This window comes from Choloepus didactylus, chromosome 4 (assembly GCF_015220235.1).
Source record: "Choloepus didactylus isolate mChoDid1 chromosome 4, mChoDid1.pri, whole genome shotgun sequence".
Classification (NCBI taxonomy): domain Eukaryota; kingdom Metazoa; phylum Chordata; class Mammalia; order Pilosa; family Megalonychidae; genus Choloepus; species Choloepus didactylus.
In genome coordinates this window covers 109,520,258-109,664,436 of record NC_051310.1, presented here as the reverse complement: position 1 = coordinate 109,664,436, position 144,179 = coordinate 109,520,258, and the positions used below count along the sequence as shown (strand labels likewise).

Here is a 144,179-nt window from a genome sequence, read left to right as displayed (position 1 = left end):
CTGCACTAATTCTAATGTGCAGTAAGGGCTGAGAACCACTGCTGGAAATAGATGAAGGTTTCCAAGAAACTAGTCCAATTATTGCTTATAATGCAGAGAGATATAATGAAGACAGCACTGCATTTAGAAGCAAAAGACTTGGGTCTTCTAGTCTTAGCTCATTGGGATGTGGCTGGGTGAATTGGCCAAATCTTTTAACCTAAGTTTCAGAAACTGGGAATCTAATACCTGTTTAGCCTACCCTCCCAGTATGCTTGGGAGTAAAAGAGGATATAGAAGGTCTATAAAGTTTTAGACTAAAGCACAATCCAAATATAAAGGCTTATTTGTGGAACAAGAAAAATGAGATCCAAAGAGATTAAGGTGCTCCCTGCGTAAGTTTATCTTCTATTTGATTTAGTGGCACCAGCTAGAAAGTTCCACACGTTATTCAACAAATACTTACAGAGCACACATTTTGTCAGGTAGTGGACAAGGTCCCTGGGACACAAACACAAAAAGACATGGTCTCTGTCCTAAAGAATCTTCCCATTTAGTGAGAACATCTCTCAAAAGTCAAGTGAATTCAAATTAAATTTGTGTTGAAGACTCCTTAAGAATTCCAGGACTCTCATAGGTGATGGATCTATGTAGCAATAAATCACTGTTCTGACATCTCTGTAAGTCACCAGCTATGTTCTTTCAGACTTTCACAGGTCTGCACACAGACTAGGGTATACCCAAAGGAAGAGGGAGGTTTTTTCCTGAACAGAATTGAAAAATGCTTCAAGGTTCATTGCTTGCAATTCTTCCCAGCTACCTCCATCCCCACTTCAGGATTCCTTAGCCATCCCATGATTTAAAACAAAACAAAACAAAACAGCCCATGGAGCCAATTCAGAGTCTAGAGTAGTGAGTAAAAAATTCATTTTGCTTCCCTTAGGGGAGTAAGGGGGAGGAAAGGGGAAATGGAGCCCAGAACCTGCCGAGAGAAGGCACTCCCAAGGGTCAACCCGCCTCTTCTGTGTGCTCCCAGTTCTCATCTTACAAACTGATTTCAGCCCAGGACTGTCTGCTGTGTAGCTGCTTATGGACTAGCTTTAACAGGCAGAGAGAGAGACTGGATGTGCAACATTCCTTCTAGACAGCCTGCACCAAAGAAAATCTCACTTGGAGAACAAAGCCTGTTATTATGGAACCATTTTTAACATTACTACATGCTACTTGGGGTATTTAGAATGCAAGGCATGAGACTAAAACAAAACACGATAACAAAATCAAAACCCAGTGCTTAGACTCACAGCTGGAGAGAGGCCCTGAAGTCCTTCCAAGTGCCATCTCAGCCTGCTTGTGAGGCTCTGCCGCCACCAGGTGGCTGAAACTCTTCCCTGACAACTGCTGGTGTGTTGATAGGTGATTTTTAGAATGTGCAGTGGAAGGAGGGACGGTTAGAGCGAGGGTTGGATTCACTCACTCATTTCATAAATATTGAATTTCAATTATTTTCCAGGCACTGTGCCAAGTGCTGTTAGGAAGTGATATTCGAGATCTGAGATCTGAAAACTATGTTGGTGCTGAGTTTGAATGACGAAAGCTAGATCTATGATGCAGAGCTGCCTCATCCTGGGAGGATAGTGGGGATGCTAGCAAGGATAGGAAAAGTGACCTATGATAATGGGGCAGGACTTTCCAAATGTGCTTCTTCCTCCAGACAAACATATTTCTGTCTAACCATAGGCTATTAATGCAAATCTATTGAGTTAACCAGAGAAAGAATAAAAAGCAGGCATATGTGGGCTGTAGAAATATACTAAAAGGAATCTAGGGAAAGCCCAAAGTAGGGGTGTGGAGAGAGGGTAGGCAGACCCCTTTGCTTCCCTGAAAAACAAAAAATGAAATGTATTGAAATAACAGGAAACTGTGGTCCTCAAAGATGATGACACCCATTATTGGTAAGTCACTATACTGCTGATGGTGTAGATGCATTTCCTTTGACCCACCAACTCCGCAATTAGGAACTTACTTCCCAGAATCACTTGGCAGTTACATAGGAAAAAAGAGCAGATGGGACCAAAAGCCATTATTTAGTTTTACCTGGGCTTAAATAATGGTGCCAGAAATCAGGGCTGAGTTATTTCTTGAGACTGAAAATTGTGCTCAGCATCTGGCTTACTATACTTAGCTCTTTTTAGGATTCTGTAACAGCCTATATAAAAAAGTCCTCATCTTTTAATTTCAATTGAACTCAAACATGCATTTATTGAACATCTGGTGAATGCAAGTCTTGGGCTGGGCTGGGGAGGGTGCAATGCAGGGATATAAGATCCAGCTCCCTGCCCTCAAGGACATTGGTCTGGAGAAGACTGACTTGTAACAACACAAAATAACAGCAATTCAATGGGAAGATAGCATAAGGGAAGGTACAATACATTCTAATTGGAGGAAAAGGGCTGGGGAGAATTCCCAGAGGGTGGCATTTGAGCCTTGAAACATGAGAGGATTTTGACAGGCCTGAGAGGTTAAAAAGAAGGGCCCTTTTCTTTCGGTTTGGAAGAGCATGAAATGTAATTTATTAAATCTTTATGGAGCACCAACAAGGTGCTGTGTAGGACAGAGAAACATAAGAAAAGTACTTCCCACTATAAAGGAGAGATGAAACAGCCTGAGTAAAAAAAGTCATGCAATATTAAATGATACTGCATAATTACAAATTAGAATAACCTGCAGAATTCAGAGATGAAGCAGAGATGCAGCCAAAATCTTTATAATTTTATTTTGTACTGAATTAGACACTTTAAAAATATTTCAGTGAAGCCAGCAGGGGAAATCATGAGGTGTAAGATCCATATTATTTCTACTACTAGCATCCCTCCAAGCTTCTAGATTTTGTAAAAAGCTGCTGCTTTAATATTTAATTACTTGAGCAAGTCGTAATATAAAATACAGTCTTGTTTGGAAAAATTCAAGAGATAAGATAAATATTTAGAATGACAAATAAAATTCTCCCTTTTCAATACCCTCATTCTCTGCCAGGCCCTCCCGTGCCCCCTGCCCCCAATCTCCCTTCTTTTCCCAGAAATAAGCACTGTGTTTAGTTTGCTGGTTCTTTTCAGAATGATTTCTGGTGAATTCATATGAATAGATAACCATGTTGTAATTTTACATAATGGGTATGTGTTCTAGTTTGCTAATGCTACAGGAATGCAAAACACCAGAAATGGATTGGCTTTTATAAATGGGGTTTATTTGGTTACAAAGTTACAGTCTTAAGGCCATAAAGTGTCCAAGGTAAGGCATCAATAGAGTACCTTCACTGAAGGATGGCCAATGGCATCTGGAAAACCTCTGTTAGCTGGGAAGGCACGTGGCTCTCCTCTCTAGGCTGCAGCTCATCCTCAAAATGTAGCTTTCAGTTGCTTTTGGGGCATTTGTCCTCTCTTAGCTTCTCTGGAGCAAGAATCTGCTTTCAATGGCCATCTTCAAACTGTCTCTCATCTGCAACTTCTATGTGTTCTTCAAAGTGTCCCTCTTGGCTATAGCAAGCTTGCTCCTTCTGTCTGAGCTTATATAGTGCTCTAGTAAACTACTCAAGGCCCACGCCGAGTGGGCAGCACTACATCTCCAAGGAAACTATCCAATCAGAGTCATCAATCACAGCTGAGTGGGGTGCATCTCCATGGAAACACTCAAAGAATTACAATCTAATCAACACTTACATGTCTGCCCACAGAAAGAGTGCATCAAAGATAATGGCATTTTGGGGGACATAATACATTCAAACTGGCACAGTATGTGTTTTTTCTGTCCTCTTTTTTCACTCAGCACCATAATTTGGGGATTTTTCTGTTAAATGGAGATCATTGAGTACACAGAGTTAAAACTCATTCATTTTAACTAGGATTACATAATAAGGATATACCTTGTCTATATTCCCATTTCCATTTTCATAGTCCTCAAGATAGGCAGTCACTAAGGTTCTACCTGATTTATATAACCAAACAAGCAAGCAAAAGACAATCCTAAGTATGGACCTAACAAATGGAGGTCTTACTTGCACCCCTCACTTACAGCCCCTCACTAAATTCCCAGACTTGAGTCAGTTTACAAACTCAGAGTCTCTTAAATAAAGAGAAAGCTGGAGCTCTTGGGAAAGAGTTCAGCAATAACATTGTCAAGTATGTACCGTGACGTTTATTCCTAGCCTTCCCCCAAGGGAACATGGCCAGCTACAGGTAAACCTGCACTTAAAAAAGGAAAATCCCAGTCCTCTGGAATTACTGAATCCTGGGTATGAATTATACTAACTCCTGGGGAGTCAGCATGCTGATGTGATTCACTAGTTAGAGTGGGGCTTATAGGAAGTGAGGTGGTTTTAACCTGAGTTAAAAGGGGTTTTAACCTGAGTCCACCTTCCGGTATGCTCAATGGGATCCTAAAATTATCCTGTGGTTGTTTCCCCAATTCCTGAGTGTACAGTTGAAGGAGATATATCCAGACACTGGCAAAGTCTTCACATTGGTTTCCTATTACTTAGAATAGAGTGATTATGATTAAAAAAAAAAAAAAAAAAAAAGACTAAGTGGAAACTCAGAGAACTTCCCCACCCCCTCACCCCCTGTCTAAAAAGTAAAGCAGAAGCTATTCCAATCCCTTGGAGAATAGCTACAGTAAGTGCCACTGTCAAAGATTTGAAAGATGCATTTAACTTGCCAGTTTAGTTGGTGATGAAAAAGGATAGTTCTTTTTTTTTTTTTAATTTTATTTTGAAATAAATTCAAACTTACAGGAACAGTTGCAAAAATAATACAAACCCCATACACAGAACTCCAGCATATTCCAACCCCCCTCCACCGATACCCCAATCCACCAACTTTAATATTTTGTCACTTTACCATTTCTTTCTTTCCCTCCCTCCCTATCATCAATCATCTATTGCTCTGTCTTCTGAACATATGAGAGCAAGTTGCACACATCCTTGAACAAATAATATAATTCACATACACATTTCCCATGAACAAGAATATTCATTTATGTAATCACATTAAGTGTAGTTAAGAAGTTTTAAGATACTTAACATTGATATAAAGCTTACATTCTGTATTTCATTTTATCCCCTTAGGTCCCAATTGTATCCTTTTGAGCCTATTCTCCTTATTCTTAGATCTCGTCCAGGATCATCTGTGGCATTTAATTGTCATTAACTATTTATACTGTCTTTTTTTTTCAATTGTGGAAACATATCTACAGCATAAATCTTCCCATTCCAACCCCTCCCAAGCATTCCATTAGTGGGATTAATCACATTCACAATGTTGCAATGCCATCACCTTCCCACCATCCATTACTAGAAATTTCCCTTCATCCCTAACAGAAACCCTACACTAATTTCTTAACTCCCCATTGCCCCTTCCTCCACTTCTCATAACCCATACTCTACTTTTCATCTCTATGATCATATTCTCTGATACTTTCTTTGTGTTTACTGCAGGGTTTAAATTTAACATCTTAAGTCTATAACAATCTTGTTTTCTTTGATATCAACTTAACTTCAATAGGACACATAAACTATGTCCCTATACTCCTCCATTTCCCCACCTTTAGGTAGTTCTCATCAAAAATTACATATTTTATATTGAGTCCAAAACCAATGATTTATCATTACACTTTATGTCTTTTAGATCCTGTAGGAAGTAAATGGTGGAGTTACAAATCAAAAATACAGTAGTATTGGTATTTATATTTACCATGTGATCTTTACTGGAAATCTTTATTTCTTCATGTGGTTTCTATCAGTTGTTTAGTGTCCCTTCCTTTCAGCCTGCACAATTCCCTTTAGCATTTCTTATAGGACTGATCTACTGGTGATGAAGTCCCTCAGCTTTTGATTATCTGGGAATGTTTTCATTTCCCCCTCATTTTTAACCTCCAGGTGTTTATGAATTTTCTAAGTCTCTGATGGTTATTGACTTCTATTTGTATTCCATTGTGGTCAGAGAATGTGCTTTGAATAATTTCATTTTTTTTTAATTTATTGAGGCTTGTTGTATGTCCCAGCCTATTGTCTATTCTGGAGAAAGTTCTGTGATCACTAGAGAAGAATGTGTATCCTGGTGATTTGGGATGTAATGTTCTATATATGTCTGTTAAATTTCTTTATCTCTCTCTCTCCTTTCTTTGTTTCCTTGTCAGTAGGGGTCCCTTTAGTATCTGAAGTAAGGCAGGTCTTTTATTAGCAAAATCTCTCAGCATTTGTCTGTCTGTGAAAAATTTAAGCTCTCCCTCAAATTTGAAGGAGAGTTTTGCTGGATAAAGTATTCTTGGTTGGAAATTTTTCTCTCTCAAAATTTTAAATATGTCATGCCACTGCCTTCTCGCCTCCATAGTGGCCACTGAGTAGTCACTACTTAGTCTTATGTTGTTTCCTTTGTATGTGGTGAATTGCCTTTCTCTTGCTGCTTTCAGAACTTACTCCTTCTCTTCAGTATTTGAGAGTCTGATCAGAATATGTCTTGGAGTGGGTTTATTTGGATTTATTCTATTTGGAGTTCACTGGGCATCTATGCTTTGTGTATTTATATTGTGTAGAAGGTTTGGGAAGTTTTCCCCAACAATTTATTTGAATACTCTTTCTAGACCTTTACCCTTCTCTTCCCCTTCTGGGACACCAATGAGTCTTATATTTGGACATTTTATTTTATCTATCATATCCCTGAGATCCATTTTGATTTTTTCAATTTTTTTCCCCATTCTTTCTTTTGTTCTTTCATTTTCCATTCTGTGGTTCTCAAGGTCACTGACACGTTGTTCAGCTTCCACTAGTCTTGTATTATGAGTATCCAGAATCTTTTTAATTTGGTCAACAGTTTCTTTTATTTCCATAAGGTCATTTATTTTTTTTATTTACTCTTGCAATTTCTTCTTTATGCTCTTCTAGGGTCTTCTTCATGTCCTTTATATCCTGTGCCATGCTCTCATTGTTTGTCTTTAGTTCTTTGATTAATTGCTCCCCTGATCTTTTGATTTGGGTGTTTGGGTTTGGGTTATCCATATCGCCTGTTTTTTTTTCACATGCTTCAAAATTTTCTGTTGTTTTTGGGCTCTTGGCATTTGCTTTACTTGTTAGTGTTCTTTTAGGAAATGAAGGATTATTGAAACCCCAATCTCTAATTTGTCAGATCTACAGCTTGGTGGCATACACTTTCTCTAACTAACCAGCAGATGGCATCCACAAGTCACCTATTCCCTTCAAGTCAGTTCTCCCCAACTTTGTCTTTGTGGTGTGTGAGGTCTGGTTCTTGTAGTGTCCAACTGGTGTACCAAGTTTGGGTGTGTTGTTGGTGCTGTCCGCCCTGAATGTGGGGCGTGTGTCTGAGCGGTTAGGGAGGCAGGGCAGCTTTAATAATCAAACCTCCCAGGTGTTCCTAGAGATTGAAAGCTGTTGCAAGAGTCTAAACCTTCATTTCAGTCTTGCCACAGACTGTCTCTGCCGCTGACCCACAAGTCCTTGGTATTGGCGTAGGGTCCCTGGGATTTCCGAGTGGGTCCCTCTTCCCAGCTGTGTCCTTCCAGGGCCTCTGCTGGGGAAGGCTGTGCTATATCACAAGTGTGCACCATTCCTCAAGGGTAGCCCTGGGCTGCTGGGCTCTGCAGGGGCATTCTCAGCCTGCTGTAAAGATGTTAACCTCCCCCTTTTTGCACAGCTCTGCCTTCCCAGCTCTCGGACAACCAGTTGTGGGCATGTGAAAGGCCACTGTACACACCTGAGATTGTGGCGTGCACGTGGTGTTGCAGGAAACACTTCCTGTCACACTGGGTCCCTTGGTGTGGCTCTGGTCCGGGGCTCTGGCACCGGGCAGGAGCATTCCCAGCCTGCCAGGAAGATGGCTGCAAGGGGCGTGGTTTTTTTTTTCCTTTTGGCTCACCTCTGCCTTCCCTGCTCCAAGACAATTAGCAGTGGGTCCACAAAACGCTATCTTCCATGCCAGATAATGAGGCGTTGGCACAGCCTGTTCCCGCCGTGCTTTACTGTGTGGTTCTTGCTCCGTATCTGCAGCCGCTCCTGGATTTTTTTTAAAAAAGAACTAGCCTGCCTCTAAATGCCAACCCTTGGTTTCCCCACACTGCAGCATGGCTGCTGGACATTCAGCAGGTTCACTCACTCATTTCAGAAAGCAGACTCCCGGTTTCACCAAGTGCAGACCTTGTCCAGGTGGTGCATCACTGGAACTGGTGTTCTGGGTCACTCTCTGGCTTTTATCTAGTATTTTTCACAGAGGTGTTTTTTTTGCCCTGTCTCTCCTAGCCGCCATCTTAGGGCCTCTTGGGATAGTTCTTGAAGAACCACTGAGGACTATAAATGCAATCAAGTATTGTACCCAGCTACAGTGATTTTCCAGGTGTGGTCTCTTTTGCAGAGCAAATCACCAGAGGCCCTGGCATGTAGCCATTGATTGGACAAATGCTTTTCTTTTCCTCTAAGTTGAGTATACTAGAAGCAATTTGATTTCACCTGGCAGTGATTGTAGGACACCTGCACCATCTTGCCTTTGTGTTGACAAAAATCTGAGGCTCTGTGTCACAATTTGGTACGCAAAGATAATGATCATCTCACCAACCCATGGGATATCATATTGGTCCACTAGGTTGATGACAGCTTCCAGATATGGCCCAAATTATAGGAAGTAGTGGGTACTCTACTTGCTTTGACAAGACACATGTAAGCTAGATAGTGGGAATGAAATCCTAAGAAAATTTTGGTAAAATTTCTGGGAATCCAGTAATATGGAAAATGTTGGGATATTCCCTCCAGTGAGAAGGAGAAGTGGCTTCACCTTTCACCACCAATCACTTAGAAAGAAGCACAATGCTTGTCTTTGGATTTTAAAGACAACCTATTCTATTTTGGGGCATACCATTCAAATTTATTTACCAGGGGCCCAAAGGATGCCACATTTGAAAGCACTCTGAACAACAGAGGGCTTCCTAGGTAAAACAAGCTGCAGCAAAAACAATTGTCACTTGGATTTATCACCCAGACTGTTCAACAATGTTTGAAGGATCCGTGGCAGAGCTGATCCTTGGGTTGGCTTATATATCCCTGGGTTGGCACAGTAGGAGAATGCTACTGTATTTGGATAAAGCACTGGTAAAGCTAAAGATTCCTGAGCCAACCTTGAAAAAGTTGTCTGTACTAGTTGTAACCACTTCTACCTCTTATTTATTCCTTAACTCATTGCAGTCTGGCTTTTGCCTGGACTACTCCACTGAAACTGCTTCTGTAAAGAATTCCATGGTTAAATCCAAGTCCTTCTCTTGTTTGACTTCTCAGCAAGAGCTGACAGTGTTGGACTCCCCCTCCTCCATGAATCCTCTGTGCTTTCCTGGTTTTCTTCTCCCCAGTTTCAATCCCCTTTGCAGGTCAATCCTCCTCTCTCTAGTCTGCCTCTGTTTTTCAGGGATCTCTCCTAAGCCCAACGACCTTTTCACTCTGAAGACTCTCCTTAGGCCACTATGCATATCCCCACTTCTAAATGCTGATGCTTCCCTAACCTTCATCTCCACCTCACCTCTCTACAGGGCCCCACATGCATCTGCTCACTGGACAGGCCACTCCCATAGGAGGTCCCAAGCACAATATTACAAAGTTGAAAATTAAAATAATGATCTCCACCCCATAAGTGCCCTGCATTCCCCATCTTGTTAAATGACGTCATCACAAATCTAGATGCCCAAGTCAGAAATCTGGGCATTACCTCTTTCTCCTCATCACCAGATTCAATCAATCCCCAGGTCTTGTTGATTCTAGCTCTAAATGTTTCTCAAATCTGCCCACAACTTAAGTCCTGTCACACGAGTCAAGGCCACTGTGTTACTGGAGAAGTCATCTAACTTTGCTCTCTGCTTCCGGTCTTGCCTCCCTCCATGCCAATTCTCTATGCTACAAGGAGTGTGAGCTTTCTGAAATACAAATTTAATCACAACCTTTCCTGGTTCAAAACCTTGCAGTAGCTCCTCACTGCCTCAGAATAAAATCCAAACCCCTTAAAGTGGCTTTAAAGCCCTTAAAGCCCCTGTCTACTCTTGTCGCTCCTCTCCAACTACTTCCCTTCCACCCTCCATTCCGTTGTCCAATTCGACAGGACTATTTTCAGTTTGAGGGGACTCCAAGCTTTCCTTCATGTAGGCAATTTGGATGGGGGTAGGGGTGGGCATTCCCTTGCCTCCACAGTGCCTGGTGCGCCCCTCACTATGGCACTTTCACGATGTTGTAACTGCCAGGTTGTCAGTCTCTCCTATCACATAGGAAGTTCCTCCTGCACAGCGAATGCATTGTAGCCACCACGGTATTCCCAGCTTCCCAGTATGGACCCAGCCCGCACCGCCTCTGCAGTCGCCGGTGCTTCAGGATGACCTGAGGCTCGCGCGGGACCCCGGCCTCGAAGGCCAGGCGAGCAAGCCTGGCGGCGGCGAGGCGGCGCGCGGCCCCAGGAGGGGGCGGGCCTTCCCCGCTCGCGCTTTCCTCCCCGCACCCCGTCGCTGCGCTTGCGCGCAGGGGACAACCGTTGCCTGGCGCCCAGGGCCTTGAGGTGGGATCGTCGCCCGCTGACACCGTCCCCTTCCGGCCCTGAGGTACCCGGCCTATTGGCCCCAGGACGTTCCTGTCGCATGGCGGAGTGCTTCGGTCGATGCCCATGAAGTCCTTAGCCCTTCTAGTTGCGCTGTTGCTATGGTCTCCGTCCGTGCCGGGAACTCCGAGTAAGTGACCGGCCTGAGGCGGCAGCTACCCAGGGGACAACGCAGGGGGAGCCTTCTGGGCTCCCGGCCGACCCGAAGCCCGGCTCTTCCTTTTCCCTCTGATTTCCTGGTCCTACAGGCCTCCCAGACCCCACCGTGCGGGGTCCTAGCCTCCCGGCGCTGAGGTGTCCCCTCTCCCATTCCTGACTTTCTCAGATGTCGACCCGTCGGCTGCCGGGCCAACAGGAAGAGCAGTGGTTCGGGCAATTGGTCCCAAACGTGACCGGGGATGCGCCTGTCTGGGCAGATTGGGCTCTCGGGGTGTATGTAACTTTCTCACCCGCTGTCGGACACTTTCCTTGATGTTAACCTCTTCCTCTTTCATTAGAGATTCCCTGCACCAGTGATAGAGTCAGCAAACTATGGCCAGCGGGCAAGTCGTCCAGTTTTTCTATGTCTGCTAGCTAAGAACGGTTTTTAAAGTTTTAAATGTAAATAGTAAATGTAATCCTTCGTGACTTGTGAGAAAGTGAAATTCAAGTTTCATTGTTCATAAATCAAGTTTTTGGAACACAGCCATGCTCATTCCCTTAAGTATTGCCCATGGCTACTTCCTGCACTCTAACAGCAGTTAAGTGGTTGCCACAGAGACAGGATGGCCTGAAAAGCCTAAAATACTTGCTATCTGGCCCTTTGCAGAAAAGGTTTAATCCCTCTAGTAAAACTTGGAGAGCATATGGATCCTGGGCCGCTTTCAGGACACTCACACCGAGCAGCCTCCCGGGTGCACAGGGGATTCTAAGTCTCCATTAAGCAGAATTACAAATTACTGCTTGCCAAGGAGCTCTTTGGTCCTTCCCCAATAGTTGAAAACCGATAAGGTCAAATGTGGGGTCGCTAAGCGTTTACTTTATCAACAACATGTAGGCACCTTGAGGTATTCAAGTCTGATATCAGGTACCCCTGATATGACTGTGAGGCTTGTCCATCTGGTCTGACTCTAGTCCAGTGTAATGTTTAGTGACGTTGTAGTTTGTTTGAACCAAATAAATAAATAAAAGTTAACAGGTAGGTGTGAGAAAAAGTACCGTAGTGCAGGCTAATTATGCAGAGTTATATTTCAGAATTGTTAAAAGGTCCTTAGTTAAAGATTCGATTTGAAAAATGAAAGTACAGCACAAGCTAAATTACAAACAATAGTGGGAAAAGTTCTGGATAACTGAAGGCAGTTCTTTAAATATTAGCATTTATCATTTTTAGCTGATTTAAAGAAAAATCTTGGTAAAATTTTTTTTCCTTGCCATAAGGGAACAGAACATACTGATTTCTTGATATCTGGTGGTCATTATTGCTAACACGAATTATTGCAATTTCTTTGGTAATTGTAAATCAGTAGGTCATAACTGACATATATGAGATTTTAGTTGAGGTGGCATTAATATTGTCACATTCTGGGACTGATGGGCTGCAGTAGTCAGAGTCTAAACTCCTGCCCCTTATATCTTGCCTAACTCCTTAATTTCATTGCCTATTCTTTTTCTTTGTGGCCTCCTCCCTAGACTTCCCTAAGGCTTGTAGGAAATGAGAAGATACTTCTCAGAAAAATGAATGGTTTTTTTGTTGTTGTTGTTGAAGATATAAATTATATAAGACATAAGGAAAATAGATTCAGGTCCTACATTTTGGAAGATATCTTGGAAAATATAATTTACCTTTTTTTTTTTTTACAGACATGGATTAAGGGATTCTCTGTTTCTCTCATTTTTCTCTAAATAATTTTAACTTTATTGATTTACTTTTTTTGAGTAGGTATGCCAAAAGAACCAGGTTTATTGTTGTGTTTAATTCAAATTAGTAATGTATTCTTTATTTTCTATGGCCACTATTCCAACAATTGTTATTGAGAGAGTTAAATAAAAAATGTTCTCTCATGACAAAGATAAGTCATTTCAGTTTTTATAATGAAAAGTACAGCTTTGACAAATTTTTTCTAGACTTCTAAAACAGTTTTGAGGTTGTCTTATACAGAAACATAGGCATTGTGTTAAGCAACTATATTTGTGAAAAACTTCAGTTCTTATAGCAGCCTGTACCTTTGCAACAGGCTCAACCCAAGTTTAGCTTATAGTAGTTTAATTTAAATTCAGCTTTACCTGAATAAGACTTGGGTGTAAGTCATTCCTTACCTACACACCCGTCCTGATGATGCTGGTTATATTCTTTTACTATATACTTAAATTTATATACATTCAATTAATTTTTTTGTATCTGACTTTTCCATAGTTTTAGCTTTAAATATTTTCTGCTTTTAAAAAACTGCCTACTTAATGTATTTGCACTGTACAACTTGCCTTACATGAAAAAAGTATAGCTTCTAAAGTAATATTACCATAATGTTATATATTTAAATAATATTAACTACTATTAAAATAAATCATATAATTTGCCTTTCATAATTTTACATCACTAAATATTCATAGGACCGAAGCTACAAAAACAAGAGTGTGAAGTATTAGTTTTTGTTTTGCGTGGGTGGGTGGGGGGTTGGTATCTGATGAATAAATTTTTTTTGCAGGTTCACCTATTTGGCTAGGTCAGCACAAATAGGGTTAATGGTACAGGATCACTTTTAGGCCAGGATGATAATACCTCTTAACCTCTAGATTGGTTAAAGAAAAGCTCAATATAGGAAACTTTGGCCTCTGTCTTTGTCCATAAGGCCTTTGTCCTGATGGCAACAGGGCAACAGCAGTGCTATGGCAGCAACAATTGTTCAGACCTACTGGCAAATAAATTCAAAGGAAAAGCAGAGTTCTTTTATTTCAAGTACATTTTAAAGGTAAAATTCACTTGGTTTTAGTGCTGTAAGTTCACTTTATACTGCTTCAAGGTCCAATGCTATGGCAATTGAGAGGGTCTCTCAAACTTGTGAAGGGAATGTTATGACACACTTCATTAATATTTGAGATAATGAGGAACATGTCATCTAATATTTGAAAGTCCAGAGGGTGGCCTCTGGGGGAGTAGCAGGAAGTCTCATTAGCCTGTCCATTAATGTTTTCTGGGAAGAAGTCCTGTCTTTCTGTGCTTTTGACCTTATTAATCCTTTAATGGATATACTTCAATTTCTTGCTAATTTATATAAGATTAAACATAAGCAACAGTTTTTCTTACCTGAATAAAATGAAACAAAGTATAATACTAGCTATTAAAACAAGAATATTTTCTTTTCTTTTTTTTCAGTGTCATTATAAATTTTTGGCTTTTTAAAAACTTACAGCTTATTTTACTGAACTATTATTTTTTCCTGAGGCTCCAATATTCATAGCTTGACCATTTGAATCACTGTGAGCTGTATTCTGTGTTCTTTTGATAGGATCCCATACATTTAAAACGACTTCTTGTTTTCTGACAATAACGAAGTTATTCCAGGCCTACTTTGTATATTCCCTGCTCTAAATGGAATCAGCCATCCTTCCTAGGAGAAATAATATGTAACATGGTATTAGAGACCAAAGTGCCTGCCCAGACTTTATGTGGTAGGATGATATTGATATTTAGTCCATTTTAATGAACAGAACTAGGAGAAATATATTTAAAAATCATGAGTTTATTTCGGGTCCAATTAAATTTTAACATTGTTCATAGGATAATTTATTGATTTTTAACTCTTCATTCAACTAAAATTGTATCCTTAAAATATGTAAAATTAAATGAGGCTGTTTCCATTATCTATTGCTGCATAAAAAACAGCCTCAAATCCTTGTGGCTGAAAACAGTTTCTTATTTCCCGTGATCCTATAGATTGACTGAACTCAGTTGGGCAGTTCTTTTGTTCCATGTTGTAGTTGAGGTCATTCATGTAGCTATATTCAACTGACAGGTCAACTGGGGGAGAACATCTCCATCAATGTAGGAAGGCACTACCCAGGGATATGAAAACCATGAAATTCAAAGCCATTCAGTTATATTTCTTTAACTGGAAATATTGATTCATAGGAACATAATTATTTGTTATTTTAGCTGTCAGCAAAAATTAAAATTTGATTTAATAGTAATATTAACAAGTTCTGGGAAAACTACTGGATGAATAATAGGATGTAATGTTTCCTTTTGTGACCATTCTTTAAGTATATCCCACTAATGAAGTGCAGTTATACCATTTTGATTTTAGTAGGAGGTACTTTAGCTCAGTTAGTTAATGTTCATTTTCATTTGAAGGTGTTGGTGTTTTAACTGGCAGTTCTAATACGGTGACAGTTTTCAGGTATTACTTGGTAGCAGTACTTAACTTTTGTAAGGTAAGAGAAGTCTATTTTACTTCATGACATGGATGGAAAACACAACCAACTTGTCCAAAGTCATGGAGAAGTTTTATTCAGCCAAAATGTGGTCCACCTATAAGTGATTTGATGCTTGGGTATATGTTTAAGCTTTATATACATGAGTTTACTGTGGTTAAAGCCATTCTGGTTTTCATTCTTGTGGTAATAAAAATCACAATTATAGTTTGATCTTTTGAAAAATGGGAAGCAATAATTCTTGGTTAAATTTTGGGTGCAGCCATCCATAATTCTTTGTTGAATTTTGGGTACAATTAATTGACATATAAAGGTTATGGGCCCAAGACAAAGTAACAATATATGTGTTCTTTGAGCACAAAGACCAGATGTATTCCATTAAACTTTAAGTTTTTAGTCTTGGTATGAAAGTTTTAAAATTATCTTTCCCTCTTTACTGAACCACTAGATTCTCTGCACCACTACTCCCATTATATGCAACATTTTGCTGCTACCTTTAACTTAAAAGTTATACATTTATGTACCAAACTGCATGCTTATTATGGTATTATTTGTCTTTAAAAGTACAATTTTTTAAAGCATAAGTTGTATTTTAACATGATCATATAGCACCCATTCTGTGTCAAGACTTACAGATTTTTTGATAATTATATCTTGACTTTTGGTATTTTTGAGTGTATCTCTTTATTTAGCCTAGTTATTGTATTATATATACATAACTTATGACAGTGTTGGTATGACCATTTTACCTGTTTGAGTGAACTGTAGAAACATTACCTCCCTTTATGTCCTTTTACCCTCCCCCAATTATTATATAACTGTCTCAAATATTTTCTTTATATACATTGAGAAACACATCAGAAAATATTATTTTTGTTTTAACTGTCAATCATAATTTAGAAAATTCAAAAGAAGGGAAGACTATTGTATTTACCCATATTTTTGCTGTTATATTTTCTTCCTATGTTCCAACCTTCCTTCTTTTCTCATTTCCTATTTGTTTAGTCAACTTCCTTTAGCTACTCTTTAAGGGTGGATCTTCTGGCAACAACTTCTGTTAATTTCATCTGAAAATATCTTGATTACTCCTTCATTCCTGAATGGTATTTTCCCTGGATGTAAAATTTTGGGTTGACAGTTCTTTTCTTTCAACTCTTGAAAACTGTTGTGCCAGTTTCTGTCTCTGTGGTTTCTAGTGAGAAACCCACTGCCATTCAAATTGTTGTTCCCCTATAGTTAAGTTTCTCTCTCAAATATTTTTCAAGATTTTTGTCTTTGTCTTTAGCTTATAAAAGTGTGCTATGCTATGTCTTGGCAAGGATTTTTTTTTTTTTTTTTGCATTTATTATGTTTGGGGTTTACTCAGCTTCTTGAATCTGTAAGATCATGTCTTTTGCCAAATTTGGGAAATTTTCAGCCATTATTTCTTTGTATATATTTTTTTAGCTTCATCCTCTTTCTTCTTTCCTTCTAAGACTCTGATGACACAAATACTAGATCTTTTTGTTACAATTCCACAAGTCTGTGAAGCTCTATTCATTTTTTTTAGTCCATTTTCTCTTTTTCAGATTGAAGAATTTTTAATTCTTTTTCTTTCTTTTTCCATGCATGTCTATTTTTTATTACTCATTTAATGATACATTGGATAAAGGGGGCATCAATCACAAGGTTTTTACGATCACACGGTTATAAGATAAAAGCTATATAGTTATACAATCATTATCAAAGATCAAAACTAGAAGGTTGCAGTTCAACAATTCCAGGTATTTCCTTCTGGTTCTTCTAATACACTAGAAACTAAAAAAGAAGTATCTATATAATGAGTCAGTAGTCATAGTCATTTGTTAAATCCTAGCTTCTCAGTTACAACTCCTCCCTCTCATTTGATCATTCTCTCAATCTTCAGGGATAGCTGGGCAATGACCATTCTAACTTCATGCTGAAAAAGGGTGTCGACATTATGGGGTAGAGGAATGAAACTGGTTGATGTTCTTAGAGAGACTGGTATCTCTGGGTTTCAGGGCTTATCTGGCATAGGAACAATCTGAAGGCTTTAAGTAAACATAATAAGTAAAACATAATAAGTAAACATAATAAGTAAAACTTTTATAGAGCTGTAGAAAGAGCCCAGCATGTTCTTTAGGGTTTTTAGGAATACTGTTGGTTGGGTCTTGGTATACTGTGACAATTTGTAATAGCTGGTTGAATCTTACATAAGAGTAACTTCCAGAATGACCTCTTGACTCTATTTGAAATCTTTTAGCCACTGAAACTTTATTTTCTTTCATTTCTTTCCCCCCTTGTGGTCAAGAAGGCATTCTCAGTCCCATGATCCAGGGCCAAGCTCATCGCTGGGAGTCATGTTCCATGTTGCCAGGGAGATTTACGCTGCTGGGAGTCATATGCCATGTATGGGGGAGCATAGTGCATTTATTTGCAGAGTTTGGCAGAGAGAGAGAGAGACAGAGAGAAAGACCACATCTGAGCAACAAAAGAGGTTCTCTGGGGGTGACTCTTAGGCATAATTATAATTAGGCTTAGCTTCACTATTACAGAAATAAGTTCCATAAGGGCAAGCCTCAAGTTTGAGGACTTTGCTTATAAAATTGGGAGTCCCTAATACTTGAGAGAATATCAGGAATTCCCCAGGTGGGGAATTTAATAGTTCCATATTTTTCCCTCAAGGGACTTTGCAAATACCTTTTTATTTTCTGCCCAGATTATTCTGGAATGTATAGGGTATTACATTAACCTATACAGAAAAACAAGATCTCATTCCCATTCTAGGTTCCATGTAATTAGGTTATTTAAATAAACTGACCAACAGGTTAGGTTAGATAGTGTGCTACAGAAAATTAAAATTTTGGACAAACTAAGCATCTCTTCCTTTGGTCTCAAACAATGTCATCCTTTACCCTGTATTTTGATTTACCTTAATCCTAACCAGATCAGCTTCATTCATATCTCTTATCAAAGGCTCATCTCTTTTTCAGCTTTTTTAACAGTTGCTGTGTAGAGCAATGCTGACTTTCAGAGCTGCAGAACTCTGAGTCTCAGGTGTCACATAGATACCCAGAGTTCCAGGGAACTACCAGGTTATGCACAAAGAAGAGTGCAGCATCTCAGAATTTATAAATAACTGTTAAAACTCAGGAATAAATGTGACTGCAGTAAAAGCTTGCAATCTACACCCTAATTTTCTTATAAGCATTTTCTAAATGAAGCAATTTTCAGAAATAAAAACATTTGACTGTTGATTTATATTGGGGTCATCAGCTGCGAACCATAGCAGAAGCTTGGTTCAGTCTCACCTTTACGCATTTACTAGGGTTAAGTTAATTACCAGGTAGGACATAATTTATGTGTTTCTCTTCCTCTCTCTCTCTCTCTCTCTCTCTCTCTCTCTCTCTCTCTCTCTCTCTCATACCAGTTTTGTTCACATACCGTAGAGTCCATCCTAAGTGTACAATCAATGGCTCTTGGTATAATCATGTAGTTATGCATTCACCACTACAGTCAATATGAGAACAAATTATTGTCCTACACCCCATTGCCTACCTCTACCACCTTTATGTAGTTCTTGTCACAGTTACATGTTTATACATTGAGTGCATACTACTGATTTATCATTACATTTTATGCATTTGCCTTTTAGGTCTTATAGGAAGTAAAAAGTGGACTTACAAACCAAAAATAAAATAATACTGGGATTTATATTTACCCTTATTGTTACCCTTACTAGAGATCTTTAGTTCTTCATGTGGCTTTCATCTATTGTCTAATATCCTTTCAACTTTCAGAACTCTCTTTAGCATCTCTTATAGGGCCAGTCTGAACTCTCTCAGCTTTCATTTATCTGGGAATATCTTAATTCCTCCCTCATTTTTGAAAGGCAGTTTTGCTGGATAGCAAATTCTTGGTTTTCAGTTTTTTGCTTCCAGTGCTTTAAATGTATCCTCCCACTGCCTTCTTGCCTCCATGGTTTCTGGTGAGAAATTGGCACTTAATCTTATCGAGACTCTCTAGTATATGATGTGCTGCTTCTTGATTGTGGCTTTCAGAATTTTCTCTTTATCTGTGGCATTCAACAGTTTGTTTACAACATGGCATGATGTGGGTCTATTTGGACTTACCCTGTTTAGAGTTCATTGAGCATCTTAGATGTGTATATTCATGTCTTTCATTAAATTTAGGAATCTTTCAGCATTAATTCTTTGAAAATTCTCTCTACCCCTGTCTCTTTTCTCCTTCTGGGACTTGGTAAGCTTTATGGTATCCCACAGGTTCCTTGGGCTCTGTTCATTTTTATTCATTCTTTACTCTTTTGGTTTCTCATATTGGGTGATTTCAGTTGTCTTATCTTCAAGTTCACTGATTCTTCTGCCAGCTCCAATATGCTGTTGAACCCCTCTGGGGAGTTTTAAATTTCTGTTACTGTGGTTTTCAGCTGTGTTTGGTCCCTTTTCATAGTTTCTATTTTTCTATTGATATTCTCTTTATGTTCATCTGTCATCTTCCTGATTTCCTTTTAGTTCTTTGTCCATCATTTCCTTTAGCTGTTTGAGCATAGTTAGGATCAGTTTCTTAAAGTCCTTGGTATGTTCCAGGCCTGATCCTCCTCACTGATGGTTTCTTCTACTTTAATTTTCTCCTTTTTATGGGCCATCAATTCTTGTTTCTTTTGTAACATTTTGTAATCTTTTGTTGAAATCTAGATTTTTGATATTTTAATAATGTGTTGTTGCTGGAATTTAGACCCTAAGGCTTCTGTTCCTTAAGCTTGTATCCAACTAGTCTTATGGCAGAGCTTTCCAATTGCCAAGAGCTAACCTCCCCAAAATACAAAAAGAAATTAAAGAAGAAAACACCTTTCCCAGACTTTGTAGATTGACCTATGCAAGTGTTCTTCTTCAGAGCTTATCCATAAAATGAGTTTAGAGGATAATTTACAGGGGCCTCTCTGATTCTTTCTGCACGTGCATCTTGTCTTGGGCATGCACATATGGCCCTAGGAATTACCCCATTTACATGGATACAAATGTCCCCTCTTCCTTAGGAAACAATTTCCTCATGGTTCCAGGCATTGCACAGTATGTCCTACAGCCAACAATCTCTTGTCCTAGGTAGCATGACTTGACTGCTCTCCCACAGTGTTCTGTAGGAGGGTTCCATTAGCTGCCTTCTACATGCAGGTTGAGTTCTGGGACAGAAATCAGGCCACCATCAGACGGATTGAACCAGACATACATGCTTCCAGTATGTGCATGAGGGTACTCTGCTGCCTCTGGAACCAGGACCACATATCCTTACTGGGAGCATGGACCAGCTCTGCCAGGGCATCACAAGATCCTACCTCTTTCGAGTACCCTTTTTCTTGATTTGGCTCTTGCCTTGTTATCTGTAGTCCTTTTACTGTTGTCTGGAGCTTTAAAAAAGATTTTTCTCCCAGTTCTCACTATTTTGAATTTCATCTCTGTGGTAATGTGCAGTAACCATAGTGCAAAACTGAGTTTCAAGTATGACATTTTAAACTTATAACATACATACAAAAGAAGTGCACATATCACAAGTATATAGCTTAATGAACACCGCCATATAGCCAGCACCCAAATCATGAAGCAGAATGTTACCAGCCTAGGCTAGTTTACAATCATGATATTTTAATGTATGCAAATATTTAAAATATTGCATTAAAATTTAAGTGACTGGCATTTTAAAAATTTCTTATACTTATGAAATTGGGTTTATCCAGAAAGAATCTATACATAGAGAGGGTACTCATGTAACCCCATGATGAGTCTTTAAGATTAACAAAATAAAATTCTTGAACATGACAAAGCAAACTGCTTATATTTTATATCCAGTTCATAAGTGTACAAATAAAGAATAGACTTCCTTTATCCTCTAGTATTATAATGCTGCTATCAAGAAAAAACTGTCAGATAAAGCATCAACACTCTTAAGTTAAAAGAAGTTAAAATAGGAGGGAGGGGGCAAAATGGTGGCTTAGAGAGGAGTGGAATTTATTTAGTACCCTGGAGCAACTAATAAACAACCAGAAACAACTAGTAAATAATCGGGGACAACTGCTGGGAGACAACTGTGACTGTCCACACAGTGTATACCAACCTGGATTGGGTGGAATGGCTGAGATCACAGCATAAAATCTTTAAGTAAAAACTACAGAATTGCACTGGGACCCCCCTGCTCCCATGGCAGGCTGAGCTACAAGACCTTGCTGTAGGAGAAAGCAGCAGTCCCAGAGCAAAAGAATATAGCTCAGCCCAGCTCCAGCTGGGGTTTTAATTAACAAATGTGGACTGCTGAATACAAGCTACAAACATAGACAAACCCCTAACAAGCAGACAGAGGCTTTTAGAGATGACTGACCTTAAAGAGCCAGGAAATGCCTGTGCCCTGGGAAAGGGAGCCCAGAAGACCAGGTGCTCTCTCTGACCAGTGGGCAAAACTGGGGGACCGTAGACTGGGTCTGAAAGGAGGCTTTCTTTCCCTTTTTCTCTCTCTCAAACTGAGTGGCTCAGTGGAGGGAACCTCAGCCATTTTCATTTCGCAGCATTCTGACCCAGACAGGGGAGGAGTTAACAGAGTCAGAGAGACAAAGGAGCAATTCAGATGCAGAAGATAACTCCCTAGGGGGTGTATCTTCCCTAAGAGGAAGGAAGTAGGGCCCAGCTCTAGTGCTGGCCTTCCCTTCAGAACTCAGACCCCAGAGCCTGGGGGAAAGCAGTCAAAACAGAAACTAAAAGGGCCACATCTCCTTACACCAGTTGGGAGCGACAGGCTGACAGGAACCACCTGCTGGGCAGGTTAGGAAAAGCACAGCAGCTAGAGGCCTCACAGGAAAGTCTGTCATTCTTCTAAGTTACAGCCTTAGGGAAACTCGAAACTGAATATAGCCCCATTCTGAGACCTGAACCTGTTCTGGTCTGGGAAAATCTGGTTGGGGTAACCAAGGAAACCAGATGCCTAGACAATGGAGAACTACAAATTACACTAGGAAAAACGAAGATATGGCCCAAAGGAACAAACTTACACCTCAGTTAAGATACAGTTGAGATATTGTTTCACTTTAATGAAACAATCAATTAAAGATTTTTAAAGATATGTGCTAAGTCAATTCAGAAACCAAATCAACAAGTTCAAGGAAGACATGGAAAAAAGAGATGAAGGATATAAAGGAAACACTGGGTGAACATAAAGTAGAAATCAAAAGTTTGTAAAGACAACTGGCAGATTCTGTGGAAATGAAAGGCACAACACAAGAGATGAACAACACAATGGAGACATGCAACAGCAGATCTCAAGAGGCAGAAGAAAACACTCAGGAACTGGAGAACAAGGCAGCTGAAAGCCTACACACAAAAAAAACAGATAGGGAAAAGAATGGAAAAATATGAGCAATGTCTCAAGGAATTGAATGACAACATGAAGCACATGAATGTATGTGTCATGGGTGTCCCAGAAGGAGAAAAGGGGCAGAAGCAATCATAGAGGAAATAATCAATGAAAATTTCCCATCTCTTATGAAAGACATAAAATTATAGATCCAAGAAGCGCAGCATACCCCAAACAGAGTAGATCTGAATAGACCTACGCCAAGACACTTAATAATCAGATTATCAAACATCAAAGACAAAGAGAGAATCCTGAAAGCAGCAAGAGAAAAGTGATCCATCACATACAAAGGAAGCTTGATGAAACTTTGTGGATTTCTCAGCAGAAACCATGGAGGCAAGAAGGAAGTGGGGTGATATATTTAAGATACTGAAAGAGAAAAACTGCACAACTTCCTGTAGTATTTTCTACAGGAAATACTAAAAGGAGCACTACAGACAGATAGGAAAAGACAGGAGTGAGAGGTTTGGAACACAATTTTGGGTGATGGTAGCACAACAATGTAAATACACTGAACAAAGATAACTGTGAGTATGGTTGAAAGTGGAAGGTTAGAAGCATGTGGGACACCAGAAGGAAAGAGGAAAGGTAAGGACTGGGGCTGTATAAACTCAGTGAAACCTAGAGTGCTCAACAATTGTGATAAAATTTACAAGTATGTTTTTACATGAGGGAGAACAAGTGAATGTCAACCTTGTAAGGTGTTAAAAGTGGGGTGGTATTGGGGGAAAAATACAATCAATGCAAACTAGAGACTATAGTTAACAGAAACATTGTATTATGCTTCTGTTAATGTAAAAGGCAATATACCAAAGCTAAATGCCCAGAAGAGGGGGACATAAGGGAGGGGTATAGGTTTCTGGGCATCGTTGATATTGTCTGACTCTTTTATTGTACTTTAATTCTATCTTTCCTTTTGTTGCTTTTTAGCTGCCATTTTTTTTCTTTCTTTTTCTTTTGTCTCTCTACCTTCTTTGACTCTCCTCCTTCTTTGTGGAAGAAATGGAGGTGTCCTTATGTAGATAGTGGTCATAGTGGTGAATGCATAAATATGTGATTTTACAGGGAACCATCGATTGTTTACCTAATTAGGACAGAATGTATGGTGGGTGAACAAAACCATCTTAAAAAAAAAAAAGACGGGTTGATGAAGAAACCTTAAGGGCACTATACTGAGTGAAATAAGTCAGACACATAAGGACAAATATTGTAGGGTCTCACTGATAAGAACTAATTATAATATGTAAACTCATAGACATGAAATATAAGTTACCAGGATATAGAACGAGGCTAAAGAATGGGGAACAGTTGCTTATTATGAGCAGAATGTTTAACTAGGTTGAACTTAAGTGTTTGGAAATGGGCAGAGGTGACAGTAACACGTTATTGTGAGAATAACTAATAGTGCTGAATGGTGTGTGAAGGTGGTGTAAAGGGGAAGCTAAGAGTCAGGTATGTCACCAGAAGGAAAGCTGGAGGTTAAAATATAAGAATGTAAAAATAGTGAATCTTGTGGTGGACAATGTTCGTGATTAACTGTGCAAATATTAGAAATCTCTTTTATGAACTAGAACAAATGTATGACACTTTAACTAGAAGTTAATAATAGAGGGGCATATAGGGAAAAAAATATACCTATTGCAAACTAAGTACTTTAGTTAGTAGTGTTTTAACATTCTTTCATCAACAGTAACATATGTTCTGTACCAATACTATGAGTCAATAATGGAGGGGGGGTGGTTAGGGGTATGGGAGGATTCGAGTTTTCTTTTTTGTCTTTATTTCTTTTCTGGAGTAATGAAAATGTTCTAAAAATTGAAAAAAAAATTAATTGTGGTGATGGATGCACAGCTGTATGATGGTACCGTGGGCAATTGATTGTGCACTTTGGATCTTTGGATGATTGTATGGTATGTGAACAATCTCAGTAAAATTTAAAAAAAAAAAAAGGAAAAAAAAGAAATTAGAATACAGAATATATCAGACAACTGTGTATGTAATGACAAAGTTTTAAAAATTAAAAATACCTCCCAAAACTTTGACTATTCATTAGTTGGCGTGGAATGTAGTCAAATTATATATGTAATATTTGACCTTGTTTTTCAGTCAATACTTTTAAGTTTTAATATCAATAAATTGATGTTTGTTGACAGAACCAGTAATTATGCTAGTTTTAATCAAGATTTGTGGGTGAAATAATCACTGTATGGCTCATGATATTACAAAATGAATGCAAGTATAGTTAGATGAGGGGTTAAAAATTCAGGAAGATATGCCTTAAATAATGTTAAAACTCAGTTGGAAAAGATCAATAAAAAATTCATGACTTTAAATATATATCATCTTGTTCTGTGGAGAACAATGGTACCTCATAATAACAGTCTTAATATGCACCTCTAGCTCTCAGATTGTTGTCTCTAATGTTTTCCATTAAAAGAAACCAGAACTTGTTGACAGTATAGCTGATTTCCGTGTGTAGGGAGGTAAAGTACAAGGAGGTGAGGATGGGGGGAGGGAGGCAGATAACACTGACTGCGAAAGAGCAAGGAATGATGCTTTAAAAATTCACAGGTTCCTCCAGAAGGACATAAGAGCCAGCCTGCAGTGCTTCCCACTGACTAAGTTCTGATCAGAAGCATAAAAAAAGAAAAATGATAATAATATAAATTGTCTGTAAAAGCCTATGAATCCATAATGAAACTCAAAAGTATAAAACTACTTTTCAAATAATTAATATTTAAACTCAGTTTAATTTTATTAAAATATTTAAATGTGTTTAAATTTAATTTTATTTATGTTCCCATGATAAGCCAAAGTATTTCCATACACAAAAGCTAGTACAAACCAATACTTATAAAAAGAGCCGAATTTCTTTCTGGGCAGGCTCACGATTCCCTTGCAACTCCCTAAGAGGCTACCCACCAATAGGATTCACATATCAGAAGCTCTCATACTGTTTCAAAGATTAATGAAATGTGTCAAGATATTCCATTCACAGTAAGAGAGGTCCTCCCAAATGATCTTGATGACTGTGCCACAACAGAGAAATGAGAACTTGATGTTCCAGACCAAGTGAAGTTAACCTCTTAAATATGATTAAAACACAGAATTCTGATTTTTCATTAAATTTATTTGTTTGTTGATGGCCTTATGAGTTGTAGCTTGACCTTAACTTCTCTATTTGCCCTATTATGTGATTCTTGAAAGGAATGGAATGTAGCAGTTAACAAGCATTAAACAGACAAACAAATAATTGATAATATATTCTAAGTTCTATAAAGAAAAAATCAGAGTGTTAAGAGAGAGACTAATGAGGGATCTGGGTATCATAGGGAAGTAAGGAAATAATAACTCCTTTAACTAAGTAAGTGTGGGGACCCAGGGCCCAGGCCCCCTCCCTTCCATAGTGATTTCATGTAGCTACCTACTTCACCAGGACAACAAACCATACTTCCTGTAAGTCAGTCCTGTTAAACTCATGTCTAACTCCGTACCTGGAGTGTTCTTCAGTCTTGGGGCTAAGCTGAGTTGGAAGGAAGTAGTATATATGCATAGGTTTTATCATTTAAAAAATATTTGCCTACTTGACTGGCAAAACAAAAATTGTTTTTAATTTGCATTTCTTTCATTAAAAGTGAATTTAAGCAAGTTCATGCTCATTGTCTTTTTTTTATTCCTTATATTCTCTTCTTTAATTGGCCATTCTATGAAAAGGAAATATGTATTTTGAATGTATTTTTTATTGCTAGAAGTTTTATGTTTCACTACTTTTTAAAAACATGATTTTATTATTTTCCTCAGAACAAACTCAAAACTAATTAACCTGTCTTTCACCTCCATGTGAAGTGAATTTTTTCTCAGTTCCCATTCATATGTTGTAGTAAGAAAATATGTTAAATTTGTATGAATTATTTTCATTATTCTCAGGTACATCTTAATATATGAAAGAGATGCATTTTGGCCCACTTGATGGAAGGGCAAAATTATTTGTATTTAATTAATTAACTTGTATTTATTTATTTTGAATATTTTAATATTCAAATATATTTAAAAATAGAGTTGTTTTCCTCTAGGAAAATTTTATTACCATACTTCTGTTTTGCCAACATACTGTGTCATTTTTTTCTTTGCAACAACATTGTGTAGTTGTTATGTGCTCCTGCTTCGAAGTCAGGTAGCCCATAGTCAAATCCAATCCTTAGCAGTTACAAATTTGAATACAATTTTAGGGAGATTACTTATCCTTTCTATGTATCCTTCTTTTCCTCTCTAAAGAAACAGTGCTTACATTTAAGCCCATAGTAAGTGCCTGGCACATAGTTTTCAGATTTGCTGCCACTTTTGTTCCTACAGTTGTTAGTATGATTAGTTTGATTTTGTTTACATGTTAGCAGACCAAGGCGGTAGATTCTTTTGCCTAATGCGCTCAAATGACCAATTCCTGAAACACTGAGGTTTCAAAGAGAGAAAGAGTTTTATTGCTATGCACCAAGCAATAAAACTTCAGTCCAAAATCTTTCTTCCCGAACTGCAGTAATTCTAATAGTTTTATAGCATCAAAAAATGGGCAGGTTTTAGGATAGTGAGTATAATGGCCCCAGATGATGTAATTAGAAGTGATTTAACTATTGAGCCTGTGCAGCTTGATTACATGCTTAGTCACAGAATGTATGTAAGAAAATGGCAGCCTTAATATGATGATTGGTGTGATTTTTAATATTACAATGAGGTATGGGTGACTTGTAGGTTAAAGTCTAAGCTATTGCGCATGTCAGGTGGGCCTATTTTGATCAGATCCAGCTTCGGTTATCAAGGTAACTTTGGATATGAGGTGGGTTAGTTCTGGGCTGACCCAAGACCCTTCATTAATAAACGTTAGGGGCTGTCTTCAGTGATCACAAGATTTAAAGACAAAGAACTGGATAAATGGGTACAAGTGAAAGTTGGTTACAAGGTTTTTACAATCACAAGGGCACAAGATAAAGGCTATACAATCATTATCAGAGATCAAGGCACCTGGATTACAGTTCAGGTCAAGTATTTCCTCTGTCTACTCTAATATACCAGGAAGTAAAAAGGAGTATCTATATAATGATTCAGTAGTCATCATCAGTCCTTAAAATCCTAACTTCTTGGTTACATACACTCCTATTATTTCAAACATGTGACCAGTTCTCCCTGTACTGTTCCAAGAATAGAAAGGCAGACAACCTCAAGCTCAGCCACAGGCCTCCATATCTGCAATTCCTGTGAACTTTAAGCCCATTTAGCTTAAGACTTGAGACACTGGAGAGCAGCATCATGGTTTCTCAAGCTAGAGATTCTTACCTTAGCTGCTTCCTAGGACATTGCTATATTTGGTTGGATCACTAACTTCTAAAATTAGAGGATCTGTTACAAAGTACACCATGAACACTACAGATATTCCAAGTATAATAACTTAACTTCTAGCAAAGTAGTCTGGTCTTTGAATTTTGAATTTGAATTTTGCTCATCACCTCCATAGAATGGAGAGAGGCAGGTTTTCACAGTGGTCAGGGCTGTCTGTAGGGATAATTGAGGCTTGATTTTCTTTTACTAACTTGTCTGCAGACATTTTTTACAAAGATGGGATTGATTTACATGAGCAGTCCTGATTAGTAAAATTGAGAAGGTCAGTAAGAAATACGTAGATGTTTTAGGGAGACAAAAGCAGGGTATGAGAAGTGTATGGGGTGTGGATGGAGTTAACAATAGAACAAGAAGGAGACAAAGGGTGCATGAAGATGGGAACAAAAGAGAGGTAGGATGTACTGTGCTCTGTTGCTAGGCAGCCATGAACAAGATTTTCAGTGTTGTCTGAGTAACAGTAGAAGGGGATAATGAGTACTGCAGTTTTTTTTAGGAATCAACTAGTAGCAAGTAAGTACCTACCTCTCCTGTCTGTTGACACCCTAACTCACTTAATAGCAACTTGGGTATCCTAGTTACTACTTTGAGAAGACACAAGCTAAATAATTTAGAAATCAAGTGTTTAGCAGACTGTAATCTAATGGCAATGTCTTTTAAAAAGCATTTAAAGCTTTGTTGGTTGTAATTTTTAGATTTGCTTATGAATTGTTGCCCAGATGGAAATATTTCCAAAGCAGACTTTTAAAATTTTTGTTTTTATTGGATGTATATTTATTTTTAAATGCAATTTTTTTGAGATATATTCACATACCATACATCCCATCTGAAGTATACAATCACTGGCTCACCATATCATCACATGATTGTGCATACATCCTCATGATCAATTTTAGAACCTTTTCATTACTCAAAGAAAGAAATAAAAAGAAAAAAGAAAAAAGAAAACCCAAATCCTCCTGTACCCTTTATCCCCCGCCCCATTAGTGACCCATAGAATTGGTGTGGTTCATTTGTTACTGTTGATGAAAGAGTATTAAAATATTCCTGTTAACCATAGTCCATAGTTTGCAATAGGTACATTTTTCCTATATACCGCTCTATTATTAACTCTTTGTAATAGTGTCGTACATTTGCTCTGGTTCATGAAAGAACATTTTTATATTTGTAGTTAATCATGGACATTCTCCAACACAAGAGTCACTGTGTTATACCTCCAACTTTCCTTCGGTGACATATATGACTTTAAACTTCCCTTTTCCACCACATTCACAAATCTTTCAGCTCTGTTAATTATTCTCATAATAATGTGCTACAGTCACCTCCAAAGCAGATTTTTCGAAATATTCTATTATGGAACATTTTAAGCGTTGTTAGGGAAATATAATAGAAAACAAAATCTCCAAACCCAGAAAAACCTCTCCACAGAGGTAGAAGAGAAAAACAAACAAAAAACCAATTTAGTTTTTTAGAAGCATTAAGCCAGAATGTGAAGCATAATAGACAAACCACTGAAGAGATTGCAAAGAAAGAAAGAAATCTCACCCTTTTATATAGCCAAGCAGACACAATTGGCTACATACATGTTCTCAAGATAAACAAAAACTAGTCCTTAAGTAAAAGGACTTGACAGCTCTGTTTTTTTCACCCACAGTTAATCCTAAATTCATCTGGTAATTGGGGTGGTCTTTGTGATTGCTAATTGCCTCTATTCAAAGGCATAATATAACTTCTTATATCTCTATGACATGTAAATAGTTACAATTTAGAGCTAGATGCCTAAATTAAACTCTCATGGAAATGAAGAGATAAGGGTGCTAGTTTCTTTGATGTTTACATTTCAGGTCTTTGAGAAAGATAAAACTGACAAAAAGCTTATATAACTTTTTGAAAAATTTCCATGCATCTCAAAGGAGCAGAAAAAGGATTTACAATTTCAAGTTTTCTAAAGAATTCTCTAAAAAGAGAGAAGGGGGATTAATATACATATATTTTTCTTTTTTCTTTTTACCCTTACTGTATATACAAAACTAAAAAGAATAGTATAATCTCCATATATCTATAACCAGCTTCAACTATTAATTCATGTGTAATCTTGTTTCATCTATATATCCACGTACATTCCTTTTTCTCTTACCTCTGTAGTCATCCTCCCTCACCTCTCAGGCTTGATTATTTAGGAGCAAATTGGACACCATGTCATTTTGATACTAATCAATGAGGGGGTGGGCTAATTTTGATTAGATCTAACTTTGTGTAGTAAGATATGTTAGGAATTGTGTTTGATTAGTTCCTTCATTAATAAACATTAAGGGGTTGTCTAGTGATCACAAGATTTCAAAGTTATAAAACAGGATAAGGGGGTACGAGTGGGACAAGTCACAACTTATCACAAGGCTTTTACAATTATAAGATAAAGATACAATCATTATCAATGATTAAGGCATCTTGGTTACAGTTCAGTGAGTTTCAGTATATACAGCTATTTACTTTTGGCTATTCTACAATATGCTAGAAAGTAAAAAGGCATCTATGTAAAGATTCAGTAATCTTAATTCTCTGTTAACTTCTTGGTTACAATTTTACCAGTAAATATTTCAGTACAGAGCACTAAAATATAAAGACTTTAAAAAAACATAACAACAATACTATTTTCATGCCTAAAAAGATAACTATAATTCCTTAATATCACAGTCAGTGATCAAACTTTACAGATGGCCTCTCTTTTTTAGTTTGTTTGATTGAATTGGGATTCAAATAAGATTCATACATGTAATTGGTTCATATGTCTCTTAATTCTCTTTTAGTCTATAGTTTTTCCTCCATCTCTTGCAATTTATTGTTGAAGAAACTAGGCCATAGGTCCTATAGTTTCCCACAGTCTGGATTTTGCTAATTACATCCCTATGGTGCAATTTAATATCTTCCTTTTTAGGAAAGAAGCGCTATGTGTTTTCTATATGTTGCTAGTTAGAACTAAACAGATCTGTTGGATTCAGGTTTGAATTTCTACTTCATAGGTTATATGGTGTTCCATCAGGAGGCACATAATGTCTGATAGTGTACCTTTTTGTGATATAAGCAGTCATTGATAATCATTGCAAAATATTCTAATTATAAATGGTTGTTTCATTTATTAGCTGGAATACTTTATAATTTGAAACTTTCCTTAATGTTGAGCTATTTTTCCAATGCTACTGGGTCTATTTCTGCATTTTCTATTCTGTTCCATTTATCTGTTTATTCATGTGCCAGTGCTATAATAGACACTTCGTAATATATATTTAATATCTTGTAGGGCTAGCACCTTGTTTTTCTGGCTGTTCTTACACACTTGTTCTTCCAAATGGATTTTATAATCCACTTTTCTAGCTCCAGAAAAAATTAATGATATTTTTATTAGGTGCATATTAAGTTTATAAATTAACACAGAGAGAATATGACATCTAAACATCTTTAGAATGTTGAGTCTTCTTGTCCAAGAACATGGTATATCTTTTCATTTGTTCAAGTTCAATTTGTGTCTTTCAGAAGATTTTACTGTGTTTCTGTATTAGTTTCCTATGGCTCTTACAACAAATGATCATGAACTTGGTAGTGTAAAACAACAGAAATTTATTCTCTCAATTCTGGAGGCCAGAACTCTGAAATCAGAGCTGAAATCAAGGTGTTGGCAGGGCCATGCTGCCTCCAGAACCTCCAGGGGAGATTATGTTCCTTGCTGCTTCCCATTTCTGATAGTTGAGGTCATTCTCTGACTTCTGCCACAGTACTCCAATCTGCCTCTAGGGGACCTTGCCTCCTCCTCTTCTATATGCCTTTCTCTTATAAAAACACTTGTGTTTGGATTTCGGGTCTACCTGGGCAATCCAGGATAATCTCGCTATGTCAAGATCCTTACCTTGACCACATCTGCAAAGACCCTAAAGTAGCATATACAGTGTGGAAAGACAAATCAGAACTGAGTGTACAGATTATAGCATTTTGTTCAGGACACCAAAAGTTTTGCTGCAGTAAGAAAGGCAGATCGCTTGTGAAAACAGAAGCTGCTTCAGGTTTCTAGGGATGGCAAGAGATTTTTATAGACATAACAAGGAAGTTAGCTTGACTTCTATTGGTTGAACAGGGGTTTGTCCCTCTTATAGGGGCTGGTAGATTGGCTTTTATTTTGTACTGGGTCAAATGTAACTAGTTAGAGGCTTGATTGGCAATTGGGTTGGCCGTCTTGGTGGGGATTTCAAATTTCAAAGATTTCAAGAGGAAACTCAAGAGGGAGTTCAGAGAGGAAGTAGGGCATCAGATTTTTTGGCTGTGAGGGGTCTCCAGCACTTTCTCTATATAATTTTATCAACAGGCTCTAGGTATTAGGACCTGATATCTTTGGATGGCCATTATTCAGCCTACTAAATTCCTCATAGAGATTTTTGACATGTCTTTTTAAGTTTATGATGAGATTTTTCTATTATTTTTTGTTTATCAAGAATGGCATCTTTTTCACATATCTTCTGTCTGATTTATGCTTGTATGTATGAAGGGTATTGAAAATTGTATGTTGATTTTATAACTGGCTACTTAATATTTTCTTTCAGGAAAACTAGAATAGGACAATGTATTTTATAAAAAGAGTATACATAAATAAGTTATTTACCTTTTATAAATGTTACCTTTAATGATTTACAATATAAAATGATTACTTTTTTCATTTTTTTTTTTGTTTTTTAAGGAACAAAACATAGTTAAGACTAAAGCCCCCTTTAATTACCAACTTCAGGATCATTAACCCTCTTCACTCCTTAGAGGCAACCACTGACGTGAATTTGGTTGTTATAGTCTATTTTTAAAATTCTGCAATTCACAAACAAAATATATGATACTATGTGAATGGTTTTTTAAAAATTATTGCAAAGATAATATCAAACTCTGCCTTATAGTCCATATCTTCTTTTTTTCCACCAATCATCATCATATAGATTTTGGAGTATGCAAGACTTTTCTAAGCATGGCATAAAATACAGAATCTGGTTTTATAGTCTAGATTTCCAGACAAATCTGGTATTTTTCCACTATCACATAGTCTCACTAAACTGTTCTCATTAAGAATTTTTAAAAACTTAGAAATTTGCTTTTGATTTTTATTAAACTTCCATCTGATACTTCTAAGTTATACGGAATAGTATATCAAGAGAGGAGAAACATGTAAATATAAAGCAATTTTTGAGTAGTTTGTGCTTCCCAAAAAGCCAAATAAAAGTGTTTCCTGAACAGGAAGTTTGTTGTTTCATTTAGCCTTCAGAGAGATGGTTCAAGTGGGAGTTATACATTGTAGATTGGTAAAAGTTACTTACTTCCTTAAATTAGTTCAGTTTGTATCCATGATTTTGGAAGAGCGTAGTGGCACTATCAATTCAAAATTACGTTTAAATCCAAAATTGGAGCACTTAAATTCAAAATAGTCCTGAATCAGGAGTAGGGGAGTTGAAAACATTTCAGAATATCTTATTTGATAATCTTTATTTATTCTCCATATTGGAAATGAGAGCCCTCATCACCAAGATGCTATAAAATACCATTATTACTAGAACTGCTATTTTGTTGTAAGAGTGAATATTGATTATTTAGATCAGGAATTGGCACACTTTTATTGCAAAGGGCCAGATAGTAAATATTTTTGACTTTGCAGGCAATGTCCTTTCTGTTGCATCTACTCAACTCTGGTGTAGCAAAAAGCAGCCATAGGTAATGCATAAAGGAATGGGCCAGGCTAGTTGCATTCCAGAAAAACTTCATTTATGAAAAGAGTTGGGAGTGTATACCCCATAGGCTGTAGTTAGATCTTTGCTGGGTTTGAGGCAGTGGTATACTGGTAAATGTTTTAACAACCAGCTCTTGGAAAGAAGGGGGGAAGCCCTGATTTTTAACATTTATCCATTTACATGGTGTAAATACTACCACCATGGTTGATTTCAAGCTACTGACTTAATTAAACAGAGATGTGGAAAGAGATGTATATTAGCACACCATTATATTGCATTTCCACCATACAATTAAAATAGGCATAAATAATCTTCAAGAGCATAGGTAACAGTAAGATGTAGTAAAATAATTAGGAAGCAATGAGTTTTGAGTATTTTGTTTGTTTTTAATGTAATTTATTTTGTTGAAAATTCATGTATTTTAATTTTTAATTATGTCTGTTTAACACATGGCTCACAAAATTTCAGAAATGTTAACTATCAACTTTGATAAGTCAATATGAGTCCCTGCCAGCACACCCCCGGGTCGGAGGACATAATGAAGAACTTTGGTTTATTTAGTTGCCTGCTGAATCATAAGCTATATGGGAGTGTAAAAAAGATATAGAGAATTGTGTTATTATGCAACTTTTGCACTAATCTTGCTCATCTGTTTTAATACGAACCTTAAAACATTTTTTTTTTTTCATATAAGTGAAAGTTGACTCTGTCAAAGGCACTTTGTTTCTTGGTTCTTTATCTCTACTTTTAAGTCATAGCATAGGAAGTAAGTAAGTAAATTTAGACAAGACAGTAGATTCTGTCAATGTGTCATATATAATAATAAATGTTACTGTTTGCTTTTTTTTTCTTAAGGTGTAACTGTGACGCCTGAGGAAGAACAAAACTTGAATCATTATGTACAAGTTTTACAGAACATGCTACTAAGTGTTCCCACTAAGGAGCCAAGCCGTGAAAAAAAATCAAAGTCTCCAAATAATGTTTATCTTACAGGATTGAAGATACCAAAACTTAAGGCAATAATTACACATGGAGAACCTTCAAATGAGCATGATGTTTTAACCAATTCCATCACTGAAGAAACTGCAACACTCCCTGCTAAAGGCTTCACACTGGAAGCAAAGAAAAGACGTACTAAAAGTACAGCATTCTGGACAATCAAACCAAACAATGTTTCTGTTGTTTTACGTACAAAAGAACCTTATATTGAAAAGGAAGAGCCAGATCTGGATGACAAAGAAACTGAGGCACCAAAGGTATTGCCATATGTTACTGATTCAGTTACTGATTCGTCTACGATTTCAGATGTCACCTTCGATAGAACAGCTGTCTCCTCTTCAAATGAGAGCCATGAAAAAGATGACTCCATATTTGGAGAAGATGTTCCACAGCTCTCAGGTGGATCTCATGTAGAAAATCTTTCTCTACCAACAACTGAACAACACCCATACACTTCAAATAATGAGGACATTTTGAAAAAAATTTCAGAGTTGAATGCACAGGTACGACATGTACCTCCTAGTGACCCCCTCAATCCAGAATATAGAGAAGACATTCAAGCCTCTAGAGATCACCTAAGACGAAGTCTTGCTTTAGCAGAAGCAGCAGAACATAAATTAACTAAACTATATGAATCCGAGTTAGTGCCACTAGACCGATCTGGTACTGAAGATAACATTGAAACTGTTATTAACATGCTGTATAATTCTAGATCTAAATTATATGAATATTTAAATATCAAATATGTTCCACCAGAGATGAAAAGAAAAGTTATTAAAGTAGTAAATATATTGAAAGAAATATTATGTGTACGTCGAAGAGAAACTCAAATCCTTATTAGGAAGTTATTAAACAATAATATAAAAATTTTAAACCTATTAGATATTCCATGACAAAGTTGATTTAAGCAAATTGTGCATTCATTCACAAAAGAAATAAGCATATTACTGGTTTTAAAGGTTATATAAAAATATTCTCTATTGTACTTCAATATGCTAACATCTTTACATGTCATGTGTTATGAAAAATTTTCATATGCACTAAAAACCTAGTAATTTAAAATAAAATTTTGGTTCAGTAGTTTGTAGTTCTTTCTCATTAATTTTTAAAAATTGTGAGGATTTAATTTTTAAAATGTTAAAAATTTGATTTTACTTAAATAGAGTAGTTAAAGTCACCCATTTTATAAAAGTTTAAAGACTGGACACTTGGTCTCTATAGCCAGTTTTATATAATTATATAAAAATGTAAAATTTTAGGGTAAATGGTCTTTACTACTCTTTTGAGGACTGAGTTTTCTGTTTGAATAGCATACTTGGGGTTTGTATCAGAATTACTTTTATTCGGGTATGTATGTGCCTCTTTGAAAGGTGGATGATATATTAAAGGACATCTCTGTTCTTTTGTTAAAGTACTTTTGGAGTATCAATGAGGGACTGTAGTCAGGTTTATAATGAAGACATTGCACTTATTTCATCACTTATAAATGTCTTATAATGAAGACGTTCCATGATTCATTCTATCTAGCTACATCCATCCATCCATCTAGCTAGATAGTTGTCTATCTACTGTCTATCTGTCTATCTGTCTATCTGTCTGTCTGTCTGTCTATACACTTGAGATCAGGTTGCAGACATCATACTCTTGGAACACATACTACATAATACTTTCATGTACATTTTCTACAAATAAGGATAGTCACTTATGTAATCATCTTAAGTGCAGTTATTGACATTTATTTATATAGATACATGTTGAAGCTTTGCAAATCTGTTATCAGGGAGTATGATGAGCACCATTAAGGCTAACTACTGTAACTACTACATATAATAATACAAAATATACTACTGAAACTACCATAACTATATACTACAAATACTATAACTACCATATACTACTATAACTGCTATATACTGTAACTACTCTAATTATGGTGTAGGTAATTCTGTTTCATGATTTGATCTGTATTCAAATTCATTTATTTATTCATTTAAGTCAATCATTTATAGTTTAATAAAGATTTCTTGAACAATTACCATGTGTAGGACAAAATGCTAGGCTTTGTCCTAGGCTAGGCTTTGTTTTAAGACCTAGTTCCTTCTCTATTTAAGATTATATTAATAGCAGGAGAAGCAGACATTAAACAAATAATTTCAATAAATTTTAAATTTAAGTTGTAACAGTATGAAGGTGTGAGATATTTTATCAGGAGTACTTCACCTAGTCCAAGAATACTGGGAAAGCTACCCTGAAGAATTGGCATTTAAGCTCAAGATCTGAAGGATGATGGTGTGTGTAAAGGGGAAAGGGCATTCCAGGCAAAGGTAATAGCTTGTGAAGGTTCTGAAGTGAGAATGAAGTATGGCAATTTCACTGAAGAAGCTGGAGTATGTAAAGGCAAGGGGAGAACATCCCAAGATGGAGCTGATGAGGTATGCAGGGTCAGAATAAATCCTGCAGGGCCTTATAGTGCATATTGAAGAGTTTAACCTTTAGCCTATGATCAGTGAGAAGCCATTAGTGGATTTAAAGCAAAGAATTGGTATAATCAATTTTGTGTTTAAAAAACCATCCTGGTTTTGGAGGTAGGCAAAAGAAGTGCATTATACAGAGGCCAAATTTAGCTTGGACTACATAAGGAAAAGGGACAATCAGGAGGCAGAATCTAGAGGATTTAGTGATTGAATGGATTTGGGGACTGAAGGAGTAGCAGGGATTAAAACAAATTCCCACATAATTAGCTATATTATAAAAATGACTGCAAAGACTTTGTTTCATAATAGCATTCATCCATACTTTACTGTTGTTATTTTTTCTTTCTTTCTTTTCTTGGAAATGCCCAAAACTTGAGTCAACTTTATTTTGAAATAATTTCAAACTTACAAGACAGTTGCAAAAACAACACAAACTCCACACAAAGCCAATTTTAACATTTTGCCACCTTTGCCATATCATTCTCTCTAGCTATCATCCATCCATCCATCTAGCTAGCTAGTTGTCTATCTACTGTCTATCTGTCTATCTGTCTATCTGTCTGTCTGTCTGTCTATACACTTGAGATCAGGTTGCAGACATCATACTCTTGGAACACATACTACGTAATACCTTCATGTACATTTTCTACAAATAAGGATAGTCACTTATGTAATCACCTTAAGTGCAGTTAGCAAATTCAAGAAATTTAACATTGATATAAAGCTTACATTCTATATTCCATTTTTTTCTTATGTTACAATAATGTCTTTTTGAGCCTTTTCCATTCAGATCCCATCCAGTATTATGTATTGCATTTAATTTCATTAGCTCTTTAGTTTCTTTTTCTAAATTAAAAAAAAATTATATAACATAAATCTTCCCATCCCAACCCCTCCTGGATTCAATAAGAGTAATCACATTCACAATGTTGCAGTACCCTCTCCACCATCCATTACTAGAATTTTCTGTGCACTGCAAACAGAAACCCTATACTCATTTTGCATTAACTCCCCATTGCTTCGATACCAACTTACCTAGCATACATAAACCATTGATTTATCATTGCATTTCATACATTTGCCTTTTAGATCAGGTAGAAAGTAAAAAGTGGACTTACAAATAAAAAAATACAATAGTTTTGGTATTTATATTTGCCCATTATCTTTACTGGAGACCATTATTCCTTTTTATGGCTTCAGTCAATTGTCCAGTGTCATTTCCTCCCAACCTGCAGAACTCCCTTTAGCATTTCTTGTAGATCCAGTCTAGTGGTGATGAAGTCCCTCTGCTTTTGTTTATCTAGGAATGTCTTAATACATCCCTCATTTTTAAAGGACAGTTTTGCCAGATATAGAATTCCTGGTTGGCAATTTCTTATGCTCAGAACTTTAAATATGTCTTCCTACTGCCTTCTTGCCTCCGTGGTTTCTGATGAGAAACCGGCACTATTTCTTATTTAGGTACCCTTGTATGTAACAATGTTGCTTCTTTTGCAGCTTTCAGAATTCTACCTTTGACATTTGACAATTTGATTATAACATGGCACAGTATGGTATATTGGGGTTTGTCCTGTTGGGAGTTTGTTGAGCATCTTGGATGTGTATATTCATGTATTTTGTTAAATTTCGGAAGTTTTTAGCCATTACTTTTTGAAAAGTCACACTGCCTTTTTCTTTCTTTCTTCTCCTTCTGGGCTTCCTACAATGCATATATTGGTATGCTTGACAGTGTCCCACAGGTTCCTCAGGCTCTCTTCACTTTTCTTCATTTTTCCCTCTTTCTGCTCCTCAGACTAGATGATTTTAATTGTTTTATCTTCAAGTTACAGAGTCTTTTTTCTGCCAGCTCCAATCTGCTATTGAATCCTTCTAGGCAATTTTAAATTTCTGTTACTGTGGTTTTCAACTCTGGTTCCTTTTCATAATTTCTGTCTCTCTATTGATGCTCTCTTTGTTTTCATCTGTAATTTTTCTGATTTCCTTTAGTTCTTTGTCTATATTTTCCTTTAGCTCTTTGAGCATACTTAGGCCTAATTTTTAAATTCTTTGTCTAGAATGTCCCGGGTCTGGTCCTCCTCATTTATGGTTTCTAATGCTTTATAAATCTTCTTTGCCTGGGCCATCACTTCAGTTTCTTTGCATGTTTGTAATCTTAAGTTGAAACTTGGACATTTTGGTATTTTAATATGTTATTATTGGAATTTAGACTCTGAGGCATCTGGGCATCTGTTCCTTAAGCTTGTATTCAGCTAGTGTTATGACAGAGCTTTTCTTGAATGCTAGGAGCTAAAAATGAAGAAAGGGAACACTTTTCCAGTCTTTGCACATCGACCTGTGCTAGTGCTATACTTCAGAGCTTATCCATATAGAGTTTAGATACTGGCTTCAAGCCAAAGCATAGCAGCTTCCCTGGTCCTTTCTGTGCATGTGTCTTGTCTTAAGCATGTGGCCCTAGGAATTTCCCCATTTATATGGATACAAATGTTCCCTCTTCCCTAGAAAACAGTTTCCTCCTGGTTCTAGGCACTGCACTGTATGTTCTATAGTCAGCAATCCCTTGCCCCAGGCAGCACAGTTTGACTGCTCTCTCACAGTGTTCTGTAGGAGAGCTGTATGGGCCCCCTTTTACATCTAGGGCAAGTTCTGGAACAAGTCCCTCATGCCACCACCAGACAGATTGGGTCAAACATATGTGCTCCAAGTACATACACAAGGATTACTCTGCTCCCTCTGGAACCAGGACAGGGGATCCACACTGGTGAGGGTTAGAGGACGGGCCAGCCAAGGTGCGAAGAGATCTTACTGCTTTTAAGTAGCCTTTTTCTTGATTGAGCACTAACCCTGTTACTGCAAGCCTTTAACTATTTTCTGGAGCTTTTAGAAAGATGTTTCTGCCAGTTCTTGCTGGTTGTTCAAAGCTTCTGTGGATGGACAGAGCCCTGAAGTTTCTTACTCCAGCAACTTGTTCAGGGTGGGCTTGTTGCTTATTATTATTATTTTTTAAAAATTTTACTATGGAAATTTTCAAACATGTGCAAAAGTAAACAATAATATAATGAACCCCATGTACCCATCACCCAGTTTCAATAATTATCTACTCATGGCCAATACTGCCACTCATTTCTCCTCTTCCTATTTAATGTTGAATCAAATCCTAGATACTTTATTATTTCATCTGTAAACAAAACATTGTGAAGCTCTACACAGTTTTTAAAAGCATACTAGCATATTATCATTTCCACACCTAAAAATTTAATGATAATTCCTTAATATCATTAACTATCCAGGGTTAAAATTTTCATTTGTCTCATAACTTTTTAAATTTAGAGTTTGTTTGTTTGAATCAATATCCATATTAAGTTCACATTGAGTTTCATGGATTTGACTCACAGTCTCTCAATCTGAAGATTGCCTTTCTGCCTCTTTTTTCCCGTTGGAGCTTATTTGTTAAAGAAATTGGTTGTTCATCATATAGTTTCCTACAATATGAATTTTACTTATTGCATCACCATGTTATCATTTAGCATGTTTCCCTGTCCACTGTAGTTTCTGCGAAGTGGTAGTTGGATCTAGAGAGGCTTCATCAGATTCCGGTGTTTTTTGTTAATTCATTTTCTGCAAGGTGGTATTGTGTTCTTCCGTCTGGTTGTGTCTCTTTTTGGATTGTTAGCAGACTTTGATGATCATTGCCTAGATAGATCAGCTGATCAGGTGTTCCAAATGGAGTTATTATTCCTTCATTTACTAGATGGAATACAGCTATAAAAAGAAATTTCCTCTTATCTATTATTTGGTTCCCCAGTGGCCCAGTGTATGTTGGAAAGATGACATCAAATGTTAAAAAAATTTCAAAATAATAAGTTAGTTCACAGAATACTCCAATGGTGAGCTATTTTTTAAATTAAAATTTTAATTTACAATAACTGTAAATTTACATGCAATTATAAGAGAGATCCAGTGTACCCTTTACCCATTTCCCCCAATGGTAACATCTTTTCAAAACAATATATAGTATATCACAATCAAGATGTATAGATATGAATACAAGATAATGCACATTTCCATCACCACCAGGATCTCTCTTTTTTTTTTTTTTTTTTTTTTTGCCTGTGTATACCCACTTCCTTCCTGCCCTCATGCCTCCCTGTCTACTGGTAGCAAATAAAACTGCTATAAACATTTGTTTACAGGTTTTTGTATGAGAATAAGTTTCATTTCTCTGGGATAAATGCCTAAGATTTTAACTTCTGGGTTGTATGGTAGTTGCATGTTTAGTTTTATGAGAAATTGCCAAACTGTTTCCCAGAGCGACTGTACCTTCTGACGTAATCACCAGCAATGTATGAATTTTTCTGAAACCTCACCAGCATTTGGTGTTATCACCAAATTTAAAATATATTTATTTTATTTTTAAAAGAGTATAATTCAGTTTTTAGTATATTCATACAATTATGCAACCATCCCCACTTTCTAATTCAAGAATATTTTCATCATTCTGAAAGAAACCCCATACCCATTAACCATCACATCTATTGCTTGCTCCCCAAGCCCCTGACAGCCACTAATCTACTTTTGCCACTTTTACTTTGGTGTCTTCTCTAAGAAATCATCGCTAAATCCAAGGTCATGAAGATTTACACCTACATTTTATTCTAAGATATTTTTATATTTTAAGCTCTTTGATATGGATAGTTGATCTATTTTTTCATTTTTATATATGGTATGAGGTAGATGTCCACATTCATTCAGGGGACATTGGTTTCCTGACCTGTGGAGTAGGGGCTATTATGGTAAGCAAGGTTAAGTGGAAGCCACTAGAATTGCTTCTGTTTAGGAAAATAGAAAACCAAAAGTATTACCACATTCACTTAAGAACTGCAGAGATTAGTGCCATTCTCAAGGACTTGAAGGGTGCTGAGGTGGTAATTCCCACCGTATTCCCATTCAACTCGCCTATTTGGCCTGTGTGGAAAATAGATGACTCTTGGAGAATGACAAGGGATTATGGTAAACTAGATGTTGATTCCAACTGCAGTTGCTGTTCTAGATGTGATGTCATTGTTAAACATATTAACATACCCCCTGGTATCTGGTATGCAGATACTGTTCTGGCAAATGCTTTTTCTTGATACATATGGAAGCCTAGTGTAAACTGCCACCTCTCCCTGGGACCCACAAATAAACCCTGTGCCTGGGATCAGATGTGTGGGCCTGGTGCTTAGGATGGGATAATAAATGTGGGCTGACTCCCTTTCTGGGTTGCCTTGACATCCCAAAGCAGATAGCGGTCTGCCAGTACATTGCAACCTCTTTTCCCATGTAAATATTCCCAGATTACATATGTAAGTTTTATGGCACCTGGGCCACCCCTGCTGCTATATCTATTTCAGGTGGGGAGGGAACGATGTCCTTCATTTTGTGGCACAAGAAGAGTGAGCACATGACATCTCTTTTCATCAGCCAGCAGAACGAGACTTGCTGGTCCTGAGGGACTTGATGCCAGCTATTGAAGGTGACCTTCTCTTGTCTCTTCTCTATGAGAGTAACATTGTTCCATCCATTGCCTGTGTGAATCATGCTTTGCCGGTGAGAGACCTCAACACCTGTGAGCTGTGGAGTGGGTTGAGATCCTAGGACTGCTGTTCCTGGTGGCAGGCATTATTATGCTTTTGTTACCCTCTGTGATGAGACACCCCCACCCCCCAGAGGTGGTAATAGGTGCCTCTCATTCTGACTGATAGTTTAGCATAGTGAGGAGTGCTGATAATACCTGTTAATAAAGACCACCAGAAGCAGATTGCTTTCAGGTGGCATGGACAGAAATATATCTTCACTGACCTGCCTTAGGGATAAAACAAATATCCAGCTCTATGCTATAATTTAGTCCTCAGGGACCTTGATCATTTTCTCCTTCCTCAAGACTTTATACAGGTAAATTACATTAATGATATAATGCTGAGTGGACCTACTGAGCAGGAAGTAACAACTATATTTGAGTGCCAGAGGGTGGGAAATAAATCCAAGAGAAATTCAGGGGCCTACCATCTCTGTGAAATTTATAGGTGTCCAGTGGTGTGGGACACATCAAGATATCCCTTCAAAGGGGAAGGATAAGCTGTTGCATCCAGCCACTCACACAACCAGAAAAAACACATAATACCTACTGCACTTCTTTGGATTTTAGAGGTGACATATTCCTTTACCAATCCGTTTACCAAGTTTTGAAGGGGGAAGGGGGACTCAAACAAGAGAAGGCTCTGTAACAGGTCCAGATTGCCATGCAAGCTGCTCTGCTAGTTGGGCCATATGATCCAGCAGATCCAATGGTGTTTAGAGTGTTGGTGGCAGATAGAAATGCTATTTGGAGTTTTTGGCAGCCCTTATTAGTGAATCATAGTGCAGACTCTTAGGATTTGGGAGCAAAGCCCTGCTATCCTCTCTGTATAACTACTCTGCTGAGAAGAAGCTTTTGGCTTGCTACTGGGCCTTAGTAGGAATTGAGCAATTAATCAAGGGCCACCAAGTTACCATGCAAACTGAGCTGCCCATCATGAACTCTCATGTGACCCACGATGGCATAAAGTTGGGCATGCACAGCAGCACTCCATCATCAAATGGATGTGGTATCAACAAGAGCAGACTCAAGCAGACCCTGAAGGCACAAGTAAGTCACATGGGGAAGTGGCCCAAATGCCCATGGCCTCCATTCCTACCACATTACCGTCTCTGGGAGTTCCCTATGAGTAGTGGATGAGAAAATAAAACTTGGGCTTGGTTTATAGATGGTTCTGTATGATATGCAGGCACCACATGAAAGTGGACAATTGTGGCACTACAGCCCTTCACTGGGGCATCCCTGAAGGACAAGGGTAAAGGGAAATCCTCCAAGTAGGCAGAACTTCGAGAAGTGCACCTGACTGATCATTTTCCTTAGAAGGAGAAATGACCAGAAGTGTGATTATTTACTGAGCTAATGGCTTGGCTAGATGGTCAGGGGCTTGGAGGGAACATGATTGGAAAATTGGTGAGTAGGAGTTATGGGATATGTGGATAGAACTTTCTGAATGGGCAAAAAACATAAGGATAGTTGCATCCTATGTGAATGCTTACCGGTGACTTCAGCAGAGGAGGATTTTAGTAATTAAGCAGATTTGATAACCTGTTTTTTGGATACCAGTGGGTCCCTTTTCCCCAGTCACTCCTGTAGTTGCCCAATGGGCTCAGGAACAAAGTGGTCATGGTGCCATGATGTGGCCCAATCTCAGCAATGACCAACGCTGGGTCTCTGAAATGATGCCATTCCCTGAGGCAATTTGGACAGCTTCCATCATGGATGGAGCAGTGTTTGGTTCTTACTAGAATAAATACTTACTCTGGATATGGATTTGCCTTTCCTGCTTAAAATGCTTCTGCCAAAACTACCATTCATGGACTTACAGAATGCCTTATTATTCCTCAGAGCATTGTATCTGATCAAGGAACTAATTTCAAAGCAAATGAAGTGTGGCAATGGACACGTGCTCATGGAATTCACTGGTCTTACCATGTACCCCATCACCCTAAAGCAGCTGTATTGATAGGATGGTGAAATGACTTTTTTTTTTTAAAAAAGCAAGCCTTTTATTGAGATAAATTCATATACCACACAATCCATCTAAACTGTACAATCAGTGTCTTCTGGTATATTCACAGAGTTGTGCTTTCTTCACCACAGTCAATTCTAGAACATTTTCACCCACAAGAGGGTTCACTATGTTTTACAGTCCCATGTTTCATTCTCTGGCTTTCCTTCTAGTAACACACACGACCCTAAACTTTCCCTTTTACCCTCAATTGCATCCACAGATCATTGCTGTTAATTATACTCATTATAATGTGCTACCATCACCTCTATCCAATTCCAAACATTTACAATCAACCTTTTTCCAAATTCTGCACAAATTAAGCATTAGCTCCCCATTCTCTGCCCTCATTCTATCTTCTGTTGACCTATGTTCTAGATATTAACACCATGAGTTTGTTAGTTAGATTTGGTTTATATTAGTGAGGGCTTACAATATTTGTTCTTTTGTGTCTGACTTATTTCACTCAACATAATGTCCTCAAGGTTCATCCATGTTGTCACAGACATCAAGCCTTCATTTCTTCTTATGACTGAATAATATTCCATCATATGTAGATACCACATTTTGTTTATCCATTCATCGGCTGATGGACACTTGGGTTGTTTACATCTTTTGGCAATTGTGAATAATGCCACTATGAACATTGGCGTGCAAATATCTTGTCATGTCCCTACCTTCAGTTCCTCTGAGTATATACCTCTGAGAGGAATGCCAGATCATATGGTAGTTCTATATTTAGCTTCCTGAAGAACCACCAAGCTATCTTCCATAGCAACCGTACCATTCTGCATTCCCACCAACAGTAAATAAGTGATCCTACTTCTCCACATGCTCTCCAACACTTGAAGATTTCTGTTTTTTTAATAGTGGCCATTCTAGTAGGTGTGAAATGATATCTCATTGTAGTTTTGATAGCTAATGATGTTGACCATCTTTTCATGTGCTTTTTAGCCATTGTATGTCTTCTTTGGAAAAATGTCTATTCAGTCTTTTGCCCATTTTATAATTGGGTTGTCTTTTTATAATTAAGTTGTAGGATCTCTTTATATATCCTGAATGTTAAACCCTTATTGGATATGTGGTTTCCAAATAGTTTCATCCATTGAGTAGGTTGTCTTTTTACCCTTTTAATAAAGTTCTTTGGAGCACAAAAGTAGTCAATTTTGAGGAGGTCCCATTTATCTATTTTTTGTTTTGTTGCTCGTGCTTCTGGTGTAAGGTCTAAGAAACCACCTCCTACCACAAGATTTTGAAGATGCTTCCCCAAATTTTCTTCTAGGAGTTTTATGGTTCTGGCTTTTGTAGTTAGGTCTTTGTTCCATTTTGAGTTAATTTGTATAAGGTGTGAGATAGGGGCCTCTTTCATTCTTTTGGATATGATTATCCAGTTCTCCCAGGATCATTTGTTAAAGAGACTGTTCTGTCTCAGTTAGGCAGACTTAGCAGCTTTGTCAAAAAGAAATTGACCATAGATGTAAGGATTTATTTCTGAACTCTCAATTCAATTTCATTGGTCAGTATGTCTACCATTATGAAAATACCATGCTGTTTTTACCACTGTAGCTTTGTAATATACTTTAAAGTCAGGAAATGAGTCCTCCAACCTCAGTTTTCTTTTTCAAGATGTTTTTGGCTATTTGGGACCCCTTACCCTTCCAAATAAATTTGATAATTGGCTTTTCAAATTCAGAAAATAGGCTATTGGAATTTTAATTGAGATTGCATTGGATCTGTAATAAAATTTGGGTAGAATTGACATCTTAACAACATTGTCTTCCAATCTATGAACATGGAATGTCCTTCCATTTATTTAGGCCTTATTTGATTTCTTTTAGAAATGCTTTGTAGTTTTCTGCATACAGTCCTTTAGATACTTGATTAAATTTTTTCCTAGATATTTGATTCTTTTAGTTCCTATTGTAAATGGATTTTTTCCCTCATTTCCTCCTCAGATTGTTCATTATTAGTGTACAGAAAAAATTACTGATTTTTGTTTATTGATCTTGTATCCCACCTCTTTGCTAAACTCATTTGTTAGCTCTTTTAGCTTTGTTGTAAATTTTTTGGGACCTTCTAGGTATAGTGTTCCAGTTTGCTAATTCTGCCAGAATGCAAAACACCAGAAATGGATTGGCTTTTATAAAGGGGGTTTATTTGGTTCCAGAGTTACAGTCTTAAGGCCATAAAGTGTCCAAGTCAACAGGGTACCTTCATTAACCTCTGTTAACTGGAAAGGCATCTGCTGGCTCCCAGGTTGCATTTCTAAATGGCATTCTCCAAAATGTCAGTGTCAGCTTCCAACGGCTGTCTTCACAATGTGTGTCTCAGCTGCAGCTAGCCATGAACTCCTTCTTTCTGAGCTTTTATAGGGCTTCAGTGAACTAATCAGGCCCACACTGAATGGGCATGGCCACACCTCCATGGAAGCATTCAATCAGAGGTCACACCCTAACTAAAGGTGTCACTCACAGTTGGGTGGGTTACATCTCCATGGAAACAATCAAAAGGTTCCAAGTAACCAACTCTAATACATCTGCCCCACAAGATTGCATTAAAGAATATAGCTTTTTCTGGGGGACATAATATATACAAACCAGCACATATAGGATCATACCATCTACAAATAGTGAACGTTTACTTCTTCCTTCTGATTTAGATCCCTTTTATTTCTTTCTTGCCTAATTGTTCTGGCTAGAACTTCTAGCACAATGTTGAATAACAGTGGTGAGAGTGGGCATCCTTGTCTTGTTCCTGATCTCAATGTGCAAGCTTTCAATCTTTCACCATTGAGTATGATGTTAGCTGTGGGTTTTTCATATGTGCCCTTTATTGTGTTGAGGACATTTCCTTCTATTCCTATCTTTTGAAGTATTTTTATCAAGAAAGGATGCTGGATTTTGTCAAATGCCTTTTCTGCATCAATCAAAATGATCATGTGGTTCATCTCCTTCGATTTGTTAGTGTGGTGTATCATATTTACCAATTTCTTGTGTTGAGCCATCCTTGCACACCTGGGATACAACCCACTAGATCATGGTGTATACTTCTTTTAATGAGCAGTTTGATTCAATTTGCAATTATTTTTTGAGGATTTTTGCATCTACATTCATTAGAGAGATTGGCCTATAATTTTCCTTTTTTTTGTAGAATCTTTATCTGGTTTTGGTACTAGGGTGATGCTTGTTTCATAGAATGAGTAGGGAGCATTCTCTTCATTCAATTTTTTGGAAGGGTTTGAGCAGGATTGGTATAAATTCTTCTTGAAATGATTGGTAGAATCCATCTCATCCTGGGCTTCTCTTTGTTGGGAGGTTTTTGATGACTGTTTCAATCTCTTTACTTGTGATTGGGTTGTTGAGGTCTTTTATTTCTTCTGAAGTCAATGTAAGTTGTCTGTATGTTTCTAGAAAATTGCCCATTTCATCGAAGTTGTCTAGTTTGTTGGCAAATAGTTGTTCACAGTATCCTCTTATGATCTTTTTTATTTCTGTGGGATCAGTAGTAATGTCCCCAGCCTCATTTCTGATTTTATATATTTCATCTTCTCTCTTTTTTTCTTTGTCAGTCTAGCTAAGGGCTTGTCAATTTTGTTGATCTTTTCAAAGAACCAACTTTTGGCTTCATTGATGCTATTGTTTTATTATTCTCAGTTTCATTTATTTCTGCTCTAATCTTTGTTATTTCTTTCCTTCTGCTTGCTCTGGGATTACTTTGTGCTTTGTTTCTAGATCCTCCAGGTGTGTAATTAGGTCTTTGATTTTGGTTATTTTCTCCTTTTTAATATAGGCATTTAGGGCTATAAATTTCCCTCTAAGCACTGCCTTCACTGTATCCCATAAATTTTGATATGTTGTGTTCTCATTTTCATTTGTATTTGGATGTTCACTGATTTATCTTGCAAATTTCTTTGACCCACTGATTGTTTAAGAGTGTGTTGTTTAACCTCCAAAAATTTGTGCATTTTCTAATCCTCCACCTGTTGTTGATTTCCAGCTTCATTCCATTATGATCAGAAAAAGTGCTGTGTATAATTTCAACCTTTTTAAATTTATTGAGACTTTTTTTTGTAACCTGACTTGTGGTCTATCCTGAAGAATGATCTAAGAGCACTTAACCTGCTTTTTCTGGGATCCATTTTTCAGTATAATGGTTAGGTCTAGTTCATTTATCAAATTATTCAAGTTCTCTATCTCTTATTGATCCTCTGTCTAGATGATCTATCTATTGATGTGAGTAGTATAATGAAGTATCCAACTATTATTGTAGATACATCTATTTCTCCCTTCAGTTTTGCTAGTGTTTGTCTCATGTATTTTGGGGCACCCTTGTTAAATGCATATATATTTATAATTGTTATTTCTTCTTGGTGTATTGCCCCTTTTATTAATATATAATGTCCTTCTTTGTTTCTTATAACTGCCTTGCATTTAAAATCTATTTTGTCTGATATTAGTACAGCTACCCCAGCTTTTTTTTGGATACTGTTTGTGTGGATTATCTTTTACCAGCCTTTCACTTTCAGCCTTTTTGTGTCCTTGGGTCTAAGATGAGTCTCTTTGTAGACAGCATATAGATGACTTGTTGATGGCCACATTCTGCCTCTGAGAATGCTCCATGTCCTGCATCAGCTGCTGGGTCAGCTGCTCCAGCTCCTCCACCTCCTTCAGTATCAGAGGTCCTGGGGCCCCAGGGGAGTGTGCCTGATTTTGAGCTGGCAGGGCTACTGAATGCTGCTCCTCCTGTACTCTGGGCTTCTCCCTCTGCTGAGCATACGTCAAACTGGGGGGTTGATGAGAGCCTATGGCAGTGGGAGCGAGAACTTCAGGAGACCCCAGCTTCTGATTGGGCTGTGAACCTGGTCCACCTGGGTCCCCAGGGCTGAACTTGGAGGCCACAGGAGTAAACTTTGGAGTCACGGGAGAAAACTTAGGGGATGGAGCTGGAGCTGAAGATGATGCTGGGGTACTCGGGGCTGGGTATTAGCCAAAGTCACAGGCTGGGGCTGGGGTTGGGGCTGATATGGAACTGGACCTGAGGCTTGGCCTGGGGCTGGACATGGAAATATGTCTGGCTCTGAGGCAGAGTCTCAGATGGGGTTGAAAACTAGAAGGGACCTTCCAAGGAGGCAAGGGTGCTGTGCCCCCAGTTGCCCGCTTAGGACTGGACTTGGAAATCAAAGGGGTGGCAATGGATGGGGGTACATATCCAGATGACACCAGGGCTTTGAAGGGATCATTCCTGGTCATGTCCAGCAGTGAGGCCAGAGTCACTCTCAAGGCTAGTACTGCTCATCTTCTCCCTAGGTTGTGGTGGGAGGGGTAAGGAGGCCTCAGTTCCTCCCTGCTCTTCCAGCTGAGGGAGGCTGTGGGGAAGGGAAGATCTCCTCCAGAGGCACAGGGGGAAAGGGTTCCTTGATTGGAGGAAGGGGGGGGAGCACCTCCCAGAGCACTCTCTGTGTAGGCATCCTCCCCAAGGTGGGGAGGAGGAGGTAAAGGAAAATTTTCCGGGGACGGCAGGGGGATCTTGCCCACCCGGCCCATTTGTGCGCTGGATTCCAGCTGCCCAGGTGGGCTCGCTGTCCCTGGGCCTGAAAGGATTCACTTTGGGCTTTGGGGTCACCACCGAGCAGAACTTCTTCTGAGGGGCGTAAAATACTGGAGCTGAGACCGAGACAGAGATCCCGAGAGGTGGGTGGGAGCATTTCCGCTGGTCTTGAATGGCCGCATTGGGGGGCGCTAGGTCCGTGGTGTCTGCATCCCGGTTGGGAGCAGCCTCCAGCCAAGCATGGAGGGATGCAGGGAAGAGGGAGGGAGGAGGCTGGATTGGCTTATATGAATGGGATTTATTAGTTTACAAATTTACAGTTCTAAGGCCATAAAAGTGCCCGAACTAAAGCATCAACAAGAAGATATTCTCACTGAAGAAAAGGCTGATGGCATCTGGAACACCTCTGTCAGCTGGGAAGGCACATGGCTGGTGTCTGCTGGTCCTTTGCTCCTGGGTTCTGGTTTCAAAATGGCTTTCTCCAGAATGTCTCTGGGCTTCTGTCTCTCTTAGCTTCTCTCATCTCTCAGGTTGGTTCTCCTGGGGCTTTTCTCTCAAAGGGTCTGGGAGTCCTCTCTTAGCTTCTCCAGACCAAATTCTGGGTTTTATCTCTTAGCTGCTATGCATCTTTGCTGGTTTCCCCAGGAAAAACTCTTTGTTACATATCTTAGCTTCTCTCCAAAATGTCTCTCTCAGCTTCCCTAAGTTTCATAAGGGCAAGCCCCAAGATCAAGGGCTTGACTTATTAAATTGGGAGTCCTTAATGCTTGTGAGAATATCAGGAATTCCCCAGGTGGGAAAGTTTAATATTTCCACATTTCTCCCCAGTCCTTCAAGGGGACTTTGCAAATACTTTTTTATTTTCTGCCCCAAACACTCTGGGATATATTGGGGTATTACATTAACTGTACAGAATAGCAAGGTCTCGTTCCCTATTCTAGGTTGCATGTAATTATGTTGTTTAAATAAACTGACCATACAGGTTAAATTAGATAGTAAGTGGCAGAAAATATAAATTTTGTACCAAATAAACATCTCTTAAATAACAGTTGAAACTCAGGAATAGATGTGACTGCTGTAAGAGCTTGCAATCAGGAACCTTTATATTAAGCTTATTGAACAGTCTATTCCTTCATCATCGATTGCCCAATCTCTGCCTGCGGTCTTTCTCTTGATAACCCATGTTCTCAAATTCAATTGCCAGTGTTTGCTCATTATAGTGATTTTATATTAATAAGGCCTTACAATATCTGTCCTTTCATTTCTGGCTTATTTCACTAAATATATATAATGTCCTCAAAGTTCATTCACCTAGTTTCATGCCCCACAACTTCATTCCTTCTTGCAGCACCCAATATTCCATTGTATGTATATAGCACAGTTCACACGTCAATGTACCCTCGGCCACCTCCATCCATTGCAAAACGTGAATAATGCCACCATAATCACAAGTGTGCAAATGCCTATTCATGTCCCTGCTTTCAGTTCTTCCAAGTATATAACACATAACGGGGTTGCAGGATCATATGGCAACTCTATACTTAGCCTCCTGTGGAACCACCACGCTGCCCTCCAGAGGGACTGCACTGTTCTACTTCCCCACCAACAGTGAATAGGTATATCTCTCCCTCCACATCTTCGCTAGCATTTGTATCTTTCCATTTTTTTTTTATTGTGGAATATACCATATTTACATAGAAGTGGTAACTTTCCAAGTGCAATTAAATACACAGAGAGCAAATTTCAAAGAATGTTATGGATTACAGTTCCACATTTTCAGTTATTTCTTTATTGTGAAATATAACATACATGCAAAAAGGTGATAACTTTCAAAGTATGATTTAACAAGTAGTTATATAGGAAATTTCCAAAAATATTATGTGTTACAGTACCATAGTTTCAGTTATTTCCTTATTGTGAAATATAACATATGCAAAAAGTTGATAACTTTCAAATTACAATTTAACAAGTAGCTATATAACAAATTTCAAAGAATGTTTTGGTTTATAGTTCCACCATTTCAATTCTTTCCTTCTAGCTATTCTAATACTTTAACAACTAAGAAAAAGAAAATTATATAGAGATTCAGTATTCGTAAGACTTTGTTAAATTCCATCTCCTCTGTTGCTACCCCTTCCTCTAGTTTAATCACTTTCCTGATCTTCAGGGATGTCTAGGCAGTGACCACCCTAATCTGTTCATGTTGAAAAGGGGTATCGACATTATGGGAAGAGGGGACGCAGTTGGTTGATGTTCTTGAAGAGGCTATTGCCTCTGGGTTTTGGAACTTAGCTGGCATAGGAGTTCTCTGGAGGATTTAAGTTTCTGAAGAATAAACTTAGTGAGTGAAATTTTTATAGAGCCTCAGGTAAGGACCCAGGTAGTCTATAGGGTTTTCGGGACTACTGTTGACTTGGGCTTATCATACTGTGGCCATTTGGGATATCTAGCTGAAGCTTGGATAGGGTAATATCCAGGACAGCCTCTTTCTGTTTATTTTTTAAACAGCTTTATTCATACACCATACAATCCATCCTGAGTGAACAATCAATAATCACATAGCTATGCATTCACCACCACAATCTATATGACAACATTGCCATTTCTTCTGCAATGAAAGAAGAAGAAAAAAATAAAATAAATAAAAAGAAGAAACAGCAACAAGAATCCCATACCCTTCCTTTATATCCCTCTCTTATTGACATTTAGCTTTGGTATATTGCCTTTGTTATGATTAATGGAAAAATATTACAATGTTACTGTTAACTATAGACCCTAGTTTGAATTGATTGTATTTTTTTTCCACATACCATTCCATTTTCAACACCTTGCAATGGTGATATTCACTCCCTATGTAAAAACTTTCTTATATTTATACATTTAATTACCATCATTGTCCATTCTAAATTTCTTTAAGTTATATAATCCCAATTTTTATCCTTTTTCTTTCCTTCTGCTGTCATACATGCCACTAGCCTTCTTATTTCAACCATACTCACACTCAGCTTTGTTCATTATACTTATAATATTGTGCTACCATCAGATAGTATTGTGCTATTTCTGGGTGTGTACAATCAATCCTGTTGAAGATTCTGTACTTCTTCAGCATCAAATGCCCAATCTCTACCGTCTTTCTATTTCCTGATAACCTATGTTCTTAATTTTAACTCTCAGAGTTTGCTCATTATCTTTCGTTCATTTATATGTCTGTCCATGTCTTCTGCCCATTTTTAAATTTGGTTGTTTGTCTTTTGTTGAGTTGTAGGGTCTCTTTATATATTCCAGATATTAAACCCTTATCTGATATGTGGTTTCCAAATATTGTCTCTCATTGTGTAGGCTGCCTTTTTACTTTCCTGACAAAGTCCATTGCACAAAAATATTCAATTTTGAGAAGATCTCATTTATCTATTTCTTAATTTATTGCTTGCACTTTGGGTATAAAGTCTAGGAAACCACATCCTATCATCAGATCTTTAAGATATTTCCCTACATTTCCTTCTAAAATTATTATGGTCTTAGCGCTAATGTTTAGGTCCTTGATCCATTTTGAATTAATTTTTGTATAAAGTGTGAGAAAAGTGTCCTCTTTCATTCTTTTGGATACAGATATTCAATTCTCCCAGCACTCTTTGTTGAAGAGGCTGCTCTGTCCCAGTTGATTTGACTTGACCTCCTTATCAAAGATCAATTGTCTGTAGATAAGGGGGTCAGTTTCTGAACAGTCAATTCAATTCCACTGGTCATTATACCTATCTTTATGCCAGTAACATGCTGTTTTGACCACTGTAGCTTTATAATATGCTTCAAAGTCACGTAGTGTGAGACCTCCCACTTCATTTTTCTTTCTCAATATATTTTTGGCTGTTTGGGGCACTGCGGGACACTGATTACGTGCTTCAACTTGGCGGGCCTGGGCTGGGGGACCTGATCAGCCCCTGGGGAGGGTGGTGGGCACGGGCGACAGCGCCCTCCGCAGCCCCCCGGGCCTGGGAAAGTGAGGCCGGAGGCAGGACCCATTTCCTCACCCAAAATAACACTGTTAGGGGAGGCTTGCCGGAGGGAACCGCCTTTTCCCCACCCCCTTATCTTGCCCGGACACTCCCCGTTGCCAGTGCAACTCCCATTACCACCAGTGCGCATACATTGTTGCCAGACACCGTTACCGGAGCAACTCTCGCCCCTTTTCAATCAACCTCCGCGCCCTCTCAGAACCAATCCAAGCCTTTAACCTCTACAGCTACCCCGCCCTCTAAACGCCCGATATAAGCTTGTACTCTCCCCTAATAAACTCTCTTGGCTTCTTCACCCTAAAAAGAACCGTGTCCCGCCTGTTCCTTTCTCGCCGCCCTCCATACTTTGCACGCCACCCCGCCGAGGACCTGGCCAAGTCCCCCGCCTCGCCCTCGCCTCCGGGAAAGAGCCCCCGCCGCCGGTACCCTCCAAGCAATCCTGAGAGCCTAGGATTTAGCAACCGGCCGCCACCCCCCCCCCGACGAATCAACTGCGACCGCAACTGGCGCCCAACATGGGGCCCCTGGAATTAAAAGTCCTCTCCACGCAGCGGTCCAGTGAAACCACCCGCTCGCCCGGACGCCTCTCCAGCTCCCCTTCTCCTCGCCTGCAAAGTAAGGGCCGCCTCTCCCTCGCCGCCCCGCGGAGCCGCCTCTCCCTCGCTGCTCCACGTCCGGAGCCGCCTCTCCCACGCCGCTCCGCGCCCGGGCCGCTCTTCCTTTCCCGTGTTAACCTAACTCTTACCCCCGACTACCTTTCGTCTTCTCTTCCTATGTCCCCCCATTCCTCCTAACACTCTTCCTCCAGTAGCTTTCCCTCTTCCCCTCCATTACTTTGCTGTGGTCCTTTGTGTCTTTGTTTCTTTGTTTCGCGCGGTGTGCCTCTTTGCGACCGCCCCCCCCCCAAACTGCTCTCGCTACTAGAGGCTCCTGCCTTCTTTTCTCGCCGTCTCCTTTGGCCTCGCGACCACGGTTTACCTCATTTTCTTTACTCAATAATCAACCCCCCTTTTTCTTTTCTCACTCCGCTATGGGTAATCGTCTATCTGCACGCCAAGCACCCCAAGTTCGTGCTCTGGCTGGTCTCCTAGACACACATCGCTGTAAGGTGTCTGTCCGGCAGCTGCAAGTATACTGGGACCTCCTGCTGCCCTTTAACCCATGGCTCACCACTTGCCATCTTTGGGACCTTGTTACTTATGATCGCCTTATTGATCGGGTCACCAACGCCATGGAACATGAGAGCAAGCGCTTCCCTCCCGGCTTGCTCCCCACCTTAATAACCGTCCGCTCCTGCCTTCAAGGCTCCCTCCCCCCTGATCGAGGCCCCATTAAATCCAAGGAGGCCCTATCAACCCAGCCAACAGATTCAGACAGTGATACTAATGTAGACCATGATTCGGACACAGAGTCCTTAGTCGAGCAGATTAACAACGCGCTCGAAGTGACTCCCAAAAAACAAAATAACACTGAGCCTCGCCAAGATGGCGAACTTCCTCCTCCTCCTTCTTCTTCCATCAAGGGGAGGAAGTGCTCCGGCGATGACGTCAGCCCTAAGCTGGGCCGGAAACCGCATACGCTTTACCCCGCCCTTTCACAGGGCGGAGCTAGTCCACCATCTTATGCCTTAGCCACTCCCACCGCGCCGCCGTCTTGCGACGCTTGGGGCCTCCCACTTCCGCCTCCCCCTCCGGCGAGCTCCCCCTCGGAGCCGCTACCGGCAGCTGCCGCCGCTTCTCCCACCCTGCCGACTAACAACCCCTGGCTGCCTTCTACACCTCAAGGCAACCCTTGGGGCAACGCTCCCCCTACCCCCACTCCCGCGCCAAGCCCTCTGCAAGCGCGTCCTCCTTTCTCTCGTGCTTTTCGCTGCTTTCCTCTTAACCTTACCCCCACACCACAGAAACCGTATGACTGGTATCCCATTGACTCTGATACTATCAAGCAGCTTCGCAGGGCCGTCAAGGAGGACGGGTTAGGTAGCCCATACGCTTCCCAAATACCACAGGATCTCGGCATGGACTTTTGCATCCCCCAAGACTGGGCCTCGCTTGCCCGTTCCATTCTTAACCCCGGCCAGTTCGTTGATTGGCGTGCCCACTTCCAGGCAGAAGCAGCTAGGCAAAGTGAGCAAGACGCAGCCACTGGAGTCTATCATCACCCCGAAGCTTACTTGGGCACGGGAGCGTTTATAAATGCATCTGCCTATATTAATGCACCTGCCACCTTTTGGCCTATCCTTTGGGGAATCGCCTTACGAGCGTTTGCCAACTGCTCTGCCTGTCGGCCTAATAAATTCACCAAGCTCTTCCAGGAGCCGAGTAAGCCTTTCACCACCTTTGTCTCCAGAGTCGAAGAAACCTGCGCTCGAAAGAATTGTCCAGCTTGTAAGGAAACAAACGGATGCTATTTTCTCCTCGTTCGTGCAAGTCCAGTACCAGCGACTCGCCACCTCTGACGCTCCCTACTCCGAGATGACAACCAACCCTCCGCGACCTCACCGCCACCGGTCAACCCGCCGACCGCGAGGCCCTTCTCGATCGCCTGAACATCGCACCAACCTCGAGCTCCAGCTTCTCTGAACCTCCAACTTTAAACCCCCCACCCTCGTCCATCCCGCAAGCAGCAAGGCCCCTGTCGAGCGCCCGGGCGCCACACCAACGCCGAGCTCCAGCCTCGCTGAGCCACCGTCAACCCCTTTTTCCACTCCCCGGCCTCCCCCTTCCCTCATCCCTTAGCGGGCCTCTCCGGTAAGCTTCTTCCTTTAATTAGAAAAGAAGGGGGAAATGCGGGACACTGATTACGTGCTTCAACTTGGCGGGCCTGGGCTGGGGGACCTGATCAGCCCCTGGGGAGGGTGGTGGGCACGGGTGACAGCGCCCTCCGCAGCCCCCCGGGCCTGGGAAAGTGAGGCCGGAGGCAGGCCCCATTTCCTCACCCAAAATAACACTTTTAGGGGAGGCTTGCCGGAGGGAACCGCCTTTTCCCCACCCCCTTATCTTGCCCGGACACTCCCCGTTGCCAGTGCAACTCCCATTACCACCAGTGCGCATACATTGTTGCCAGACACCGTTACCGGAGCAACTCTCGCCCCTTTTCAATCAACCTCCGCGCCCTCTCAGAACCAATCCAAGCCTTTAACCTCTACAGCTACCCCGCCCTCTAAACGCCCGATATAAGCTTGTACTCTCCCCTAATAAACTCTCTTGGCTTCTTCACCCTAAAAAGAACCGTGTCCCGCCTGTTCCTTTCTCGCCGCCCTCCATACTTTGCACGCCACCCCGCCGGGGACCTGGCCAAGTCCCCCGCCTCGCCCTCGCCTCCGGGAAAGAGCCCCCGCCGCCGGTACCCTCCAAGCAATCCTGAGAGCCTAGGATTTAGCAACCGGCCGCCACCCCCCCCCCACGACGAATCAACTGCGACCGCAGGGCACCCTGCCCTTCCAAATAAATTTTATTATTGATTTTTCTATTTCTATAAAGGAAGATGTTGGGATTTTAATTGGTATTGCATTGAATCTATAAATCAATTTGGGTAGAATTGACATCTTAACTATATTTAGTCTTCTAATGTATGAACACAGTATGACCTTCCATTTATTTAGGTCTTCCTTGATTTCTTTTAGCAATGTTTTATAGTTTTTTGTGTATAAGTCTTTTATGTCCTTGCTGAAATTTATTCCTAAATATTTGATTGTTTTGGTTGCTATTGTAAATGGAATTTTTTTCTTGATTTCCTCCTCATATTGTTCCTTAATAGTGTATAGAGACAGTTTTATGGACCTCAGAAGAGCCATGATCTTTTAACCCAATCTTGTTGGGTGGAAACTTTTGATTAAGACTCAGAGCCAGAGTCTGGCAGCTATGAATGTCAGCACTACTCCATACAGCAACTGTTAGGAGTCTGAAAAAAAGAGATCAGACTTCAGTTAGAGATATGAATGAAATGGACTTGGTTAGGACTAAGGTAAATCAGACTAAAGGGTAAAGGATGATAGTGATGGTGTTTTTAAAACTTCAACTTCTCTGTGAGACCAAAGGAAGATATGTTTCCTAGATGCAAAATCTCTATTTTTTGTAACACACTATATAATTTAACTTGTATGGTCAGTTTATTCAAACAACATAATTACATGGAACATTGAATAGGGAGTGAAATCTTGTTGGTTTGTACAGGTTAGTGTGAAGTCCCAGTGCATCCCACAGTAATTTCAGCAGAGAATAAAATGTATTTGCAAAGCCCCCTTGAGGGACTAGGGGAAAATGTGGAAATATTAAATTTCCCCACCTGGTGAATTAATGATATTCTCGCAAGCATTGGGGGCTACCAATTTAGAAGGCCAAGCCCTCAATCTTTGGGCTTGCCTTTATGAAGTTTGTTACTGCAAAGGAGAGGCTAAGCCTACTTAAAATTGTGCCTAAGAGTCACCCCCAGAGAACGTCTTTTGTTTCTTAGATGTGGCTTCTCTCCCTAAGCCAACTCTGCAAGGAAACTCACTGCCCTCCCCGCTATGTGGGACATGACTCCCAGGGGTGTAAATCTCCCTGGCAATGTGGGATATGACTTGTGGGGATGAGCTTGGCCCTGGCATCATGGAACTGAGAAAGCCTTCTTGGACCAAAAGGAGAAAGAGAAATTAAACAAAATAAAGTTTCAGTGGCTGAGAGATCTCAAATAGAGTTGAGAGGTCATTCTGGAGGTCATTCTTATGCATTATATAGATATCCCTTTTTCTTTTTTAGTGTATTGAAATAGCTAGAAGGAAATACCTGAAACTGCTGACTACAACCCAGTAGCCTTTATTCTTGAAGACAATTATATAACTATATAGTTTACACTGTCTGACCGTTTGATCATGAAAACTTTGTGGCTCCCACTCCCTTTATACATTGTATAGACAGATGAATAGAAAAATGAGGACAAAAAGTAGATGAATAATAGGGAGGTATGGGTGGTATGGGGTGTTTTGGGTGTTCTGTTTTATTTTAACTTTTATTCTTGTTCTTTTTTGTATGTGGTAATGAAAATGCTCAAAAATTGATTGTGGTGATTAATGCACAACTATATAATGATACTGTAAATAATTGATTGTACACCGTGGATGATTGTATGGTATGTAAATACATCTCAAGAAAATTGAATTAAGAAAAAAAAATCCCAGCTGACAGTTTGGTGCAAGCTAAATTGGAAGACCTTAACAATGATGGCTAACTAACATTTGGAAAGTTTTGCCCTAATGAACTTTCTGTTATTGGAAGTTTCAGTAGCTCCCTATTGCAGTGCCTTCCAACTCTACAATCCCATTCATTACATCCCAGAGTATCTACAGGGCACATGCTGCAGATTTATGTACTTCTCTTAGATGCTGTAGGACCTGCAGTTTCAGTTAAGTGTCCACAGGAGCAGCATGAAAATCAGACAAGCCAACACATAAGGACTTAAAAAAGTGTGGATAATAAAGTGGGAAATCTGAAAGTAGGAAGGTTCTGAATCTGGAAGTATCCACAGCCAAATCTCTGGCCCTGCAACTCTTGTTGGCCCAGCTTTTTCCCCAGTTCCTACAATCCTTGGTCCAATACTACATCTTAATTCAAAGATCTGATATCTACTCCCATCCCTCTCTCCAGAGATTAATTTGTTGATTCTACTGACCTTGATCAAGAGACAACCATGTAATTTAATCTTAGTAATGAATTGGTGTTGCATTATGGGCAGGCAGACTGAAAAGGGAGGCTAAATGAAGCTAGGGTCAGAGTAACGGCAGAGAGAGATGGAATAAGGGCATGAGATGTAAGACCCAAGTATGGTGACAAAAGAGTAAACCAGCCATAAAGACAAAGGAGTATAAATTCATGAAAACTGAGAGTGACATGGGAGTAAAATGAGAAGTTATTATCTGTCTTTCAATCCCAAGCTCTTTTCAGTGTAATGAGCTCAAAACCAGGGAGGCTGCAAAATGAAGGCAAAGGCAGCCAAACTGAAGGTGGATGGCATGATCCCTAGTCCTTTCCTCAAACCAGTACAATCACAGTAATGCCATTACCCCATCATCCAGTATGCAATAGGCCCATCAGCTTTGCCTGACTTTCCCCCTCCCTTTTCCATCTGATCTGTGCTAGTTTGGATATATTATATCCTGCCAAAAGCCATATTCTTTAATGCAATCTTGTGGGGGCAAACGTATTGGTGTTGGTTGGGTAGGAATCCTTTGACTGAGTGTTTCCATGGAGATGTGACTCAATCAACTGTGAGTGAAACATATGATTGGATTATCTCCATGGAGATATGGACCCTGCCCATTCAGGGTGGGTCTTGATTTAATCACTGGAGTCCTATAAAAGAGCTCACAAACAGAAGGACTTCAGAGCAGCTGAGAGAGACATTTTGGAGATGGCTTTTGAAGGCAGACTTTTGCTGATGCTTTGGAGATGCTAGCCCAGAGTGTGCTCCAGAGAAGCTAAGAAGGGACAAAATGCCCCCAAAGCAACATTTTTAAGAATACAGTTGCTGAGAGAGAAGCTGGAGCACAACCCGGGATCAGCAGATGCCCATCATGTGCCTTCCCAGCTAACAGAGGTTTTCCAGACACCATTGGCCTTCCTTCGGTGAAGGTATACTTGTGCTGATTCCTTAATTTGGACATTTTCATGGCCTTCAGACTGTAAATTTGTAACCAGATAAACCCCCTGTATGAAATGCAATCCATTTCTGGTATTTTGCATGACAGCAGCATTAGCAAACTGGAACACCATCCTTGAAGCTATGCTTCACAGATCTTGTTCTCACTCCACCCCAGTCTTACCCTTACATTGCCCTTTATTATCCACATTTTACCCTCACTCTGTGTACATGCTTCTCTCGCCTGGGCTTCCTGCATCCTTAGTCTGCCATCAGAGGATCCTCCTTAGCAATTTCTGTTTCATCTACCCTCACTCTTAGATTTACTCTTTATTTGTCTTTCATTTTTCCTCGCTTTGTAATTCCTTGGGTCTCCTTTATCTTCATTCAGCATCTTCCAATCACATACAAATTCCACCCTCACTTTGCCCACCAGTTTCACCTTTACTTCCCCTGGACCTCACTTCCTTGGCAGCCTGGCCCTCATTTGAGATTGATGGAGCCATCACAGGTGTCACCATATGTGTTCTCAATTCACTCTAGCTCCCCCTACCCTCGCCTGGAGTACACTATGCCCTCACGCTCCTCTCACTTGGCCCAATCTTGGCCTCACTCAGCCCTTATGGATCAGAGTGTAGGAAGAAAAGAGGACCCAGGACAGAATCCCTGTCAACTCCAGATGACTAGGACCTCTGTCCAGTCACTCTGCCTTCCTGCTTTCTCTCCCAGAACTCACCTCACTCTCATTTATGGATTTATTCTGCGCATACTCCAACTTCAGCCTCCTATGAAAATGCCAAAACTGTGAAATCAACCCAGTCTGATTTCTGGCACCCTCTCTCCTTCTATTGGCATGCTGCTCTTCTGCCTCTTAGGATTCCAGCTTTTCTCTTCCCACCCCAATCATTAATCCCAGCTCAAAGAGTCCTGGGATCTGCCGTCTGTCCACCAGTAATCTCCCCCAGGGTTTGTTGATGACTATGGAGCCGTCTCACTTTTCAGGAATACTTAAATCTAAGAAAGGGCCTTAGAGGGTGTTCTAGTTTGCTAATGCTGCCAGAATGCAAAACACCAGAAACGGATTGGCTTTTATAAAAGGGGGTTTATTTGGTTACACAGTTACAGTCTTAAGGCCATAAAGTGTCCAAGGTAACACATCAACAAAGTGTACTTTCATTGGAGAATGGCCAATAGTGTCTGGAAAACCTCTGTTAGCTGGGAAGACACGTGGCTGGTGTCTGCTTGCTCCCAGGTTGTGTTTCAAAATGGTGTTCTCCAAAATGCCTGCATCAGCTTCCAATGGCCATCTTCAAAATGTCTATCTCAGTTACAGCTAGCTGTGAGCTCCTTCTGTCTGAGCTTATATAGTGCTCCAGAAACCAAACAAGTCCCACACTGAATGGGCGGGGCCACACCTCCATGGAAATTATCCAACCAGAGTTATCACCTACAGTTAGGTGGGTCACATCTCCATGGACACTGAACCAACAGGTTCCAACCCAATCCACACTAATACGTCTGTCACCACAAGAATGCATTAAAGAATATGGCTTTTTCTGGGGGACATAAATATACAAACTGGCCTGGAGGGCTTCCCCCCATACTGTACCTCTCATGATAGAGTTCCAAGATCTCTAAATGAGAGGGGCAAAAGAAATGAAAGTGAAAAACAATTTTTATTGTGTTTGTGTATGTGTGTATGTGTGTGTGTGTGTGTGTGTGTGTGTGTGTGTGTGTTGTCTTAGTTCCCTAGGGCTTCAGTAAGTACCACAAACCAGGTGGCTTAAAACAACAGAGATTTATTGTCTCGCCATTGCAGAGGCTAAAAGGCTGGAATCAAGGTGTGGGCAGGGCCATGCTCCATCTGGAACCTGGAGGGGCGCGTCCTTCCTTGCCTCTTTCCTGGCTTTTGGTGATTGCCCGCATTCCTTGGCTTGCAGCCGTAGCACTTTGTCTCTGCCTCTGGCGTCATGTGGTTTTCTCCCCTGTGCCTGTCTATGTCCAAATTTCCCTCTTCTTATAAGGACACCAGTCACATTGGCTTAGGGCCCACCCTAATCCAGTTTGGCTTCATCTTAACTAATCATATTGACAAAGACCCTGTTTCCAAATAAGGTCACGTTCACAGGACTGGCGCTTAGAAGTTGAACATATCTTTTTGAGGACACAATTCAACCCATAATGGGGGGCATGGGTGCCTGTGTGTGTAAATAGTCATGCTTGGGTATGGGGAAGCACAATCATGAGTGGGAAGGACAGAGACTGCTGTGTATCTTAGAGGAAAAATCTGGAGACCCAGAGTCCAAACTCTGCTCTGCTATTGACCAGCTATGTGGCTCTGGACAAGCTACTTCTCTGAGTCTTCCATACCTGCAAATGGGGAGAAAAGCCCCTCACAGGTTAATCATGAGGCCCAAGTGCAGTTTTGCAGTAGACAGCGCTTTGTAATCTGTCAAATGTAGGTTCTTGGGAATATCACTGAGCTCTCTCCATCCTTTGCCCCTCTCCAACCCCTGCCCACCCCTGCCTCCCCAATATTACTCCTACCCTCTCCAGGTTCTGAGCTGGGCTAGAGTGGCAACCCAGGACTGGCAGCCCACACAGGGAGGCTCTGGGCCCTGGGCTCAGGAGGGCTGGTCGGGGATGGGAAGGGGGAGCAGCAAAGCTGTCACATACGTCCACTTCAGCCTCCCTTGCCCAACTCCACATTTGACCCAAGGCTGCCCTGCCCCACCAGCTGCAGCCCGTCTGCACCCTACTTCTCTGCTCCAGATCCCAGGAGATCCTCTGCCATCACACCCCAGCCCCCCACACCCTGGATGCTGCTGTTCCTGGCCTCTGCGGAGGGGACCTTCTGAAGACCTTTCTCCCTAGGGTTCCAGGGCGCCCTGCCCAGCAGCTCTCCCACTCTCAGTCTCCACAGAGCTGAGCTATGGCCACCCTCTAACATCCTCTGTCTGGCCTTCCATGGAGTCCTTGAGCAGAAGAAACATTTGGGCATATTTTTTGACCTATAAATTCCCAGGCTCCATTCCAGCCAGAACTATTCAATCAAAATCTCAGTGTGTGGCCCCAGAGTTTGTAAAAAGAGGAAGAAAGGCTTCCCAGGGGATTCTGGGGTCACTAGTCCATGACCTGCATTTGGAGACTGTGGGAGCCCCTGGCCCCAAGTGTCTTGAAGACTCACACAGCAGTTTGCTTGACCTAGGACAGTTAAGGTTTGACCTAGTCTCCTTGCAATATCAGATGCTAACTGTAATCTATACCTGAGACTCTCTGAGAGTCCCTGAGATACTGTTATCTCTATAATCCTCCCTTCCTCCCTGTTGATTACAATCAACCCCTCCCTATGTTGCACGACCCCGCTCCCTGCCTTACGCTCTCATACCCATTGGAATGTCGAACCCTTACAACCAGCTTATTCAGCCCCTCAAAGTGCAGACTATTTCCATGTTGTGTTCTGAACACGCCGCCATTCAAAGCAGCTCCTGAATGCATTCAGAGAAGCTCCTGATTTCAGGGCAACGTGACTCAACTTCCCCACCCTGTATTTAAGCCCTATAATAAAAGCTCATGTCTCAGAACGTGTCCGGTGCTTTCTTTAGTCCTTTGGCTACACAAGGCCTCTTGGGCCATGACAGAGACCTTCTACTTAGTGCAATGTTCTCACCCATGACTGTGCACCACCCAGGAATCACCCGGAGAAGTCTTTTTAAAAAGTCCTGATGCCCAAGCTGCACCCCAGGCCAGAATCCTTGGAGGCCAGGGCCCAGGCCTTGAGAAGGTTTGAAAGCTCCCCTAGGTGATTCCAATGTGTGGCCAAGATTGAGAACCACCAATAATGTTTCCCAAACTTATCTGATGATAAGAATCTCCTGGATGTTTTTTAAATCCACAGCTTCTCAGGTCCCTTTACCTGGAAATAGTGATTCTGTGGGTCTGGGATGGGGCCTAGGAACTTACATTTTTTTCCATTTCCAGTACTACAACCGATAATTCTTTTTATTCTGTTATTGTCATACATAGGACCTCCAGCACAAGGGTGTTAAAGGAAGTGGTCAAAAAAGTACCTTTGTCTTGTTCATGACTTTTAAAGAGAATACCTCTGACATTTCACCATTAAGAGTGATATCTGCTCCAAAGTTTTAGTAGATTCACATTAACAGGTTCAGGAAGTTCCTCTCTATAACTATTTTGCTAAGAGTTTCTTTTTAAATTGTAATAAACGGGTTTGAATATCATCAAGTCGTTTCTCATCTGTATAGATTGTTTAGATATTTTTCATTTACCTTTTAACGTGGTAAATCACATTAATAGATGTTCTATCCTTAAACCATCCTTACATGTCTGGGAAAAACAACTTGGACATTATGTGCAGGGGTCAATATTAACTTGCAATGAAGATAATTCATTCTAATTAGTTTAAACAAAAAAAAAGGGCATTGATTGCAAGGTATTAAATGATTTGCAGACTTACTTGGAGAGTGTGAGAAAAACTCATATGCTAATCTTCCAAGAATAACTGTCGAAGTCACAATGTAGAACTGAGCCCCCAAAGGAACTATTGCTCCTGGGAAGCTGCCTGATAAACTGGAAGCCAGTGCTACAGCTGCTTGCTCCATCATCACACAACTGCGCCTGGAAAATGGGTCACTGTGTCCTACCTTTCTCCATCTGTAACACTGTTCTCAATTCAAGTCGTGAGAAAGTGATTCTGACTGAAGAAGTAGAAATCGTATCTATAACCCAGGCTGCAAGGGAGTTTGTGAGAGTGTCTCGGCCCAAGAGGGCTTTTGTAGCCAAAGGACTAAAGAAAGCACTGGACATGTTCTGAGACATGAGCCTTTATTATGGGGTTTATCGACACGGTGGGAAGTAGAGTCACGCTGCCCTGAAATCAGGAGCTTCTCTGAATGGATTCAGGAGCTGCCCTGAAAGGCGGCCAGTTCAGAGCACAATGTGGAAATAGTCCACACATTGGGGGACTGAATAAGCTGGTTATAAGGACTCAACATTCCAATGGGTATGAGAGCATAAGGTGGGGAGTGGGGTCGGGGTCCTGTAATGTAGGGAGGAATTGATTGTAATTAACAGGGAGGAGGGGAAGATTATAGATTATCTTGTAGATAACAGTATGTCAGGGAGTCTCAGGGAGGAGGTAGTTTTGGGTATAGATTACAGTCAGCACCTGATGTTACAAGGAGAATAGGTCAAACCTTAACTGTCCTTGGCTGTGTGAAGACTTCAAGACACTTGGGGGCCTGGGCTCCCACAGAGAGCTTTTTTTTTGTTCTAGTTCATGAAAGAACTTTTAAAATTTGTACAGTTAATTACAGACATAGTTCACCACAAGATTCACTGTGTTATACATTCCCATGTTTTAACCTCCATCTTTCCTTCTGGTGACATACGTGACTATAAACTTCCCCTTTCCACACATTCATACACTGAATATGTGTATTGTATTGTACTGTTAATTATTCTCACAATAACGAGCTACGCTCACCTCTGTCCATTCCCAAACTTGAAAAGTTTGCTTCAGACAGAAGTATATCCACTCACATAGCTGGCCGCCCATTGGAAGGCTGGCCCTGAGCCCACAGTCTGGAAAGCAGAGGTCTAAAGCTGTGCTTTTCCAACTGATTTCCAATGAGAAGGTGCCTCTAGTACCTCCTGGAGAACAAAAGGATGCCCCACCCATGCCAATGGAATTTTATACAAATAGCACATTCAAATTGGGTTATTCAAAATAAATTTAATAAAGGGACTATTTACAAAGATGTGGGCAGGGTGTAGGAAAGCCACAAAGGATAGTGCTGTTCCCTAGAATGAGAAATAGCAGGGACAGCATTGCCTCCCCTAATCCTGAAGGGGTCAGGGAGGGAGCAGTGACCACAACCTGGAGACAGAGAGTGCCATACGGAGAAGGTCACCAAACAGGAACTGCACCCACGTGACCCTCAGAGGAGGGGCCTGGGCGAATAAACACTAACCTCACTCTCCTGCCTGTGGTGCTCTTTGATTTCCAGTTGGTTTCAGCTCTGCATTGGTTGAACTCAACTAGAAGCCCAAGGGCAAAGGGAGACTTTTTGTGTGGACTGTGTAGGTCAGCTTCTTAGGACTCTGAGCAGGGTGGGAAAGTGTGGAGGGTGGATCTGGAGATGCAAACAGAAGATATCTAGCACATCCACTCCTTTTGTCCCTCAAGATCCATTCTTGTCCTTCTTTTGGGTGAATTATTTATGTCTCCAACATTAGGGACACACAAAATCCTATCACTATTTCATAATGGGGTGGTATTAATTCCATCATACTCTCACCTATAAACTAAATTTAGCCACCAGTGTTCTTTATACAAGGTAGAGGGGAAAGGTGAGACAATTAACTTTAAAATTTAGCTCTACAGTCCTCACTTCTTGTAGTTGGTCACAGGCCTAAGTTGGTTCCCGTGGCTGCCTTCTTCAGCCCCCATTCTGTTTCCCTGCCCTCTGCCATATCTTGGCTGGACAGGATTCTTTGCTTGGTAGCATGACCCAAACCAGGATCCTATTGATACAGTCTTCCACTGACCAAGACTACTGGACAACAGAGTGGTAAGGGGTGCCCCAGTCTATCCCTTTGGACCAAACAGGCTCAGGTCTAGACGGTGACCCTGTTTTCTGCCAGTTAGTTCAGCAGCATGAGTTGCCAAATGGCCATGGTGCAATCTCAGATTCAAATACACTTGGATCATGACTGTGTTCCCTGCTTAAACTATTCCTCTTTTGGGCATTAAGATCTCCAAACCCATCAAACCCAAGATCATAGACACTAGAAGCAAAAATTCTTTAGGTGAGTTATAAAGAGGGGAAATTGTCTCCTCCTCTGGTACGTTCTGGATATGGAGGAGATGCACTTTATATTGGTGCTGGTTTAAGACATACACTTCATCCTGTAGCTCAGCAACTTTGCAGGGGTACATCTCTCAGCTGGCACCTAACTGAGCCTTCAGCTTTACTATGACGGTGATTGTTTTTGGGTAATATGGCCACTTAGTAAGATCAATACATTCTATGGGCATGAACCCATTTCTTCACTTCCTTTGCCAAAAATGTGTCTCCTGCTTGGAGGGGATATTGTTTGGCAATGCAAGACAAAGGATAGCTAGGGACTGATGCCAGCTCATCAACTGTTTATTATGAGTAGAATTTGAGAAGTTGAGAGAAAGTATTTACAGATTTATAATATTTTAACATTGCCATGAAATTCAAGTGCATAATTATCTTACTAATAATTTATTTTATCGTATTTTATAAAATATTGATCCATGAAGTATTGAGAATTAAAACAAAACAAAACAAAACAAAACTGGTCCTTCCTCACAGACAGTTTGAGAAGCACCAGGGCAATTGATCAGACATTCTGTAAGTCTATGAATGGAAATGTGGTGGAAACACTGCAGGAGGAAGGCAAATCCATATCTAGATTATATCTTATCTCTGTGAGGAAAAAGCTCTGCCCACTCTACGACGAGAGAAAAATTCAATGCACCTGCCATAAGGTATCTGGCTAGTCTTCCCAGGAAATAGTACTGTATGCAGGGCTCAACACTGGTCTCACTGTTGTCAGGTAAGGCACTCAAGAGTGATGGGAGCCAGGTTAGCCGTGCTGAGGGAAATCCATGTTGTTGAGCCCAAGCATAACCTCCATCCCTGCCCCTAAGTGACAGGCCCTTGAGCAAGCACCAGGATAGCTGGGGAAGAGCAGGTGACATCTATATGATAGGTCATCATGTCCACCTGATTATAGCAAGTCTCCTCTGCAGTGGATGCCTCTGGTGCACATTTGCATGGGACATAAATATCTTTACATTTTTGTCCATTCTAAGAGGTCTGTCTACATATTTCTCTCCCAGACCTTGTCACCAATTTTCTAAGTCTGTTCTTATCAATCCATGACCAGCCAACCTATCTGTTATTAGTCACTGCCCATGATTAGGTATAGATCCAAACCTCAGCCATCTCTCCTTCTACACAAAGTGGGTAACCAGGTGCATTGCCCAAAGTTCTGCTCACTGGGAGGATTTTCCTTCACTACAGCTTTTTAGGACCATCCTAGAGGGGATATTGTGCAGTGGCTGTCTACTTCCACCTGGTGGCAGCACACGGTGCTGTAAAACAGGCCTGTGCTTTCCTTCTTTCATCAACTGATGTTAGGGAACTCCCCAACGAAGATAGAAGCAGATAACATGGGGAAATCAGAGCCACCTTCTCATGAAGTTTGCTTATGCCTTTCAGACCTCCTCGGGGTGGGTCTCCTGTAAACCATTTCCATTTTATAATGGGAGGCAGCTATACGCATCCAAGTTTATGTTTCTTGGATTATAACAATACGTTTATGATGGGCAGTTCAGGTAGCACAATCACTTGGTGTCCTACTATCAGCTTTCACTCTCTACCAGGTCCTGCTTTTCAAATGGAGAATATCCTGTTGGCACAAGAGAGTATGGCTTTCCTCCAAAACTCTTGTGATCCACTTGGTGATTCTTACTGGCCTTGCCAAGATTGCTATATAGCATCTCTGCCATAGACATTTCCAATATCAGTGGGTCTGCTGGGTCATAAAGTCCAAGAGGCAGGGCAACTTGTACCATACCCTGGACCTGTCAAGAATCCTTTCTTATTCCAGGACCCACTTAAAACTGGTAGCCTGATTTTTTTTTTTTTAATTTTGAAGTAATTGTAGATTCATAGGAAATTGCAAAGAAATGTATGCAGAGTTCCCTTCAACCAACCTCCTGCATTGTTAACATTTTGCATACCTGTAGCACAATATCAAAACACAGATTTGACACTGATAAAATCCATAGAGCATATTCAGATTTCACTACACATACACTCATTTGTGTGTGACTGTGTGAGAACCCTGGGCACAGGGCATTCACCAAGGGCCTTGAAGATTGCACACAGCAACTTGCCTGACCTAGGTCAGTTGAGGTTTGACCTATTCTGTAATATCAGATGTTAACTGTAATCTATACCGGAAACTACCTTCTCCATGAGACTCCCTGAGATACTGTTATCTCTATAATCCTCCCCTCCTCCCTGTTGATTACAATTAACACCCCCCCCCCCCCCCCCCCCCCCCCCGCTCCCTGCCTTATGCTCTCATACCCATTGGAATGTTGAGTCCTTATAACCAGCTTATTCAGCCCCCAAAGGGCAGACTATTTCCACGTTGTGCTCTGAACTGGCTGCCATTCAGAGCAGCTCCTGAATCCATCCAGAGAAGCTCCTGAATTCTGGGCAATGTGACTGACTTCCATTTTTTCCCTTGTATAAAAAGGGAAAAATTTCCCTGAATAAAAAGTTCATGCCTCGGAACATGCCCGGCATCTTATTTGGCCTCTCGGCAGCAAAGGCCCACTTGGGCCGTGACAGACAGAGTGTATAAGAGGGTATATATGCATATACAGCTTTTTGCAATTTTATCACTTGTAACTTCGTGTGACCACTACCACAATCAAATGACTTAATTGTGCCATCACCACAAAACTCCCTCCTGCTACCCTTTCATAGCCACAACCAACTCTTTCCCTCAATCCGTGCCCAATCCTTGGCAATCACTCATCTGTTCTCCATCTCTGAAATTTCTATGTAAATGAAACCATGAAGTATGTATCCTTTTGATGTTGGGTTTTTTTTTTGTTTGTTTGATTTTTTCCCACTTAGCAGAGTTTCCTTGAGATTCATCTAAGTTGTTATGTATATCAATAGTTGTTTCTCAAAATGGCTAAAATAAATTAGTGACAACACCAAATGCTGACAAGGACACATAGAAACTGGATCATTCATACATTGCTGGTGGGAATGTAAAATGGTACAGCCACTCTGGAAAAGTTGAACAGTTTCTTATAAAACTAGACATGTGGTTCAGTTTGCTAAAGCTGCAGAATGGAATATACCAGAAATGGGTTGGCTTTTACAATGGGGAGTTATTAGTTTACAAATTTACCATCCTAAGGCCATGAAAATTTCTAAATTAAGGCATCAATAAGATGATAACTTCTCTGAAGGAAGGCTGCTGGTATCTAGGACACCTCTTTCATGTGGGAAGGCACAAGGCTGGTGTCTGCTGGTCCTTCTCTCCCAGGTTTCGTTGCTTCAGCTTCTGGTTTCAGTGACTTCCTATCTGGGCTACTGTGGGTCCTCAATTAGCCTCTCCAGAGCTTTTCTCTAAACCCTCTTTGGGCTTTTTCTGTCTTTTATTCTCTCATAAAAGACCCCACTAAAAGTATTAAGATCCACCTTGATTTGGCTGGGTCACATCTCAATTGAAATAACCTAACCAAAAAGTCCCACCCACAATAGGTCTGCACCTACTGGAATGGATTAAAAGAACATGATCTTTTCTGGGATACATAACAGCTTCAAACTACCAAACCCCAACCTCTGGACACCCAAAAGACATGTTCTTTCCATAAGCAAAATACATTCTTTCCATGACAATATCACAAAAAAAGGCTTAAATCATTTCAGTAACAATATTAAATACAAAATCTCATCAAAATCATTTACAGGTGAGGTCTCTCCTGGGGCAAAATTCCCCTCTGGTTGTGGACCTATGAAACTTAGAACAAGCTATCTGCTTCCGATATACAAAGAAGGGACAGCCATAGAGTTAATGTTCCCATTTCCATAGGGAGAAATTGGAAGGAAAACACAGGTCTAAAAGTCATCTACAGAGAGACATTTTACCCTGGGGGCTTGAGAGAGCAGCAGCCCCACCCTTTTCAAGGGCTTATGCAGTGACCCTGCTCTCTCCAAACACTGGGGTGAGGGCTCCAACATCTCCAAGCCCTGAGGAGACTGCCATGCTCTCGACTCCACCCTCTTCAAGCAGCATCAGGGTGGAGGCCAAAATCTAGGCCCCACCCTCCTCAAGCATCGGGTGGCAGCTGGACTCTCCCCATTCTCCGGAGCACAGGCTCAACTCCCTCAGAACAGTGGGGTGGTGGCCAGGCTCTCCCCAATCCCAATGGAATGTGCTCCACCCTCTCTGAAGCCTGGGGCAGCAGCACTCTTCCTGCCTTCTGCAAGCTCCAGGGCAAACTCACCCTTTCCCTGGGCATGGATGGGTCCACTCTCCTGGACCAAGGTTAAAATGTCATTCTCTAGATGACTGTCAGACCTGGAAATCTAATGAAGCAGGCCCTGCAGGTTTTTGGAACTGTTTGGGACCTGTGACCTGTGTTTAATGAGACTCTGTATTTATATTGTTACTGAAAGGACCCACAGAAGCTCACAGAGGAAGTCACCAAAACCATATGCTGAAGCAATGAAACCTGGAAGAGAAGGACCAGCAGATGCCAGCCATGTGCCTTCCCATGTGACAGAGGCATCCCAGTTGCAAGCAACCTTTCCTCAGAGAAGGCATCGTTCTGTTGATGCCTTAATTTGGATATTTTCATGGCCTTAGGGTGGTAAATTTGTAAGCTAATAACTTCCCCATTGAAAAGCAAACCCATTTCTAGTATATTGCATACTGAAGCTTTAGCAAACAGAACCGGATGTCTAGTTTTATAAGAAACTGTCAAACTTTTCCAGAGTGGCTGTACCATTTACATTCCCACTAGCAATGTATGAGTGATCTAGTTTCTGTGCATCCTTGCCAGCATTTGGTGTTGTCAGTAATTTATTTTAGCCATTCTGATATGTTTTCAGTGATAGCTCATTGTGGTTTTAATTTGCATTTCCCTAATGGCTAATAATGTTGAACATCTTGTCATGTTATTTTACACCTGTATATCTTTTGCTCATTTCCAATTAGATTTTTTTTTTCCAAATGTCGAGGTTCAAGAGTTCTTTATATCTTCCAGATACAAGTCCTTTGTTAGATATACAAATTTCAAATATTTTCTCCCATCTATAATTGTCTTTTCACTCTCTTAATAGGGCCTTTTGCAGAGCAAAAGTTATTTTTTTTAATGAAGTCCAATTTATCAGTTTTTTCCTTTTATGAAATATGCTCTTGGTGTCAAGTCTAAGAACTTTTTGCCTGCTCCTAAGTCCACTTAAGCCAAAACCCTCTGTTTGCCAATCCACCCCTGTGCTTATTGTTGTAGTTTGTCCCACTTGTCTCTGATAGTTGAGCCCTGACACTTGGCTGCTGCCACATTGGAATCCCACTATACCCATAAAGAACAGGGAATTGAATTGCAGTGTCGAATCCCCCACTATTGTCATCAGCCCAGAGCATGCAGCCAAGGCAAAACTCTTCAAGGATGCTGGCACCTCCCTCCTTAAGTATATCTTAATGCCTTGGTGAAGGGAGTGTCTTCCAGGCTATCCTAGAGGATATGGTTTGTAGTGGGGGAAATATTAAGCAGGTTGCACATAACTCATCTTTTCTGAATTTTTTGACACTTTATATCTTCCAAGGGACTTCCCATATCACTGAAATTTTGGACCCTTTACATGAGCCAGGAAATTTCTAGCACTTTTACCTCCTATCACTTGCTGGAGACCAGGAAAAGGATACAATGGAGGCCCACAAATACTGTCTAAATATTTTAAGTATAATGAAATATAAAAATATTTTTCAATAGAGGAGGGAGAAGATGGCAGCATAGAGAGGAGTGGAAGTTAGTTAGTCCCCCCAGAGCAACTAATAAAAAACCAGGAACAACTAGTAAAAGATCTGGAATAACTGCTGGGAGATGACTGTGACTGTCCACACATCGTGCAACAATCTGGATTGGGAGAAATGCCCAAGATCGCAGCATAAAATCTGTAAGTAAAAACTGTGGACCTGAGCCGAGAGCCCTTCCCTCACAGCAGCCTGAACTGCAAAGCCTTGTTGTGATAGAGAGCAGCACTCTCTGAACAAGCTAATATACCTCAGCCCAGCTCCAACTGGGGTTTTAATTAACAAATGTTAACTACTCATTACAAACTACGAATCCCCAACAAGCAGACAGAAGCTTTTGGTGATGACTGACTTTGGAGAGTCAGGGGACATATCTGTCTTGGGACGGGGAGCCCAAAGGGTCGGGTGCTATCTCTGGCCAACACATGAATGTGGGGGCCATAGACTGACCCTGAAAGGGGGCCTTCTGTCCCTTTCTCTCTCTCTCAACCTGAGCAGCTCAGTGGAGAAAGCCTCCACCGTTTTCAGCTCACAGTGCTCTGCAGTAGAGAAAGCCTCAGCCATTTTAAACTCACAGCACTCTGACTCAGACAAGGGTGGAGACAGCAGAGTCAGAGAAACAAAGACCTCTCTCTAGGGGCATAAGAGGAAGAAGGAGGTGCCAAGCTCTACTACCTGCCTTCCATTCAGAACCAGACCCCAGAGTCTGGGGGAAAATAGTCACGGGCCACACCTCCTTACACCAGTCTGGAGTGACAGGCTGACATGCGCCACCTGCTGAGCAGAAAAGCACAGGGTGTGTCAATCCTCTAAGACACACCATCAGGGAAACCTGATACTGAATATTTCTTCCTTCTGGGGCCTGAGCCTGTTCTCATCTGGGAAAACCTGATTGGGGTGGCCAAGAAGGCCAGATGCCTAAACAACAGAAAACTACAAACTACATTAAGAGAAACGAAGTTATGGCCCAGTCAAAGGAACAAACTTACACTTCAACTGAGATACAGGAATTTAAACAACTATTGCTAAACCAACTCAAAAAGTTTAGGGAAGATATGGCAAAAGAGATAAAGGCTATAAAGAAAACACTGGGCATACATAAGGCAGAAATAGAAAGTTCAAAAAAACAACTGGCAGAATCCATGGAAATGAAAGGCACAACACAAGAGACAAAAGACACAATGGAAACATAAAACAGCAGATCTCAAGAGGCAGAAGAAGACACTGAGGAACTGGAGAACAAGGCACCTGAAAGCCTACACACAAAAGAACAGATAGAGAAAAGAATGGAAAAATATTAGCAATGTCTCCGGAAACTTAAGGACAAAATGAAATGCAGGAATGTATGAGTCATTGGTGTCCCAGAAGGAGAAGAGAAGGGAAAAGGGGCAGAAGCAATAATAGAGGAAATGATCAATGAAAATTTCCCATCTCGTATAAAAGACATAAAATTATAGATCCAAGAAGTGTAGTGTGCTCCAAACAGAATAGATCTGAATAGGCCTATGCCAAGACACTTAATAATCAGATTATCAAATGTCAAAGATAAAGAGAGAATCTTGAAAGCAGCAAGAGAAAAGCAATCCATCACATACAAAGAAAGCTTAATAAGACTATGTATGGATTTCTCAGCAGAAACCATGGAGGCAAGAAGGAAGTGGGGTGATACATTTAAGATACTGAAAGAGAAAAACCACCAACCAAAAATCCTACATCTGGCAAAACTGTCCTTCAAATATGAGGGAGAGCTCAAAATATTCTCTGACAGACAATGAGAGTTTGTGAACAAGATACCTGCTCTATAGGAAATACTAAAGGGAGCCCTACAGACAGATAGGAAGAGACAGAAGTGAGAGGTTTGGAACACAATTTTGGGTGATGGTAGCACAGCAATGTAAGTACACTGAACAAAGATAATTGTGAATACGGTTGAAAGAGGAAGGTGAGGAGCATGTGGGACACCAGAAGAAAAGAGGAAAGATAAAGACTGGGACTGCATAACTCAGTGACACCTAGAGTGTTCAACAGTTGTGATAAAATGTACAAATATGTTTTTTTTATGAGGGAAAACGAATGTCAACCTTGCAAGGTGTTAAAAATAGGGAGGTATTGGGGGCCATATACAATCAATGTAAACTAGAGACTGTAATTAACAGAATCATTGTATCATGCTTCCTTTAATATAACAAAGGCAGTATACCAAGGCTTAATGCATATAAGAGGGGAGCATAAGGGAGGGGTATGGGACTCTTGGCATTGGTGATGTTGTCTGACTCTTTATTCTACTTTAATTTAAGGTTATTTTTCTTTTTGATGCTTCCTAGCTGTCATGTTTTTTTTTCTCTCTTTCTTTTTTTTCTTTTTCTTTTGCCTCTCTACCTTCTTTGACTCTTCCTCCTGCTTTGTGGAAGAAATTCAGATGTCCTTATATAAATAATAGTGAGGGTGGTGAACACATAAATACGTGACTATACAGGGAAACATCAATTGTTTACCTAGGATGGAATGTATAGCTTGTGAACAAAACCAGCTTAAAAAAAAAATGGGTTGATGACAAAATCTTGAGGGCGATATACTGAGTGAAATAAGCCAGACACGTAAGGACAAATATTGCAGCATCTCACTGATAGGAACTAATTATAATATGTAAACTCATAGACATGAAATATAAGTTACCAGGATATAGAACGAGGCTAAAGAATGGGGAGCGGTTGCTTATTATGAGCAGAATGTTCAACTAGGTTGAACTTAAATGTTTGGAAATGAACAGAGGTGATGGTAGCAGGTTGTGAGAATAACTAACAGTGCTGAATGGTGTGTGAATGTGGTGGAAAGGGGAAGTTCTGAACCATGTATGTCACCAGAAGGAAAGTTGGAGGTTAAAAGATGGGAATGTGTAAAACAGTGAACCTTGTGGTGGGCAATGTCTGAGATTAACTGTACAAATATTAGAAATCTCTTTCACGAGCCAGAACAAATGTATGACACTACGACTAGAAGTTAATAACAGAGGGGCATATTGGAAAAAATATATATGCCTATTGCAAACTATATACTACAGTTAGTAGTATTTAAACGTTCTTTCATCAACAGTAACAAATGTGCTATACCAATACTATGAGTCAACAATGAGGGGGGTGGTTAGGGATATGGGAGGATTTGAGTTTCCTTTTTTTTTATCTTTACTTCTTTTCTGGAGTAATGAAAATGTTCTAAAAATTGAAAAAAAATTAATTGTGGTGATGGATGCACAGCTGTATGATGGTACCGCGGGCAACTGAATGTACACTTTGGATCTTTAGATAATTGTATGGTATGTGAACAATCTCAATAAAAAAAAATCTATTTTCAAAGAATTAAAAAAATATTTTTCAATAAAACAATTGAACAGTTAAATAAATTTTGTCCTCCTGCCCTGACACATGGCAATCTAGAAAGTTCAGATTTAGGATTCTCCAAGACTCCTTGGAATTCCACTCTGGAACATGATGGCACTGCTCCATGGGAAGGGCCTGGGAGAGGAGCACCTCTTGCCCAGGTCTGCAGGAAGTACTAGCCACTGTTGAGTTTGGGCTTCAGTTACACAAACTTGCAGACTATTAATGCCACTTATCAGTGCTTAAGCCACACATGAAGTCCTGAATCTTGGGTGAGTCCACTCAAATCAATGAGTTCAGTTGCTTCCAGGGATGTGTTAGGAGCAGCAAATCCCATAGTCATGTACCCACTTTGCACTTCCTTCGCCATAAAAGGTCCAAGATGCAGAGTTGGATCTCAAAGCAGAACTACTTGATTCCAAATCTCATGCTTGTAAACACTAGTTATACTGCCTTCCTGTCATAATAACCGCCCTACATGAGACTGAATAAATTAAAATCTCTCCAGGGGAGCCCAAGAAGCTGGATTTTTAATAACCACAGAAGTTTAGGAAATACCGATATGGGTGAACAATATTAAAGGACTTTAGAATCAGACAATACAGAGTGTGGGGTCCTGGGTATATCGCTTAATCCCTTCAAGCCTAAGTTGTTTCTTTTCTAAAACAGGGGTAATAATTATTTTACATTATGGCTAGCATTTATCTGCTGCTTACAGTCACCCAAGCCCAGTGCTTCATAGCCATGGTTTCACTTGATCAGGTTGTGGTAAGTATTCAATGAGATAAAGTGCTAATACAGTATCTGGTGCATAGTCAATACTGCTTGGGAATAGAATCTACTTCTATCTTCCTTTATTAAAAACATGCAAGCTGCTCACTTCTGGAGAATCCTGTCACATTTCCTGTCTCAAGCCAAGATCTCACCCTTCCAGAGAATTTTATTCAATCTGATTTCCTTTCTGACCTCAGGTCATTCCAGAAGCATGATTTTTCAGTCCTCTGGTAAGCCTGTGGGCATCTGCAGCTGGCAGGGATCTAACCCAAATTCCTGAGAAATGGAGCCTGCTGCTGGGTCAACAGCTACACTCAGGAAGCTGCTAGTACCTTTGCAGGAAATCCTGGGGACAGCTCGGGGGGCCACGGGCAGGTCCCGGGAGGGCTCTGCCCCCTGCCGCTCACACTCGGGAGCCTTGCAAAAGGGCTGGAAGGGTGAGAACCACCAGTGTCTGCGTAAGATAACCAGTTCTCTTGGTTTGCCTGGGTCTGTGGGATTTCTGGGGAGGCAGGACTTTCAGTGCTAAAACAAAGATAGTCCCGGTAAACCATGAGGAGTCAGTCACCCTATGCCTGGGGCAGCTCAGCCTCAAGAGCCCAAGAGGAAGTCCTTCCATTTGCTCCTTGACGTCCAGGGCCCTCACACTGATTCTGCTTGACTGATGAGGGTGTACGCAGTGGTTTTACCTGAGCCCAAGTGTCCCAGGTAAATGGTGGCAAGACACAGACCCAGGTATACCCAGGCTTGCCCTCCACAGACTGCCTGATGATGTGGGTAAGCAAAACTGATACACAGAACTAGAGAAAGCCACTTCTGTTTCAGCTAAGGTTGCAAGTTTCCACCGAGGTGAGAGAAGCCCCAGGAGACAATGACAGAGCCCATTAGTAAATAGGTTAGCTGTTGACTAGTGATGTCCACGTAGGGAGGGAGATGTCCTGAATAAACTAAAAAAGAAGCCTTTTCTTCAGGTGGGCACAACATGAGACGGCTTTGGGAATGTGTGCTAGACTCTTCCACCCAACCCATCCATATCCTGGGCGCTTAGCTGCACCCCCCTTACCCTCTATCCCTCAACAGAAGGCGTGCACACACACACACACACACACACACACACACACACACACACACACACACACACGCACACAGCCACTCCTCCCCTTCCCTCCTACACAGCCCTTGACCCTTGACCCTTGGCTCCTTAACCCTTGCTTCTCCTCTCCCTCAGCCCAGATCACAGTCCCTATTGGGGTCCCAGATCCAGAAAGGAAATCTGAGACTTTGGATGAGTGGCTTTCAGTCCTAACAGCCTCTCCTAGTGTTGGATCTTTGGTAAGTGATTGCTGCATTTTGCCCTGAGGAGAGCAGCATGAGGCAGAGGTATGGTGGTGGGGGGGGACTTGGGGACAGTTCAGATGGAAGGGCTTAGGGCCACTTCAAACCAAGAAGGCCTGACAAGAAGCTGAGGGCAAGGCCAGCCTTCCGGGTAGACAAAAAGAGGTCCTGTGAGTGCCCACCCCAGCCAGAGGGCTCCCGCTAGGACCAGCATATGGTTTAGCACAGAGCTTAGGAGCATGCGTTCGGGGGTGAGACAGGTTCAAATCCCGGCTCTGCCACTTGCTGGGTTTGTGACCCTGGGTGAGTTGCTTCATCTCTCTGCACCTCATCTGTGAAACAGGCTGATCATAACAACCCCATGGGGCTGTTGTCAGGATTGCCAATTTGTTTTATTTATTTAATGTCTATCTGGGAAATAGTTTTTGTAAATTTTAAGCAGATTGTATCATTTGCCATTGTTAACCATTTTACACTTTGGTCAAAACAGTTTTCCTCAGCTCAAATATTATCATGATACAGACTTAATAAGAAAAATGTCTAACTTTTAAAAGAAAAACTCTGTCTTCCTTGGTTGATGAAAAAATATAATGAAATGAAATAGGAGACTGACGTAAAGCACTTCTCACTCTTCAAGGATCATCTCACTGTGTCCTCAGGATGGTCTGCGAGGCAGGGGCCATTATTATCCCCATTTGACAGATGAGGAAATGGAGGCCTGACAACTCGTGACTAAAAGTGGCCGTGCAGAATTCAGAACTCGTGCTGGCCAACCTGAGAACTGCACTCCCAGCCTCCACTCTGCTCTGCCTCAGTGATCACCCAGCAGCTGCCTCATTGTTAGTATTAGGTCAGCAGGTAGGGGTGGGGCAGCATGGGGGGCACCCTTGCCCAGAGTGCCCGTGAGAGGCAAGACAGAGCAGAGCTGATCCAAGTCTCTGGTGCTGGGATCAAGCAGTCCCCTGCTGTGTGCTGTGAGGGGCCCACAGAGGAGCTGCACCCTGGGTGGGGCAGACTGTGTAAAGGGGGGCAACCCCAGCAGAAGCCGAGCACCTGGAGCACCCTGCCTGGATGGGTTTGAAGGGCCTGTGGTGGCCCCTGCCTAGAACTCTCCATCCAGTCATCTATTTCCCATCCCCTCTTCCCATCTGTCGGTCAAGGTTTTAGGATATGAGCAACAGAAATCAGCTCTGCATAACTTGAGCAACACTTAAGAACAGATGAAGTGAGAAAGCCAGGGTCAGAAACTGCCACACATGCTAGGGAAGCTGGTAGCTGGGAACCCAGCGAAATCACAAGGAATAGTGCCATCAGGACACCATCCAGCACCCTGTCCCAGGGCTCTCACCATTGCCACCCCAAGTCCCTGTGTCTTTCTGACACTGACCTGATTTTCGAAGTCAGCATGCAAACTTTTGGGGTGATGGGTAGCTCATGATCTTGATTGTGGTGGTGCTTTCATGGATTATCACTTCACACCCACTAGGAAGGCTGTTATTCAAGTAATAATAACAAGTGTTGGCTAGGACACAGAGCAACAGGAATCCTCTTTTACTGCTGGTGGGAATGTAAAATGGTACAGCCACTGTAGAAAACAGTTTGGCAGTTCCTCAGAAGGTTTAGCATAGAATTACTACATGACCTGGCAATCCCACTTCTAGGTATATACCCAAAAGAACTGTGCCAGTTTGAGTGTATTATGTCCCCCAAAATGCCATTATCTTTGATGTAATCTTGTGTGGGCGGACCTATCAGTGTTGATTAGATTGCAATTCTTTGAGTGTTTCCATGGAGATGTGCCCACCCAAGTGTGGGTGATAACTCTTATTGGATAATTTCCATGGAGGTGTGGCCCCACCCATTTAGCATGGGCCTTGATTAGTTTCCTGGAGCACTATATAAGCTCAGACAGAAGGAGTGAGCTTGCTACAGCCAAGAGGGACACTTTGAAGAACGCACAGGAGCTGAGAGAGGAGCTGCAGATGAAAGACAGTTTGAAGACCGCTGTTGAAAGCAGACTCTTGCTCCAGAGAAGCTAAGAGAGGACAAATGCCCCAAGAGCAACTGAGAGTGACATTCTGAAGAGGAGCTGTGGCCTAGAGAGGAATGTCATGGGAGAAAACCATTTTGAAACCAGAACTTGGAGCAGACACCAGCCATGTGCCTTCCCAGCTAACAGAGGTTTTCTGGATGCCATTGGCCATCCTCCAGTTAAGGTACTCGATTGTTGCTGCATTACCTTGGACACTTTATGGCTTTAAGACTGTAGCTGTGTAACCAAATAAACCCCCTTTATAAAAGCCAATCCATTTCTGGTATTTTGCATCCTGGCAGCATTAGCAAACTAGAAAAAGAACATAAAGCAGGGACTCTGACAGATATTTGCACACCGATGTTCAAAGTAGCATTATTTACAATTGCCAAAAGATGGAACCAACCCAAGTACCCATCAATGATGAGTGGATAAATGAAATGTGGTATATCCATACAAAGGAATATTATTCAGCCATAAAAAGGAATAAAGTTCTGATACATGTGACAACATGGATAAACCTTGAAGACATCATGTTGAGTGAAAGAAGCCAGACACAAAAGGACAAATGTTGTATGATCTCATGATATAAAGTGATTAGAATAAGCAAACTCACAGAGTCAGAAACTAGAATGCTTAATTGGTACAGAATTTCTGTTTGGAATGATGGAAAAAGTTTTAGTAATTGATAGTGGTGATGGTAGCAGAACATCGTGAATATAATTAACACCAACTGAATTATATGTTTGAATGTGGTTAAATGGGGAAATTTTAGGTTGTATATAGGTTATTAGAATAAACATTTAAAAAACCACAGAACTGTTCAACACAAACAATGAAAACCATGGACTATATTTAATCCATACTATTAAAATAATATTCTTTCATTAATTGTAACAAAGTTACCACACTAATGCAAGGTGTTTATAATAAGGGTGTGGTGTATGTGGGAACTCTGTATTTTCTGCATGATTTTTCTGTAAACCCACAACTTCTCTAATAAAAGAAACAAACAAAGAATGAGGTAGCACCAAGTGAGCTGATACACAGTGATCTTCAAAGTAGATGGTGAAAGGCAAAGGACAAGAGTATACTCCTGCGTGTGTGTAGGTGGCTTTGTAATCATAAACGTCAGGTGTATGTACATAAACAAAAAAACTGCTTACCTCTGGAAAGTGAGATCAGGAACTGAGGAAGGAGGGAGACCCTCTTTTCCTTGCTATCTCTCTTGTGTTATTCCAATTTTCACCATGTGTATGACCTGCTTTTATTAAAAGAAAATTAAATCCTGCCTGGGTCTTCCTTAAGCAAGATTGGCTAGAAGTGCTCCTGGCTTTCTCCTCTCCCCTAGGTTTGCAAAAGGCCTGGGGGTGGGGGTGGGGGGGATGGGGGGAGTGGATCATAGCTAGCTGGAAAAAGGGATGCCGGTGGGATGCCGGTCTCACCCTCCCAGCACCATGTGCAGGCTCAGGCTCCACACCTGGCAGAACAGCATCCCCACACCAAGCTGGAGCCCTGAGGTGCCCTTCTACCTTGAAGCACCAAGTCCCCATTCTCCTTCCCCTCTAGGATCATCTGGGGTAACTGCCTCAACTGGTCCCTAAACACTAAGTCCTGTGTAAAGCTGGCCTTTGGGACAGGCCCTTCTCATGCCAGGGCCCCCTCTCGACCCACTCAACTTCCTCTCTCAGACTCAGAAACAGCACGAATTGTTTATTGCTTCTTAGGGGGATGGAGAACTCTTATAGACTATAGGAAGAAAATCAGGGTCTTATGCCAATGTGCATGAAACTGCCAAACGGGCAAAATGCTCTACTGCTTCTCCTGTGGAAACAGCGTCCTGGAACTGTTGCTCCTAAATAAGGTCTTGCCATTTTGTTGTGATTCCTGTGGGGCTAAGCCAGATAGGGTTACAGGAAGGAAAAGGAAGGGGAAAGAAAGGGAAGGCAGGACAGGGCTGGGCAGGGCTGGGCAGGATGGTGAAAGGTAAGGCAGGGCAGGGCTGCTTTGGGTGAAGATCTCAAACCAGGACTCACGGGGGAACCAGGGGCAGACATTCTCCAAGGTCTGACATCTGAAGCTCACACTCCTTCCTCTTGGACTCGCAAGACCTGGTCATTCTTGGTACCTCTTAAAAAACAAAAGGCAAGGTTAATCTTTTTATTTCTTCTAACAAGAAGCCTGGGTTTACACCTACTGGCCTTGTACCAAGAAGTGATACTTACTAAATAAGATTCAGGCCCAAGTGTTCAGAGTTCTTGGATCAGCCAAGCTTCTTTTCCCACTTAAGCCACAGCAACCCCACTTCGTTTTCTTCCTCTTTGCAACTCAGACGGTGGGCTGAGTGTCACATTTTGCACTTCCCTCATTAGTGTAGAGTGGTGGGAGGAGCCCTGTGCTGGGCACTAGCAGACCAGCGTTCTCGTCCCAGCACCACCAACTGCTGAGTTACCTGGAGGAGGCCACATCCACTCTGTGGGCCTCAGTTTCCCCATCTAGAAATGATAGGTTGCATTGGATTCTTTATTTGCAGAGAAAGACTGCAAATAATTGAAGAGGGACAGTTAAACATTTTACATGGAAAACATGTAGACGTATTACCCTTGTAAATAAAAATTAATTTTAAGTGTTTGGAAGCCACTGGAATAAATAATCTGCAAAGCTGTGCCCAGATGTGATTTCTATAAGTCTCTAGACTTCTCCAGGCTCAAGAATGGGGGCAGAGGGAGAGGGGAGGGAGGCTGAGAGGAACTTCTTTCTGCCATGTGGTGCCCCCTTTATAGAGAAGACAGTGTTTCACACATGGCACCTATCCCTGAACTGAATGGTGGTGACAGCGACTCTGATGGCTGGAGCAGTAAAGGAGATCCTTGTGCTTAAGGATGCAGGAGAAGAGGGGATGGGGAGGGGACTGGGGTGGCCAAGGAGGAGAGTGCCTTGCCCAGCATCTCAGCTCTGCCTCTTACCCTCTGGAGACCAAGTCCCTGTGCGGTAGCAGGACCACTCTAGGATGGGAGGAGAACGGAAAGGAGGGCAGGAACTACCACCTAATCCAGTGCAACTCGCTAGGGGCCCTACTATGGTATGCCATGGGGCCTAAGAAACCCCTGGAGGTAGAGCTTAGCAGCCCCTTTTCACAGATAAGAAATACAGTTGAGGGAAAGGAAATACGTTGGCCTCAGGCATTAAGGGATTAACCAAAAGTGCCACTTCTGTGGGTGGTGTGGTGAGCTTCAGGATGATAACCGCAGGGCGGGCAGCCAGGGCCACGTGGGCGCAGATATTTCTGCAACAGGAAGACTAATTGGGATTCTCTTTCTGGAACTTGAGGAACAAAGGAGGTGGTTGAGAGTAACGAAAACAACCTTCTGAATGAGTGGAAATGAATTGAGTGTCTGTTCTGGCCCAGATGCTTTCCCCTACGTTGTTTCATTTAATCCTCTGACCACCTGGGCAGGTAGGTAGGGCTGATCCCCAGGCTTAGGGACCTGCCAAAGTTGCCCAGCCAGAGGGGCAGAGATGGATTCAAGGCCTCCCTTCTCCCTCAGACACAGGTCTCTCGTCTATATGGGCTCTCTAGCCACACTGGCTCAACAGCTAATCGTCCCATGTGGGTTCCTGAAATACAGGCCTGTGTGCTAGTTGCCCCTCCCCCCACTCCCTACCCTAGAGGCTCAGAGCACAAGTGTATTCCAGACTACTGCAAAATATTTGAAGCCTCTGCGGTGAACTCCTCTTTTCTGTCTCTCTTTTCTTTTCTCCACCCGCACGGTCCACGTATGTCAGAAATGCTCACAATAACTGAGTAGTAAAACAACACTTCCCCTTAAGCAGGAAATCATACCTCGGTGGGGCACTAGGAACGGAGCACTGCATGAGGAGTCCAGTACTCGATCAACTGCAAACCCTCTTCTGCCTCGCTTTCCCCATCTGTGCCATGAAGGGTTCCCTGTGAGCCTGGAGGCCTCTTCAGGGCCCAAGGGCTCTGCACCCCTTATGGGTGGGGCTCCTGATCTATTCCCAGAACAAAGCCCGGAAGGAATTCCTTTCTGGGCTTGCCATTGGAGACCACTCCACAGAGACCGGATCTCTGTGCTCCTTCCTGCTTTTTCACTTGAGAAAGTCCCTGCTGAGCTTTAACAAGATCAAAGCTACGGGTGACTGCAGGAATGTGCTGGACAAAGGCTGTCACTGTTAACTGTTGCCTGATGGTTACAGGTGGGTTGTACTGGGACCTGTGGGATAAATAAGGATTATAAGCTCAGTGAGGGCAGGCACCCCGTATCCCTTGATCATTGGTTTATCCCCATGGCATAGAATATTTCTTGGATGAGTGCATGAATGAATTAGCGAATGAATGGAGATGATTCCTGCCTTGAGCTGATAGGCTAGTTGGGAGACAAAATGTACATGTGCAAAAAGTCACATAATGACCCAAGGAACAAGTTACCATACAAAGAAATGGTATGAGATGTTGCGGGAATTCATACTGTCTGGATCAAATTTGTGATCCCGATGGTAATGGTGATGGGAACAAAGCATGATTCTGGGCTGGGGAAGGCAGGAAGGGCCTCCAGGAAGAGGTGGACTTTGGGCTGGACCTTGAGGAGGGAAAGCAGAGTTTGAGGAGCAGGGAGCTCCCAGAGACTTTTCTGCAGAAAAGGCAGCTCCTGGAAATGAGCAAAGCACTTTCAAGCTCACAGGCAGAGGACACATCCCTGCCACGGAGAAAAGGAGCAACAGGGCGGATACTTGTGGGGCTCAGAAAATACTAGTCCTCACTCTGCCACTCAGCTAACTCTGTGATCCTAGGACTGACTCAACATCTGGGCATCCCAGTTCATCTGTATTACAAACAGAGAATTTTGCCCCTGTTGGGTTCTCACTGGGTTCTCCTGGGATGTGTTTGCACGAGCACTTTGCAATCTGAGTGATACTATGCAAATGTTAATGCTCACCGTGATCCCAGGGCTCCCTGGGCAGATTTGATGTTTGCCCTCACCAAGTTCTCCTTAATCTGGGGGCCAGCGACCCAGAGTCCAGGAAACTGACAGGAACCAAATCAGGTACCTCTGGTGGAGCTGCTACGACTTACTATGTACTGAGCACCATGGGGACACATGAAGGGGAAGATGAGTCCCCTTCCAGGACTTCAGTAGAAGAGAAGAAAAAGCTAGCGAAAATGTAATAGTCTCTAAAATTTTGTGTATTGGCTCAAAAGGACAACAGAACTGGCCTGGCATGATGTTAGATGTCCTTAACTGCCCTGTTTTTCCTGAGATCATTTTAATTCCAGAGAAGTGGGAGGGGATAGGCCATATTTCATCTCATTAGAATAAATCCCAATTGCACCAACAGCTGCTTGTTTTTCTTGACCCCAGGGGTGCCAAACAAGTGGACAAGCCTACACAGAAGAATTAGTTCAGCAAAGAGCCAATAAACAGCTCCCGTGAGACTCTCTCCTAGATATGAGTTGCATAAGGTAGATAAGAACATTTTTTTGGCTTTAGATACAGATGTCCCTGCGTCTGGTAAGGAACACAGGGGAAATCTTCATTTAGCTGACGAGGGACTAAGTCTTGCAGAGAGGGATGACTTTTCCCAGGTCGTGCAGGGAAGCCCCTCTCCTGATTTCCGCCTAAGCTGGTTGGCCCTCAGTTCCTTCTGATCCTTCTTAAAACTGGAGGGAGCATCGTGAGTGATCGATCTGGTGGGGAGATTTCTCTTTGGGATGCCGACGTAGTTAGCCCACTTTGGCCATTCACTAAATATCGATTGACTATTGGATTCCAGATGCTATTCTAGTCTCTTGAGATTCATCTACAAATAAAGCAGATACAAGTTCCTGCCCTTGTGGATCTTATATTCTAGCAGAGGGAGCCAGACAGTAAAGAGTAAATATAATAAGTAAGCAAATTATATAGTATGTTAGCAGATGATACATGCTGTGGAGAAAAAAAAAAAGTAAAGTAGGATCATGGGGATCAGTGGTTTTGGGGTGGGACAAGATGCAATTTTAAAACAAGGTGCTCAGTGTAGACCTTATTCAGCAGGTGAAATTTGAGCAAAAGCTGGAAGGAGATGAGGGAGCTGGTCCAGTGGATCTCTGGAAGAAGTGTTCCAGGTAGTGTGAACAGTCAGTGTAAAGCCCTGAGGCAGAAATGTGTGTGGTGTGTTCAAGAAAGATTGAGGAGGCCTCTGTAGCTGGGGCCGAGTGAGTGAGGGAGAGAGAGAACAGGTCGTGGAGCTGTGTCATGGAGCCGTGTCATGTAGGGCCTCCCAGGCCACGATAGGACTTTGGGAGTTATTCTAATTGGGTGAGAAGCCATAGGAAGGTTTTTAAGCAAGGGGTAACCTCATCTAACTTATGTTTGAAGAGGAGCTCTGGGGCAGCTGAGTAGAGGATAGACTATCAGGGGACAAGGGTAGAATAGGGAGGTGAGCTAAAGGCTTTTGGAGTCATCCAAGTGATGGTAATTTAGGTAGTAGCTGTGGTGAGGGTGAGAAGTAGTCAGATTCTGGATCTATTTCTAATACAGAAGAAACAGGATTTGCTTGTGGGTGGGATGTTGGGTGCATTAGAAAGAAAGTAATAAATGAATACTCCAAGGCTCTGAACAATTAAGTGTGTGACAGGTGCAGGGTGTGGGGTGGTCATTTACTGAGATGGGAACAATGGGTGACTTAGGGTTAGTAATACCATGAATCCCATTTTGGACATGTTAGGTTGAGGGTTCTTATTAACATTCAAATGGAGGGGTTAAGTAGGCAACTGGATCTATTAGAGCACAGTTCAGGGTCACAGTTGGGCCTGGAGATCCAATTTGGAAGCGTGATTTTAAAAACTGAGGGGCTAGATGAGCTCAACTAGAAAGTCAGTTTAGATAAAGGAAAAAAGTTCTGAGGACTGGGTCCTGGGACATTATAACTTTTAGAGGTAAGAAGGTAAAACAGAATCTATCAATAAGTAAGGATAACTAAGAAGGAGACAGTGAGGAAACCAGGAGAGGTGGAGTCCTGGAAGCCAAGTGAAGACAGTGCTTCAAGAAGGAAAGAGTATCCACCTTTGCCACATGCTGCTGAGAGGTCAAGTAAGATGAGGACCAGGTTTGGCCATGAGGAGGTTATTGGTAACTTTGATAAGAGAGGTTTCTGTTGGGACAAAAGTCTGACTGGAGAAAAAACAGCAGAAAATGAGGAAGTCGAGACTGGATATCAGCAACTCTGTCAAGAAGTTGAAATTCTCTTAAAAAGGGACAGGGAAATTTACCAATAGCTACAGAAGGGATGATCCAGCAGAAAAGGAGTAAAGGATGCAGAAAGACAGGGGATACGAGCAGGGGCAAGATCCCTGAGGGAGCGAGGGGGTGTGGGACCCAGGGCACAGTGGTGAGGTGGGCGTCAGGTGGGAGCACAGACAGGTCACCTGTACAGATCCACAGGACACCTGTCTGTCCTGATGCAGCCTGACAGATGGAGGTGGTATGGTTGTCTCCATCCTACAGCCAGTAGGGAAGATTCCTGAGCTATAGACTCAGGACTTAAAATCAGGCCCAAGAATCAATGAATAATCCCTTGTAGGGGTAGAGTGAAAACATGTCATGCTGTTGAAAAAACAGAAATAGAAATAAAGGACTTTATTCTAAAAAGCAACCAATTGGGAGCACAGCTTGATAAAAGAAGCCCGTTGTTCCCTCTCTAGCAAGATACAGAGGAAAAGAGGATCTCAAGAAGATTTTTCTTCTCACAATGAAGTTTCTCTTCATTAGTAAACAGAGGAAGGCAAATAAAAACAGCAAGATAAAAATTTTTGCCTAACAGATAAATTTTTTTAACAATAATGCATTGTATCAATAAGTGTTTGGTAAAACAAGTGTTCTCTTAAAACATGGGTGGGAGTGAAAATTGGTTCAAGATTTCTGGGAAACGTTTTGGCTATCTGACTGCATCAAAAGACCTTAAAATGTCATACTTTTTGGCTCAGCAATTCTTTTTTGGGACTCTATTCTAGAGAAACCACTGGCAACTTGGATAAAGTTTTTTGGGTTTTTTGGGGGGGTTTTATAAAGGGGGTTTATTTGGTTACACAGTTGCAGTCTTAAGGTCATAAAATGTCCAAGGTAACTCATCAGCAATCGGGTACCTTCACTGGAGGATGGCCAGTGGTGTCCGGAAGACCTCTGTTAGCTAGGAAGGCACATGGCTGGCATCTGCTCCAAGTTCTGGTTTCAAAATGGCTTTCTCCCAGTACATTCCTCTCTAGGTTGCAGCTCCTCTTCAAAATGTCACTTTCAGTTGCTCTGAGTCCCTCTGTCTGTGATTTCCTTTATATGACTCCAGTGATCCAGTTAACACCCACCCTGAATGGGCAGGGTAACACCTCCATGGAAATTATCCAATTAAACATTTTACACACATTTGATTGAATTGCATCTCCATGGAAAACACTCAATCAAAGGATTCCAATCTAATCAACAGTAATACATCTGCTCCCACAAGATTGCATCAAAGATAATGGCATTTTGGAGGACATAATACATCCAAACCGCCATACTTTCAAAGTCACTTTTACCATGTAAGGTGTGATGGTTAGGTTCATGGGTCAGTTTGGCCAGGTGATGATGCCCAGTGGTCTGGTCAAGCAAGCACTGGCCTAGCTGCTACTGCAAGGACATTTTGTGGCTGGAAAATAAACCAGAAGGCTGGTTTATTAAATCATCAGTCAATTAATTGCATCTGTGGCCGATTATAACTACAATCAATGAAGGAAGTGTTTTCCCCAATGAGAAAATCCAGTTGGATTTAATATAATCAGTTGAAGACTTTTAAGGGAGAAGAGAGAACTTTCACTTCTTCTTCAGCCAGCCAGCTTCTCCTGGGGAATCGGTTGAAGACCTTCCTCGGAGTTGCCAGCTTTCAGCCTGCCCTGTGGAATTTCTCTTCTTTAGCCAGCCAGCCTCTCCATGTCCCCCATCATCCAGAGGCAGCTGGGTTGATCGAATGGTGGAATGACCTATTGAAGACTCAATTATGGCAACTGGATGGCAATATCTTGCAAGGCTGGGGCTGTGTTCTCCAGGAGGCTGTGTATGCTCTGAATCAGCAACCCCTCTATGATGCTGTCTCTCCCATAGCCAGGATTCACAGGTCCAGGAATCAAAGGGTGGAAATGGGAGTGTTACCACTCACTATCACCCCTAGTGATCCACTAAGAAAATTTTTGCTTCCTGTCCCTGCAACCTTAAGCTCTGAGAGTAGACAAGTCTTTGTTTCGAAAGGAGAGGTGCTCCCACCAGGAGACACAACAGTGATTCCCCTGAACTGGAAGTTAAGATGCTACATGACCACTTTGGGCTTCTAATGCAGTTTTAGAGGCTAGGAGCCCAAAATCAAGGTGTTGTCAAGGCCATGCTTTCTCCAAAGTCTGTAGTGCTCTGATGATGGCCAGTCTCTGTCACATGGCAATCTTTCTCTGGCTTCTCTTAATTCTGGCTTCTGCTGACTTCTCTGGATAAAGATTTAATTACAAGACTTACTATAACCTCACTTATGATAATGGAATAGATATAAGAAAATTAAATGTCAAAATAGAGAAGACTGATTTACAACACTATGACACATTCATGTTTAATATATAGGGAAATACATAAGATATGTTGGTGAGTGAAAAAAAGTTGCAAATTATTCCAGGTGAATTTTGCAGTACTGTTTTAGAGATCATACATTCTCTCTTCAATTATGTCTAGTCTAAAGATTATCCTATTTATTGAGGTTTTTTTTTAATTTGAATGACCATCCTTTTTCTCCATGATTTCTAAATGAGGTTTCTTTACACCAACTGGGGCTGGTTTCATTTCTGCCCATTTTTGTTTCTTAAATCTTTCTTTTTTTATGGATATTTTCTTTCCTTTTTCTCTTTGAGGCTTCTAAACATGCTTACTTGAAAGTCTATTATTTTCATTTCATGCAGAATGAATTCTCCCTACTATTACTTTTTAAGAGTTTGCATTTCTAGCCCTTGGAATAGCTGACCATATACACATACAAAGGACGTGTCCCTGAATGAGACCATTACGTATCTATTAATAAACTGTAAAATATTTCACTATATTTTTATTTTATAAATGTTTGTAGAAATAAGCAATGAAATACTACTTTCATCATTTGAAATGGGATTTTTTCAAGGCAGTGTTGTTTTGGCATTAAGGCAGGATGAGTTAATATTCTCTCTGCCTGTTTCCACATAAATCAATATAAAATCATGGACATTTAAAAATGAAAAAGAGCAAAAACAACTTTGGCAAGCATCCGATCATGTTGTCCTATTGTCTAATACTTTTTACTCACTCTCCACTTCTCAGGGTAGAATACTAGCTCCTTAGTTGCCTTATACCTGACTCTTGCTCCCTGCCCCAGCTCCGTTTTCAAGCTTGTCCCTCCCCATGTAATTATATCTTTACTGCTTATAATTTCCTTGGCACAGAATGCATTCCCATATTCAGGTCTTTGCATACGATCTTCCAGCTACACAGACAATTCTTTTCCTTTTCCACCTGCAAACTCCTATTCACACTTTGAAACCCAGCTTGGATTAGTCACTTCCACTGGAAAGTCTTCCTGATGCTCCCTTCTCTGCACTCTCTCTTGACCATGTACACACTTTTGTTATCTACATTTATCTGGATTATTTTACTCATCTCTGTATATCCAGACCTGGCACATTGTAAGCGTTTTATAAATATTTGTCAAATCAAGGCAGATTTATTCCTTCCACAAATGTAAGAGTGCCCACCATGTCCTGGGCACTGTGTAGTTTCCTGGGATTCAAAATTAGTGAGACATAGACCTTGGCTTGCCTTTTAGGAACTCACAGTCCAGGGGCATAGACAGAGAGACATGCACAGATAATTACAGTGATGATGGGGTATAGGCAGCTGTATCATCTTTTCTTATTCTTGCTTTTTTCCCCCCAACTGGCTATAACTTGAAAACATAATTCATATTTACTACTTGCTTTCTTTCTTCAATGGAATTTTTCATTTCCTATATTCACTTTCTAACATTGTTTAGTGGAACACTTTTCTATTTCTCTCTTTACTCTAGTATGAGAAAGACTTTCCAAACGGTCCAAGTAGCTCCCAAAGTTGCCACTTCCCAAGGAAGTGAGCTCCCTGCTGCTGGAGATGTGCAAGTCAGGTCCAGTGACCAACAGGCCTGGTTGGGGGTGGGTGGAAGAGGGATTGCTGCTTTAAAAGACTAGTGGAACTAGGTTACCCTGAAGGTCCTTCCAACCCTGATTCTAAGGAAATTAAATCAAGCCTAAGCCAAGACCATGAGACAGAACTTCTAAAATGCTGTCATCTACTCAATCCCTGGGCCAGGGGCCCTGGAAAGAAAAACAAGCTCTCTCTATCCCTTCCAATACTGTCTCTCCAACCGTTTTAACCAAGGATTGGGTCTCTTGCCAAGTCAGATTGGGAGCATCTCCAGGGATTCCCAGGAGATCATCCCAGTTCTGCAGACTTCATCTTTGACTTGAGATGGCCCAAATGAAAACCGGCTGGGCCGGTGGGGAAAGGAAGATGTGGGTGACAGCAAAGGGGCTTCTGGTGACCCCTGCTAGTTCGGGAGTCCTAACACAGAGAAAACCCTAGCAGCCCTTTAAAGGACTCCCACTCTAGGCCAAATATTTGAGGAAATTTCCTCTACTTGCCTGAGTAAAGCCAACAATAATATTTATTAATTATGATTTTCCTCATTTTGGAAAGTTATCACAGACGTCTAGATCGCTAGGAGCTCCTAATCTGCAACATCTGTCCAGGGTTATCCTGAGTCAATCTCTTGCCAGGCAGCACAAAAATTAAAAAGCACTTAGAATTGTAGTTGCAGAGTAACTTTATCTAAGTAGTTGTACAATATGCCATAGGTTTGACAAAACAAAACAAAACAAAACTTTTTTTAAAGGTCCCTCTTTCTTCCCCAAACCCCCTGCTCTGCATGTAACTGTTCCAGTAGATTTTTACATTGAATATTGGGACTCAGTTTGTCTCCCTGGGTAGTTAAATGCACTGTCTCTAGAGTCAGTCCAACAAGGGTTAAATTCCTGTCAAGCTACCCGGACATGTGACTTCACTCTGAGCTTCACTCTTCTTATCTGCAGAATGGTGGTAACAATGCCCACCAAGTACGTCTTGTTATGTATTAAATTGAGGAATATGTGTAATATATGTAAAGTTCTCAGTGCTGTGCATGGCTCAGAATAAGTACTAAAACATTATTGTTGATAATTGATATTACTATCAATGAAGTCTCACTGTCTGCAAATTCTGCCTCATTAGGCACCTAGCAAGGCTGCCTTAAGTTTTGGGTGATTTTTTCACATTATTCTAAGACCTCCTGGCTTCATAGTAGTCTCCTTGGGGCAGGGAACGTGGATGGAAGAGAGCCAACATCCTTCGCAAGGAAAGCCTTGCCCTCGCCCCTGCTCCAGGCTTCTTTGGAATTTCTCTGGATCATGGAATTAGCCAAGTTGACCACAAGTCAGCACGTGGGTCACTGAGGGGACCACGGGTGTGAGCAGGTCTTTAGGAAAGTCAGGCAGAGGAGTTGGGGAGAGGTGCACTGCAGGCGCCACCACACGGACTGCTGGATGGACAGCGGACTTGCTGGGACCTGTGGCCTGGAAGACAGGAGAAGGGGTGAGCCCGATGGGGGACCCAGCCCAACCAGGCCCTGAGGGCTGCAGAGGGTGAGTGGCTCGTTTGTCTGGCTGTCCCTGCCAGGGACAAAGGGAAGGGCTGGGGCTTCTTTGCCTTCTGGAGATCTACAAAGGAGAGCTGAGCTCTCCGCTCCTGCCCTGTTACTAGCAAACTGTGCAAACTTGAGCAAGTCACCAGCTCCCTCTGGCCCTAGTTTCTCATCTATGAAATAAGGAACTGAGCAAGCTGGTCTAATAACAATACTTAGCACCTGTACAGTGCTTTATAGTTGCACTTTCCCAAACAGTAGCTCGTTCAGTCCTGTTGCTTGTTTCATTTTACAAAGGAGGAAACTAAAGTCTAGCAGGACGATTATTCAGCTAGTGCAAAGCCAGACTGGACCTAAAATCCTGGTCTCCTGGCACAAATTCTGGCCTCCAGTGAGTGCATTGTTCCCTCCAACTCTGAAATCTGGAAGTTCCCCAGATCTCTGCTATCTTTGGTGCTACTTTATTTTTCTCCCATGCTCCACGCCCTTCTTCCCTCTGGCTGTCCTTGTCTCTTCTCTGCTGCTCTTCCCAGAGATACCTTTCTCATTCTGTAGGCCTGCAGCACTAATTTTGTTTACTGAGAAAGAAGAGGTGAATACCAGGTACCCCGCCCTTCCCTCTGGGGTTGACCCTTGAGTCCACCTTGTTTTTCAGAGCTTTCTGTGCATTGCGGAATGTCTTCCCACGAGGCCTTCAGAGAAGAAGCAAGCGAGGCCCGTTTAACCCTAAGGGCACCATTTCTCCCAGTGTGGGCTCAGACCACCCACGCCCGGGTCGCAGACATCCAGGGTGCCGGTTAAATGTGCAAATTCCTGGGTCCACCCCAAATTAGAGAGTCCAAATGAGCATTTTATGTCTGCCAGGCACCTACCACCATTTGGGAACCACTGCTCCTAAAGAGACTGCACCTTTGGGACATGGAGGGCAGCCGGGGGTCAAAGGGAGGCCTGAGGAGCCCTGGGTGGCAGAGGTGAAGAGCTGGCTTCGGCTCTGGGGCATCAGAAACCTGCAGGCTTGCTTATAGTGAGGGATTGGCTGAGTCTGCTTGGGGGGAGGTTCTTCTCTGGGGCTGGTGTGGAATCACCTGGGAAGGTCAGGGCAGCCGTATCTGTAAAGAGGCTACCTGGCTGATATTGTTGAGACCCACTGGGGATGGGAAGGTCTGGATTTGAAGTTCCCTTCCACCTTCACAAGCTCTGCAGCCTGGGGGGTATCATCGAATCTGTTTTTGTAGTGGTATAACAGAGATAATGATGATAACAGTAATAATGGCTACCTCATTGGACTGCCCTAATGGAGAGAGAGAAAACCAAAGGCCTGAGGTCCCTAACTCACAGGGCATGGGGGTGACCTGTACTGGTGGGAGGCTGAACTCGGGGGTCCTCATGGCGCCTAGACTTCCAGCTGCAGGCACTCTGAGCCAGACATAGTGCCCTGCTCCCCACCTCCTGCTCTCCTTCACCTCCAGAGTGAGCCTCTGACTGTACCGCCTGAGCCCCTTCCTCACTGCCTACAGCTTCAGTAGTTCACCAGGACCACATATTTACAGGCAAGATATTGGCAAGTCTTGCTTTCTCCTGGAGTCTGTACGTTCTGGTCTGGCTGTCACGCTTCTTGGGGTTCCTTGGCTTGTATCCGTGCCTCCCACCCATGGCAATGTCCTCTTTTTTTCTGGCTTCTGTGACTACTGGGTCCTCTTTATAAGGACTCCAGTAATCCAGATAAGACCCACCTTGATTCAGTTGGGCCACACCTTAACTAAAATAACATCTTTAAGAGAGACTATTTACAATGGGTTCACACCCACAGGAATGTGGATTAAGATTAAAACTGTGTCTAAATTGGGGTACAAAATTCACTCTGCCACAGGGATCAATACATGAAACTTGCTGACTGTGAATGTTGAGTGAGTTTATAGGCACAAAAAAGGAGAAAAATGTAACGAGCACCTATATGTGCTACTAGTGTTCTTGCACTGTGACAACAACCCTGCAAGGCTAACCTCTGTTAGTCCCTTCTTATAGATGAGGAAATTGAAACATAAGTACACACACACAAACGTATGTGTATATGTGTGTATACATATATACATACATACACACATAGCATAAAACCCCTGTGAAGAGGTTACACGTAGAGAAACAGAGAATTAGATAACTTGTGCAGGGTCACACAGCACACAAGGAGCATTTTAGAAAATGTTGGATGTTCCTTCAGAAGGTTACTTTTACTAAGGTTTAGCAGTTATTCTGGGTGTGCTCACCAAAAATCCATAGAAGCTCTGATTTTATAGGTCTGAGGCTGCCGGGAACTTGCACTTTTAACTCCTCAGGCAATTCGCTAGTGGGTGGTCTGGGGGGACCACACTTACAGAGCCCTGTGTGCTCTGCATTCCTGGGAAGCCCTGCTCCCCGTTACCACGCTGGAATGTTGCAAAGGTGGGGCAGGGAAGGGAAGGCCCAGAAGGGAGTGGCGACCCCAGGATTCCCAGGATCAGACTCACAGAATGAGCCGGGAGGCTGCAGGGCCAGGCCCAGGAACCCTGGCTGTAACTCCACAGGTGTGCAGGTGGACAGGCAGTTTGAAGAGGGCTGGTGTGAGCTGGGGAGCCTTGCTCTATTTGGGAATGACAATCACCTAGGGACACACAGTGCACCTCCCCAACCCCAAGAACAAGACTATCCCTATCCCCCCCCAACACCCCCAAGACTCACAGGTCTCATTGTCATTGCTGAAGCCCCCGAAGCTGGTGGCCTGAGCCTCAGAGGGCAGTTTCTGGTCTGACCCTTGGGCAAGTAGCTTGGGCCCCATTGCTTCACAGGGAGGCAAACTGGAGACAGCCTGTGAGGTCATAGTATGTAAAAAGTTTGTCCTACTAGGACAAATTTGCTGCATACAGGAGGTTAAGGATACTCCTGGTATCGCCCCTGAGAGACCTTGCTGAGAATGGAGTGGTTGAAAAAATTTTTTTAATTGTTGCACTTAACTTTTGGAATTGTTATTGGGGTGTCTACCCCTATCTGGCAGTAATGAGGTGCTCCCACTTCCGCTTGGGCTGTGTCCGAGGAAGCTTAGTTGACCCACTGTCTGCCCCCCTCCCTGACCCACCCCACTCCTTCCCCACCAGCGTGGAGTGGTGGCAGTGGGGGCGGGCATGGCTATAAAAGGACAACCTGGGGCATCTTTGCAGTGATGGAAATGGTCTGTGTCTTGACTTCAATGTCAACATCCTGGTTGTGGTACTGTACCACAGTTTTGCAAGATGTTACCCTTGGGAGAAAGTGTACATGGGCTCTCTCTTTATTGTTTCTTACAACTGCTTGTGAATTTACACTTTTCTCAACATAAAGATTTTTAAAAAGATATTATTACACAAGTAGTGTACGCTGAATGTAGTCATATGCCCCATAATACTGAGGCATACAGCAGTATTGAACTGAGCCCTTTTCCCTCTCTAATTCCGTCTCTTTCAGACACAGTACTAATAGCTTGGAAAATTTCCTTCCTCACATTACTACTATAGTTATTCAAACCTGTGTATCATATAGTAAGTGATGTGGGGCAGTCTTTTTATTTTATTTTTTTATTTTTTATTTTTTTGGCTTTTACAATGGGGATTTATTAGCTTATAAATTTACAGTTTTAAGGTTGTGAAAATGTCCAAATTAAGGCATCAACAGCAAGATACCTTCTCTGAAGAAAGGCTGCCAACATCTGGGACACCTCTGTCACATGGCTGGCATCTTCTGGCCCTTCTCTCACGGATTTCATTGCTTTCAGCTCCTAGCTTCAGTGACTTCCTCTCTCAGCTTCTGTGGATGTTTCCTTCTCTCTCAGCTTCTCTGGGCCTTCTCTGAGTGCTCTCAACTTTTATCTTCTTATATAGGACTAAGACCCCCTTGAATGGGGTTGGTCACATCTCAATTGAAATAACCTAATCTAAAGGTCCCATCTACAATAGGTCTGCACCCACAGGAATGGGTTAAAAGAACATGGCCTTTTCTGGGGTACATAACAGCTTCAGACTAGCACAAAGGATTATCTCAGAAAGATCTGTGGAGGAGTGTTCTGTCTAGCGCTGTGATCCACTGTGAAATCCAGGCTAAATCCACATAATTACTGAGAATTTTATATTAGCAGAAATGTTGTCAGATTATGCTGAAAGGGACAAGAAGAGTATGAAATGAAAGGCTTCTTGACTTCCAAACTTCTATTGACAGGAAGCAGACTGACAAAACTGCTCAGTTGCTAACTTGCACTACCTTTAGTGAAATAAGAGACAGTCTTTTTAAATTTATTTTTTAATAGAGATGTGTTCATACCTTAAATATTGCACTACAACTTGCTGTACTCACTCAAGAATATAACAGATCTCTTTCCAGGTTGGTATAAGGAACTAGCTAGCTCTTTTTGATGGCATAGGACAGATGCTCTCTAGATGGATATTCAGCTTTCCATTCTGTTTCAGACAGCACTGCAGTAATGTCACTGGATGACAGATGTGTGCCATTATGTAATTGTTATTTATTTCTGTAGAATAGAGTCCTGGAAATGGAGTTGCCTAACAGGTTGCACAATTTGGATTCTTATCAGCACTGAAATATGTATTGGATATTACCAATCATTTGAATTTTTGTCAACATGTCTCCCCCCACCAAAATGGTATAATTGTTATGATTCACATTTCCCTAAATCTAAGAAGTGACTCAGTATTATTGGGCATATGACTACATTCAGCGTACACTACTTGTGTAATAATATTATTTCTTTTCTATGAATTGTCCTTTCATATTTTTTGCTACCTTTTTGTTGTTAGTTTTTTGGGGTTTACGTTATCAAACAATAGGGTTTCAATATTAAAAGAGATAATAGTTCAGCCTTAATACAGGGCCTGGAACTTATCAGTACCCAAAATGCATTGGCTGTTGTTACATGAACATTCTATCCATGTGTACTACAAATATTTTTCTACAGCCCATCACATCTGAATTGTTTACAGTGTCTTTTGTCATGCAGAAATTTTTATTTTTTATGAATGAGGATTTCTCCACCTCTTTCTGTAATGTTTTTGGGATTCCCACCTTGCTTCCTACCCAAAGATTATACAAAAAAATCTCTGTAATCTCTTCTAATTTTTAAGCTTTAATGTTTTATATTTATTTAGATCAAGAAATGTCGATAAGATTGTATATTCTAGATATCTAATTATTTTCTTCCATGTAGACAGTCATTTTGCCAAAAGTATTTAATAATCCAAGTTTTTATAACAATTTTGAATGACTTTTAAAAAATTTTTATATTTCCATTTCTAACTCCTATGGCTAGTGAGATAGATAGTAGATAGACAAACATAGATGTAAATAAAGATGGATATAGATATATATCTGTCCATTTTTATATCTATATAGATATAATTAGAGATGGAGATTATTGATTTTAGTCTTTTTATCTTGAATTCAGAAACTGAATATCACTATTTAACATTGGTGTTAATGCAATAAACTTAGGAAACTAAATTTTTATTTTTTATTGTGGAATATGACATACTTACATAGAAGTGATAACTTCCCAAGGGCAATTTAACAATTAGTTAGAGAGTAAATTTCAAAGAATGTTATGAGTTACAATTCCACAGTTTCAGTTATTTCTTTATTGTAAAATATAGCATATATGCAAAAAGGTGATAACTTTCAGAGTATGATTTAGCAAGTAGTAAAATAGGAAATTTCCAAGAATATTATGGGTTACAGTACCATAGTTTCAGTTATTTCCTTATTGTGAAATATAGCATATATACAAAAAGGTGATAACTTTCAAATTGCAATTTAACAAGTAGCTATATAGCAAATTTCGAAGAATGCTATGGGTTACAGTTCCACCATTTCAGTTCTTTCCTTCTAGCTATTCTAATACCCTAACAACCAAGAAAAAGAAAAGTATATGGAGATCCAGTATTCATAATCCTTGATTAAATTCCACCTTATCTGTTGCTACCCCTTCCTCTAGTTTAATCACTTTCCCGATCTTCAGGGATGTCTAGGCAGTGACCACCCTAATTTGTTCATGGTGAAAAGGGGAGTCGACATTATGGGACAAGGGGACACATCTGGTTGATGTTCTTGAAGAGGCTATTGCTTCTGTGTTTTGGGACTTAGCCAGCATAGGAGCTCTCTGAAGGATTTAAGTTTCTGAAGAATAAACTTAGTGAGTGAAATTTGTATAAAGACTCAGATAGGGAGCTGGGTATGTATTCCTTAGGGTTTTCGGGACTACTGTTGATTGGGCTTGTCATACTGTGGCCGTTTGGGATATCTAGCTGAGGCTTGCATAGGAGTAACCTCCAGGACAGCCTCTCGACTCCATTTGAAATCTTTTAGCCATTGAAGCCTTATTTTGCTGCCTTTCTTACCCCCATTTTGGTCAAAAAGGCATTCTCTATGACTCCCGGGGAGGAATGTAGACCTGGCATCATGGGACGGAGAACATCTTCTTGACCAAAAAGGGGATGTGAAAGGAAATGAAATAAGCTTCAGTGGCAGAGAGATTCCAAAAGGAGCCGAGAGGTCACTCTGGTGGGCACTCTTACGCACAATTTAGACACCCCTTTTTAGGTTCTAAACAATTGGGGTAGCTGGTAGTGGATAACTGAAACTATCAAACTACAACCCAGAACCCATGAATCTCGAAGACAATTGTATAAAAATGTAGCTTAAGAGGGGTGACAATGGGATTGGGAAAGCCATAAGGACCACACTCCACTTTGTCTAGTTTATGGATGGATGAGTAGAAAAATAGGGGAAGGAAACAAACAAACAAACAGACAAAGGTACCCAGTGTTCTTGTTTACTTCAATTGCTCTTTTTCACTTTAATTATTATTCTTGTTATTTTTGTGTGTGTGCTAATGAAGGTGTCAGGGATTGATTTAGGTGATGAATGTACAACTATGTAAATGGTACTGTGAACAATCGAATGTACGATTTGTTTTGTATGACTGCGTGGTATGTGAATATATCTCAATAAAATGAAGATTGAAAAAAAAAAAAGGCATTCTCAACCCCTTGATGCCAGGGTCAGGCTCATTCCTGGAATCTGTGTCCCCCATCATCAGAGAGACTCACTCACTTGGGAGCTCCTGTCCCATGTCGTGGGGAGCGTGATGAATGTATTTGCAGAGTCAGGCTTAGAGAGAGAAAGTCCACATTTGAGCAACAAAAGAGGTTCTCTGGAGGTGACTCCTAGGCATAATTAAGGAAACTAAATTTTAAAATTATAACTTATTTGTAAGCAATCTATGTTATATTTAGGTAATTTTCTTCAATTTTTCCTAGAGTTTTAATTAAATAGCCACCGAGTTTTATCAGATGCTTCTTTCAGAATTTATTAACACAATGAAACAAATTTTCTCCTTTAATTTGCTGATATCAAGAATTATACTGATAAGTTTCTTAACACTGAACCATCCTTACATTCTGGAATAAACCCTTCCTGGTAAAGGTGGAGTATTATTTTTTTTAAGTAAACTTCTAGATTTGACTAGGATATGATTTATTTAGAATTTGCATCTCCATAAGTCAAATATGAATAGAGTTTTCTTTTTTATATGCTATCTTCATCAGATTTGGATAATGCCAACTTTACAAAATAAATAGGGAACCATACCATCTTTTTCTACAGTCTGAGATAGTCTGACATTGGACTTACCATTTTTGGAAGATTAGATAGAACTCAGCTATAAAAGCAATCTGGGGCTGACATTATTTTAAATGGCTGACATTCAACTTTTTCTAATTTCTTAAATCTGTTCAAGTGTGTTACCTCTTTTTGAAATTAATTCATTCCTCTACCTTCACATTTGCCAAACATTTGCATATGATATATTTCTGTAGCTCCTTCCTTTTCTAGGGTTCTATTGCCTTTTTTAATATTGATAGTGTTTGGTTTTGTTTTTTCTTTTTTCCTTAATCATGCTTTTCTACTTAGTCTTTTCAAAGAACCAATTTGGTTTTTTTTTAGCTATATTGAGATATAATTGATGTACAATAAACTGCATATTTAAAAAGAACAATTTGATGAGTTTTGACATACATATAAACAGCTATAAAACCATCACCATATCAAAATGAATCTGTCATTTTGACTTTTTTTAGTTTTTCATTTTTCCTAATTTCAGATTTTATAGTTAGTCTATCCTATTTGTATATGTGCATATTCTATTCTTTTTCAAGTTTCTTAAGTGTATGTTAGCTCATTTGTTTTTAATCTTTATTTCTAAATAGCTAAATCATTTAAGGTTATATTAAACTTGTGGGATATAGTCAAAGCTACATAAAATTTATAGCCACAGGATTCTGTAAATCCTCGCTCATTGTTTCAATTTTGTTTGCTGGGTCCTGATGCCACAAAAAGTGGTATCCTAATTTCATCACTGAAATCATGAACAGCACGTCTGTCCAGATCACACTATAGACAGTCCGCCTGTGAAGATCTGAGCTCACTGATACGAGTGTGGCATAGCAGAATACACCCTGAACCTGCTGAGTCAAGACAGTAGGTACGTCTCATGCTAGACGTTTTCCAGCAGAGGTCGGGCATCTTGGGGCATAACAGGGAAAGCACTGGACATGGTTTGAGCTCTATCTCTGTCTCTAACCAGCTGACTAAATTTGGCCAAGTTACTTGACTGCTCTGAGCCTATTCTTCACTGTAAGATCGTGAGGCCCACCAAGTTGTCACAGAGATCAAATGAAATAGTGGATGGAAAGTATTTGGAAAAGAGCAAAGGGGTATGTAACTGTGACATGGAAAAGTCACTGTCATCATGTTAAGCACGCCTGGGCAGCATGTCACTCTCTGCCTGTATCCCACAGCCTGCAATCCGTCCCACTGGAGCCCTGTCATTTCAGAACCTAAAAAGACCAGAGACGCAGGATGAAAGGCAGAGACCAGGACTTAAAGAGTGAAAAGGAGCAGCCATGGGGAGGCACCCGTCCCACTGCAGAATTGTAACCATGAGATCTCATGAGCCCTCGGCCACCCCACATCATAAATCTGTCTCCTTTGCTTCCAGCACCATGAGTGCTGAGGAGGACGCCGAGTGGCTTCGGTGGGTGACGCGCCAGTTTGACAGCATTGCAGGAGAAGACCGGGAGATCAACCTGCAAGAATTCAAGGCAGCCCTGAACTTGAAAGAGGCAAGTGTCTACCCCAGAAGTAGGAGCTCTGCATTTACATTTCATAGAGAAAGAGCAACCTCTTCTCAAAACACAATGCCTTACAAGGAGGGTAAGGGAAACACCCCAGGGGTTCCTCCAGCTTGAGGCCTCCACCTTTAACCCGGGCTGGGAGGATGTTTGTTTCCCTACTGGTTCCCGCCCATCCCCTGTAATAGCAGTGGCTTCCTGGTGGCTCAAAATAGCACATGAGGTTGGAAATCAGTTGCTTATTAAATCTTAAGAAACATTGAGCTCACACTTTCCACTAGCCTCGTGGACATAGCAGATGCTATGGCTGAATCTTGCTTCCTAGAAATAAACTTTTCAATGGTTTGTATCTTTTAAGGGTAGGATAAGCTCTGTGAGCACTGCCACACCATTCCCTGTCCTCTCCCAGATTCACTGGTCCCGTACCCATCCCCGTAACAGCCTGTGGGCCCTGACACACAGAGGAGGCATTAGCTAAGGGATGGGGGGAGTGAGCCTGCCAATGCCAACCTCTCCCCGAATTATCCTCTGGGCTGTGGCCTGTGTCATTGATAGGGCTAGCTTAGCAGATCAGTGCCCCTGTTTGGCATGAGTGGACCTTCACCTGCTGGTACAAGGACACTACTTAGAACCCTAAATGCCACAACTCTTTCCTTTAGAAACATGAGGACTGAAACAAGGCCCGTTCTGCCTAATGATATATTCCTATAAAAACAGGAGGCTATAAAACATCTTAAGATAAAGGCCATTTAGGATGCTAGAGAGTGATAAAGACATTCCCTAAGGGAACCAAGGGAAGGAAATCAGGGTTCACCATCCACTGAGGACTTCTGCCCTCACCTCAAACTTGCGACTCCTCATTAAAACAGTCTCATTGCATCAGACACTAAAGGCCTACAAGCTCCTCCCCCTGCCTCCATGGGAGCATCCCAGGGCTCCACGCATTTGGGACACGGTTTCCAGTGCCTAACACCGGGCCTGGCAAAGAGGGACTGCGTAGTTCATGATGGTTGAATGAATGAGTGGGTGAGTGAATGAATGAGTGAACTGGCACTTAAGAAAAAGTCTTAAGTATAGGCTGCAGGCAGCCTAGGACCAAGTGAAGGAAAAGTGGTATATAAGTCCTTCCCAGATTCACCTATCCTTTGGGGTGACCCTGGGAATAGCCTGCAGGGGGCTCTCTGTCTGACCCTTGCCCCATGTTGAGTACGGGGCCACCAAGGCAGATGATGGTGATGGCATGTAGAGGGCAGAGAGCCTACACAAATGACCAGGCCCAGGGGGATAAGAGAGGGCCTATATCAGCTTTGAATGAAATCAAAGCTGAGGCCCTGTGGCCACACTTGTGAGCGTCCCCTGCCCTTCTCTGGCCAGTCCTTCTTTGCAGAGCGATTCTTTGCCCTGTTTGACTCCGATGGAAGCGGCACCATCGCCCTGCAGGAGCTGCGGGAGGCACTGACCCTGCTCATCCACGGCAGCCCCATGGACAAGCTCAAATTCCTCTTCCAGGTGTACGATGTCGATGGTAGGGGCTCGTCCTGACTGTGGGCTGGGGGAGGGAGGGATGGGAGTCAGTGAGCGGGTGACAAAGCCAACAGGTCCGTCTCAGTGAATTCCCGCCCTGACCCGCCAAGGTCCAGGACGGTCCTGTCAGGGTGGAGCTGACAGTTCTCTTCCTCACACACACACCCCGCTCACGCCCCCCCTTCCCACCCAGGCTGTCTCCCCTCTGATCCCTGTTGGCCTGCTGAGTGGGGGGAGGGAAAGAGTTGGAGGTGGGGAGAGGGTGGTCCCCTTGGAGCTTCTGGCCCAGGAGACAAATGCCCTTGATTCAACTCACCATGAGCCAGAATTTTCTTCTGTTCTTTTCTTTGTTGGAAGAAAAAGAAATTGCTTTGTTGCTTTTTCTTTATTATAATAATAATATAAGCTCACTGTGAACGTTTTAGACAATAGAGAGTGATATAAAGAAGAAAGCACAAATCCCCCAGAGCATTTTGCAGTATTAGCCTTCTAGCATCACATACACACAGTCCACACAGGCAACTTTTTTTAAACAAAAATGGGGTTATACTATACACTGCCTTTTTTCACTAAACAATATAAACATCTTTTTCATGTAAGCATTTATCAATTTATAGCATCATTTTTAGTGGCCGCATCATATTCCACTGTAGGTATGTGATCACACGTGCCATGCCCCACAGCCCAGTAAAGAGCACAGACTCTGAGGACAGGCTACCTAAGTTCAAATCTTAAGCTCTACCACTTTTGAGCTCTGTGAACTTGGGCAAATTACTTAATTTCTATGTTCCTCAATTTTTTCATCTATAAAATGGGAATGATAACAATAGTATCTATTCCAACGTTGCTATGAGGAGTAAATGAGTTAAATTACAGAAAGTGCTCAGAACAGTGCCCAGGACAGAATATACCCTTTATACGTCAGCTACTAATGCTATTTATCCAAACCCAGTTATTGAATAAATCCATTGTTCCCCATTTTTAAAAAAATTACTTTATTTATCAAATAAAAAAACATTTCCAAACAAAACATAGCCAAGCAATGGCAAAAACAAATATCCTGAAATAACTTCAATCCTTCCAATATACTCCCACCATACCGAAAGAAAATTAACAAACCATAGTCACACCTGTGCATTCCCATATCATTAAGATCACCCTCAATATTTTGTCTGTCTAATAAAAATATTAGATGTTCCCCATATTTTTTTTTTTCTTTTGCATTATAAACAACACTGCAATGCATATCCTGGTTTGTACATCTTTGGTGATTTGTTTGATTATTTTCTTAGCATAAATTTATAGAGAGACGTATGTTATGTATGCAGGCAGGAAAGTACAAAATGAGTTTTTAATACTAAGGGCAGCAAAAATGAAATAAGCACACATGGTCTAAGAGGCCAATTACAGCCAGTCGACTGTTGGGGTCACAGTCTTGGCACTTTCTACTCTGACCACAAGGGCTGGCCAGTCGTCCCTGGCACTGGGGAACCACCTACCACCCAACCAATCGCAGGCCCTCCTCTAGATCCTCTAGGCTGCTTCGTCTATGATGCAAACCCTTTCTCAGCTCACAGATCTAGGCTCCTTGAGGCAGAGCCAGACTGTTTGGGGTGCCAGCCAGAGCCACACTGCATCCCTTCTTCAGATGGTAGCAGACCCTGGCCTATTCAGGCATGATTTCTCTGGAAAGAGCAATATGTTCACTTGCCAGTGAAGACAGAGGAAGGGGGTGGGGGAGACGAGAAGCTCCAGAAGAAACTGGGAGGGATGACAGTTTGCCTTAAAATTAGGACATAAGTGCCATTTCCTTATTTTTATCCCCCCAAAACTCTAAGCAGAGCAAAAAGACAGTATTTCAAAAGGTCCTGGGCAGTGGAAGAAAACTGAAAGGGGGCCAGGGGAGATTTCTGAGGATAGCATCATCTGCTTCACAGTTGTGTAATGAAAGCAAGCTTCTCCATGGAGGCTGGTGTAGAAGCTGCTTGCAGCTTAGGGGTCTCTGAAGGCCTGGGATTGTCAGGAGAAGGGTGCTGGGGTAGGAAAGAAGCACTAAGTGAGGCTGGGATGGTGGATGCAGCCAGACCCAACAGGGCACTGATTTGAAGTCTCAGTTCAACAATCAATAGGGAGCCATTGAAGATTACTAAGCAGGGGCATCACAAAACTAGATTTGCATTCTGAACCGCTCACTCTAGCTGCAGATCTGCTCCTAGCCAAGGCCCTCTGGTCTGTGGGATTTCTCTAGCTCCCATCCCCACCCGACTCAATGTAGCCAGACCTCATTCCTGGAACCCACCCCACTACATGGGTGGTTGACCATGCCTGCTTCCTGGACATTTCCCTTGGACTCCACCCCGGTCTCCCTGGGACCCTTGTCACTGACTGCTTTCTAATTGCCAAGCTTTGCTTGCACCAGCGTTTCTTGCCAACCTCAGATGGAGAGGTTGGTCTCTGATAGGAGGAAGAAGCACACACATCTCCTCCTAGGGAACACAGACAGGGAGGAAGACAGAGGGTTTGTTACCTTCTGATGGTTTTGGTTTTCTCCGAGAGTCAGGCAGGGGAGGACAGAGAGGAGGTGGGACATGGTCCTGTCAGTGAGTGGGAGGGTGACCTCACTAGAAAGACATGAGAAAATTTCCAGGCAAGCTGAAGGCCTTGCTCTGGTTGGAGATCAAACATTTACGGCTCTTTGCGGTACTTTGTTTTCAGCAAAGCTTGCTTAACTGTCCTGGTGCAGGAGGGGAGGAAACAAGTATTTCGGTCCAACTAGGAAATGGATATTTTTAGGGTCAGTGGGATAGAAGGACAGGGGGAGTGATTGTGAAGGAGGTCCATGGATGTGAAATTGACCAAGGAGCAAATAAAGCTGTTTGGAAGAGAGGGAGTGAAGGGGACAGAAGGATGGATGGTCACTCTGGAGGAAGTCGGAAACCTGTTGCCTAATAGAAGGACAGGAAGTGGGCCAGAGAGTGGTATGTTAGACTCTGAATTGTGAGGTGATCATAAACTTTGGTGTGGGCCCAATGACAGTCACAAAACTAATAAGAGCTTACATTTACATGCAATTACCTTCTTCCAGATAGTGTTAAGGGCTTTACAATTACCTATAATCCTTAAACCAGTTCTGAAAAGGAGGAATTGTCATCCCTGTTTTATTGACGAGCAAAGTAAAGTTCACTACCCTAAGGGACTTAGCCCAACATCACACAGTTAGTAAGGGGCAGAAGCAGGGATGATACCTCAGGTGTGTCTATATACAAAGCAGACCAAGAAATCATTAATCCTGGGTCCTGCTGCTCATGAAGAATTAAAATATATACAGGAAAAAAAAATGCCCCAAATCTCGTATCAGTTTTCTTTTCCCATCAAACTTAACCATCTGTGTTCGCATAGGGTGCATGGCTGGGCTTAGCGCCCAGATATGGTCCTTCTTGGGATGACATCCATGGGCAAACAGTTTGGTAGAAGTTGGGGAACAACAGGGAAATCCCCCTCACCAAAACCACATATTCAGTTTGCCTCTGAGTAATTCAGGCTCTGAGAACACAGCTCTCTATAGATTAAGAGAGCAAGTGTATTTTCTGGGCATACGGTCTTGGAGATTGGGTGTACTTAAAGAAGAGGCTGCAGATTCTGGAGAAAGGCATCCACTGAGGTCAAAGATTCTTGATTCTTGTGGAGGTGTTCATCTTTGATGACCTAGGCAGTAGAAGGGAGCCATGGAAGGTTTTTGAGTTGGGGGTAACATTTTCCCGTTTGATTGCTTGTTCTATACCCCAAAGGGGAGTTAGTTGGCAGAAAGCTGGAGGTGGATGAACAGGAAAAATCCCTCATCCCACCTCACCCTATGGAAACTGTGTGCAGGGAAGGGCGAGTCTGCAGGTACAAGTGGGGCACTGGGGCAGGCCCCCACCCCACCCAGTTCTGTCCACCCCCGGGGCAGGAAGCGGCTCCATAGACGCGGATGAGCTGCGCACGGTCCTGCAATCATGCCTGCGTGAAAGCGCCATCTCGCTGCCGGATGAAAAGCTGGACCAGCTAACACTGGCCCTCTTCGAGTCGGCTGACAAGGATGGCAGCGGCGCCATCACCTTCGACGAGCTACGCGACGAGCTGGAGAGCTTCCCTGGTGTCATGGAGAACCTAACCATCAGGTATGGCTTGGTCTCGGGCACAGTCACTACCTGGCGTCCAAGGACCCCTCTGCACCGGTGTCATGGTTGCAACTCCAGGAAGGAAGAGCAACTGATCCGCACGCCGGGTCCTTCCTAGCGCAGTCTCTACCCAGTCCATCCCCACCCAATCCACTGAGCCCGACCCTGGCCCAGACCCTCCCAGCCCTGCCCCAGCCCCGCACAGCTTTGCACGGCCCCACCCTGACCCCATCCAACCCCACCCCAGCCCAGCCCAGCCCAGCCCAATCCCACCCCCTTTCTTTTCTTTTCTTTTCTAAATTCAGTTTTATTGAGATACATTCACATACCATACAATCATCCATGGTGTACAAATCACCTGTTCAGAGTACCATCTTATAGTTGTGCATTCATCACCCCAATCTATTTCTGAACATTTCCCTTACACCAGAAAAAATCAGAATCAGAATAAAAAAATAAAAATAAAAAAAGAACACCCAAATCAGCCCCCCATCCCACCCTATTATTTTTCATTTAGTTTTTGTCCCCATTTTTCTACTCATCCATCCATACACTGGATAAAGGGAGTGTGATCCACAAGGTTTTTCACAGTCACACTGTCACCTCTGTAAGCTACATTGTTATACAATCGTCTTCAAGAGTCAAGGCTACTGGGTTGGAGTTTGGTAGTTTCAGGTATTTACTTCTAGCTATTCCAATACATTAAAACCTAAAAAGTGTTATCTAGTGCATAAGAATGTCCACCAGAGTGACCTCTCAACTCCATTTGGAATCTCTCAGCCACTGAAGTTTTACTTCGTTTTATTTCGCCTCCCCCTTTCGGTCAAGATGTTCTCAATCCCATGATGCCGGGTCCAGATTCATCCCCGGGAGTCATATCCTGCATTGCTAGGGAGATTTACACCCCTGGGAGTCAGATCCCGCATAGGGGGGAGGGCAGTGAGGTCACCCGCAAAGGTGGCTTGGTTAGAGAGAGAGGGCCACATCTTAGCAACAAAGAAGCACTCAGGCCACCCCCTTTCTTTTAAGGGTCAAAAGTCTGCTTTTTGTCATGCCTCCATTTTCTGCAGTGTCTCTTCAGAATCAAAACACAGTATCAAGCACCTACTATGCGCTGGGCACTTTAAAATATACCAGTGCATTTATGCAACACCTATTTTACAAAAGGAAACTGAAGTTGGGAGGTGAAGTAACTTACCTAGGACCACACAGATAATTAGCAAAGGCAGTTATTTATTCAACAAATACTGGTTGACCAGCTACTGTGTGTCAAGCACTGTTCTGAATCATGGCGATATGACAGTGAATGAAGTCTCTGCCCTCCTGGGGCTGTGTTCCAGGCAGAGAAGCATAATTTATACAAATAACAATTACATAAATTAGAGAAAGACAAAAATGACCAGTGCTATGGAGAAAACAAGTAGAGTGTACCACAGACCCAAGTATGTCTGACTTCAGGCTCTGAATAATGTTGGGTTTGTGGTTCATCCTTTTTATGTGGTTAACTTTCTTGTGGCTTATTTACCACAACATGTCTCAGGTTTCTTGATCCTTTCCGATTGCACCTTTTCGTTGGGAAGTAAGGAGAGAATTAAAATAGCCATGAACTGAGGTACCAGACAGACCAGAGTCAATCCCAGCTCTACCCTGTACTAGCTGTGTGGCTGTGAGCAAGTTACTTGGCCTCTCTGTTTCCTAGAGTAAAAGGAAGCCGGCTTTCTTGCCATAAGCCTCCGAAGACTTGGTTGGGTACAGCAGAAGAAGGGACTCCTGGTTCTGCCTCCGGTGATCCCCATGTCCCGCGCGGATTCCCCCTACCCCCTCCCCAACCCGCCCCCCACCGTGCCCCTCTGAGCAGAGCCCGCCTCTCCCGCAGCGCCGCCCACTGGCTGACGCCCCCCGCCGCCTGGCCGCGCCCGCGCCGCCCGCGCCAGCTGACCGCCGCCTACTGGCACAACCACCGCAGCCAGCTGCTCTGCCTGGCCGCCTACGCGGGCCTCCACGTGCTGCTCTTCGCGCTGGCGGCCAGCGCGCACCGGGCCTACGGCGCCAGCGTCATGGTGGCCAAGGGCTGCGGCCAGTGCCTCAACTTCGACTGCAGCTTCATCGCGGTAGGGCCCCGTGGGCGTGATATGGGGAAAGGGACAGGTGGGGCTCCCGATGGACTCAGGGAGCCACATATGAACACCTCGAATGCCAGGGCAGGGTGGCAACTTAGAAATCAGCCGAGTGAGCCAACACTCAGAGGTGGAGGCTGAGGTCCATGGTCATACGACTAGTGAAAAAATAACTGGCATTTACTGAGCGCATTTATTGTGCCAGACAGGGTGCTAAGCTTTCTTCATTTGATCCTCACAGTTACCTAGGGCAGGCTGAAGCCAGAAGCCTGGAATGCCAGGCTAAGGAGCTGGAATGTGATCTGGGCCAGTGAATCGCCTCCACGCTTTTTGATTACGTACTCCTATAATTAAAACAAAACAACAAACCCCCCCAATATCCCTATATATGTTCATTTGTCTATAGTTACATACATATCCTATTATCATTAGCTAATAGACTTCTGATGCAATTATAAGGTGATAATCATCATTAAGGAGGAAGAGTGTATGCCTCTAGTTCAAATACTTTTCTTGATAAAGGCAGTTTCTTGTGAGAGTGGGTTGTATTTTAACCTCATAATTGGCTGACAAAGAGTTCACACCAGAAGTGGGAGACATGTCACTCATTTTCTTGATCACTTGCCTTTGCATTAATAACACCATCTTCCATCTGAAGTTTCTCTGGAGGGAGTCTTTTAAAGCTACTTATCCTTTTATTGTGACAGGTGGTTTGCTCAGTTTAGTTAAAACCAGACAATGTCCTCTGCAGACCTGCGTATCTGGCACACATAAATATGTTGAGAGCAAATGAGCCAGTGAGGGAGCCCCTGTCAGCTGCTCTGGGTATTGGGAAGCTCAGTCTTCCCCAGGACACTTTAAGAACCACATGAGACACCTGCCTGTCTAACATATGGATTAAATGAGGGCACCATGTTAACACAGCTACTAAATATTAGTAAAAGCGTATGTTTTTCTGTGTGTTTAGATAAATAGTAATGCAAACAGACATTTTGTAATATTTCCCTTCTGCACCCCAAAGGATTCTGGAGACCCTATTTTGGAGACCCCAGAGACAGCAAATCTTGGGGGTAGGAGGGCATGGTATTGGGGCAAGTTCAAGAAGCACCGCCAGCCCAGGAGGATGCAGGGAAAGGAGGACAGGGCGAGTGGGGCTCTCTGCCACTTTGCCTGGCCAGGTGCTGATGCTCAGGCGCTGCCTTACGTGGCTGCGGGCCACATGGGTGGCTCAGATCCTGCCGCTGGACCAGAACATCCAGTTCCACCAGCTCATGGGCTACGTGGTGGTCGGGCTCTCCCTCGTGCACACTGTGGCTCATGTGGTCAACTTTGGTGAGTGGCTGGGGCGGGGAAGGCTACCTGGGCTTCCTTGCAAACCATTTGGTTATCCAGCCCCCAGCCCAGGACACGGGCCACAGCCCCTGTGGATCCTGCCTGCCCAACGGGCAGAGAAGGGGTGCCCTGAGTATGCCGGCACTCTGGCCAAAAGATCCTGCCCGATGGAGAGGGGTGGGGGATTCGAGGGAGGAGGCAGAGTGGGAAGAGCTTGGCTTGTGTTTGTCTCCAGCACTCCAGGCTCAGTCCGAGGCCAGCCCTTTCCGGTTCTGGGAACTGCTGCTCACCACAAGGCCTGGTATCGGCTGGGTCTATGGCTCGGCCTCCCCGACGGGCGTTGTTTTGCTGCTGCTGCTTCTCCTCATGCTCGCCTGCTCCAGCTCTTGCATCCGCAGGAGTGGCCACTTTGAGGTGCCCCATCCCCAGCCCCCTCATCTCTCCTCAACCCGGGCTCCCACAGTCAGTTCTCGCTGCATTCCCTCTAACTTACTCCAGGAAGGTCCCAGGCCGGTCTGTGTGGTATTTACATGTGATCTGGGTTCTGCCACTTAATCTTCAATTCAAGGGAAAAGATTTCAGTTGGAAGATTCTGCCTTTTCATCTGCTTATCCCCTTGCCCCAGCTGGATGAAGCCGGGCTCAAGATAGCACGGGGAGAGGAAGGAACCCAGGCTCAGCAGGGTTCAAATCCCCACCCCACTATTTACCGGTCATTCACCCTTTCTGAGCCTCAGTTTCCTCACCTGTAAAATGGAGTTGTAATTCTCTACCTTTTGAGTTTTTTCAGGAATTAAATGAGGTAATATATGTTAAACCACTAACTACAAACCTAGAGATAGGTGCTCAGAAAATGTCAGTTCCATCTTCCCTTCCCTCTCTCTCCGTAGCCTCTGTAGTACAGAGAGAGAGGCACAAGACACGGGTGATCACACAAAGGGCTTGTTTGGAGAACCTGATCGTCTCCCAGACCAACCTGGCCACGTTGGAAAGAAAACATTTACGGAGCACCTACTCGGGGTTCACAAGTAATTCTCTGAAGCAGGAATCAGCAACCTCATTTGACCAATGAGGAATTTGTTGCTCAGAAGTTAATTGCTTGCCCAAGTTTCCATAGCCAGTCAGTAGGAGAACAAGTATTAAAGCTTAGTCTTTGAATCAAGTCTCCTGCTCGCTCTTCCCACTACTAGGAAGCCATTGTTGTCTTTCCATTCTTCCCCCCTGAGAAAGGGTCAGTGGGGACATTGATGCCCCTCCATCTCCAAGCACATGATCCCTCTGGGGGTGCTCCCCCTGCCCAGAACATCTCCAGACAGACATTTTGGATGTTTGTCTCTGGCATTGGGAATCTTCCTTACAGATTCCCTCGCCTAGCCTCCAAGATTCCTGACCCTGACCCGTACCCAGGAGAGGGTGGGTATGGCCAGGGTTCTGTATACCATCGTGGCTTTGGGGCTCCGGGCCTTGAGCTCTGGCTGTTTACTCCCCTACAGGTGTTCTATTGGACCCACCTGTCCTACCTTCCCATGTGGTTCCTGCTCATTGTGCATGGGCCCAACTTCTGGAAGTGGCTGCTGGTCCCCTGCATCTTGTTCTTCCTGGAGAAGGCCGTCGGGCTGGCAGTGTCCCGCATGGCAGCCCTGTGCATCACGGAAGTCAATCTGCTCCCCTCCAAGGTGCAAAGCAGCCCTTTCCCATCCTACCCTGAGAGGCTAAGGGAAGTCACAGGTGGTGGTGTGAAGCTGCAGCTCCAGCACTGAGGAGGAGACAAGCAAGGTGCAAGATGTCACACCCCAGGAGTGTCATCTTAGGGAGAGAAGTAGCAGGGGCAGGCAGGATGCCATTGAAGGCCAGGTCTGGGTAGGACCTTCTCCATTCAGCAAGCAGGTAAGTGCCTAAGAGGTGCCAGGCCCTGCGTTAGCTGCCAGAGACACAGAGCAGGCTCAGGAGCTGCCCTGCTCTCCATGAGCCTGCAGCTGGAGGGGACTGGGCCCTGTCATTGAGGTGCAGGCCCATGTGGGTGAGAGAAGCAGAGCATCAGGAGTTATTGCACCCCTTGTCTTTGGGAGGTCTGAGAAGGCTTCAGCATGAGGGAGGAGACACCACACCAGGGTTTTGAAAGACACATAAGGAGCTTGTTGGAAAGACAAGACAGGGAAGAGTATTCCTGGGAGAAGGGATGGGTAAAGGCACAGAGATATGGAAGGGTACACTGTATTTGGGGGACTACAGGTAATTTGGCATAGCCAGAGCCAAGCTGCCAGGGAGAAGCTGGAGAGGGGGGCGGGCGATGAGCATGAAGTCCCTTGCAAGCCATCCTGGGAGCTCCCACTCCCCCAACCCTGCAGCCATGGGAAATGCTGAGCAGGCAGGGGGTGAGGGTGATGGGAATAACTGGGACAAACATGACCCGTTTATAGTCTAGCTAGGTTCCTTTAGTTGCTCTGTGGAAGATAGCCTGGCGAGGACCATTTCAAATGCAAAGATGACAGCTCATGAGGGCCTTGGCCCTGAATCTGAGGCAGTGATGCTGGGGTGAAGAGGGAATGCCTAGCAGAGAAAAACTCAAGAAGTAACTGGCTGCATTTTTGATTGAGAGACAGGGAGGGGTCCAGGACGTATCCTGGGTGTCTAAGTGACTGGTGCTATCTGTGGAGAAAGAGGAGGCAGTTTGGGGTGGGCTCAGCTCTGTACAATTCAAGTTTGAGGGCACAGGAGGCTCAACACTGAGGCTGTGGTTTATGCCTGGGCTCTGGCATCCTAGCTGGTGGCCTTGGGGAAGTCCTTTAATCTCTCTGAGCCTCTGCTTGTCACCTGTAAAGTGAAGAAACAATGACGTTGATCTCACAGAGTTGCTGTGAGGGCTAGAGAGGATGCTTATAGTGCTCCACACAGCTCTGGCACAGAGTAAGTGCTCAGTAAACTGACGCTATTGTGCGGTAGGGTGCTGTTATCCATGGGGCGATGCTTATTAGGCAATTGGGATGCCAGCCAAGTGCTGGCTGTAGGTGCTACAGGAGTTTCTAAAAAGGGACTAGAGCAGTTAGGGAGGCTTCATAGAGGAGGGTCCATGAAAAAGCAGTCTTTATACCCTAAGAAGTGGATAAAAACCCAAGCCCTGCTTCAGACACAGCCTGATGCTCCCCTTCTCTGCTTGCCGCCCCTCTCCCCTACCAGGGCCCTACCCCTGGCTGGTCACGTTACCCCTGGGCCCCTGAGAGTGGTTGGCTATAACAGGAAAGGGGTTGCCTGAGAGCTGCTTCTGGTTCAGTGGGTATCCGTCCTGCTGGTCAGGTAGGGCCAGTGAGGTTGGCAGATGTGCTGCAGGGGTGAGCCCCACTGAGAAGCACAGAAGGGTCTCACAGCTTGGGGCCTGCCTAGCATATAGTGGAGAAGGATGGCCCGGCCTCTGCTCCCTTGCCCTGGTGCCCCTGGCAGCTTTGGACTTGCAGGGAGCATCCTGATCTCTTTCCTGTCTCCCCAGGTCACTCACCTCCTCATCAAGCGGCCCCCGCTGTTCCACTATAGGCCTGGTGACTATGTATACCTCAACATCCCCACCATCGCTCGCTACGAGTGGCACCCTTTCACCATCAGCAGTGCCCCGGAGCAGAAAGGTATGGCCAACTCATCCAGTCATTCAGCAAATACTTACTGAGATCCTCCTATGTGCCGGTTACAGGCTGGGAACTAGGGACTCAGTGGGGATCAAGGCAAGGGATGCAAAATGCCTCTGAAACGGAGGCAGACAAGAACTTATGAATGGGATGATGAGGGCTGTACACGCTGTGATGAAAGGTTACAGGGGAGCACCAGGCATGGTGGGATAGGGAAGACAGCTTCCCTTGGACCTGGTTGCATTTCAGCTGAGCTTTGAAAGGTTATCTGTAGGCATTTAGTAGATCTTAAAGGAGACAGAGGAGGAGGCAGGGGAAGAGCATAAGCAAAAACATGAAAAGCTGGAACTGCAGAACAGCCTGGTGTAGTGGAGCTAAGAGGCGTAAGATGGATGGGAAGGGAGGGAGGGAGGGAGAGAGATGGAGAGAGAGTCAGAGAAGGGGTGAAAGGTGGGTGATATGGCTGACAAAGTCGATTGGAGCTTGGGTGAGACTGAGGCAGACTTGGAATGCAGAGTTGGAATCTGGACAGATGGTGCAGGCAGTTGGGAGCCATGGATGGTTCTTAAGAAGAGGAGTAGCCAGCTCAGAGGGTCATGTACCAGGGCATTTTCAAGAGAGCTGAGAATGGAGGCCAGGCTTCCCCACTCCCACCTGTGCACGGGCCCTGTGGAGCCCCCAGGCAGCAGAATCTCTCACATCTGTCTGCCCCATCCTGGAACCACTCCCATTTCTCTCCTGGTCCCCTCAGCTGACTCTTTCTTAGCCCACTTGTACTCTGACTCTCACTCATGCAGGTGGCTTCCTTCTGGTCCTGGGCTGTTGTTGGAGCTGGCTCCTGGACCTCTGGCCCCCTGGCCAGATCAGAGGGTGGCTTTCTCATCACAAGTGGTACCTCCAGCCTGGCCAGAGGGGCTCACACAGGTGCTTCTGACAGGCCTCAGGTGACTTACTTCAACAAGAGCCACACTTGACTTCATGGTTTCTGGGTGCCAGTGACTTCTCAGGCTCATCCCCATTAAAAACTTCAGCTCCCTGCAGGGGCCCTGACCCATCTCCTGCAGCTCAGGGTGCAGACCCACGGCCAGGGCTCCCCTCGTGAGGCTACACACCACATGCCCTTAAGTCACCTGGGTTCCTGCTAGAGGTAATTTCTGGGTCCCCACCCCTCACTCAGTGAATGAGTCTCTGGGGGCTGGACTGGGCACCTGCACTTCATTCATTCATTCACTTAAATGCCATTTTATTGAGATATATTCATACACCATACAGACCATCTGAAGTGTATCAGCACTGGCTCACAGGCACCTGCATCTTAACAAATCTCCCCAGGTGGTTCTGAGGCACATTGAAGTCTCTGGTTTACAACTCTAGGTCTCCTAAGGCTGGAATACAAAAGTAAGCTTCTGTTCACTCTGCTACCTTCCTTTGCCTCTCCTTTTTCCACCATTGACCCCCCTTTTCCCCATCACTCACACAGCTGTAGGTAGCTCAGCAGTACATTAACAGGCCACTGAACAGAGTCCCCTGGAGCTTGACCTGGAAGCCACTTTAGCCTGGATTTACAACAGGACAAAGGGGGTGGGGAGGGTGGGGGAGGGTGGGTTATTTTCTTCCCATTTTTCTTTTCTTTCTTTTTTTTCTGTCTTGTGAAAACTATATATGTTCTTGTAAAAGACAGACAATATAGAAACAAGTGCGGAAGAAAATAAAATTCCCCCAAATCATTCCAGCCAGAGAACACCATTGTCAATTTTTTTGATGAACATCCTTCCAGATCTTTCCATATATATACTTGCATGGTTAATGAGATGCAGGGATAGTTTTGCATACATGCGATCATACTGTGCACACTCTTGCAGCCCACTTTTTTTTTCAGCTAATAGTATGTCTTTGCATGTCAGTGAATATAGAAGTAGACTGTCCTCATGGCTGCATAGTATTCCAGCATATGTATACTAATATGATTATAAGAACTGTGTTTATTATATGACTGTGTCAAGTATTTAACTGATTCCCAATGGGCCTCAGCTTGGAATCTGCCTGTCTCTTTGCCTCTTGGGTCCTAAAGCGAACTGAGTGAATCTGTGTGGGGATGGGTAGATACTTTTGCTTAGAAAGTTGGCTTATTGGGAGTCAGGAGTGGGACTGATGTGAGCAGCTGAACTGAATGAATGCATCTGACCTTTTGGGAGACCTCCCAGCCTGAGTCACAGTGTGAGTCCCTCCAGGCACATTTATGTAGACGAGGCAGAGCCCAATGCTCCAGGGGAACCTCAGAGAGGAGACAGGAGCAGGGCTCAGAGGACCTGAGCTCTAGCCTGGACTGTTAGTTCACTCTTCCCAAAGCTGGGAGGGCACGGCCACAGCCTTCCAGGCTTCTGTAAAATGCAGGGTTGAACCAGGTCAGGGGTTCTTAACCCTGAATTCTAAACATGGACTTGGATGGAGAAAAAAGTGACCTCTTCCTTTTTGCTAACCTCTAGCGTTTTTTTCAATTATGAAAGTAGGCAACACACCCCCAGGTCATTAATGAGACCTGTGACTTTGCCAAAATAAAAACTGTAGTTTCCTTCCTACCGTGTTATAGTTATCGCTGATACCTTAGAATACTGTTTATGCTCATTACTGCTTTGAAATTCTAGTGGTCATTAGACTCCTGCTAGAGTTTATTTCATGTATTAAGAAAGAGATACATATATTCTTAGGTCACACACTTATTTTTTCAAAGTATTTTGAAAACTGTCTCATTACAATTGGTTTCATTTGTAATTCTCTGTATTTTCTTTTATGTGTTTAAACGTGTTATCTGAGAAGGAGCCTATCCATTGGCATCACCTGACTGCCAAAATGGTGCATGGCTTAAAAAAAGAAACAGGGTAAGAAGCCCTTGACCAGGAGAGCCCTTAGGGACCTCCTTACTGTGATGTTGTGGGATATGGTCGGAATGTGGAGGTGGAGGTAGAAACACGCAGAGAGTTCTCTGCTGTTAATCAGGGGAAACTTCCTGAAGGAGGAGGCCAACTTTTCAAAACTGCTTCAGTCAGAGCACACTGGGGCCTCAGTGGGTAGACTCCAGTGGATTCTCTTTGGTATCTTTGTGGTTCTTTTTGGTATGCCCCAGCAGAGGGGTAGCACCACCCCACACCACCTTTCCACCAGTCATTCAGCAGAGAACCTTAGTAAGCACCTTCTGCATCCCAGGCACTGGGCACAATGAGAGCAGGTGGCCCCCACTGTGAATTGAGCACCTACTGTGTGCTGAGCCATTCCAGGCACCTGGAGGGCAGCCATTGAATAGTAGAAGGGAAATGGTCCCTGCTTGGTGAGATGCTGGCCTGATGGAGGAGGTAGGGTCTCCACCCTTACGGAGCGCTGCCCCCTTCTTTGGGAGAGGAGGCTGAGCCTTCTCATGTAAGCTTGGGTTGATTTCATCAAGAAAGACTAGGAGGTCGGTGCCAGAGAGATCAGATCTCCAAGTCCCACAGTTGTGGCTTCCAGTTTGGTGCTGAAGGACTTAAGCAGCTGGTGCTCCAGGACCAGTTCCTCCAATGAGACAAGGCCTGCTCCCTGCTGGAAGCCAGCAATGTCTTGCTCTCTTTGGCCCTGTCTCTTGCACAGACACCATCTGGCTGCACATCCGATCTGAAGGCCAGTGGACAAACAGACTGTACGAGTCTTTCAGGGCTTCAGACCCAGTGGCCCGTGGCTCCAAGAGGCTGTCGACGAGTTTGAGGATGAGGAGGAGTCAGAGAAGGCCCCAGGTAAGGAGAGGATCCCTTCTGCAGAAGAAGAAGTGATCTGCCGTTATGACAAACCCACGGGGACCCAAGTCAGCTTCTTCTCAGTCAGTGGGTGTATTAGTTCCCTTGGGCTGCTATAACAAATTACCACAAACATGGTGGCCTAGACAATAGAAATTTACTCTCACAGTTCTGGGGGCTGGAAGTCTGGAATCAAGGTGTCAGTAGGGTGGGTTCCTTCTGCAGGCTCTGAGGGAGAATTTGTTCCTACCTTCTAGAAACTGCCAGCAACCCTTGGTGCTCTTGGTTTAACTTCATTCTCTGCCTCCATCTTCACATGGCCATCTTCCCTTTATGTCTCAAACCTCCCTCTCTTTTCTCTTATAATTACACCAGTCATTGGTTTTAGGGTCCACCCTAAATCCAGGATGAGATCATGCCTAGATCCTAATAGGTCTCTGCAGAGACCCTATTTCCAAATAAAGTCACATTCACGGTCCATGGGGGTTAGGACTTGACATATCTTTTTTTTCGAGGTGGGGCTCACAATTCAACCCACCGTGGTGCGTCAACCCTTGAGCACTTACTATGTGGGCAGGCTGGGCGGCAGCACAGGTGGGCAAGGTGACTGCTTTCTGTGTGGTCCTCCTCAAAGCCCGAAGAGCCTCCTCAAAGCCGAGGGGCCCCAGGTTCTGCCCAGTCTGAATTCTTCTGTCAGAAGGGAGTACAATGGAAAGAGGGAATCGAGATCAGAATAACCCACCTCCAAGTCTCTCTCCAATACTTTCTAACTGTATGGCCTTAGGCACATGACTAACCTCACTGAGCCTCAGTTTCTTCTTCTGTGTATGGAGGTAGTCCCCATGCCTGGCTTCCCTTTATCACATGGTTCTTTGAAGAACCAATTGAATGAACTTACATAAAGGACCGAGTGAACTGGGCAGTGTGGTCCTGGTAGACCACCTTCATCATCATCATCATTGTCATCATCATCATCACCACCTTCGTCAGTGTTATCTTTTGAGCTCTGATGAAAACCACAAAGCTGACCAGTCACAGCCATCATGGAGTGAGTACAGGCTCTGAGAGGTTTTGATGGACAAGTAGAGATCAGAGGCCACTGAAGGAAGAGAATAGATGAAGGAGGCTGAGGGTGCTGAATACAAACTTAGCAGGCTGTACCTCTAAGTCTGGCTGGGAGACAGGTTCATACAGGAAACCCCTGTTGATTATTAAAGAGGATCCCCAGGTCTGGGGTGTTTAAAGTCCAAGGGAGAAAGCCAGGTGGAAGCTTGCCTGCCCAGACCAGAAGACCCTTCAAGAACCAGGCCAAGAGCACAGCTTTGGGATATGGAGGGGATAGGTAGAAACAAGCAGGGTGTTCTCAGCTGTTAATCAGGGAAAACTTCCTGAAGGAGGAAGCTGACTTTCAAAACCCATAGGCTGTAATATGTTGGGGCATCAGTGGAGAGACACACTGAACGTTGTGTTTCCTTGGGTCCTCGAGTACCACTCCAGCAAACAAACTGGCACAATCTCTCTGGAGGGCAGTCTGGCCATATGTGTCAACATTTCAAATATGTATACCCACTGCCCAGCAATTCTATTCTTAGGAATTTATCCTTAAAAGTTAATTGTCTTGTTCATTCATTCATTTAGTAAATATTTATTGAACACTACACCTGCTGTTTGCCAGGGACTGTTTTGGTGCTGGAAACAAAGCAACAAGCAAAGTGGACACAATCTCTGCTTATGTTCTGGTGGGAGAGAAAGACAATAACCAAACAAACAAACTACATGTATAATATGTCAGGTGATGATAAATGCTCTGAAGAAAAGTAAGTCTGGATAAAGGAATAGAGATGGGAAAGGTGCTATTTTATTTAGGGTGGTTGTTCACAATAATGAGAAAATTAAAGTACTTAAAATGCCAACAATAGGGGAATAGCTAAATAAATTAGGTATCACCCTTACAATGGAAAAAAGTCACCTAAAAAGGATTGTATACATTTATGTACTGGCATGGAAAGCTATTCAAGATATACTGTGTGGAAAAGACAGATTACAAATCAGTATGTTCCATTTATGTAAAGGAAATGTGTGTGTGTCAGAAAAAAGTCAGGAATAGCACAGAGAAGATAAGGGCAAATGTTTGATTCAGGGTGATTTTTTCACTTTATTCTTCAAACATTTATGGAACATCTGAATTTTTTAAAACTAGCATGTATCAATTTTGTGATTTAAATAATAAAGCGATTTCCCTTTTGATATAAAATGGCGTTTGCAGCCCGAGCCCATCCACTCCTGCACCTCGGCTCAGGAAGTAGTGGCTTCCGACAAGGACTTTACTGTGGACCTGACGTCCTGCGGCCCTGAGGGGACTCCGTGCCAGGGAGGCGAAGGGCTCGTGTACTTGGGGACAAAGGAAGGAACACAGGCACGGTGGAGAGCCGCTTCCAAGGCCCAAGACGTGGTAAGGCCGAGGAAGCTGGGGCTGGAGGTGGGACAGTTGGCTGGTTTGTCTCTCCAAGGATGGTGGGTCCTTGGAACATGGAAAAGAAAACAACCACAGATTACATGGTGTTTCTGCAGCTAATCATTGGCATACCACCTTCGTAGCTTTGCCATACTCACTCCCCACCAGTACTGTTTTCTAAAAACTTAAATCTTTCCTTTACACTTCAACATTACTTTAAACTTAATTGTACTATAAAAGGACTCTTTATATTGTTATTCTTAATGGAAAACCAGTGTCATGTGCCATAAACAAAAGATAGCGCTAGAAGTAAAAACATCGAAAACCAAGGTTATTAAATTCTTGCTAGATTTTTCTGCCTGCTAAGACTCTGAGTTTGAGGCTGCACTCCACTGCTCATTCTCTCCCCATCTCTGTCCCTCTTTGTAAAATGAGGAAAAAAAGAAGGTGGAATTAGCAAGTGTTGGGGAGGTGTTAAAGATATATTAACCATAATCTAAGACTTTCTGGTTGCAATCAGAAAGAATAAAGAAAATTGAAAGGGGAGTAGCTGTCCCACAGTGTACCTCCCGACATCACCACAAGCAGTTCGTGTCCAGCATGTGGGAAATCAGGCATTCAGCCACCCCCAGCCAGGGGAGCAGCCCGGTGTGCGGTGCGGCGGGATCTAACCGAGCCCTTGGGAACTGGGAACGGGTCCTTCCCACTCTCCCAGACTGAGCTCCTCTCCTGTGAAGTGAGGGATTGGCCTGGCTGACTGTGGTGGCTGCTCCCCAGTTTGCCCTCTGGCTGCAGAGAGCCATCTGCCCCAGGCCTGTTTTGGGATCTGCTTCCTTCACCTGCTTAAAGGAAGGGCATTGACTTCCACAAGTCAGGCCTGGAGGTGCCGGGGCTGGAGTAGTCAAGTCCAGCAGAGAGAGGGCTGCGCCTGGCCTTCAGGGAGCCCACAGTCCCGTGGCCCCAGAGCAGGGTCCCGAGGGCGGGGGTGGAGTTGTGGGCCAGGGTGGGCGTGAGCTCTGCTGCCTGGTGCAGCTGCCAAGGCTCCCGGGAGGAGAGGTGACTTCAGAGGAATTAGACACTGAAGGGTGAACAGGAATTTGCCAACTAGGGAAAACGAAAGGGTGTTTTAGGCAGAGGGGAAAGTATGTCCGGAGACATGAAAAGTCTTGAGGATGGGCTGGAGAGGGAGCTGAAGATGAGAGGGGGGGTGAATTTCTCCAGCCCAGTGCCACGAGAGCCGATTATTAAATTGTTGGATTTTTCAAGCTGGTTATTAAACATGGTCATTATGGTGTATGCTGTGATGGCAGCATTTACAGCACAGAAATCCACAGATGCTGCAAATCAAGGGTTTAGTTTCTGTTTGTTTTTTGTTCTCTTCCAGAGTGTCAATTTACCAGCACACCACTGGTGCCGTCCCTCAAGAGGGCTCTGTATTCCCTGAAACGGTTCAGGCAGAAAAAGCAACCCCCTTTTTATACAGTTGTTCAGACTGGCAAGGGCTAGGGAGCCTCTGAGAAACACCTAATGCCACCTGTTTCAGTTTGCTAGAGCTGCCAAAATGCAATATACCAGAAGTGGACTGGCTTTTCCAATGGAAATTTATTAGGTTACAAATTTACAGTTCTATAGCCATGGAAATGTCCAGATTAAGGCATCCAGAGAAAGATACCTGGACTCTGAAGAAAGGCTGATGGCGTCTGGGGTTCCTCGGTCACATGGGAAGGCACATGGTGACGTCTGCTGGCCCTTCTCTCCAAAATGTCTCTGGGCTTCTGTGTGTCCTTGCTTGTTACTCCTGCGGCATTTCTGTCTCTGAGCTCTCTCCAAATTGTCTCTGCCTTTTATCCTCTCCTAAAGGACTCCAGTAAAGACGATTAAGACCCACCTTGAATGGGCGGGATCATAACTCCATGGAAACAACCTAATCAAAAGATCTCACCCGACAATAGGTCCTCCCCCACAAAATTGGATTAAAAGAACATGGCTTTTCTCAGTTACATAACAAGCACAGCACCATTTCCCAGAGACCCATAAGTCTCTACTCTACTCCCGCAGGCCCCTGAGATGCCCTCTGAGAACCACCAATTCTGTAACATCAAGGTAAGAGGCTCCAGGGAGCGGATGTGCCAGGACCCCCCACCTCAACCAGAGGAAGGGAAGCCTTTGCCTACGGGGAGGGGTCCGCAAACTCCTCAAATCCCCGTGGCCTGACATCCAAGTTTCCGAATAACTTAACCAAAGCTGCCTCCTGCTCTTTATATAGGCAGAGGCCCAGCCTCGCCCACTGCCTCCCTCTTCCCCTGGAGCAGGGATGGGGCATACAGGGCACCGTGCACTCTTCCCTGTTGCTTCAGCACCCAGGGCACACAGCCGGCAGTGACAGGTGCACGTGAGAGATGCTATCTGGGTCCTCCTCACCAGCCCTGCACCCTGAGACCTCCCTTAACAGTCTAGTGCACACCCAGACTTGTGCTAAGAGCACTCATGTGGAAGGAGCACTGGACTAGGAGTAAACTTAGGCCTGGTTCTAGCTCAGGAGATGACTACCTAACTATAAAGGTGGACCCTGAAGGCTTGGGGACATTCCTCAGCAGGAGGGTCCAGCTCCCCCTCCCCTTCGTCTCACCTCCTCCCTTGTACAGTGCTACATAGACGGACCTTACGGCAGCCCCACCCGCCGGATCTTCGCCTCTGAGCACGCTGTTCTCATCGGGGCCGGCATCGGCATCACCCCCTTTGCTTCCGTCCTGCAGAGTATCATGTACAGGTGGGTGCTGGAGAGAGCGTGGCCCCTGCCCATCCTCCTGGGTCAGAATCCTGAAAGTGTCCTCATTCTCTTCTCTTCCCCCTTTGCCTCCCCTCTTTCTCTCTTCCTTCCTGCTCCCTTTCTTCTTTTCTTTCTTTCCTCTCCTGTTTTCCATCTCTCTTTTTAATGTCTTATCCCTCCTCCCTCATTGGATGGGCTCTGCCACCCCATCCTCCCTCGCTGTCCTCTGGGGTCCTGAAAAGTTCACTCCAAGTTTGAAACCCCCTCATCTTGCCTCCTCTCAGGCACCAAAAGAGAAAGCGCCTTTGCCCCAGCTGCCAGCACTCCTGGATGGAGGGTGCCCAGGATGACGAAATGAAGCTCCACAAGGTGAGTGCTGCCTCCTGCAGGCAGGCCTCCAGGCCCTCTCCCCACCTAAGAACAAGAGCCAGGCCCTCCTGTGTGTGGGGGGGGGAGGGGTTAATAAGAAGACCCCCCACCTGTTGGGATCCTCTTGCTCCTTCCACTCCACCCTCACTTTTTCCCTAAATGCCTGGTGTACCCCTAGGCCTCCTAAATGCCCAGGCCTCCCCTGTCAACACCCCCATCGCCTCTTACCTCTGAAGACAAGCATCTCATTAAAGGCTGGGTAGCTTGGAAGTCAGGCAACCTGGATTCATTTACAGCCATGATGCTTGCTACCTGTGACTCCATTGTTTGTTTTAAAAATGAAAATGTGTTTGCCATTTGAAAAGTCATTATTTTGTGTAGGTCATTTAAAAGAGTTTCCAAAAAAAAAAAAAAAAAAATCTTTCCGGCTATCCTAAGCCAATACCTCAGAATACTGCTTGTTGTAAACAATAGATCGTTAGGAAAGTGCTGACCTGGGAGCCAGGAACCTGGGCTCTGGTCCCATGCTGCTACGGTCTGTCTCCTCACCTCCGTGAGCCTCGGTTTTCTTCTCCGTTAAACGGGTATGACACTGTGTGCCCTGCTAACACGGGTAGGCATGCTAGAGCCCTGCCTCTGAACCGAAGGGCCCCTCTGCCTAGGTGGACTTCTTCTGGATAAATCGGGACCAGAGGTCTTTCGAGTGGTTTGTGAGCCTGCTGACCAAACTGGAGATGGACCAAGCTGAGGAGAATCAAGACGGTAGGAGAGGGCCAGGTTGAGGAGCATGGGAACAGGGCAGGTGGAATTCAGGTTCTTTCTAAGAAGGTGTTTAGATTATTCCATTTCTATAAAAGATGGGGGAAGGGGGGTGTCCCCACTGAAATGTAACATTTCGTAAAGTTTTTAAAATCATTCATGTGCCAGTCTGGATATATTATGTTCCCTAGAAAAAGCATGTTTTTTAATGCAATCTTGTGGGGGCAGATGTATTTAGTCTTGATTAGGTTGATTAGATTTAGTCTTGGATTAGGTTGTTTCCATGGAGATGTGACCCACCCAACTGTAGGTGATAACTCTGATTAGATTATTTCCATGGAGGTGTGGCCCCACCCATTCAGCCTGGGTCTTGGTTAGTTTCCTGGAGCCCTATAAGAGCTCAGACAGAAGGAGCTCAGTGCTGTAGCTGAGAGAGGCATTTTGGAGATGGCCGTTGAAAGCAGACTTTTGCTGACGCTCTGGAGATACTAACCCAGAGTTTGCCCAGAGAAGCTAAGCCCAGAGACGGTTTGGAGAATGCCATTTTGAAATCAACCTGGGAGCAAACAGACACCAGCCACGTGCCTTCCCAGCTGACAGAGGAATTCTGGGTGCCATCGGCCTTTCTTCAGTGAAGGTTCCCTATTGTTGATGCCTTAGTTGGATACTTTTACAGCCTTAGGACTGTAATTTTGTAACCAAATAAACTCCCTTTATAAAAGTCAATCCATTTCTGGTATTTTGCATAATGGCAGCATTAACAAACCGGAACACTTCACAATCCCATGTAGCTATCCAGACTAGGCATTTAAAAAAATTTTTCTTCCAGAACTATTTTCTTATTCACACTTTAACATAAAAATGTCTATCCTTCAGTTTTCTAATTCTATTTGCTATGACATTTATTTTAATTCAGGATGGGACACTGGTTTAAAATTACATTCCCTGGTCCCATCCCATACCTTCTGATTTGGTTTGCCAATGCTGACAAAATGCAGTATACCGGAAATGGACTGGCTTTTAACAATGGGGATTTATTAGCTTACAAATTGACAGTTCTAAGGCTGTGAAAATGTCCAAATTAAGGCATCAACAGGACAGTACCTTCTCCGAAGACCGGTTACTGGAGAGCTTGGGCTCCTCTGTCAGATAACAAGGCACATGGCGACGTCTGCTGGTCCTTTGCTCCCGGTTTCCTTGCTTCAGCTTCTGGCTTTGGTGGCTTCCTTTCAGCTTTTGAGGGGCTTTTTCTGTGAGCGTCTCTCTTAATGTCATCTCTCTTTTCTATGTGTCCTTTATCCTCTTATAAAGGACTTCAGTAAGCAGATTAAGACCCACCCTGGGACAGGCCTGAACTGAAATAACCTAATCAAAAGGTCCCACTACAATGAGTCTGCATCCACAGGAATGGATTAAAAGAACATGATCCTTTCTGGGGTACATGACCGCTAGAAACTACCCTACTTTCCTAATCAGGTTCTCTGGGAGTGGAGCCCAGGAGTGTATCTGCTTCTCAGATGATGATTCTTTGTCACACCGATTTTTTGGGGGGGAGTTTTACTGTGGTATACTTTACATATAGTAAAATCCACATATTTTAAATGTACAATAAATACGATGACATTTTCACAATGTATATAGTTGTGTAAGCACCACCACAATCAAAATAGAGAACATTTCTATTGCACCAGAACGTTACCTCATCCCACTTTGCAGTCAGTAACTCCTCTCCCAACTTGTAGCCCCTGGCAACAACTGATCTGCTTTCTATCGCTATAGTTTTGCCTTTTCTAGGATTTTATATAAATGGAATCATATAATACGTAGTCTTTTCTGTCTGATTTCTTTCACTTAACATAAGACCTGTGATGTTTATTCATACTGTTGCATCTATCAGTAAGTAGGTAATTACTTTTGTAGTGCTGAGTAGCATTCTTGTTTATGGATATACCACAATTTGTTTTCCCGTTCATTTATTCATGGATGTTTGAACTATTTCAACTTTTTAGCTATTTTCAATAAGGTTTCTATAAATATTTACATAAAAGTCTTTGAGTGGACATATGTTTCTATTTCTCTTGGTTACTTAGGAGTTGAATTGCTAGGTAGTATGGTAAGTGTTGTTTTACTTTATAAGAAACTGCCAAACTGTTTTTCTCAAGTAACTGTACTATTTTGCATTCCCATCAGTGATGTATGATGTATGATGTCAGACTTTGAAATTGACAGTCTTTTTTGTTTTAGCCTTTGTAGTGGGTATATAGTGGTATCTTAATGTGCTCCTAGTTTGTGTTTTCCTAATGACTAATGGTATTGAGCATCTTTTCATGCCCTCACTTGGTGATTTTACATCTTCTTTGTGAAGAGTCTGTTCAAATATTTTGCCCACTTTTAAAATCAGGATGTTTGTCTTCTTTTTATTAAGCTATAAGAGCTCTTTACATATTCTGGAAACAAGTCTATTATCAGATATATGTTTTGCAAATACTTTCTCCCATTCTGTGGTTTTCTTTTCATTTTCAACTGTCCTTTGAAGAACAAAAGTGTTAAATTTTAATGATGTCCAACATATCTATTTTTTCTTTTATTCTTCATGGTGTTTGTGTCCTAGTTAAATTTCTGCCTTAGCCAACTTGAGTAATTTCTCCTGTGTTTTCTTCTAGAAGTTTTGTAGTTTTAGCTCTTCATTTAATCAGTGTTTCTCACTTGGACACAATTGGAGACCCTAGGGCTGAGGGAGAGTACCCAAGAAAAGAACAAACTTGGAAGGAGTCCTCCCCCAAGGCTGGGATTCAGACATTGTTAGAGAATGTGTGCTTGCAGCCCACCAGGAGCGGCCTCTGGGCCCTTGAAGGGGACAAGGGATAAGGACCCCATCTCTTCCAGGGGTGGGGCAAGAGGTCAGGAGGAGACTGGGCCAAGTGCCTTTTCTCCTCAGCACTGAGGGGAGGGGCCTTGTTCTCTTCCCATCCAGCCATGAGCCCCAGGGGTAAGGGCTGCTGTCCCTCTGGGCCCCCTGTGGTCCTCCTCAGACACCTTTCTTCCTGCAGCTGCTCACCCCCAAGGATTAGCACTTTCCCACCCATGAGTTCCAGACCAAATCTGCTAATACCCCCCCCCCCCTTGTTTACCTCTGTGTTTACCGCTGGGCCTGCACACAGGAGCCAAAAATCCTGGGCCTCTGTCACCTCCCACCCTAGGCCTGTAAATCCAAAAAACAAGAAGACGAAGAAGAAGATGAAGTTTGCTGGGTTGCTTAGACCAGAGCTGGTCCATAGTCACCAGGCAAGAAGAAAACTTCCTTCCAGAGTCAGGTGAACCAAGGTAGGCAGGCAGGTTTCTAGAAAGAGTTGGGAAATCAGGCGTCTCCTCACCAGCAAGGCAGCATGAGGTCAGGGGCGCTGGAATTTGCCTCGGGTCAGTCATGGCAAGGTGACCACCAGGCCTGCAAGCTCAGCAAAGGCTGCACATCTGGGTGCACAGCTGGATCTCCCCCACGCATAGGCACCCCTGGTCGCCCTGCGGTAGGAGCAAGAAGAAACAGACTGAAGTACACTGGAACCAGGAAAAGTCTACCCTTCCTCCTGCAATGTCCTTCCACTGCCCTTAACATCATACTCACTGCAAAGGAGAAACGCTTAAAAAATATCCGTCTTCATGATCTCAGAGCAGGTAATAAAGGGTGGATTTGGAGCTGAGAGGCAATACATTGATAACTGCCAAACCTCTTTATTTATTTGAGATGTCTATATTTTTTCTTAGAAATGTTTTGTAGTTTTCAGAGTACAGGTCTTGCCTACATTTTGCTAAATTTATCCTTAAATATTTCATGTTTTTTTATGCTATTTTAAATGGTACTTTAAAAAATTTCAATTACTAATTACATGTTGCTCATATATAGAAATAAAATTGACATTTGCATTTAGATTTTGTATCTTGCAACCTTGGTAAACTCACTTATTAGTTCTAGAATTTTTTAAGATTCCTTAGAATTTTCTACACATACAGTCAGGTCATCAGCTAATAAAGAGAGGTTCACGTCTTCCTTTTCATTTTTTAGTGCCTTTTATTTCTTATTATTGCTTTACTCACTGATAGATCTTCCAGTACAATATTGAATAGAAATTGTTACAATGGACATTTTTGCCTTATTCCTGATTTAGGGAGAAAGCATTCCATCTTTCACCATTGAGTATGATGCTAGCTGTAGGTTTTCATTGATATCCTTTATTAGATTGAGGATGAAGTTTTCTGCAAATTTTTACACTGAGTGGGTGTTGACTTTTGCCAAATGTGTTTTGACATTATGGTTGTTTGCCTTTTTCCTCTTCTGTTAATATGGTGAACTACATTGATTAACAAATGTTAAATTAATCTCGCATTCCTGAGATAAAGCTCACTTAGTCATATGTTATCCTTTTAATATATTATTGGATTCAATTGCTAAAAATTTGGAAGAATATTTTTGCATCTATTTTCTTAAGGGGATATTGGTCTATAGTTTTCTTGTAAAGCCTGTATCTGGTGTTGGTACCAGGATAATGCTGCTCTTAGAGAAGTTTGGAATTTTCTACAACAGCTTGTACAAGATTGCTATTTTTTTTTTTTTCACTTACATGTTTGGAGAATTTACCAGTGAGGCCAACTGGGTCTGGAGTTTTCTTTCTGGGAAAATTTTTAACTATAGCTCAATTCCTTTAATATATATAGGGCTATTCAAGTTATCAATTTCTTTTGTTTGTTTTTTTTAACGGGTTTTTTGAGATCTAATTCCCACCCCATATAATTCACCCATTTAAACTATACAAGTTGTTGGCATTAATATATTCACAGAGTTGCACATCCGTTAATAATTTTAGAGCATCTTCAGTATTCCAAAAGAGACCCCATACTCCTTGTCTGTCACATCACCACCCCCAGTTCCCCCAGACCTCTCCAGCCCTGGGCAACCACTAATCTACTTTCTGCCTTTATAGATTTGCCTTTTCTAGATGTTTCTTATAAATGGAATCATACAATATGTGGTCCTTTATGACTGGCTTCTTTCACTTAGCACAGTGTTTTCAAGGCTCATCCATGTTGTAGCATGTATCAGAATTTCATTCCTTTTATCACCAAATAATATGCTGTTGTATGGATATACTTCAATTCATTCATTAGTTGATGGACATTTGGGTTGTTTCCACCTTTTGGCTATTGTGAACATTGCTTCTATGAATTTTCATGTGCAAATATTTTTATGGATGTATGTTTTCATTCCTCTTGGGTATATACCTAAGAGTGGAATTGCTGCCTTGTATGGTAACCGTAATTTTAACCTTTTGAGGAGCTTCCAAACTTTATTCCAAAGTGGCTGTACCATTTTACATTCCCACCAGCAATGTATGAGGGTTCCAGTTCCCCCACATCCTCACCAGTATTTATTATCTTCAGTTTTGATTCTAGTTATCCTATCTGTAGTGATATTTCATTATGATTTTGATTTGCATTTCTCTGATGACCAGTGATATTGAGCTTCTTTTCATGTCCCTATTGGCCATTTGTATAGCTTCTTTGGAGAAATATCCATTCAGATCCCTTATTCATTTTTAATTCTATTATTTATCTTGTTGAGCTGTAATAGTGCTTCATATATTCTAGATACAAGTTGCTTGCTAGATATATGTGATTTACAGAGTTTTTCTCCAATTCTGTAGATCTATTTCTTCTCAAAATGAGCTTTGGTAGTTTGTATCTTTCAATGAAAGTGTCCATTTCTTTCAAATTATCAAATTTATTGGCAGAAAGTTGCTCATAATATTCTATTATCCTTTAAATGTCTGTAGGACCTATACTGAGATTTCCTCTTTCATTCCTGATATTGATAATCTGTGTTTTCTCTCTTTCTTTCCTGATCATGATCAGTCTGGCTAAGGGTTGGCAATTTATTGACCTTTTCAAAGAATCACACTTTTAATTTTTTGTCTGCCTTTGTTGCCATACATTTTACTTCTACATAGATTGTAAACCCCATAATAAATTATTGTTAACATTGTTTAGTCCTTTATCTTTCTTTTAAAAAGAAATTTGAAATGAGAACAACACATGTTTTGTATTTAAACACATATTTATCATTTTGGTGCTCTTCATTTTTTTGCAAGTGTAGGATCCATATTTCCATCTGTTATAATTTTTCTTCTGCTTGAAAACTTCCTTTATCATTTCTTGTTGTGCAGGTCTACTGGTGATAAATTCTTTTACCTTTTGTTTGTATGCAAAAATCTTTATTTCACCTTGAATTTTGAAAGGTATTGTCATTAGTTGACTTTTTTTCTTCCAATACTTTAAAGATATCTCTCCATTGTCTTCTGGCTTGCATAGTTTTTGACTGGAGCACTGTTGTATTATCTTTGTTCTTCTGTATATATAATGTATCTTTTTTTCTCTCACCACATTTAAGATTTTATCTTTATCACAAGTTTTCAGGAATTTTATCAGGAGTTGCCTTGGTGTGTTTTTCTCTGTTTCTTGGGCTTGGTGTTCATTGAGCTTGGAAAATTTTCAGTCATTCTTTCTTAACATTTTTTATTTCCCCTTTCCGCTTCCCCTTTCCCTTCTGTCACTTCAATTACATGCATGCTAGCTTGTTTGATATTATGCCACAGGTCATTGAAACTCTGTTGTATTGGTGAGTTTTTGTTTTTTGTTGTTTTTCTTTTTTTCAGACTTTCCCAATCTGTGCTTTATTTTGGATACTTTCTATTGTTCTGTCTTCAGGTTCACTGATCTTTTCTTCTACAGTACCGTATCTGCTGTTTCTCCCATCCTTATCAAAAGACTAGCAACTTTAAAAAAATAGATATTGACAAGCTGAGTCTGAAATTTATATGGGAAATTAAAGGACCTAGAATAACTGTTAATCCTATCCAATGTATTTTTCATTTCTGTTATTATATTTTTATTCCCTAGAAGTTCCATTTGGGTTTCTTTTATTGTTAATCCTATCCAATGTATTTTTCATTTCTGTTATTATATTTTTATTCCCTAGAAGTTCCATTTGGGTTTCTTTTATGCCTTCCATTTCTTTCTTCCTCATACTGTGTTTTGTTTTGTTTTTAACATTCTTGGTCATATTTAAAATAGTTATTTTAATATCTTTGTCTACTAAGTCCATCATCACTCTCATTTCTGGGTCTGTGTCTAATGACTAATTTTCTCCTGGTTGAGTCATATTTTCCTGCTTCTTTGTGTGGCTGGTAATTTTTATTGGGTGCCAGATATTGTGACTTTTATGTTGTTGGGCTCTGGATTTTCTGTTATTTCTTTACATAGTACTGTACTTTGTTCTGGTGCAAAGTTTAGTTTTTAGGACCTGTTGAATCCTTTCAAGTCTTGTTTTCAAGTTTTGTCAGAGTTTTAGCCCTCAGTGAAATTTAACCCCAGTACTAACATGATACACTCCTGAGGGCTCTACCTAATGCCTTTTGTATCACAAGGTGTCATGGCCCATGAGGGCTTTGCCAGTCCAGAGGCCAAAGAAGACACTGGGCATTGGCTGATACATGAACTTTTATTCAGGTCTTACCGACAGGGTGCGAAGTTGTGGAGAGATCATGATGGCTCTCTCAGCCCGGGCAGGCACTGCATTCACAGGGGAGTTGACTGCGCGACTAAAAAGGACAGAAAGCCAGTTATAAGGGTTTGAGACAAAGACATTACTGATGGTGCAAGCGCAGGAAAAGAGTCTTGACTGGGGCGGGGTGATCGATAGAGAACCACAACATTTGGGAGCCAGGAAGCAGGCAGACTAGATTAACATTTGATGGTGGGAGGTTTGGGGTACATTTACATCTTGCTCTTTTGTGAGACCAAGAGTCTCTCACTTTCTGCTTACTCCCCATTTCACGTTTTAAAGTTACATTTTAAGGTTAATTTACCCTTTTTCTCTTTACCGGCTTACAAAAATGGTAGGTTAAACGCAGACTGCTGTGCACCAAGATCTGCAGGCCTGTTTTGCTCAGGCCATGGGCTGCCACACAAGGTATCTTGACTCCACTCTGGTTGTTGGGAACAAAGACTACTCCCAGCTCTGTTTAAGATCCAGGAATTGTTCAGCCTGATGTTTTCTGGTAATTCTCTCTCACACTTGTACAGATGAGTACTTAGCCAAAGACTCAAGGGAAACTTTATGCAGATTTCCAGAGCAGTCATTCTTTTGTTCCTGTCCTCACCTGATAAAAAGGGATCCTAATAGTACCCACCTCACAGGAACTGCTGTGAGAATTAAATGAGATATGGCCCGGGGAGCACTCACAACAGTGCCTGGAGCATAATGATGGCTCAATAAATTTAGTAGTGGTCCTAGTCGTCACCATTGTCATTGTCATATTTAATGGCTGAAGAATGATACAGTTAGTAATTATGCCATAAATTGTCACCAAGCTTCTATTTTTAGACATTTTATTTATTTCAAATTCCCCTCTACTATAAATAAGGCTACAGTTAATATGTTTGCACATAGGTTTTCTCCCTTCTTCCAGGTAGTTTCCTTAGGATAGAGTCCTAAGGGCTCCTTCTCCCTCCCCTTGCCCCCACCAGGTACCTCCTACTCTCTTCTCTTCCCCTCTCTGGGGTATGGGGCTTCGAGGGAGGGGTGAGAAGGGCCACGGGCCTCTCGGGTGGGCATCTTACAGTGTGTCTCCCTCCCTCTCACACCAGGCTACTTAGAGGTAAGTGATTTGTGAAATAAAATGTGTTATCCCTCCTGGAGCCATTTGCATTTTAACAGTGCCTGGGGCTCTAAGTCAAAGGGAAAATGGACTAATGGTGGCATATGAAACAATAGAGAGCAAGCCTGGATGACACAAATCCCTTCACCGGGGGATCAAGGGGAGAGAGAGAAGGATGAAGTGGTCCTTACCACGTCAATGTCCCTTCTAACATCCAAGATTGGGTCTGGAATCTCTAACTTGGACCAACGCACACAGCTAAGGTGGTGCTCTCCAATCTTTTTCCCATCATGGCACACATTTAAAGGGCTCAGTACCGTGGATGCCCTGGCCTGGTGAGTCTCCGTGGTGCCAGTCTCGTCCCTGCTGCCTCAGTCCTCAGACTCCCTTCCTAAGGCACTGTTTTCATCATGTCATTCCCCCTGCTCAAAGACCTTCTTGCTTCCACCGTTTCCCCCTAGGAACATGTTTAACTTCCTAGCTGGGCTTTCGGGCCTCTGTACGTTTTCAGTTCCATCTCCTATTGCCCCCATTCAATGGTCCTCTGCTCCAGCGAGGCAGTCACATCATGTCCCCAAACATCCCTTCTTAGGATGCCTTCTTTTCACCTGCCCCTTTGAATCTTGCCCCCTTCCAAGACCTAACCCAATTTCCACTCCTTGCAGGAATCAGCTCTGTCTGCCCCAGCTCTTCCCTGTATATTAGCAGCATTTCCCATCTAATCCTTTCATTCATCCCTTGACCCTTTCGTCCAAGTTACCTTTCCATGACACATGGCTTGTGTTCCCAACCAGACTGAGGGCAGACACTGTGCAGAATGGATGGGCATGAGCTTTGGCACCAAGGGTTGGGGTTCAGTTCTCTTATAAATAGAAGATCTAACTTTGGGAGTGGTCGTGAGGCCCACACAGATGTAAAGCACCTCACGTATGTCATGCCCAGCTCAGGCAATGCCGGCTTTCCTCTCCACAGCACTGGTCACGTGGCAGGTCCTGGGTGACCGCAGATGGCTGAAGGTGTGAGTTCCAGGACCTCTGGGTCCCCCTGAAGGCCCGAGGAAGAGGTGGCTGGCATCCTGCCCTGCCCCATCATGAGTTCTTGTGCCTGAAATACACCCTCTCCTCCCACCCCACAGGCTGCTTCCTGGAGCTGCATCTGTACATGACCTCTGCACTGGGCAAGAATGACATGAAAGCTATTGGGCTGCAGATGGCGCTTGACCTGCTGGCCAAGAAGGAGAAGAAGGACTCCATCACGGGGCTCCAGACACGGACCCAGCCTGGGCGGCCTGACTGGAGCAAGGTAATGGCCAGCTGGAGCCCCCACAGCCTGCAGGGACCAGTGGGGGCCGAGAGCCTGAGGCAGCGGCAGGGGGCAAAGGATGAGGCCAGCATCCCGGTCCAGCCAGGGAGCTTGAGGTGGAGAGGGAGGCAAGGAAGGAACCTACGTTCCAGCTCCTTCACTAGCTCACGTTGTTCTGCCATTTGCCTCAGTTTCCCCATTTGTACAGAGAAGAAGTTAGTTTGTACGGCTTCCAAGTCCTGTCCCAGCTCTGACTCCCTGTGAGTTAGAAGGCCCAAGTGGACAGAGCCCTGGGGAAGCAACAAGTCTTATCCTTTCCTGTTACAAATGGGTAAACTGAGGCCCAGAGACCCTGAAGCCTGAAGTGCAGATGTTCTACTTTATTTCTCGGACTGATTTTATTTTATTTTTTCTCCCCTGAGCTCTTACCAGTCAGGTTGTAGGGTTTGCATGAGTGTCCCCAAAGGTTCTGCTTTTGGAACTTCTGTGGCTAATCCATGCCCAGGTAGTGAGAGTTGAGGGGGGAAGGGGATATCATGATACTTAGGCATCAAAGAGGACTTCCAGCAAAAGGCAATTCTTAAGCAGAGTTTGGGGTAGAGAAGGGTCCTCACTGGGGGAAAAAAGGACTGAATTTAGGAAAGGCTCAGCCTGAGGACTTGCAGGAGGTCGAGGCAGTCTGGGTTAAACATGCTCTCTGCGGCTCCCGGCACACCCTGTGCATATCTCAGTCTCTACCCGTTTTAGTGTGTTTCTCCATCACAGACACAGCTCCTTGAGTGAGGGCCTGGGGCTTGCTTATCTCTGGTACCAGCCCCCTCTGAAGGATCCTGGGTCATTTCACTAATGGGTTGATGAAATGACTTCTAAATGAATGGCAAGTGCTGGAATCTCTGCTCTAAAGCCAACCAGCTGTTGCCATGGAGTTCCTCAACCGTTCTATAAAATCCCTGCTGGCTCTCCTGTCTCGTGGTTCCCATCGTGGTTGACTCCAGCCAGGCACATCACCAGGCAGGCCAGTAGTCCCAACCCTCTTCCCTCTGCTCTCCCCCAACTCTGCGGACTCTAGGTGTTCCAGAAGGTGGCTGCTGAGAAGAAGGGTAAGGTGCAGGTCTTCTTCTGCGGCTCCCCAGCTCTGGCCAAGGTACTCAAGGGTCACTGTGAGCAGCTCAACTTCAGATTCTTCCAAGAGAACTTCTAGCCCCACCTCTTCAAGCGCTGTCCCAAACCTGCGTTGCCCGTCAGCTTGGCGAACCTTGGGGATCATCAATGGGCGATTCCGATTCCTATTGTGATGGTAAAAGTGCCCCCGAGACCAGGTTCAGACAACCCAGCCAGTGGGACCCACTAGGGGACAACTAATCCTGGTCAGCACATTAGAATGGGAGGCCCCAAGGGGCAGATTCATCTCCTTCAGGACCCACGGGAATGGAAAGTGCCTTGCTCGGTGCTGCCGTGTGTTCTGGGACTTTGGTGTTGGCCGCAGATGGTTGTGAAACTGACGAGACCAAAAGCTGGTGGCTGGAAGATGGGGTTGGGAGGATGGGAGAGGGTGTAGGGGCTTCTCAGGACAACTGCTCCTCCTGACGGCCTCTGCAGGGATCCTGTCCCCGGCAACAGTGGGCCCAGAGCTGCCTAATCATCTCAATCATTTGGAAAATTTTATCCTCAACATTTTTTTTATTTCTTATTTTTGAATTTTTTAAAACGGTGATTGTTTGGCTTTTTTGTTGTATTTTTTAACATTTTTTATTCTTTTAAAAATTTTTATTTTTTCCTCAGCATTTTATTATGACATTTTTCAAACATACCTAAAGTTAAAAGAATTTTACAGTGAACAGTGTTACCCACCTCCTAGATTTCTCAATTGACATTTTGCTATATTTGCTTTTTTGCATTTCATCCATCTATCCCTCCATCAGTATATCTCATTTTTCTGATACATTTAAAGGGCACAGATATCAACAAGCTTCACCACTTGGGGGCGCTGTCTGTAAATGTGGGTTCTTGTGTCTCTCTCTCTCACAAGTTCTGATTCCAAAGATCTGGGGTTGAGACCTGGAATTTGTATTTTCTCCAAAGTCCATTCCCATAGGTGGAGACAAACAGAGCATCTTCTCACCTCTGTCTGTGTCTTTGTCTTCCCGATTCTCTCTTTTTCCGTTTCTCTCTGCCTCTTTGTCTCTGTGTCTCTTTCCCGGCTGTGTCCCTCAGTGCCGCTCCACTGCTCTGTATGTGGGTCTCTCCCTTCTCTCCCTGCATGGAGTCATTAGAGAGATGGGATGGAGACAGACTTTGTCTGTGGTGTCAAGAAAATGCCGTGTGCTTCGGGATCAAGCAAGTCTGGACTCCAGACTCAGCTCGGCCAACCAACTGTGTGGCCCTGGCGCCCTCTTTGAGTCTGTTCTTTCATCTGTAAAATGGGACTGATGGCATCCACCGGTCACAGTTGACATGAGGATGAAAGAGACCCTGCAGTATGTGCCCAGGATCCTCCCCTTCCATGCTTTGCACAGTGCTTTCTCACTCCAGGCATTCAAGCCTCTGCATCTTCTTTCTACACCATGCCTCCCTCTGTCTGTCCCTGTCTCTCCATCTCTATTTGCATCTGTGACTGGGTGGGAGTGGATGGCAGGGACAACAAGTGTAAAAGCTCTCTGAGGACATACTTTGGGGAGGGAAGGGGCCCTGGGCAGAGTGGGCTGGGAGTGTTGGCTCCATCCCCTCAGATCTGAGCCAGGCATTTTCCATCTGCCCCCACACTGCAAGCCCCAGTGAACCCCATTTCCTGGGCATCCTCCAGCTGGTAGCCAGCCTTGCTAGGTTCTGCCTCTGCTCTGACTTCTTCTGTGACCCTCCTCCCCCAAACTGCCACTAGGGGGCTAGAGTCAGGCACTTGCCAATGGCATTGTAGTTTGTATCTTTTCCATGGGTTGGAAGTCCATGAGGGAGCACAAGTAAAGAAGCTGGGTAATAACCACGACGATGACATCCTTATAAATGGGTGGGATCTCAGGTGGAGGCTGGAATGCTGCAGATGAGAGAGGTGGTGAGCAGAGGGGGGAGGAGTGGCCCAGTGAAAGAACCCTGCAGGTGGGAATGAAACAACGTTGGTGGGAAATACTCTCTTCAAAGAGAAGCAGTGACAAAGAGATGAAGACATGGGCCATAGGGGAGTGGGCAAAACACAGTGAGAACTGGGGTGGACAGAAGATGGGAGAAAGGACACTCTCCAAGATGCCCAGAGGAACAGAAGGAAGAGCAGGAGCTAACTGTCAGCCCTCATTCAGTATGGAGAGGCAGAAAGGAAAGGAACTTGGTTTTATTGAGCCTCTACTGGGAACCAGCATGTCCAGGAGACCTTGTGTTTAATTTCCAACATGCTTGGAGTAGGCATATACTTCGGAGAAATGCAGGCTTGGAAAAATGAAGTGACTAGCCCGAGGCCACACGCTTTGCTACCCATTTCCTTCTTTGTTTTCCCCTCTTCATCAGGCATGGGAAGGATTGGGAAAAGCCTGTCAATATCTGAAACATAGATGCAAATTAAACAGGGTGTCCTGACTTACAGCTGGAGTATGTAAAAGGATGTACTGAAATGACTAGAAGACTTGGCAGAGCAGGGTCTGTTTAGCACAGGATTTCATACACACATGCATACACACATCATCGTCATCATCATCATCATTTTACATTTTTGTCCAGCCTCTGTGCATGCTGCCCTAACATCCTGCAAACCCCAGTCCTCTGTCCCTTGGCCCTCTCATAATGGATTTCCACCAGTCTCCCACACTTACATACAGACAACTAGCTGTAGTTCCTTTAGTGTTTTGTTACACAGTGGGTGGGAGCAGGTGGAAGAATTTGAGTATAAGATTCTAAAATTCTAGTAAAGGCCCACCTGTTTGACCTAGGCCCATATGCCTATGTTAGAGGTTTTCTCTCTAGACGTATTCGAGATTCTCGCAAGAGGGCGCTGCAGACTCAGGAATCTCGAGAGTTTTTCTTTCTGCGAAGTAGTTGGTTCCTGAGTGGCAGTGAATCAAAGCAAGGGGCAGGGAAGACTGCACCCCACTCCAAAGCAGCCCCCTCAGGGAGACCCCTCCAGGCTCAGTCTCTGGCAGAACTATGAAGTCAGTAGAGTTCATTTTCAAGGTCAGAGTTTCTCTAGCTGCCAGTCCCTCCCCCTACATTCAGATGCACAAATGTGCGCACACACGCACACACACACACACACACACACACTCCTCCCTCCCAATACCCAATGTCCAGGTTCTGGGCGCCCTTCTTTTCTCCTTCTAGCAGAAGGCCCATTTCAAGGTGCAGTTGAGCTGACCAGCCAGGCTGGGGAAGAGTCCCACAGGTCCTGGCTTTCCCTCAGTGGACATATCATCTTAGGTGACAGGATCAAATATGATGGTATACAGAACGCTCAGTCCGTCCATCCGGATGCTTCCCAGAAGGACGCCATCCCACCGCCAACAAGAAACAAAAGCATCTGTATGGCGGGCTGACTTTGTTACTTTTCACCCAGATGTTGGCAATGCTGTGGACATGTCTGGGTCCAGGATAGATGAGGCTGGCAGACACTACACGAGCAGAGAGGGAACCAGGCTGACCACGGGTAGAAGGTGGATTATCAGTGTGAGCACCCGTCTGCGTCCAGGCTGTGCGCTCCCCCAGGTCAGGTCCGTGGCCCCACAATGGAGCACAGAAGAAAAGGGGGTGGTGCCCATCAGGGCAAGGGGTTACTTAAATAGAACTATCCTCAGGAAGGGTCCTTTGCATGTGAAAAGGGGTGTGTAACCACTTGTAATTTGGGGAACAGAAGCACAAGTACAAGCTGGCCGAATCCCTCAGTCAGGCTCCACAGTGCTGCAGGCATTAGTGAGACAAACCTGGTGCAGCATGTTAATATACTGGGAGTGCAGGGCGCTTGTGGGAGGGGAGGGTGACATGGAAGTCACCAGTTCTCTGTGAAGACAAGGTAGACATTAGAGATTAGAGACGCCACCCGCCACTGGCTCTGGGCAGATGCCCTGGAGAAGTGCAGTGGAAAAGACTTGTTCATCTGGAGGCAGGGCTCCCAGGCGCTACATTTGCCTATGACCCAGCCAGCTGTGTGACCGTGCACACGCCACTTGACCTCTCTGAGTGCTCATTTCCTTACCTTTAACCTGAACAGATTAAGGAGGTATGTGTTTGAAAACTTTGTACATGCACAATTTCTAAAAAGATAAACAAAGATAAGTTTATTTTATCTGTTTGCTCTGGGGAGTGGGAATGAAAGGACAGGAAGGAAAGGGAGATTTTTTACTTTTTATTTTCTACCTTCTGTAAAATTTGAAGTTTTTATGATAAACAAGTATTACTTTTATAGTTTTATTTTTAAAGAATTCCAAATAGAGTATTGCATAAAGGAAAAAAGAAAAAAGTACCAATTTTGTCTTGTGTATGTAACGAAAAAATAAATGATGTACATGTATAGTGTGGGGACAAAAAGATTAAAATGCTCAGAAAGAGGACTGGAAGGATATACACCAAACAGTTCACTTTGATTAACTGTGGAGAAGGTAAAGGAAGACTTTAGCATTTTCATCTTATCTATTTCATGTAGTCACACATTACCTTGTGATAATAAATGGTATATGATTTGTATACCAAGCACTTCATATGACTGGTGTGTATGTATGTATGTATTCATATATGGCCTATGTAATTTTTTTTAATGGGGAGATTGTCTGAGATGATGTCTAAGATCCCTATCTCGACCAGTTCCCAAGTAAAAAGTGTTGTGGACATCACTGTGGCCATGGAACTGGCCCCTCCAGCTGCGGGGGTCGCTCCCCAGCCACTTTGAAAAGAGAGACTGCTACAGTGCCCACACTCAAACTGCAAAGCTGCCAGCCCTAGATGATCTCAGTATTAAACGAAAGGTCCCTTCAGGGCCAGAGGCTTGTCCAGAGGGACTGCAGAGGCCAGGGGCACTGCGTGAAATTGTGTGCACAGGGCTGGGCCAGCAGCAGCCCAGTCTCAAAGTCCAGCCGCCTTGGGCACATTCTCCTCTAAACAAACATCCATATTAACCAGCCTTCCTGACAGATTGATGCATGTTTTTATGACCTGTCTTTACAATATGATGACTCTCCTTTTAAAAATCAGATTAATTCAGACAAGACATTTATTTTATGGGGAATTACATCCCAAGGGGAAATACTCAAGCTGAACGGCAGAGATGGCTAGATGAAGACTGGAGACTCAAGGGAAGACTTCAGCCTCCCAACCACAGCCATTCTCCACTGGCCCCAAACAGGCTGCCCTGATCCTACCCAGGGACAAACGGGGAACTTCTTTGTCATCCTAGTTGTATGAGTGTAGCCTTCTAGAGGAAAAAAAAATTGAAGTAGGTAGTGCGTTATTAGTGGTGGGGGAGAAAAGCATGCATTAAACATTTTTTTAAACTTTTTATTTTGAAATAATTTTAAACTTATAGGATGATTGCAAAAATAATACAAACTCCATTCAGAGAACTTGAACACACCCCCACCCCTCCAGATACCCAGATCCACCAATTTAGTATTTTGCCACGTTTGCCATATTATTGTATCTGTCAGTCTGTCTATCTGTTTATCTACTTATCTATGTACCTATTGATTTTCTGAACATTTAAGAGCAGGTTGCACACATCACACTCCTTGAACACATAATACCTTTGTGAAGATTTCCTGTGAACAAAGATATTCACTTATGTAATCACCTTAAGTGCAGTTTTTCAGTTCAAGAAATTTAACATTGATATAAAGCTTACATTCTGTATTCCACTTTTTTTCTTATGCCCAATAATATCCTTTTGAACTTTTTTCCTCCATTCTTAGATGACATCCAGTATCCTGTACTGCATTCAATTGTCATTATCTCTTTAGTTTCTTTCTTTTTTTCTTTTAAGTGTGTAAACGTATATGTAACATAAATCTCATCCCAACTTCTCCCAAACATACCATTCACAGTGTTGCAGTAACCTCGCCACATCCATTACTGGAACTTTCCCCTCATTCCAAACAGAAACCCTATATGCATTTTGCATTAACTCCCCATTAGTCCTGCACCCATCCCTGGTAACTTGTACTCTACTTTCCATCTCTATGATTTTGCATATTCTCTAATTCCTTTGTGCTTATGATGGGGCTTAAGTTTAACATCTGAAATCTACTACCATCTTGCTTGCTTTGATATCAATTTAACTTCAATAGCATACATAAACTATGTCCCTAAATCCCTCCATCCCCTCACCTTTATGCAGTTCTTGTCACAAATTACATATTTATACATTATGTGTCCAAAACAATTGATTTATTATTGCATTTTATGCATTTGCCTTTTTAGATCCTGTAGGAAGCAAAGAGTGGAGTTACAAATAAAAAGTACAACACTACTGGTATTTATATTTACCCATGTCATTATCTTTACCAGAGGTCTTTATTGTTGTCTAGTGTCCTTTCCTTTCAACCTGTGGAGGTCCCTTTAGCATTTCTTATAAGCCCAGTCTAGTGGTGACAAAGTCCCTCAGCTTTTGTTTATCTGGGAATCCTTTAATTACGTCCTCATTTTTGAAAGTCATTTTTGCCAGGTGTAGAATTCTTGGCTGGCAAGTTTTTGCTTTCAGCATTTTAAATGTCTTCCTCCTGTCTTCTTTTCTCCTGGGTTTCTGATGAGATATTAGCACTTAATCTTATTGAGGCTCCCTTATGTGTGATATGTTGCTTCTCTTTTGTGGCTTTTAGAATTCTCTCTTTATCTTTGGCATTTGATAGTTTGATTATAACATGATGCAGTGTGGGTCTGTTTGGGTTTATCCTCTTTGTTGAATGTCTTGGATGTGTATATTCGTGTCTTTCATTAAATTTGGGAAACTTTTCAGTCATTATTTCTTTGACTACTCCCTCTGCCACTTTCTCTCTTTCTTCTTCTGGGACTCCCACAATGTGTATATTGATAGTGTCCCACAGTTCCTCAGGCTCTGTTCACTTTTCATCTTTCTTTTTCTCAGACTGGATGACCTCAGTTGTCTTAGCTTCAAGTTCACCGATTCTTTCTTCTGCCAGCTCCAATCTGCTGTTTAACCCAGGGGAATTTTTATTTCTATTACTGTGGTCTTCAGCTCTGTTTGGTTCCTTTTCATAATTTCCATCTCTCTATTAATATTTTCTTTGTGCTTATCTATCCTTTTCCTGATATCCTTTAGTTCTTTGCCTGTGTTTTCTTTTAACTCTGAGCATATTTAGGACCACATTTTTTTTATATATATATTTTTTAGGACCACATTTTAAACATCTTTCTGGAATGTCCCAGGTCTGATCCTTCTCC

The 144,179-nt window shown here is 42.6% G+C and overlaps 2 protein-coding genes, 1 long non-coding RNA gene and 1 pseudogene across 5 annotated transcripts; 2 read left to right on the top strand and 2 right to left on the bottom strand.

The window, feature by feature from the left end:
- The first annotated feature begins 10,537 nt into the window (after window positions 1-10,537).
- SPESP1 (sperm equatorial segment protein 1) lies at window positions 10,538-35,591 on the top strand. Its single transcript, XM_037835380.1, has 2 exons — window positions 10,538-10,734; window positions 34,427-35,591. Exons 1-2 carry the CDS (start codon window positions 10,665-10,667, stop codon window positions 35,461-35,463), a joined length of 1,107 nt encoding a protein of 368 aa, XP_037691308.1. The 5' UTR covers window positions 10,538-10,664; the 3' UTR covers window positions 35,464-35,591.
- Window positions 35,592-43,886: 8,295 nt separating this feature from the next.
- Window positions 43,887-53,107, bottom strand: LOC119532762 (annotated as a pseudogene).
- A 9,247-nt stretch (window positions 53,108-62,354) lies between these two features.
- Window positions 62,355-84,971, bottom strand: LOC119533317. 3 transcript variants are annotated; one of them, XR_005216626.1, is made up of 5 exons: window positions 84,834-84,971; window positions 83,215-83,484; window positions 83,026-83,119; window positions 82,156-82,250; window positions 62,355-63,214 (listed from the first exon to the last, which is right to left on the bottom strand). It is a non-coding gene; the product is annotated as an uncharacterized LOC119533317 (long non-coding RNA). The 3 variants fall into 3 exon arrangements; XR_005216625.1 differs by lacking the exons at window positions 62,355-63,214; window positions 82,156-82,250 and adding an exon at window positions 82,403-82,876; XR_005216624.1 differs by lacking the exons at window positions 62,355-63,214; window positions 82,156-82,250 and having other exon boundaries at window positions 82,403-83,119.
- A 152-nt stretch (window positions 84,972-85,123) lies between these two features.
- NOX5 (NADPH oxidase 5) lies at window positions 85,124-141,487 on the top strand. The gene is made up of 17 exons (XM_037833565.1): window positions 85,124-85,207; window positions 102,807-102,930; window positions 104,314-104,464; window positions 108,413-108,623; window positions 110,500-110,734; window positions 111,919-112,072; window positions 112,308-112,486; window positions 113,565-113,747; window positions 115,556-115,688; window positions 119,310-119,452; window positions 121,719-121,904; window positions 123,966-124,010; window positions 124,553-124,677; window positions 124,962-125,046; window positions 125,709-125,808; window positions 135,649-135,815; window positions 136,885-141,487. The coding sequence occupies exons 2-17, from the start codon at window positions 102,811-102,813 to the stop codon at window positions 137,014-137,016; spliced, it is 2,349 nt and encodes a 782-aa protein (XP_037689493.1). The 5' UTR covers window positions 85,124-85,207; window positions 102,807-102,810; the 3' UTR covers window positions 137,017-141,487.
- Window positions 141,488-144,179: the final 2,692 nt, after the last annotated feature.

What these genes read in the sequence shown, in the direction of transcription:
- NOX5 (XM_037833565.1), top strand. Translation starts at nt 102,811, where the DNA reads ATGAGTGCTGAGGAGGACGCCGAGTGGCTTCGGTGGGTGACGCGCCAG. An exon ending in ATGGAGAACCTAACCATCAG is followed by an intron (nt 108,624 to 110,499) that starts GTATGGCTTGGT and finishes CCTCTCCCGCAG; the next exon opens with CGCCGCCCACTGGCTGACGC. An exon ending in GGCTCATGTGGTCAACTTTG is followed by an intron (nt 112,073 to 112,307) that starts GTGAGTGGCTGG and finishes GTTTGTCTCCAG; the next exon opens with CACTCCAGGCTCAGTCCGAG.
- SPESP1 (XM_037835380.1), top strand. Translation starts at nt 10,665, where the DNA reads ATGCCCATGAAGTCCTTAGCCCTTCTAGTTGCGCTGTTGCTATGGTCT. An exon ending in GTCCGTGCCGGGAACTCCGA is followed by an intron (nt 10,735 to 34,426) that starts GTAAGTGACCGG and finishes TTTTTTCTTAAG; the next exon opens with GTGTAACTGTGACGCCTGAG.